At 43.7% G+C, this 144,179-nt stretch overlaps 4 protein-coding genes, 1 long non-coding RNA gene and 1 pseudogene across 9 annotated transcripts; 1 reads left to right on the plus strand and 5 right to left on the minus strand.

Moving 5' to 3' along the window:
- The first annotated feature begins 11,382 nt into the window (after nucleotides 1-11,382).
- Nucleotides 11,383-24,940, plus strand: LOC126540496 (uncharacterized). Of its 2 annotated transcripts, XM_055076444.2 has the most exons (5): nucleotides 11,383-11,473; nucleotides 15,491-15,550; nucleotides 18,127-18,139; nucleotides 19,201-19,241; nucleotides 24,644-24,940. In XM_055076444.2, the coding sequence occupies exons 2-5, from the start codon at nucleotides 15,502-15,504 to the stop codon at nucleotides 24,916-24,918; spliced, it is 378 nt and encodes a 125-aa protein (XP_054932419.2). In that variant the 5' UTR covers nucleotides 11,383-11,473; nucleotides 15,491-15,501; the 3' UTR covers nucleotides 24,919-24,940. The 2 variants fall into 2 exon arrangements, 1 of the variants encoding a protein (XP_054932419.2); XR_011892589.1 differs by lacking the exons at nucleotides 11,383-11,473; nucleotides 18,127-18,139 and having other exon boundaries at nucleotides 15,532-15,550.
- A 6,632-nt stretch (nucleotides 24,941-31,572) lies between these two features.
- LOC129387256 (uncharacterized) lies at nucleotides 31,573-44,181 on the minus strand. Its single transcript, XM_072286284.1, has 5 exons — nucleotides 44,160-44,181; nucleotides 33,218-33,286; nucleotides 33,106-33,118; nucleotides 32,948-32,973; nucleotides 31,573-32,001 (listed from the first exon to the last, which is right to left on the minus strand). The coding sequence occupies exons 2-5, from the start codon at nucleotides 33,267-33,269 to the stop codon at nucleotides 31,775-31,777; spliced, it is 318 nt and encodes a 105-aa protein (XP_072142385.1). The 5' UTR covers nucleotides 33,270-33,286; nucleotides 44,160-44,181; the 3' UTR covers nucleotides 31,573-31,774.
- Nucleotides 44,182-52,139: 7,958 nt separating this feature from the next.
- LOC129387425 (uncharacterized) lies at nucleotides 52,140-55,307 on the minus strand. 2 transcript variants are annotated; one of them, XM_055076350.2, is made up of 5 exons: nucleotides 55,251-55,307; nucleotides 54,410-54,478; nucleotides 54,300-54,312; nucleotides 54,147-54,172; nucleotides 52,140-52,570 (listed from the first exon to the last, which is right to left on the minus strand). In XM_055076350.2, the coding sequence occupies exons 2-5, from the start codon at nucleotides 54,459-54,461 to the stop codon at nucleotides 52,344-52,346; spliced, it is 318 nt and encodes a 105-aa protein (XP_054932325.1). In that variant the 5' UTR covers nucleotides 54,462-54,478; nucleotides 55,251-55,307; the 3' UTR covers nucleotides 52,140-52,343. The 2 variants fall into 2 exon arrangements, 1 of the variants encoding a protein (XP_054932325.1); XR_008614652.1 differs by lacking the exon at nucleotides 54,410-54,478 and having other exon boundaries at nucleotides 55,251-55,281.
- A 1,018-nt stretch (nucleotides 55,308-56,325) lies between these two features.
- On the minus strand, nucleotides 56,326-56,505 carry LOC126541006 (U2 spliceosomal RNA; annotated as a pseudogene).
- A 46,533-nt stretch (nucleotides 56,506-103,038) lies between these two features.
- Nucleotides 103,039-106,087, minus strand: LOC126540494 (uncharacterized). 3 transcript variants are annotated; one of them, XM_050187308.3, is made up of 5 exons: nucleotides 105,980-106,087; nucleotides 105,101-105,164; nucleotides 105,000-105,012; nucleotides 104,864-104,889; nucleotides 103,039-103,332 (listed from the first exon to the last, which is right to left on the minus strand). In XM_050187308.3, the coding sequence occupies exons 2-5, from the start codon at nucleotides 105,150-105,152 to the stop codon at nucleotides 103,094-103,096; spliced, it is 330 nt and encodes a 109-aa protein (XP_050043265.1). In that variant the 5' UTR covers nucleotides 105,153-105,164; nucleotides 105,980-106,087; the 3' UTR covers nucleotides 103,039-103,093. The 3 variants fall into 3 exon arrangements, with proteins under 3 accessions (XP_050043265.1, XP_050043266.1, XP_050043264.1); XM_050187309.3 differs by having other exon boundaries at nucleotides 103,039-103,320; nucleotides 105,101-105,167; nucleotides 105,980-106,084; XM_050187307.3 differs by having other exon boundaries at nucleotides 105,101-105,167; nucleotides 105,980-106,084.
- Nucleotides 106,088-120,764: 14,677 nt separating this feature from the next.
- On the minus strand, nucleotides 120,765-122,900 carry LOC126540902 (uncharacterized). The gene is made up of 3 exons (XR_008614511.2): nucleotides 122,888-122,900; nucleotides 122,722-122,750; nucleotides 120,765-121,109 (listed from the first exon to the last, which is right to left on the minus strand). It is a non-coding gene; the product is annotated as an uncharacterized lncRNA (long non-coding RNA).
- Between the last annotated feature and the right edge of the window lie 21,279 nt (nucleotides 122,901-144,179).

Raw genomic sequence — 144,179 nt, forward strand, 5'->3', positions numbered from 1 at the left:
TTGGGCATCACCAATCACCGAATCTCAAAGAATCCAACATGTGTGTTGGATCTGCATAATTTAAAAAAATTCTTGCGCGGCATCACTAAGCCTGGAAATTAGCCACTTTCCTAATATATTTCTTCTTATTTCTGTCTGGTTTTCATTTCAATACCGGCGTTTCTCGCGGAAATCTGGCAGTTCGACTGTGCACCTCCGATAGCGCTCCGTTCTAGCCGTGTTGAGATACCGGTGCGTTGATACGCACATCGCCTTCGATGTCTCGAAAGGCAAGCCAGTAACGTGAGGGCGGAAGCACGTCCCCTCCTATTATGTCCATTGTCTTCAATGTTAAGAGATATCTGTAAGCTTGCGCACTTCTGTGTGGAGAGGTCATTATTCTTGCAGTAGCCTCTAGCGCAATGAACGACCCACCTTCGGCTACGTTTCAGCGTATAAAGCACAATCTTTTTCTAGCTGAAGAAAGAAAGCCGAGGGCTCGATTTTTCTTAGGCATGTCATCAGAAGCCAAAAACAGAAGTTAAGGACCGCATAGGAGAAATTACACTTACTTGCAGCCTTAGAACAGGGAGATGAATATGATATATAGTTAAAGAATGAAACCGTAACTAGGCCGGCTTGAGAGGCAGCAATTGAAGTCAGAGGCAAGGCACCAAGGTAACCAGTAGGCTAGCTCTTCCGAGTTACAAAGGACCTAATAAAAGAACGACAAAGAACGAAAGTGCTCCACTTAAGAGATCACATAGAATTCGCGGAACTTCTAAAACTGATCAACAAGGACACAGTAATGGATATTCGAAATTGTAAGGTGAGAAAGACTGAGGAAGCAGTAAGATATATACGCCGCCTGAAATAGTGAGAAGGAAACTTGGCATAGTACAGACCAAGGTGTATGCACTGATGGATAAGCAGGGTAACATCATCCGCAATTTTGAAGGTTTAGTAAAAGCAGCGGAAAAATTCTATCCTGTCCTGTACAATACCCGGAGGAGTCAGGATACCTCAATTAGAAAGAGTAATGAACAGGATACAGAAACTCCTCTTATAACAGGCGCTGAGGTCAGAAGGGCTTTGCAAGACATGAAACAGGGAAGAGCGGCAGGAGAAGTCGTAATAACAGTCGATTCAATAAAAGATGGAGGAGACATAATGCTTAAAAAACTGGCGGCTCTTTATTCGAAGTGTCTATCGACTGCAAGGGCCCCAGAAAACAGGAAAAATGAAAACATTATACTAATCCACAAAAAGGGAGACAATAAAGAATTGAAAAAATAAATACCCAATAGCTTACTCCCAGTATTAAATAAGATATTTACCAAAATAATCTCCAATAGAATAAGGACAACACTGGACTTTAGTCATACAAGCGAACAGGTGGGCTTCAGGAAGGGATCCATGTCATTAATTAGGTTATCGAGAAATCCGCAAAGTATAATAAGCCCGTCTATATGACTTTTGTAGATTACGAAAAGGCATTTGATTCAGCAGAGATACCAACAGTCATAGCGGCATTATGTAATCAAGGAGTACAGATCGACAACGTAAATACCTTGGAAAATATCTACTCAAATTCTGCAGCTGCCGTAATTCTACACAAGAAAAACAGGAAGATAACTATGAAGAAAGGGATCAGACAGGGAGACATAACCTCTCCAATGCTATTCACTGCATGCTTAGAAGAAGTATTCAAGCTATTAAACTTGGAATGCTTAGGAGTAAAGATTGACGGGGAATATCTCAGCAACCGGTTTGCCGATGACATTGCTCTATTCAGCAACAATGCAGACGAGTTACAACAAATGATTGAGGATCTTGACAGAGAGAGTGTAAGAATGGGGTTGAAGATTAATATGCAGAAAACAAAGATAATGATAAATAGCTGGGCTAAGGAACAAGAGTTCAGGATCACCAGTCGGCCTCTAGAGTCTGTGAAGGAATGCGTTTACCTAGGTCAATTAATCACAGGAAACCCTGATCTTGAGAAGCAAATTCGCAGAAAAATAAAAGTGGGTTGGATTTCATATGGCAGACATTGTCAGCTCCTGACTGGAAGCTTACCATTCTCATTGAAAAGGAAGGTGCACAATCAGTGTATTCTACCAGTGCTGACATATGGTGCAGAGACTTGGAGACTGATAAAGAAGCTTGAGGACAAGGTCCGCGCAAAGAGCGATGGAACGAAGAATGTTAGGCATAACTTTAACAGACAGAAAGAGAGCGGTTTGCATCAGAGACCAAACGGGTATAGCCGATACTCTAATTGACATTACGAGGGAAAAATGAAGCTGAGCAGGTCGTGTAATGCGCAGGTGAGGTAACCGGTGGGCCAATAGGTTTGTAGAATAGGTGCCAAGAGAAGGGAAACGCAGTCGAGGACAGCATAAAACTAGATGGGGCGATGAAATTATGAAATTCGCGGGCGCTAGTTGGAATTGGTTGGCGCAGGAGATCGCAGAGATGTCCAGTGCAGGTCTACGTCCTGCAGTGCACATAAATTAGGCTGCTGCTGCTGATGATGATTATTATTAGTTCGATTAAAGAATTGATAAATATAACGAAAGTGGATGAACAGGAACTGGCTACAGGATGGGTACGAAACCACGTCTTCGCGTTACGCGTCCGTTGCTCTCACCAATTGAGCTACCGCGGCGCCGTTTTCCCATCTACTTTCTGTGGTATTTATGGTCATATACAAGAACTAAAGCTGGGAGTGTTAGGCAACGCCACACCTCATGGCCTTGGCTGTGGATGTGGAACATCCTTCTACGTCGCAGGTGTCACGTGTACGTTATCTCTTTTAGGTGAAGACAACGGGTTAATAAACTCATACAAGCTCCTTGAAGGTATGAATGCTGCCGGATTTTAGACGTCACTAGGTATTCAATGAGACGAAGGGAAATCAAAGGCCGGATGCTTATTAGTCTTATGATAAGAAGCCAACAAAGGCACCAAGGACAGCATAGGGGAAATTATATGTAATTATAAATGTATTTAAAGAAATGACAAATTGATGAAGTGGATGAAAAACAACTGGCTGGACGTGGGGCACTTCAGTCGTGGCTGTCCGAGGGCGACCACTCGGAGGCTCGCGTTCAGTGCTTGCCTGGCGAGCTTTCAAACAGCTGATTCATATTTGCCCACTTCTCGAGCTCATTCCCTCCTCGGCGACTGCACCCGCGAGCAGGGCTGAAAAACATCCTTAACCAGACAGCCATAAATTTTATCCCTGGGCATGAAATTCAATTGAATTTTGGAGTTCTACGGGCCAGAACCACGATTTGCTTAGGAAGCATGGAGAAGTTGGCGGACTCCGAATTAATCTTGCCCAGCAAGGGATCTGTAATGTACCCCCAATCCACGGGACAGGAGCGTTTATTGTGCAATTCACCCCCATCGAAATGCGGCCCGCTCGGGTAGGATTTGATTGCGCAATCTCGTGCTGAGCAGCGTATATATATATATTAGTCATAGCATAAAACAATTATGGGGTGTTACGTGCCAAAACCATTTTCTGATTATGAGGCACGCCGTCCGTAGCGGAAGACTCCGGAAATTTCCACCACCTGGGGTTCTTTACCGTGCACCTAAATCTAAGTACACGGGTGTTTCCGCATTTCGCCCCCATCAGAATGCGGCCGCCGTGACCGGGATTCGATCCCGCGACCTCGTGCTCAGCAGCCCAACACCATAGCCACTGAGCAACCACGGCGGGTAGTCATAGCATAAGAAGCCAACAAACACTGACACCAAGGACAACATAGGGGAAATTACTCGTGCTTAATAAATGAAATGAAGAAGAAATGTAGTTATCGTTTCTTCATTACATTTATTAAGCACAAGTAATTTCCCCTATGTTGTTCTTTGTGTCAGTGTTTGTTGGCTTCTTATGATATGACTAATAAAAATCGGGCCCCTTGGTTATAACCTCCTTGCTTCTGGTATATATATAAATATATATATATATAAATATATATATATATATATATATATATATATATATATAAATATATATATATATATATATATATATATATCCTGTTTAATCCTTATCTACACCTGGGTGATGATTACGACGCGTGTACACCTAGACAAATAAGTAACAGGCAAGGAATGATCCAGTGCTCACTTTAGACCTTTCTCTGCTTGTGCTTTATTTCTTCACCTGGTCTACAGGCTGAAATCATTGAAATAAAACGTCATTGAAATCAATCGCCACCAGCTCGCACAAGCTTCAACGTTCTCGTTTCAAACTTCAGGCACTATTGGAGAGCACCCGCTAAGGTTGTTCAATGGTTATTGCGTTCCGCAGGGATGATAGCTGGCCATCTTGGTACGTTTTCGGTGCAATCGCAACGCAGGAGGACCTGTGTAATGAACTTCCTCTGTAGCCCAAGGACCAACGTGGACAAAATTATTCACGACGCTTTCACCATGTTGTTTGTAGTGCACATCTTGCTTTCTAATTTTTAACGTTGTGAAGTAATAAAAGAATGTGTAAAAATATTCAGCAAAATCCATAAGCCGCGTTTACATGAATGCGACAGCAGCGTATCACATTTCCAAGCGCACCACAAGTAATAGGATGCGTCAGCGTTTACTTGTGGCGCAATAACCCTGGCGTGGTGGTGGCGACACACGGTGCCGCACATCGTAGCTAAACCAGCGCTTCGAGCGTCGCCTTCGGGATCGCCAGTTTAACGCGACAGCGTTAAGAAGCTCGTGTCGCAGAAAACTTGGTGTCGTTGGTGTCGGCGGCGTTGGCCGTGAGCGATAAATCCTGGGAGGCACTTCATAAATAAAAAAACAACTTGCAAGATGGGCTGGGTGGGAATCGAACCAGGGTCTCCGGATGGGAGACGGGGACGCTACCACTCACCCACAAGTTCGATGGTTAAAAGAGGTACAAGAGCACCTCTAGTAAATGCGGTGTTGCCTTAGAAACGTGCCGTAGAAAGTTATACTGCGGTGTATGTCGGTAATTATGAGCATGTAACTTACAGAAGTCGCCGTTACACGAGTAGCGAAGTACGTTTCTGCTACATTTCTTCTGCGCTCTGCGCACACGCAGAGCTATCTTGCGGCGAACACAGACGACCCCCTCCTCGCTATGTGCGGCGCTGCCCCGACACGTGGGGCGCCACTCGCCCGCTTCTCCCCTTCGGGCCGTGCGGGGACCGGTTCGAGGATGCCCCACTACCCTTGGGTTTATTAAGTTTTCTCGCTCTCTCTCACCTTCCAACTTCCAGCGTGCGTCACTCGAACCCTCGTGTTTGGGCGACGCGGCTCCTGTTTCCGCTCACAGCGCGTTTTCTAGGTGCAGCGCCCGATGCGGGACGCCTCTAACGTGATCGCTGCGCCTTAGCGCGTCTGGTGGGACAGCGTCCCCTGCGATGTGTGCCGAGCTGCTTCCGATGAGTCATGCGTCTGCGTGGTGCTCCCAAGCGAGATAGAGGACGATCCCATCGAGGAGTCTGCACAATGATCGCGTTGGCCTTCATGGCGCGTCGCAGCCCGGCTGTCCGTGCCGATCACGATGTATGGCTTGCGTAGATCGTTTCTCCCTCCGAGACACCGAGTTCTTTGGTTCATTCCGCTTGCTCAGACGCACGTTTCGTTGCCGCGCCGAACGCTGCATTGCGCGGCGCTCACCGCGTGATTGGTGGGTACAAAGTCCAGTGCGGGGCACCTCATAAGTGATCGCTGCGCCGTAGCACATTGTCTTACACCCTTTGGCGGGTGGACGGGAACGCTATCGCGTTCCACTCTTTAAGGCGAAGCTTAAGCGTCCTCCAATTATTCTCATCGATCTTGCTGTCCCGCAGCTCGGCGACATTAGTAGATCCGCTGTAAATTCGCTATAATTCCTAATGCGACGTGACCGCGTTGACGTGCACGCCGAAAGTCGACTGACGCGTCTCAATTCACATCTGTCTGGCGCTTTCATATGACGTGCCATATGAAGCGCTTTCGTAGCGCATTAGCCCGTTTAGCTGGATGCGATGGGCTAGAGAGCTGATGTGATGCGATGCGATGCGCCAGTTGTCGCATTCATGTAAACGTGGCTACAGACGATGATTGTCATGGTAGGCAAGTAACCAAACGCTTTCAGAAAGCTCCTATATGTATTAAAAACGATGCATCTTACGGGATATATTTGCTTGTGGCAGAACATATAGGAAGCGTATGTTGTTTCATTGTATAATTCCGTAGAGAACAGCCCTAATCCGCCCATCGGTAATTCAGCATTGGCTAAATAGATATTGGTTAATTCGATTTTTCGCCTAGTTTGAACGCATGGAAAGATCTCGGCAAGCAGCAATATATTGTTAAGATATGAAAATTCGTTAAATTTGAACGAGAATGCCTGCCCTTTTGATTATGCAACCAACACCGGTGCCTTGTCATGGACGGGGCGCTTAATAAAAGCATGAAAGCACAAGACATTCAGCCGGCAACATTATTGCGTCTCTTTTCAAATTGAAGGATGATGACTTCCGCTGAGGTATGGGCAATGTTTATATTTAGGCATTTGTCAGTGTCGATGACAGTGTTGAGGTCTGTGGGCCATGACCGACCATGATATTGTCAGCACTGTGACTGGCAGCACAGACTGCAGGGCCTAGAGTGATGCTGACAACGCTGACGACAGCTCCCTGCTAAAGCACCCGAGTGTGGGTGATATTGAGACTGGGCTTAACACTGCGAGATATTAGTTTTCAATTCAATATCGAGGAAGCCTTTAAACATTTGGCGCTCTTCGCCGCAAACTGGTTTCAAGAACAAGAAGCACATAGACATTACCGACTATTTCAACCAATGAAAAAGTTTTGAATTAGTTCATTTTATCGGCGTGTGTTATTCGATTTTCGATAATTCGACCAAATTTTGCGATCCTGCAGAAGTCGAATCCATGGAAGTCTTTGCAGATATAGCTCGACTAACATCTTCCTCTGCCGCCACTGCAGTCCTCTCCCGCAGCTACTACAAGAGAAGGCTGGCAGAAGGAGGGTGGCGGTGGCAGAAGGAGAATATCTTTCTTGGGCCGCCAACCAAAGAATCTAAGCCTACAAACGCCCGAAAGTTCACGTGTGAGAGCTCGTGCGTCTGAACAAGTTATAATAGTTGAAACTTCGCGACCAACGCCAGATCCCGGAGCACTATTATATTCGTGCTGAAACCACGATCACAGCCAATCACCAGCCAATGAGGACTACAAAGTGGGGGAAAGTGCCAAATAATGCTGTAGGCTCAGATAGCTCAAGTGCGCATTTTTATGTTCTCATTATTCCACCATTGATTCCCTTGCGCAATAGGTATCACTGTGGAGGACTTGGGCATTTTGAAACAATAGAAATGAATGGCGCCTTATCAGTGCGAGCGCAGCCAGCCTCTAATTTGGTCGGCATATCGACGCGATACCGATGCACTCCTTATGCACTCTCACGCATTGATTCATCGCTTCCCTGATAACCCTCTGCTCTATTTCGCTAACCTCCTACGGTTTCAAAAATGGACAGCAGTGTTATATGTCCAAAATTTCGTAATCTTTTGACCATTAAATGACACTTACACAAAAGGCGTCAAATTTGTCAGTACAGCAGATTTTGTTTACATATGCTCACATAAGCTGCAAATTGCTGGATGTTTCTCCCGTATCCTGAGACAGCTGCCGTTGGGAAGTTGAGAACAAATACCTCCAGCTAGAACTACAGAGGCTTGAGACAGCCAAAGACAGGGTACTACACACTGCGCAACAGATGCGGTTGTAGCTGCGTAGTGTATAAGGTCAGCTCGGCTGACTTATAATTAGTTATGCACGGTTATCTTTCATTGCGCATTAGTGGCACCTTACTTTGTAGATCAGCATGAACGACAACGCTCTCCTCGAGTACCTTTCCAAGGATTCTGGCTGGCAGGCAAGTTTGAACCTTAGCAGATTTCTCGGAAAGGGCCCTCGCGACACCCAAGGCCACACTAGCCCCGAAATAAGGGCCTCTCGGCTCGCAGAAAACTGTTTCAAGAAAGCGTATTATCTCTCTCTCTCTTTCTCTCTCCTTCAATCTCCTTTGCTTTGAGACAGCGCGTGGGACACGTCATTGTTCAAGTCAAGAAACAGCCAGTCATCGCCAACCAGCTTCGGCACCACATTGCCGTGCCGATCGTCCGCGGTCTACAAGCAGCGACAATGCATGCGAGTAGCGCTAGACTTCTAGGAGGATTGAGCGAAAAATAGATGACCAAAGGCGGAGAAATTAACGACAAATTGTTCGTTTCCCTCAACTCTTCTGGAGACACGTATAGTACTGGTCGAAGTCTCAAAATTGCCGAATATTTGTATACGGGACGCCCTTTGGATAATTTAAACTGTTTTCTAAATTTGGCTCACTTTGCTGAGTGTCATCCTGCTTAATTTTTGTCTTACATCGGGCTGATCTCTTTGTTTTTGTTAACGTGCACCCGCGTGCCTGTCAGCCTTTAGTGCTCGAGTTACGAGAACTGCGCTTATCGGCAGATACCGTAGGCGAGGGTTATGTCTTTCAGTAATTAACGATATTCATTATATGCCTGCTAAAACAGTATGGGGCTATAGATCGAAAGTATGCTAAGAATAAATGCCTAATACAGCCGGAGTTCGTTAATATCATAGCTGCGCTGCAATAAAGCGTATAGGTTGTGTACAAGCGAAATACATGGACAGTTCATGTACTACTCCAGGCGAATACGACGGAAAAACAGCGTTTTATCCTTAACAAATGCGTTACTTCTTATGGGCTTATAGCGTTATTCCTTTTGCGGGGAAGTGTTGTGATGTATTTAATTTTTTTTGTTAAGGAAAGCGGCCAATATTTTAAAGAAAGTGGACACAAACTTTTGCGAAAGAAGCAGAAACACCGTTTCTGCGTACGCCTGTCTGAGGGCATGCTCGTCTACGCTTCTAAGCAGAATCCAAGCACGATTACCTAGGATTGCTGACTCGGTGAATACGAAGGGCGAGAAGACACCGCCATGAATGTCAGACGATGCCATCTGCGCAAGCATGATTATAATCTTGCTCGTTGTGCAGATTACAATGAAACAAAAGTACTGATGCAAACTCTAATTGAACTCACTACATTTTTCTCTAGAAGGACGGTACTCCCAGAAGAGGGACGCCGCACGTGCGGGCACATTGCAACAGAAGTAGCAGCTCTCCAGGATGCCCCCTATATAAGAACGGTGCCGACTCGAGAGAGATTGCGCAGCATACAGATAAAAGCACCTATGCAGTCACAGGAGCCACGATAAGAGGAGAAGGTGATGGCAACGTGAGCAAAGGAGTGTTGGTCAGATGTTGAAAAGAACTGAATGAAACGATAACAAACAAAGTAGCAGCTGAAGTAGAAGAAACTCACAGAGCATACCCTTCCCCTTTGCTTGTGACAATACCAGAAACTTAGGAGTACGTCAAACCGTGTTAGTGAATATATTGTCCATGAAAAAGCAAAAGGAGACAATCGAGTACGCACACGTACCGGTGTATCAACTACGCAAATAATCACAATTTGTTTCACTTTGTTCCTCGAATAACCTTCACTGTTTCTACAATACTGCCCAGTCTTTTACAACGCGCAAGGTTACAAGCGGCAGCCTCAGAATGACATGTACAGAACAAATCACAAGTAACTAATTACTTGTAATCATGTACAAATTTAGGCGCTTTTTTAACGCTGATCAATTATTTTTACCCTGTAGCGCTAACTGTAATTCCGTTAAAACTTTTACAGTAACCAATTACATGTAATTAGTTCTTTTACTAATAAGAAATTGTAGCAGGTGCCACAGCTTGGAAAACTTGGATGTTACTGGAGCTGTAGTACATAGCCTGCCATTGTGTCACGCAGGAGCCTCGCGGCTGTGCATGTTCGGACAGGTGCTCAGTAGTTGTTCAGTCATTTTCAAGATATCGGGCGATGGAGTGACCAGGCGCTGCTAAGGCTTCGTACTGCTGGCTCCTTCGACACTGATGCCAGGAAATGTCCTATGGAAAATTGATGAGCTTTGCACTGGACCTACCAGCAGTGCCTCCTCCGAGCCTAAGCCACAATGAAGCGTTGAGCTTGATACAGGACCAATACGCGAGCATCTAGGCATGTAGTTACCCCAATCTTACACTGCAGCACCATCTTAGAGTGTTCAGCGTTAGCGACATTTAGTGGCGCTGCTCATCTCCTCGTAAGAAAGTAAAACTGAAAATGAACAGAAATTTTGAAAACAGATCGTTAGCAAAGATCAACATTTGAATCTCTGCAGAGGGCACGCTGAAACAGCCAGGCATGCTCATTTTGTTTACTTGTGCAATCCTAATAAAGCGTGGGAGCAAAGTAAATTAAAAGTACTCGATTGGATTTTAGAAACTGTTAACCTAATTTCGTGGGGCAGTAATAAGACGCTGAAATCAATTACATTTTCAAATAAGTGATATTTTCTAATGGGCTACTTTTTCCTATAGCCTGTACACATGCGGTTACCAGTAGCCACCGAAGTCAACTGGAACAGCGCAGCGTCCTATTTCGAGCTTGTTGCGCTCGCTTACTTGCCACTAATATGGAGCGCCTGTAGCACAATGTGGCTTGAATTCTGCTGTGGCAAGAGGTGATGCATAATAAAACACAAAAGAAAAGCATTGTTAGCTACTGTAAGTAATCATATTTATAATTTTTACTGAGTAATACATTGGGTGTTATGATAATCGGTGCGAACGTATTTCTAAAATGAAATCTTAGCCTAGAAAAAGTTACGGGGCACCCAAAAATACGAGTGGGTGACAGTGGATATAAACAACCATACGAGCCAAAAGACAATAAGGATAATCATAGCCCATGATAATGACAATGAGGACAACACTCTTGAATGGAACGATGGTTCGCAATTCGCAGTGATGGGGTAGAATACTGAATGATGGCGAAGATTTATTTTGTTCTGTCTTCCCATGGGAAGGGTTCATGGTTATGCCACCTGCAGCAGATTATGGTAAATTTCAATAAGGCTTCATTCACGCACATCGGACTACAGTACGATCCTTATCTGATTTCAACTGCTTTCTATTACCTATATCGCGGTTGATACATTGTCCCATTTCAATGCTGTTTCTTCACGGAAGCTATGTAAGCAGCTGACATATCTTTTGTTCGAGCATGACAATGGAAGAGTCTGAACCTGTCAGAACTTCTAATACTGAGGAGCGCGAATTCTCGCGCCCGTCAGCTAATGATCGTCTCCTAAATGCTCAAGGGTGATAACGAACAGATAAGCATATCTACAAAGCTACCACACCATCACTCGCACTGCCAGCTAAAGTGCTCATACGACCCACATGATATCTTTCCATTGTCTTCGATATGCAGTGGTGAGTTTTTCACGCGACATGTCCCCAATAAATTGGAGCCCCTTAAAACAGTTGCACTCAATCTGGCTCCCGGACAGCAGAGCACAGGTAAGGATGTTTTTATGCTTCAGCGCTTTCATGCATTCACTAATGAATACCACAATCCTACAATAATGTCTATTTCATGTCATATTAACACGTGTGAAGATTTTTATACCATGTTTAGTTTGAATGTCATTTGAATATTCATTGGCATTCACTGGAGTTAGGAGATTGCAACAGCCCTTGCTTCGTTTTTGTTAGCACATTTATGCAAGCGCTGTCTACGTTAGTAATTTGGTTTGAAATTGCATCAATCCTCCCTAAAAGAAAACATGTAATCTTTATTGACTCTCTACAAAAGCTGAGCTAGGCCAGAACAGGCTTCCACTCAACCAACTCTCTCCTGTTATTTCTGAAAATGAAGAGGAATGAGCATTTTCTAAATACTCATCATCATTCTAACCAATCCTTCGGCGTTCCGATGCTACCCTTTCGCTGTGGCGTAGGACCATTTTGTTTTCTTCTTTGGTAGTTTAACATGCTCGACACGAGCATACGATTACCGCTGATAAAATTTCTTGTTCTCTTTTAGCCCGCTATCCTTCGTACGTGGTCACATTTTCGCAACATTTTGAGTAACCAAACATTTTTTGCCGATATCCTTTACTGAAGTTGGGGCAAGTCTGTAATAAATAGCTTGCTTTTGTGGGTGTACAGCAAGCTAACTCCTTGTTCTTCGCCAAAAAGCCTATGTATTGAATATTACTTTTGTCACAAACATCGTCAAATGCCGGTAATGCAAGCTCCCTTACAAGCGAGTGTCTGGTGCGGCAGTAACTAAATACCACAGCGCACAAAATAGAAGGTCATGGTAACATCTCCAATTTTTACAGCAAATGCTGTCTACGGCTACGATCCCGGGATTTCTTCGTGTCGTAACGTGGAGAGAAAACTATCATCATCAATGGCTCATACCCCCCGTAAGGCAGAGGCTACAAGCAGCAAAAAAAAAGAAAAAGCGAACAGTGCATACATTTTGTGGAATCACGCGTACACCATACAGAGAAGCATACGCTTCAATGACGCACAAGCTCAAAACAAGCATACTAATCACATACTTAGTGACAAAGGGCCCCTGCGCCTACATGAAATGTACCGCGCGTACGCTTCCCGCTAAATATTACCATTGCCCAAGCTGCCGCGGCGACAGCAGCTTGACTATATAGCGTACGAATGAGGAAGTGACGTAACTACACATTCGTACGTAAAGGAAGAAACCGCCTAGCACGTGATTTCTGCTGTGACCGGGCTACAGGAAGGCCACATATAGTGAGGACTCTTGAAGAGCAGCGTACATACGAGGCTCGACAGATTTTTATTCTCTCTGGTGCTCTCTTTGAAGGTGTTGAAGTAGCGGCGAAAGCCAAGTCGCAGGCCATCAAAGCGTCTTAGGCTAATAATTAGGTAAAGCACATGCGAATGTCGCGAGGTGAATAATTGAAACATATGTCACAATGGCTAATTGTTCTATATGCCGTTACAACTTCGCTGTCCAAACACCTTCACAGCTTGGCTTCGAGATCATTTTATAACGATTGAATTAGTCCTTAGGGCAACGGAGCATACCTACAAAGAAGAACATATGCCACGAAGCTGTGGTCGTCCTTGTTTCCTCCAAGTACATAATTTCGAAGAAGGTTTTCTTACCCAGTAATGAAAGATAAACGGAAAGGTTATAGTATACATTTTATATATAAAACTGTGAAGACTCTTACTCAATATAATTGATATACCTGTGATTCGGAATTGGAGAGAAGAGGGGGGGGGGCGAGAAGAAGGACAACGGGATTCGTCCTTTTGCGGTACGATACAAAGGGAATGAATGAAAAAGACGTAAACTTATTGAGGGGTGTTAACTTCAGAATGTGGACCAATGCGCGAGCCGCTTGCTGAGCTTCACATAGTGCACGATTCTCCTGATGGCGTTGCATTGCTTATGGAGCGTACGTGAGGCCTTCACGGAAACAACTCTCTATTTTGCTGTGCTTGCGGCTCATTAAGGAATTAGAGGACTTGCAGCCAAATAGCGTTAAGGAATTTTATCGTTTAGTTTGGAAAGGGGATTTTGGAAACGTGCTAACGTAAGGACGAAATCCGAGACGTGCGTTGCGGACATACTGCAGTTTGTTGTCGTGCAAGCAAGTAGATAATACGAGCATAACAAGAGAGAATGTGAGTTATTATCTTTCACTGCTAAATTGCTAAAATCAGCACTGATGCATAGTAAGTCCCACGTCTTGGTGGCCTCGAGTTAAGACGTGCGGCCGAAAGCAGTAGGAGGCGTCTTGAATTTAGTGCGAGAAATGAAAGAAACGAGTTGTCGGCTGTGTAGGTATATTGGATAACGCTTTGAAAATCCTATGACCACATGACAGTTTTCGGGGAAATTTCCAGAAAATTAGCAAGATGGTACCAATCAAAGCTAAAGATCCAATTATAGTGCAACGGGTGTTGCCAGGACGCCTAGTGTTTGTGAAAACTTCAAATCCGAGCCCTGGTTCGTTGCATCGGGTGAAGCACTTGCCACCACCCACCGCAGTGGCCTAGCGGATATGGTGTTGCGCTGCTAAGTGCGAGGTCGCGGGTTCGAATCCTGGCTACGTTGGCCACGTTTCAATGGGCACGAATTCCAAAAATACTCGTTTACCGTGTATTGGGGGCACATTAAGGATCCCCTGATGGTCGAAATTAATCCAAGCTTCGCCAATACGCCGTGCCCCATAATGAAATTGTATTTTTGGCACGTAAAAGCCCAGAATTCAATTAATTCATGCTTTTGCTGGTCTTTTGCTTCTTCGTCTTTGTGATGCCGTGGCCATTAGGACCATATAAGATTTTCCACCACCCCAATTCAGAACGACGTACTGCGTTAAAAATGCAACGCTAGCAGAGATGCTTGCCGTGTTGGAAGTCATCTGTAGCAAAGAAAAAAAATCTGGTGATTCAAAATGCCGTACGAAGTGGATATGGAGTCACTTCACTATCGCTACGGTTCGATCCTATGATGCCAAGAAGTGTGTTTACCATAGATAAAATCAATTTGTTTAGATAACTGTCAAGAACCTTCTAACATATAACCAATGCCAATTGTTCCTTAGTGAACTTTCGTTTTCTCCTGCGCATTTGTAGACAATATTGACTAGCCTCGAAGATGCTGCAGCGAAACCATACTACTACGTTCATGAGAATTATAAGCTAGCAAAATATTTGGAACGGAAGTATCCTTTTATTCATACATCTTAAAACCGATTGTCCATGCCAAAACAAGAAAACGTAAAGCTGTGATGTCGATAATTAAACACGTAAGATAACGATTGGTCACTTAGATGCCGCTAAAGGAAAAATATTAGACAGATAGGACAAACTATTTTCGAAATAGAAGATACGTCAGGTTCACGATGAGCAGAGCCTTGCTGAGCTAAGAAATAGAGCGCAAGAATTACTAGCTACGTGTTCCCATACAAATGTTTGTTACGTCTTGAGTTTCAGAAAACGTCAACTGGGAATTATTTTCGAAATTATTGTTATGGAAAAAATAAACTGGCCTTTCCAAAAAAGCCATCGATTCAACGTGGTCATTAAAGAGAAATGTGTGAGCCAAAACGTGTTTTTGCTTTAAAGCCTTGACATTGTTCTGGTTTCAAAGCCTTGACACCGTGTGCGCTTTAATAACGAAGGAAAAAAAACGTTTTAAAATGTTCCTTCACTTTTTCCGCTGACAATCAGCGTTTGTCCTTGGATTAAATCTCTTAAATCTATTTACAATATTTCAAGCCATTCAGCTAACTCAGTTTTGCTTGTTAGTGTCCATTTAATCACGCTTCGGATGCCGCCGCAGCAGATCAACTTGTGTATGCGCCAGAGACGATGCTCACAATAAATACTTCAGAGATGAGACAAATTATGTGCGTCCGTGTTCGTTAATAAACGCCTATCGTTCATTTATTTTCTTTCATTCTCTGGTATTTCTTTCATTCTCATTGGCTGAACACCATTTAAAAATCCAAATTCTTCTTTTTTCAAAAGCGTGAAAAATGAAGATTTTCATTTTTCTAATTCTGCTTGCCGTGACTACATCTTTCGGTGAGTCGCTGGGGTTTTCTGGTTCTTATGTGAAATTCTGATCATATGCAGTGGTACTTCAAATAACGAAACCAATTCGTTGCGTGGATGTGTTTGTTTTGCTGTACGAGCGGGATCTTCCTGCAGGGCATGGCCTTTTTCTCGTGTTCCACTGGAAAGCAGTGAATTCTCTCTCAGACACGATTCAATCGAACAAATATGTATAAAAAAGGAAAAGATCACGACGTATGAAATTCACTAGGAGTAATCAGCAAGGAACGGTTATGTTATAGACGCTGAGAGAGGTTGTGGAGAATGGTTGAAGCAGACCTCTCAACGCTAAAAGTGTATCCCCACCTGGACAATTAGAAACACTTTTAGTTTTCTTTAAATCCTTCTCCATTATCTAGACGAAGCGGAAGACACTGCTTTGAAGAAACTTCTCTTGCACGTGTGATGTGCTTCTTTAACGATTCAAGGCGCAACCATTTATAAGAAGTCACTTTCAATTTCTTCACTTAACGCTTGCGCTGGCAAAATTTGGAATAGTCTTGTTATGATTCAGCGCTCCGTAAGTACAGGGCGACCAATCTGTCAGTTTTATGGAAATCTTAAAAATTGCCTATGGTAGATAGCATGATGGTTGTCGGTGAGCCAGATAATTCGAAGAGACGGATGTTACTAGCACGAGAAATGGAAACACATATTCTACTCATTAATAAAACTTTGCTAAGGAACTTCCGAATTATTTACCGCATGGAACATATCGAAATTTAAGAATTGTAGCCTGTCAGCTTGCAAGGCGTATCCACTTGAAGTGAACTTAAAAGATGACAGCAGTTTCGAGATAATATTTTCCAAATTGTGGGACAAAATACATGGGTGTTCCAGTTACTTTTGTACTTCAATGCTTGAAAGAGTGTTCTGTTAAAAATTAAGGGAAACAACACTTCCTTTTTAGGGCAAGTTTGTGGGTGCATAACTCTAAACTGGCGGCATTCTGGAAATTCAGTCCAAGTGAATAAGCCTTGCAACCTCACCGGCTACAATTCGGATATAAGAATGTGTGCCATAGTGTAAATATTTAAAAACATGATTGGTAGTATTTTGTTAATTACATTATTATGTCCTCGATTTATCGAGCAAGTAATGTTCGCTTTTCTGAATAATCTAACGCAAGGACTGCAAATATGTTATATTCTACAGGCTATTTGTAGGAATTCCATAAAACCTAAAAATGCTTCCTATGTATAGCAGAAAACCTGTGTGTGAGGTTGTGAGTCTAGTCATGATTTTAATATATTTCTGCCGCCTTAAATCTCAATAGTAATTCATTTTTCTACACCCCTTAAATTTTAGCGCTCGGAAAGTGATGGTAAAAAAACACGGAAGCACTGGAAGTGCGTCGGTTAGCCAGCGTGAAGACGCGTGTAGGTAAAAATCACGAGCAAGCCCAGTTCGTTCCATGAAACATTCACTAAGGGAGCTATTGATTCAGAAAGGCAGCACAGTATTTTATAGAAATTTTGATTTCTCAAGTGCAAGCGGGTATATAAAATTGCAATATTTGGCCATATATTGCTACTACAGCGTTCAAGTTGCACAAAATACGTTTGGACTGTATTGAGGAATTTTAGCATCACTTTTCATCTTCTTAATGTTATTATTTGACATGATAAATTAATAGGACCACATCATTTTGTTTCACTCCTGTATGAGTGGTTCGATGGAACGAGCCTTCAGCAAGCTTTCTGTGAAAAAAGAATTCTGTCCCTAAAATTTAAAGCACCTGCCAATGATAGTCTTTGCAACGTAGGGCTAGGAACAGAACGTCCGTGACTGTTTTTGTTCGTCTGGTCAGCCAGCGTCTAGAGAGCATGTCCAACTAATGCGGGTTGGTCATGCTTTCATTCGCTTCAATTACCCTTAATTACTATTGCAAAAGCTTTAACCCATTTGCATTTCACGCGTAATAAAAAAACACGCACATAATAGTTTATTAGAAAGCCTGCTGCCTCATTAGGTGCAAAAAATTTAATTGATGCACAAATAGTGGCTCCTTTTTCTAAAAAAAATTTAAAAATGTTATCGATAAACAACGCATGCAGTTCTGTTTTGTGTTCGCGCCGCCACTGGCTGCGGCTTATACACACAGAGGAACACGAAGTCTAAGCTTAAATATACTGTCCGATGAACATTGGAATTATTATTCCTGATTACATACTTTTGCAGTTAATTGAAATTCTTTGTCTTATTAACCTACGATTGCTATTTTAGCAGCTAGTTTCTCCTAAAGAGAAAGAATATTTCACAATAACGTTTTTTGTCGAGGTAAACACGATTTACTGATTTATCACGGTACGAAGTCGCGTCACGGGTTTGTTAAAAATAACAACTAGCTGGTAAACACGTAAAGCCAACTCTATTTATTGCAATAGGTATTATATAATGTTATGTGTATAATGATGGATTTACATAAAATAACAAAAATAAAGTAGTTCTATCTTGACTTTGTTGATGGGCCATGCCCAAGTACATCGGTCTCCTAAATGAGAAATTTATTTTCCTTTCCATTGCCCCTTTCCCACATTTCCCAGATGCTGCAATAATGTAAGTATGCTCTATTGCTCCTATATTTCTTTCACATCTGGATTCTGACGCGATAACGCGTGAAATCTTTTGGCTAATACAGGGATGTAGGATTACGACTTCACACTTTCCGACAGCATGATTTCACTAGTAATCGAGGACGTTGCAGTTAAATCTCATGGTTACATAAATTTATATTGTTTGGCCGAAAATATTGCTACAAAGTTGTTTTAAAATATTCACCTTTTTCAATAAAAATGCTTGTTATTTCCGTGGTAAGATATATTAAAACAATTTCAGTGCCCTTCTACTATGTGAAGAAGAGTAACCGACGAAACTGTGTATGTGGGCCCCTTAATGGCGAACTGCATTTCTGCCGCCCGTCCACCCGGCATTGCACTATCTTCGGGGCTTTTTCCTACGCGAGGACACGATAATGGGGAAAGTAGCCCTTAAAGGCTTCACTGTAAAAAAAAAAAACAAAAAATCTGGGGACACGCTTAAGCTTTGCCTTTAGGCGTAGAACGCGATAGCATTGAAGGTTTCCTGACTGCTTCTGACGCTTCCCGGCAACTGCAGATTATGCAACCGTAAACTTTATCCTTGATCGGTGGCAGCGAACGCTATGCACAAAGGCGAGCTTTCTGGTTCTTTCTTTTTCTTGGCCCCACCCCCTCCCCGGCGACGCCGCTTCCGCAGACGATAGAAACGCCGCGCAATGTTTGCTAGAAAGCGGGCGCCATGATGTGATTGGCAGAAACGCGGTGCGCTTCACGCTGTGCTTGGTAGACACGCTTCGGTCACGGTACACCCGATGAACTCCCTCTGCAACGTGACCCTTAATGTTCTCGCATTAATACAGAGCTGCCAGTAATTTCCCGCACCATGTCATTCAAAACGTTAAATTTAAGCTGCGCTTGGAGCTAACATGTCCCATATGACGTAATTCAACACACACGCTTTGCATTGAAAGATCTAGCTTTTTGATCACTTCCAAGCCCGTGATACCCATTTAGCGCTCCTTTTTTTCTCGATGAAACTTGAATGATGAGAGACTTTTAAAAGAAATCTATCTTTTCCAGTCAAAATGCAGGAGGCATTGAAGAGGAGCTCCTTAAGAAAGGTACGTCATCACTTATCTTAGGATGATTTTTAGTAATTCAAGCAAAACGTGCTTTTTAAAAATTTCATTCCTGCGGCTCACTAGTCACGAATTATACGTATAATCCGGTTTAGAAAATTGAAGAGTGAAATTAAGAAATCACGTAGAAAAGCAACTACTGCATACACCGGATTCATTCTCCAAGCAACGCTGTGAACACATTGGCATAACGTGGATTTTCGTAACTTTACTTCTGTAAACAATGACAGTCGAAGATCATTCTATGACAATGTACATACCAGAATCAAAACGTTTCTCAACGAAGAAAGTGTCCATACAGTGTCCTTTGTGTTCGTACAGAAAAGAAGCTCCCCGTACAGTAATATTCGCAATCATGTTAATCTGCACGTATTGCGTGATGGGCTCTTCTAGAGTGGAGTGACCCTAAACACGCCCTATTTGCGCCCGAGCATGCCATACTATGACGGTTACCTTCCTAAGAACGTTGCAACAGAGGCTCCTCTGCACCCTCGATTTCATGTCTCTATCCTTATACCACTTATTTCCTTACGCTAAAATCATCCCAACAACACTTCTTCCACTTGTAATCAAGTGCAGTTGAAGGTCGCGTGCTTTTTTATATAATGTCGTTCAGTGGAAATAACGGCAGGAAGAAACCATGTGGACCGAACAGACGCCCTCCAGAGACACTCTCCCCATGGTTTCTTCCTACCTTTATTTTCGTTCAGCGACATTACATGATACACGAACTGGCCCAACTGTCAACGTTCCTGCTTTTTCTTGCGTTTTTGGCATCATGAGCGACGTACTATTACCAGAAAGCTGAGGTCATGTCAAGTCAGCTGTACCTTATTCAGCTATCATCTATACCAATGCATTTCTGCCTTCAAACGTTACGCCTGTTGTTTTTTTTTTCGTTTATTGGCTCTGTGCCTGTTCCCGAGCGTCTACGCAAGGGAACAGCCTAATCCTACATGTTTGAGTTTCTAGAAGGAGACACTAATCGGATACTTTCATATTCAAGGACACTGAGAAGTTACAGGTCCTAATTAGGGAAACCTTCAATATACGCGACAACCAATTTTCATTCGTTTAGATATTTTTTCGTGCAATCAGGTACTGCGAAAATTTCCTACAGGAGTGTAATCGTTAACACCTTCCATACGCTGGATGTTAATCACAAATTCCTGTTCATTTTGTGTCGCTGTTAAGCTTACGTGAGACTCTGACTTAATATTCATCGGGCACATACTTTTACATTTTCTGGGTTAGCCTCTTCAATTCGTTGTTTGACCGTACCTCCAGAGTTGATGAATAGGACAATGCCATCTGCGAACCATAGCTTTCCTTTATATAGGATATTATGTAACGGCTTCTTTCAGGATGAAATTAATAACATCGGAAAGATTGTATCTACATTCTTGATGGCTTTCCTAACCAGTATTCTTTCGTTTCTCCTGTAACGATTCAGGTAATCTGGTAAATGTCTGCAAACGTTTTCTGAAAACTTCACCTTATGCTTCTTGTTTTGTTTCACAGCGCTATGGTGTTTATGACTGCTGGTTATTTCCTCAATGGGACTGTTTTTGATAACTTATAAATGCTAGAGTTAGCTTATATTTTGCCGACTTATCATTTACTTTACTGTTAACCTACTGCTATCTTCATGATTATTGCATGTTTCCACCATCCTTGGGTACAATTTTACCTGTGCCCATGAGAAAATACTTGATTAGATATTTTCATAATCCCTATGCTATGTTTCGCTCATGTTCTAAAGCCAAAAATCTGTTGACTACACTCTCCTGAAGCTTCACTACTATGGTATGATATGAATAGGTAATACAATGCAAAAAGAGAAAATTTGAAAGTAATCACTCTAGTAAGACGACGTTCACCCAGCACTTGACTTAAAGTACTACATCAGTTTATAAACATCCAGAACACAACTACTTATTAGAAGGCATCCCTACAGTGTTCTTATACATTGTGTGAAATCTGAAGTTTTACACACACAGCCTGAGACATTCACTAGATAATTATTAGTGGCTTCAGAAATTCATCGTGCCGATATTGATTGATTCCGAATTCCATTCCTGAAACTTTTTAAGAAAATAAAATGTTTGCTATGGCTTTGTTACGAGACCGCCTTATGTGCCAAGTCATTTGTTAGCTTGTTCAACCCCTTCTGTCCCCCCAAAAAGAAAGACAAGAGCACAGTGCTGTGGTTCCTTTCTACCCCGTCCCGTCGTCTAGCACAGGTATTGTGTGATCGTGTACCAACTAGTCCACCAGTCAATTCTTCCAGCTTGTAACCTAAGTACATTTTGCAAGTGCAGTCAAGCACGCCCAACAAGAAAATTACCAGGTTACGTTACTAAACAAGCGTTTATTTCAACTGTCAGAAATCTTAGGGGCTCAGCGATCTCAAAGTCACGTCTATTACCAGTGGTTTTAGTATACAGTCACATCTAATTCATACACGCGTTTTTAAAGCCTCAGCGTCCGCCACTTCATTATACACTGAAACGTTCGCAGGCAATATTACCAAAACAATAGTGCAAGGATAGTGCTAAACAGTGGGAAACTTATTCAGGTGCGGAAAACTTGCGAGAAACTAACTAAAAACAATAAGCTGGCACTTGCAGAGCACATATGTTTGGTTTTTTCTTCTCAATGCAAAAGCCCGAAGACGTCGCTAAATTGAGGTGATCGCAAGCGAAGATCTTATTATTCACGTTCTTTTAATTAGCGCCACGGTGTTGTCACGACGTCGCTTGGGAAAATGCGCCGTGAGCGCCATTGCCGAGTTAAATAAAACTAAGAAAAAAAATCCGCAGAGACACTAAAGACTGCTTGCGTGTAGGATGGCGAGATTATTGTAGGCCCTTTGGTGAAATGCATTCGCTTAGGTATTCACCGGGACGTCGTTGTGCCCGATGTAAATGTGCAGGCGTTCCGTTTGAGGCAGGTTGGCGGTGGTAAACTCATGGTTTGGCGTCGAGAGTTCTGCTGCTGTTGTTTCCTGTCACGTATGCGGCTCCTACCTAATATGGGGTATTGACCAGGAAATGGATTTGATGTGCGTTGCGCAAAGGTTCGATTTCGTTATTGAGCTTCAATTTCGTAATAAAGGATCGTTAGCGCGCGATAGAAGATGGTGACGACTGACGGTGACCCGCACAGCAGCGAAAGTGTTGCGTGAGCTTTTGCGTACAGGGAAGACACGAAGCCGGGTTGTATAAGACACTGAGAAATTCGATGTCCAATCTGAGAATTTCTTGGCGTCTTTTTACTGTTTGCGCTGTGGGCGATTTTTGATACCATTATTTGGCCACGCAGCCGCCGGTTTTTCGAAAAATGGGGCAAATAACGCGTACGCATTAATAAATAAAATGTACATGCGCCGGTTAGATAACCGTTGGACTATTAGGGCTACAGAATTCGTACCGACAGAAGGGAAACGCAGGTCGAGGATGGCTGAAGACTAGATAGAGCAATGAAATGAGGAAATTCGCGGGCGCTAGTTGGAATCGGTTGGCGCACTACAGGGGTAATTGGAGATTGCAGGGGGAGGCCTTCGTCCTGCAGTGGACATAAAACAGGATGATGATGATGGTGATGATGATGACGATGATCTAAGAAATAATAAAGCTTCCAAATTGTCGCTGCCGCATGAGAACTTCTGGCATAAGTGAAAATAGTAACCGCAACCATTTGCATGTTAAAGGAGCACCCCATTCTTCACTTGTAAACGCAACCGTAGTTATCGCGTATTCTTCGCTTTGTTTCTTCCTTAGGTTGAACACGTGTGTCGTTTAAAAAGTACTGACACAACAATTTCGTCTGCCGGAATAAATCGATTTTTTTGCCGTTTCAAGTAGCAACTGATACCCCATTTAGGCTAGCGTAACGTCGATTTCTCGAGAGTGTTACAAACATCGAATTACCGACCCTCATATGTGACTCGTCCAATATGCGTGATGTGCCGCTCGGCTTCGGAGGTGAAAAAGGAGGCTCTCCACGTCGCCGAGTTTTCTTCACCCCAAGCTTTCGCGGTGACAACGCTGTGTGTCGAGAGATAAAACATATTGCAAAGCTAGCCTTTGGCCGTTTGACGTGTTCAACAGTGAAGGGGTCATTCTGAAAGAACTCATTATTCTAGTATTCGACTAGGTTCATATCAAAAATTCAAACCTCGCATCACAGAAAAGCCCTGTCAAGAGACATCTTTATATTTCCTGCTCTTTTGAATGATGTTTATTTCTCTTGGAACAAGTGTCTTCTGGTTAAAAATAACTAAATTTCATTTTTCCAATCTTATATTTTTTGAACAATATTCCTCGTGTTACTATGGTCAAACCTAGAGAAATCGGTAGCGTTAAATGGGGCGCTGCAATCTTCGTCCACAATTTGTTTTTGTGTTTGTGTATGTGTTTTGGAATATTGTAGCGTTTAAAAGTGACCTTCTAGCATTATTTTGTTTATTTGACTGACTTCTCCCAGGAAACTTTTTATTACATGAACAGTAAAAACAATCTATCCCTTGTTAAATTATCATGTTTAGAAGAACGTGACCCCTCACGTTTCACAAGAAACACAGAACCCTGGACTGCGCACCATTTTAGGACTAATTACAGCTCACAAGTGAAAAAAACAACTTACCAAGGCTTTTAAATGCTTACAACAAATCTGGCATTGATATATGTGCCCTTAACCCATCAGAATTTTCTCGACTAATTCAGTGCGACTAATATTAATGTTTATATGGCCAGCTACTTCAGAAGTGCAGAATAGATGAGTTTACAGCTTCTTGTTCACATTTATATTACATATATATGTGTACATATGTTTTTTTTTCATCTGTCATATGTGAAACGTTTTGTAACTTCGTTACGCGCAACTACTCACTTTCCACTTAGCGCTTCTCATGCATTCTTGCAAAACTGTGTATTTTTGTATTGTTAAAAACACGCGGCAGCTCCGCGCTGCCCATGTCTTGTGGTCATAGGGGGCAGGGTGTTTTTTCAAGCTGCACTTGCAGCTTTTCTTCCCTGTCTCCCCCGATCTGTTGGAAATAAAGATATATTCAATTCAATTCAATTCAATTCAACCTTGAGAGTTGCCTGAAAACCCATCTTGCGCAACTGCTATGCCTTACTATTAATTTGATTGTAAGCTTAAAAAGCAAACTCAAACGCTCCATGAATAACAGGTACCTCATAAAGGAATCCCCTCTTTTTTAATTTAAAGTTAAACATTACGATTACCATAGTGTATTTGTGCACTGCCAGAGCAGAAATTTGAGGAAAGTGGCGTCAACATTAATACAGAGAAAAAACATTACCAAAGACATAACTCGAACGAAAAGAATAAGGACGAATATCGGGCACCAATTACAGATACGAAACCAGCCGTGATAGACGCAGCAGCGAAAGCCGGCGCAGCACTGGCCAAGATACTCCAGCGTGACACCTCCCTCAACGTTGCTGATGAAAAGGACAGCGTGCTGAAGGCCCTCAACGCTCTCAGCCTCGGCGCCGAACCCGAAGAAGGCACGGAAGAGTACTTCATAATGCTAATTGTGAAGGCCATCGCTATTGGATTAGGCACGGGAGCACTGTCTGCTGGAGTGAAGCATCTCGTGGAGAGAAACCAAGATAAGCAAGAGGGCTAATAAACCTACAGTGAAATTTTCAGGCTACAGTCACAGCAGGTGAATACAGAAGCCACGCCTTCTTATCTTATTTAGAAGGCACTAGGTGACTCAAATTGAACACACCTTGCTATGCTTTCCTTGGCTTCATTACCTGTTGGTTTCACATGGTTCTGGCCTTACATAAAGTACATGATTCTACAATAATACGAAGCAGACGCCAAGAACATATATTTAATGTTTGCCTTACAAAACATTCTTGAAAAAGAATTGCTATTTTTTCACGTAGTTTACGATCAAGACCACGAAGCTGAAGCAACGGCTACTAATTGTTTATTAGTCATAATTAGGTTTAAGTAGAAATATCAATTTCATCGTAAGCACATAAGATTTGAGCAAGACCTATTCCGTTAATTTCACAAGATTTCCTTCCTGTGGCCTTTTTTTTCTCACGATAGCCAGCCCATTGGACTGGCTATTGGTCTACACGGATCATAAACCATGTCCCGAACTGGTACACTGATATTGCAAATAGCGTACTCACACCTGCAACTGCGCACCTAATAGAGCTCCAGATTGTGCACAGCAAAGGATGTCATCCCGTGTACCCACTCAAGCAGAGGAACCGGAAAGCAGAGGAACCTGTAGCTGTGCTTAAGATCCAAGCGAACGTCATTCGAAGGAAACGGCACTGAAAAATTCACAAAATCGTAATTACACAGCATTTAGGCCAACAGTCCATTAAAAAATAATGAGAGTACGAAAGTGAGACGATCTTGCTACGTAGGACGTCTCCAGAATTAGGCGTGCGCAAGATCGACACCGATAGCAGTGAGACTCCAAAACCACCAGGAATGGAAGAGTAAGGGCCTTCTCTACTACACAAAAGCTGCGATAAAAACAACACAGAAACAGCGTGCCCTTCGCTCCGCATTTCTTGCAAACAATCACAAAATTTAATTTTATGAGTCTCTCTGTTTCTCTCCCTGTCTCTCTCACTCACTCACTCTCTCTCTCTCTCCACACACACACACACACACGCACGCACACACACACACACACACACACACACACACACACACACACACACACACACACACACACACACACACACACACACACACACACATATATATATATATATATATATATATATATATATATATAAATATTGCTACGTTGCCGAAGTCGCATATAACGATGTTTTGACAATATTTACAAGAGAGACAACAATAAATAAACAAGATGGCTGTCGAGACCGATTCCACCTCTGCACGTCAAATTGTGCACTTGACTGGCGCCCCTTTTCGTTAAGGCGTAATAAAACCCCAGCATAGAAAGGCACCGACTTGGCACTTACTATAACGGAGGTGAACTCGCGGCAAACTAAGGCTTCAGCCGGGACGCATGCACAACGTCCGTGGGGACACGCGAGTCCAGCGGAGCGATCTCGTAGTTGACATCGCCAAGCTGACGCAATATCGTGTAGAAGCAGACGCCGTGACATGGTTTCCATAGGAGTACGACGGATCCAGTAGGAAATCTAACGTTCCGATATCGGCTGTCCTTGCGGATCCTCTGCGCGGCCTAAGAATCAGTGAGCCAGGAGCAGGAAATCCGGTATTGCGTGCGAGCACGGGCGAAGACGTCTTGAGCGTATTCCGTAAGAGTGTTCATCGAGGAAGGAAGCAGTGTGTCGAATGGCAAAGAAGGGTGGCGGCCGAACACAAGGTAAAAGGGTGAAAAGCCAGCGGTCTCGTGGTGGAGCGAATTATACTGGGAGACCTGGTGGAACACAACGCAACTGCAATGCATAGTTAGCGTGTATCAACGCTACGCAGCGCTCATGTCACATCTTGTGACAAGGGGCACGATTCGATGCTGTTGCAGCTGCTGATCATGATGGTTTATTGGCGTACCCCTTGAAACTTGGCGGTGACAAACATTCACCTAGCTTGCTTGAGTTAATCCGTTAACGCATGCATGGTTTTCATTCTAGCATTTTTAACGCGACAGCGTCAAGGGCCCCGTGTTGCAGAAAATCCGGTGTCGGTGTCGGCCGAGTTGTCCGTGAGCTACAATTCCCGCGTAAATCTAGGTATATGCATATGTCGCGCCTTTCTGTGTGAGATGCGGGTATATGCGGGTTATAGTACGACACAATTATATCATCAAGTTGCTGATATCTTCTCTTAGATTTCTGAAAAATTTTGCCTCGGGATTTTGCTAATGTCATCTCACGATCAAATGTCGTTGAACGATATACCAACAGGGCATGTGTTCTATGTTAAGTATTTTGATACTTCATTATTAAAAGTGCGAACCAATGACAGAAACCTGAAAATTATGTAATTTTTGTGGCGCGGCTTTGCACGGCCTGCGGGATCGGCCCACGCAAGAGGCCGCGTATACACCAGAAATCTGGCCTTCGTTTACAGCGTTCGCGGCCGGCGTGTGCCGGTAAACATTACGGATACATAGCGGCACTTGCTAGGAAGCGTGAGAAGTCAGAGACCATTGAATGCTGTCGCGTTCCACACTTAATGGCGAAGTTTAAACGTCCCTCAATTTTTGTACACATTTCCTTAATGTTCGTTTCCTTCCTCAAGACAATCCATCCATTTTTTGGCCAAGTGACCATAATGGGTATGAGTCACGTACTTGATAGGAAACAACAACTAACTCGTACTGCTACATATGCAACCTCTCCATAGCGTGCGACCTGGCGTAACAATATGCATGAGCAATAAAAAAATCGCGCGTAGCATCGTGTAATTGCAGTTTGCCTTTTGGTCTCGTGTTTCTTTTTTTTTTTACTTTCAGAGTTCGGTATATTGTCATGTAGCAGTGACGGTGAAGAAGTCAGCAAAGCTGTGATTAACGAAACTAGCGTTTTATTGGGCGAACTTTTGCCCTCAAAAGCAGCCTACACTTACAGAACAACGATAGCGGCGAACACACTCGGCGATCGTCGAAAATCTGATCAGCGGGTCAAGCGCGTCAGCTTTTATACAGCAGTCATCGAATGCTCCAGAGTAATCGCTGGGACCCGCATGCCTTCCACAAGGATCTACTTTATTGGCGTCGCGCACACATGCAATCAGATTACACAAGGTTCGGTTACATACAGCGGATGAAACCATCGATAACATTCCATGAACTTGTTATACATGCAGGCGCATTCTGCGCTGTGTGATAACATGTGTTAGGTGGTGAAACATGGTCACCCAATAAAGATAAACGTGTATGTACATGTGTCGATATCAGACCTCATTCGGTGATAAAAACCTACAGTGAAACTATGCTGTGCACTTTGTGTTGCACTTGTATTGTAAATCAATCATAGTCCTTCTTGGAAGAATATGTTATGAGTACATGCCTGAATAAATGTACAGTTTGCTTTAAGATTGTGTTCGCGGATGGATTAGACATTCCCCTAAGGCATGCTTCAGTAGAAAGGAGAAAGTGATCGCAGTTTGACCCGAAAGGGAAAGCACCGATTGTGATAGCAAATCAGTGGACAACTATACGAAGTAAGAATAGTAGTTTCCGCGGTCGTATAAGCTTGTACACATAGGCATACAAACTGAATTAACAAGCACGATGTGACGCAAACAAGAAAACATGAACACATCTCACTCGATCACTGCAGAAGCGGAAACTCGCCGTCAAAATGCTGCAGGAGGAAACGCGGCAGCAGCTGCAAGCGAATTGACCTTTGTGCTGCCGCTCGCATCAACGCGAACTACGCCGCCAGTAGAGAGCGCAGCTCGGGCACCGTACCCGTCGCAGATGGCTTTCAAGATTCAGGTGCCTGGCGAGGCGCGCGCGGCCACCCAGCTCGCCCGGTGTAGAATCCCCCCCTCGCCCAGCAGCCTTGCGAGCGACGTAACGTGATGCGCTTCCTCCCTGCTTTCCTCAGCTGTGTGCGCGAGATGAAGCCGCGATCCCTCGCTCATGATCACACGCTCTCACCCGCGCACACAGCATACGGCGCGCGGCGACTATTTAGTCTGCCTTGAACTTCACACTGAACCTCACGGAGAAGCCATTGGAGAAAGGTGCCTGAAGTCTCCATATAATTGCTATCGAAATAAAACGTAAGTTTTTTTATAACTGATGTTTTATTGTCTGGACGTGTTCATTCATTTAATGCCTCCGCCTTCGTCATATAACCTGCGCCCAACATACAAAGTTTTTGTTTTTATAACTGAGTATCTTGGGCGCCGGTGATATAACGAAGCAGGCATTACACGAAGGAACAAATCAAATAACTGCGAAACCAATCTCTTAGAGACAATGAGGTGTCGCAAAGGTGCTTTCCATTGCAACCACTTCCTAGTGCACCTTACTTTGCCTGATGCACAGGAGAACAGCGTCGTGCCCGCCTAGCACAGCGCGCGCCCTTTATTAATGTCGGCGTGTTTTTTTTCTTCGTATTGCCATAAGTGAATATAGCTCGTGCATGAATACGGCTCGTCTTCCGCACAGAGAATTCCTTCCATTCCTGATAAATGAAACTGATCATTTTGGTTCTGCTGATCATACAAATGCAGCACAAGACACTTCAGCCTGCAGTCCGAAGTTCTGCCTGGAGAACTTCAGTCTGCAGTACACAGTCATCACCTTTCAGTAATAGTTTTTTAGCAAGTTAGAAAAGTCTGCACAAAATCACAAAATGTATTCGTCGGCTTTGCTCAGGTGTGTATTTGTTCTTTTGATACAGTGTTGACAGAATAATTGTGTTTTACCAGCGCGAAGATTATCCAGCGGATAAGACAGTACAAATTATGAGAAGTCATTGTGAAAGTGTTTCCACATTCCGCCCTCAAAGATGAAATTTAAAAAAATAAATCAACGTGTGCGTTACATCGACCTGAGCCAGTCCTTTATCAGTGGTCACGCTTGCTGGCACTGGGCTCCTCAACCCGCAGAGGACCATATCGCATTCAGTTCAGCACACTCGGACCTCGTTATGTGCGTGGTAAGCACCTCTGCTATCGAGAACCTTCTCTGCCTGTCTTGACATGAAAGCTACGGCTAAACTTTAACCTATGAATGGCAACATTCCTCATGCGCAGTGGACGCAGTATAATTACTTCAGGTCAAGCCCTAAACCCATATTTGTGTTTTGCTCTTCAGAGTCTTAGGAGGACGAGTGTGAATTCGTTCTTACAGGATTTTTCGTGCAAAAGAAAAAAGATCCCACAAACAGTGAGTGTCAAGTTGGCTTTTCCGCCACCAACAACGGCTGGCCGCGATAGGTACATGGCTACTGCTATACTCTGTGAAGCTAGAAGTCACAGTGTCAATCCCTGCTGCGGATGCCGTAGCAGGGACTGAAACTGCGACTTTAATGGAACAATGTAAAAATGCACATTTTCTAAGATTTATCGGCAAGCTACACAACCTCGGGGTTCAAAATAATACACAGTTCCAGGTGTCGCTCATATGCAGATTGTTGATTTTGGCACGTAAAACCCTAGAAACCATTTTTTTTTATTGAACCACCGATAAGTGGAGCAGGCTCTGTAGGGCTTCGAGATTGAAGGCCTAACAGAATGTCATGTGTGCCAGAAGGCAAAATCAGTATCAAGTGAACTGCACCGTTGGCATCATCTGCGAAGTGCCGTTTGCCTCTAGGAAGACCCACACTGAGCAAACGGGTCCTTGCCTCCTCTAACATCTCACGAAAACACCTACTTTTGCCCCCAGATACAAGGCAGCAATAATCCCCTTCACTGCTTCACCCGTGCACGCGCCTCAAACATTTGCAGTTGTAAGGAAATAGGTCGATACCGGCGAACATGGGCTGGCGTGACTGCTGATTTTGTGTGATTAACAATGGGGTGATACCTTCGCAAGCCTTCAATTTTTTGTGCTATCAAAAAATAAATCCCATCCAATGCTGCCGAGCATATTTACTGCATAGGCTTTGTTCTTTCTTAAACACCTATATTTTACCAGTGATTCGCATGCGGCACGTTCTCATTTCCTTATCCGACAGCGAGCTCAGTATACCACGCACAGGCCACAAATTAACGCTTTACAGTCTGCTTTTCTTTCTCTTCATTTCCAACACATATTCGGAAATCTTTTGGAATATAGCGCTATTCGCCTTCTTCAGGTGCATTGCTCAAGAGGCGTACGTAAGTTACACAAGAAATTGGAATGTCTGTTTTGCTAATAAAATAATTGATGTTAAACTGTTGAATATTTGTCGGGGGACATATGTTCCGATTGTAAAACTGAAGCCGAGCGGTGGTTAAATCGTGGCACTTTCGCGGTTATACTGGTGGGCTACCGCGAACTGCTTACTACGTCACATAAACATCATGAGTACCAAAGAAACGGCCGCACACACGACCACACCGAAAGGACGTACTTTCTAGTCCGTGGAATGATTATGCGTGTGATAACTAAGGCCACGACAAACACGACAAAACTCGTCTTCAGGTACACCATATGACCAGTAGCTTACGTTTTTTGTGATAGTCCTTCGCCCCGTGAAGCCGTTACACTTGATAGCTTGCCATGCAGTTACACTGTGTTGTCAGGATTGCGTTTCCTTAACGCCTCGCCGTGGGTTTGTTTGAGTCATGCACACGTTGGTCAGAGGTGGAAATGCGAAACTTTAAAACCAGTAGATCTGTGACTGATAATTGCATACACCAGTGCTCTGAAAATATTTTATTGCCAAATGATTCGGTCAAAGTGAAACCAGAACTTGTGTTTTCTTTTCTAAAATTCTAACGCCTAGTTTGATCACATGTCTCCAGGCTATAACGCAAATATACGCATGCCCACTCAACGGTGTCGCGTGACACAGCTTCACCGCTCAAGTAATTACGTTACTTCAATTAAAGCACCACAGACCCTAATGAAAGAGGTTAACCTTCTCTCCCTTTTGCATGGTGTCCGCTACTTTGTTGAGCATCTCTGCAACTTTTCTAATGTGCTCGACGGTGACATCTTGAGGCTGTGTAGCAGCATCTTCGGAGGAATAGTAGGCTGACGACGACTGTGCGGAATGTTGGAGAAACTTGCCAATCTGCTCCAGGATCCAGCCGAGTTTCCCCTTCCAGTAGGGAGCCGTTGCGTCACCTGTAATGTTGGTGACGCTTTATGTTGGGACATCGAAATTTCGTTTGGGATTTGTTTTTATGCGCAGTCACAACTAAATCGAGCGCTTAAAGATATGTACGGGAGCAGTAACATAAATATACTTATATACACTAGCTATGTTGTTTATCACTGTGTTCATTAGCGTTTAGCTAGTAATGCAGAAGTAAACGGCGATATTGTATGGTTGAAACGCATCCGTAACATTTGCCCGAAAAGGGAGATTGATTTCCAAGATAATTTATATCCTGCGACATGTAAGTGTAATCAAATATGTTGCTTTCTATTAATAGAATTCGGTTTTTATTACAATACAATATAATACAACCGGAACCTTTACACATCCGATTTCATGTGGTGTGCAGTGCAATGCACGCATTCACTAAGGGATAATATCTAGCACATGAATGATATGATAGTGGTAGTGATAGAAGATTGGGCCGCTCAACATACACATGATTCGAAGGCTTTTCTAAATCAAATCCCTTTTGCGGATGTTCGCAAATAATGCGCAAGTATGAATTGATCATCTTAAAGAAAGCGTAACTACTGGTGCAACTGCATATCAACGAGTCCACGGAAAGTTCCACAAAACATTCAGTTTGTCTGAATTATCATAATTGTCTGGAGAGAGGTCACAATATTTCATGCGACGCTTCAAATGTTGCATATTCCATATCACTAGGGCAACGCATGAGATACGAGTGTGAAAGTATCAAAAGCGAAGGTAACAGGCTAACAGTTAATAACAGCACACTAACTGACGACGTGCTTGCAGACATTAAGCGCAGCAACACACGGCTGCTCTTCACATCCCACTTAAGAATAACAGTAAAAGTAACTCAAGAATATCTAACAACGAATGCAGTGCTGGTGGCTGTATTGTTTTTATGCTGCACTATAGATATATTATTCATCATTTACTTACCATGGTCGTCTTCATTTATCGGGAGCCTGGCGTAGAAAAAGAGATTGTGTTTTATAGACACATAGCACAATATTGCGAACATCTAACACTTATCTTTGCGCACTGTTCACATCTGTAATCGTAAATATGCTTGAACAAACAACCTCTTCCACACTTACCGAGGGCTTCCATCTGAAATACAGAGAAACATTTTGAACCGTCAGCAACATACGGTCGCGCACAAGGCATAGGGATATCAGCAAGGCCATTATGCCAGACATACATACTTACATGTGGCTGTAATTGCAAGCGTAAGAACGAGAAAGCACACAACTTGCTTCATTTTTTTTATTAGAAGGTCTGCAAAAGAAAAAATTTCAAACTTCCGTCATTATAAATTGAAAGGAACTAATTTTTAAGTGAAATAATATTTCTAATAGCAATTTCTTGGGGTTGCTCTTTCAACTTTTGCTCATGAAAGCGACTTTTAAAAGCGTCGGTGTAATAAATGTAAACACATAATTAACATGCAGCCTGAAATTGTCGTGACCAGTCGAAGCAGCTGCAGAACTTAGTACTTTTTCTTTCTTTCTTTTTTTTTGCTTTCGCTTACGGTTTTTTAGCGGTGCGCCACTCCCCTTCCAATGAGCTAGCATATGTTGCATAGCTCAGTCTTAAGTTCGCTCAATGGAGATGAAAAACAATGCAACAAAAACATCAGTTCTCTCTTCTAGCCAAATGAATATTTGTTTTTGTATTTCAGAAGCTGCGCATATGAGTATTTACAGCCAATACGTTAAACAAGTCAGAAGTGAGCTCATATCTACTCAGAAGAAAAATGATTCAGTTTGTCTCGAGATTTCAGCTAGCAGGAGTTGTCTTTCTTGTTTTGTTTCATGCTTCGACAAGTGGGCAAACGCAAAAAGAATCCATGTAGGATTTCAGAACACAAAAGATGTAAATGAAACAAACAAGTCCTAAAGGGTAAAACTCATATAACGCCAGGTCATAAATAACTGCTCCAAAGAAGAATAAAATGAAAGTTTGCAGAGAGCGCGTAAATATTCAGAGAGTTAAGAATAACGCATTATCGTTACATGCAACGAGCTTTCAAAAGATAAGTGAAGAATAAAATATATTGTACCATCCTTACCTGTCGCTCACTACATGCAACCAGGACTCTGCTTGTTCTTCAGTTATGCGGAGCTTTATAGGCTTCTATACAGATATACGTTCTGCCCATTTACATCACGTCCCCTTTTGATTGCGTATACATTTACGTCAGTTGCTGATATGGGTATCGACTGGAATTTTGCGATAACATTGATATTTGCGCTGCTGTGTCATTTTTCCGTGAAAACACGCCGTGCTTTTCCAATGAAGTGTTTGAGCAAGGAGAATCAGAGGCACCTTTCCGCCTTAGCTCCCTTCTATATAGTCAATTGCATGTAAGTATCTTCAGTATTATCTAAGAAGAATATTCGTGTTGTGCCTTAATTTACGACTGCTTTTCCGACATCCTCGATTTACCCAGGAAGGATTATTATACAGTGAATGTCTGACAAAATGTGGTATATCTCTTTCGATATTACAGTTAAACATAGATATAACCAATTTCAATATAACAAAATTCTCGATATAAAGAAGGATAAACTTTTGCTAACCTCTTGTCCATACAAGGCCATGTGTTTACAACCTCAAATTTTCGGAGCGCGTTTGTATGCGATTTCAATATAATAAAATTTCGCTTGCGCCGCAACGCCGAGACAATAAGTGAAAACCTCTGCTGGCATAGGTGGTCGAATGATTGAATTACAAGCGGCAGCTTACAAACGCACCTCTCAAATCACGTGCGTTGTGACAAGAGCGAGCGCCGAAGTGAAGCTACAACGTGTTCCAAATAGAGTCCAAGTCCCATAAGATCCTATCGTGCTCCGCGCACTTTGTACTTTAGGTGAGAGTGAAAGAGTGCGAAGGTTAGACAAGAAAGACGGTGGCTTCACGAGTGCCGCCTTTACGCGCGAGAAAAGGAACAGAGTGGGAGGGGAGCGAGCTCACGGTAACGCGATAGAACGCACATGAGGGGGGGGGGGGGGGTTAATTTGGCACGCGTTGCGATTTCTGGCGCACATCTCGGCTGTTGTTGCGCATGGCTGCAAGCACGTCTCAGCGCATCAGCAGGCGCGCGCCTTTCTTGAGAGGTAATAAGCTGCCTTCTCGTGCACTTAGTATTGGAAATTGCGTAATCTCGAAGTTCAATGATCCATTGGAGCGACAGCTAGATGAAGCATTCGCTTCCCGCTACCGGCGCTTTTCACGCAGGCGTCGTCTCAGTGCACGCGACGCTATCACCCGCGGCGCCCGGCTTCGATTAATTCGTACCACCGATATGAAGATATCATGGACGTGGTATGAAACCGTATGGTTCGTCGCTGACTACCGAATTCATAAAAAATAATTATTTCTGTATTCGAATTTGTTTTTCTCGACTCCCCGATGACTCAGGAAATACTGCGTTCCTTTCCATCGAAGAAGATTGGGCCAGCGGCTGTGCTTCTTTGCATAAGAGGTCGAATTTCAGTACAAGATAATTTTGATATAACAAAGCAAATTGCGGATTTTACTTACTTCGCTATATGGAAGTGAAACTGTACAGTGATAGTGCGTAATGAATGAGCCGGTCAAGTAGAATTTTTCTCCGCAGCAGGCTAGCAACAAATTCCGTGGAACCTCCAGATTTTTATTGAATAACCTCAATTGAATACCCCCAAACAACCATGTGCACACTCTGATAGCAACCATGAGGATATCGGCATGAAAACAATCTAAAACCGATACAACAGGAGAAAACAAGAAAATCTAAATGACGTATGGAAAAGCGGTTCAGCTTTTATTCCATGCGCATCAATAGAAACGGAGCAGATCCTCCCGGCCACTGACCAATGCATTAGCAAACTGTCACTGTCATTGTTCGCGAGGCAGCTCGATTATTTGCTCATGCCATAAAGGCTGAACAGAATTTTCCACATGTCATTTAGATTTTCTTGTGTTTTCCTGTTGTTTCGGTTTTAGGTTGTTTTCATGCCGTCATTCGCATGGTTGCTATCATAGTGTGCACGTGGTTGTTTGGCAGTACAAGTATGACCGATCCCGGAAGTAAAATTTTCGTCGTTGATAGTTGGCGCTTGTCTTTGTCTTCGTTTCTTCTTGTATCCTTGTTGCTTGCGGTATACACATACCTTTCAAAAAGTGAACGCTGGCTTCGCACCATCTATTCGTGCCCGAGGATTCCTCCATGAGCCTTCGAGCAATTAACCAACAGGTCCCTTCCGTCTTCGTCGAGGGGATAGCGCCGAATCAAATTAAGCAAGTCCGATTAAACATGCCAAAAAATATCCTCACTGGAAAAGCGACAGTGGAAGCGTCTGGAAAGGCGTAGAAGAATAACAGATTTTCACAGCATGAAACAACGACCAATTGTACCAATCAAAGGCGTCTGCATAATGGGCGTCATTTACCACACTAATTTGGCCATCACGAACTTGAAGCGACGAATTCTCATCAAACAATTTTGAACATCGGATTCAGTGGCTTCTAAATGTCGGATTTCCTCATTCAGTCATCACATCGGTGCACGGCAGAAATCTTGCTGTAGAAGCTCGAACGCAGCATTTATCTCAACGTGGGTGAAGGAGATGAACAGGATTCCCGAAGAAAGGTCCATATGGTGCCTTATTTCTACAAGGTGAACCGCAACTTCAAGAACGTGGCGAACAGATGTGGGGACACCCCGAACAAACTGGTTCGCCCATGCCACTGAATCACAGAATGTACTGCGCAAGTGTGCAATATCAAGCACACAAACCACTATGTACAAAAGTGTGCCACTGCTTTGGTTTACCAGACACAGCTAAGTTTCTGAAAACCCTACGTCGGGCAGACCGGCCGTTGTGTGAACGAGCAAATGAGGAAACATGCAACACTTGAAAAAACGATATGAGTGTCCATCTCTCTGCACGTTGCAGATCGTGCTGCTGTAGGCCACGTTTTTCTGAGGGGAGAATCGTAAGTAGGAGTAGAGACAAACCCAGGCGGGAAGTGCTAGATGTATAACGCATTCATATCAGTGGTCAAGCATGCGCTAGACAAACACCCGTTTCGTTATATGACGCATAAATTAAACTGGTAGTTTCGTCACAAACAAAATAACTTGTCGCTTGCTCTTTGCCGCTCCGTGGTGTCGAGAGTGTGCGCGGTATATACATAGCAAGCTTCGTGCCTAATACACAGTTGCGAGTGTAGCGCCGTATTTGCTGCATTTCTGTTTGTCACTCAGAATCTTTGTTTCCATTTTTTCGGCACTACAATATGATGTCCACGGCACAGTTAAAAAGAGAAAGAGAAATTGAGGAAGAATGAAGAAATGAATAGAATTAAAAATGATTGCATGAATAGTACCGAGTTCGGGGCAGGGATAAAGCAAGACACGAACAGGACCCAGTCAAGGAGTCGAGAGGTGGCTTCCATAGATGATTTCAAGAAGTATCACTAAGTGGCTAATTAAGCAAACAGCGCTCCACTCCGTATACGATCACACCCGCACGGACCACTTCAGCGCTAGCAATTCTGCCAGGCAAGGAGTTGTAGAAGGTGACTGCAATGTTGTACACCGCTCAAAGGCGATACCAATTTTTGTCGATGGCTTTTAAGAACTGCTCTCCTGGTGCGAAGCTTCCTGCGTATTGAAAAACGCATGGTCGCCCATTAGCAATTGCGGGTTCGTGCTTGACCACCTAATTACACGCGTAAAACACGATGGCAGGGCTTTGCACTGGCCGCCGCTGCAATGTCGTGTTAAAGGCACAGGCATGCAGCGCAGTACTGGAGGCGGGAAGCGAATGCAAAAGGTGGGAAACGGAACAAGGAAGCGACAAGCAGGCACCCAGCTCTTCTTGCCGCGCATCCGCAAGGGACCCTTATCTAGAACCCAGAGGCTAATGTTAGACGACGTTCGCTTGCTCCGCAGAGCCCCGTGGGCGCATTGTAGACAGGGCTGCTCACCTCTGCACAACGTACAGTTACAGCATTAGTTCAAGTAGGATCAAATTGGCGACCGACAAAGATTGCAACAACTTCGTCGTCCTGCTCTTCCTTATACCCACGCGGAGGTGGCATTTATCTGCTGCCGTCCCACGCCATGACCTACGGTGGCAGAAGCATCTTCGAAGTAGCAGTATTTGAAGGACTGTGGCTGGGCTATGTGAACAATGTGCCTCGTTGCTGGCAACGACGCTGAGGGACAGGCAGGAATGATATCATTTGTGACATCAATAACTTGTCGCAGCAGGTGGTATGGACCAGCATAATGTGACCATTGCTTTTATGAAAGACCCACGTGGGGGATGGGGGAACAAAGAAGCACCTAAGCAGCCGAAGCAAAATCTGGGTCTCAACATTGCTACTCACAAAGGCGACTTTGAGTTTACTAAAACGCACAACGACGAGCGGGTGCGAGCTGTCGCGTAGATTTAGAGCGGCCGATGGCTTCGCTGGTATACCTCCATATCATAATGACAAACAAAAATTTGGATAAAGTGGCTAATAAAGTAGTAACATTTCATGAAGCAGTAATTATTCACCAAAGAACAAGTGCTCTGAGAAACTAAAGAAATGGTGCAGATGGTAAAGAACACTTCTTGAAATGCTAACGTTTACACAAAGAGGCAAATAGTGCGTCATTATCATGATCATCAGCCTGGTTACGCTGACTTCAGGGCAAAGGCCTCTCCCATACTTCTCCAACTACCCCGGTCATGTACTAATTGTGGCCATGTTGTCCCTGCAAACTTCTTAATGTCATCCGCCCACCTAACTTTCTGCCGCCCCCTGCTACGCTTCCCTTCTCTTGGAATCCAGTCCGTAACCCTTAATTACCATCGGTTATCTTCCTTCCTCATTACATGTCCTGCCCATGCCCATTTCTTTTTCTTGATTTCAACTAAGATGTCATTAACCCGCGTTTGTTCCCTCACCCAATCTGCTCTTTTCTTATCCCTTAACGTTACACCCATCATTCTTCTTTCCATAGCTCGTTGCATCTTCCACAATTTAATCAGAACCCTTTTCGTAAGCCTCCAGGTTACTGCCCCATACGTGAGTACTGGTTAGACACAGCTGTTATAGACTTTTCTATTGAGGGATAGTGGCAACCTGCTGTTCATGATTTGAGAATGCCTGCCAAACGCACCCCAGCCCGTTGTTATTATTCTGGTTATTTCAGTCCCATGATCTGGATCCGAGTTCATTACCTGCCCTAAGTAGATGTATTCCCTTGCCACTTCCAGTGCCTCGCTACCTATCGTAAACTGCTGTTCTCTTGCGAAACTGTTAAACATTACTTTAGTTTTCTGCAGATTAATTTTCAAACCCACCCTTCTGCTTTGCCTCTCCAGGTCAGTGAGCATGCATTGCAATTGGTCTCCTGAGTTTTACTAAGCAAGGCAATATCATTAGCGAATAGCTAGTTCCTAAAGCATTCTCCAGCAACGTTTATTCCCAATTCTTCCTACTCCAGGTCTCGGAATACCTCCTATAAACACGCTGTGAATAGCATTGGAGAGATCGTATCTCCCTGACTGACGCCTTTCTTTATTGCAATTTTGTTGCTTTCTTTACGGAGGACTACAGTGGCTGTGGAGTCGCTATAGATATATTTCAGTATTTTTACATATGGCTCATCTGCACCCTGATTCCGTAATGCCTCCATGACTGCTGAGGTTTAGACTTAATCCTCAGCAGTCATGGAGGCATTGCATAGGCTCAAATCGGAAGATGTTGCACCTGCAAGAGCTGAATCGCACATACGTACCAAATAAAAGAAGAGGTTTGTTAAAGCAGCAATTTTTCAATGCGCATAGGTATAGTTAAAGACATGAATATATTGGCAGGCAAAGCGATGCCTTCGTTGACTCCGTTTGAAAAAAAAAAAAACACCATTGCCATTCCATTTCGTTAAGGTGGATGACCACTGAAGTTGTGTATGTAGGCTCTATAGTGGTGAACTGTCCATTGCTGTGTGTTAAACGCCGTATGCATATAAATGGAAGGCGACACGCGACTAGTCGCTCCGCTACGATGTTTAGACTCGGAAGATGATGTGGTACCGGGGGTATACATAACGATGTATCGTTCCAGAACGCGGCAAGAAACCATTTACAAATTAATGCCGGCACTTAGAACACCACGCACCTCATCGCACTCCTAGGGCACCAACTGCTTCACCGTAGCCAAGGCGATCGTGCGGCAGTCAACGTGCCCCAGTGCAGTAATAGTTGTGAGGCAACTTGCAAACCACAAGCGGTCACACACAACACAGGCCACATAAAGCTGGTTCCACGCAAACCCCCTCTGAAACCTTGCCTTTGCTGCAGTGAAAAGTTCCAAGTTTGCGTGATCGGGCCCACATGGACGGTTCGCATATCTTTCGGCATCGCGGTCCTTGCGGGCAGCACGTTTGCGGAACCACCACCACGGCATAGCGAAAGGAAAGGAAAAGAGATAGGCAAGCGCTTGGAATGACGAAAAAGAGAAGGCGGTGCAAACGTATACAGACATGGCCGACATGGGTGAAAGTGTAGTATCTTTATTTATATTGTCACGTGGTGGTGATGTTGAAGAACACAGTAGCAATACTGTGAACGACAAAACTAAATTTTATTGGGCGAACCTGTGCCCACAAAACAGGCTACACTTATAGCACAACGATAGCGGCGAACACGGTCGGCGATCGTCGAAAATCTGATCAGCGGGTCAAGTGCGTCGGCTTTTATACAACAGTAATCGAAGGTTCCAGACTAATCGTTGGGACCCGCCTGCCTTCCACAAAGTTCTACAACATTCGAGTCACGCGATAAAATCAGATAACACAAGGTTCGGCGACAACACACAGCGGATAGAAGCATCGATAACTTTCCAGAAACTTCGGATACATGCAGACGCGTCCCGCGCTGTGCGATAACATTTGTTAGGCGGCGAAACGTGGTCGCCCGTTAAATATAAGTACACGTGTCAACATACTTAATATCTGGTACGGGTTGTTTTTGGCCTAAGATATTAAACTAATTTTGGCAAGTCGGCGGAATGCGCAAAGTCTTTTTCACCTCCACCCTAGACCGGACCGGTATGGCGCTATCATCGGGATCCGCCCACGTATCGGGAGAAATTCTCGCTCTACACCGATCACTAGAGGCATGAAATGTTTTTTCCGCAATTTATCCATATGCAGCTTGGCAGTAAAAAGTAAAATAGAAGGAATTTATGGAAGCGACTATTCCAGTTAGCCTGGCTTACGCTGTTCTATATAGGCGCACGGGTTTATTTGCGGCTCATGCCATACACGAGATAAAATAGTGAATAGACAAAATGGTCTCGACTTATGCAGCGTCAAGGCGTGCGGCCTAGCGTCGCTACCGGCGTTTGTCATGGCATAAGTACTCCGAGAACTTTGGCATATTCCAGGGTGCTATTCCCGCTTCGCAGCCGCAGTTGTCCCTCTAGCTGCGTCACGCCATGTCACCTCCGTGTATTGTCATAACTCCACGCAAGGAGCACGAACGCTACTCCAAGCCTTCTTAATGCATTCAAGGCTTCGCCTTCAGGCAAAACTGCCTTCTTTGCGCAACAGCTTCGTGAATTTTATTTGCGCCATTTGCACCGCAAGACGCTGAAATGCTGAACCACGAAATCGATTTGCTCGTGTAAATAAAATGAAGGAAGAAGAAAAATATCTGGTCTAGAAACAAACATTTTTATCTGGGAGTGGTAGCCATGAATAGGGATTCGAAGCATATTGAGGTCATCTGTAAAAAGCGCTAATTCATGAGCTCAAGAAAAGTCGAGAATAGACACTGCGACTGCTTTGCTGCATGAAGTTAGGGTGATATTCAGTGTCTACAAAACGGAATGCTGTGTCGATACGCGTGCAAATATGGACTTTATGAAGGGTGTTTCACGTAACTTGAGCCAAACTTGAAGAATATAGAAACGCTACGTAATTAGACCGCACCGAGGTAATGATGTTTGCCGTCGCTGGGAGATGCAATATTTTATTTTTGCAAGCGGCCTAATTAGATAATGACTCTTAATAAATAATGAACTTCTCTTATGGTATAGTCAGATGAAAAGTATCAATGGAAAAATCTCAAAGGAACATGAAAAACTTCCGAAACAGCTTCCAGTTTCTCAATACGTACTACATAAAAGCGGCTTTCCGAGCGTGAAAGAAGCCCGCGAGTAAATGCAAAAGTGCCGCGTGACTGGCCGCTCCATGCTTCTTTGATACTAAAGAAACACTTTTAAGTAGCACGTATTGAGCAACAGTAAGCTGTATCGGGAGTTTCTCACGTTGCTCCACAATTTTCTCATTGACACTTTTCATCTAATTATAATATTTGAGAAGTAAGTAGATGATTAGGACTAATTATATAATGAAGCCGCATTAAAAAATAACGCGGATATCTCCAAGCGACATAGGATTACCTTGGTTCGGTCCACCTATGTGGAATTTGTATATCTTTAATGTATGACAAAATTTACGTGAGACACCCTGTTAAATGTGTGCGACGCTGCGCTGGTTAACTCAGCATGACTCTTGGTAGTAAGCACGCCATGATAGAATAAATTAATTAAGAAGCAACACGCACCCCAAGGCGGTTTGACGTCTCACTGGGTTTTAATTCCGCCTTAAATATTTATGCATTCTCGCAACCCTGTTTGACTTTGCTCTAAAAGGGGCTATGCAAGTAAGAATAAGCCTAAATTTTAGGAAGCCTTTTCACGCTGGCGCAGACAGTTTTTTGCAACAAACGAACTTCTGCCTGCAGTCCACATGCATCATATTTGAGTAAAAGTTCTTGTTCAGGTAAGAAATGTCGGTGCCAGCTCGTGTCTGGCGCCAAAGTTGAACGACCTATAGCATTGGTTGGCTATCTTCAGTTGTCTATTTGTTGATTTGGTACATTGGTGACAGATTAATTGCATTTTACCAGCGCGAATATGATCCAGCGCATAAGACAACACAGGTTATTAGAAATCATTGCTAGGTGTCCCCACATTCCACCCTCAAGGTAGAAATTCAAAATTATCTATCAGTGCGTTACTTCGACATGAACCAAACCTTCATCAGTGGTCATGCTTGCTATGGCTGGGCATGTTGACCCGCAGAAGATCTTCTCACCTTCAGCTCAGCATACTCAGAGCTCGTAATGCATGTGGTAAGCACCATTGCTCTCAAGAACTTTCTCTGCCTGGCTTGACATGAAAAGATATGGCTGAACTATAACACATGCGTGGCAACATTCCTTATGCACAGGGGACCCACAATATTTAATTCAGGTGGAATCGAAAACCCTTTTTGGTGCTTTGCTCTTATGAGTTCGTCATACCCAGCAAGCACCAAATTCTGAGTTCGTTCTCCCACGATTCTTCTCACCGAAGAACAAAATCATATAGACAGGGGGTGTCAAGTTGGTTTTTCCGTCAACAGCTACGACCGGCCCCGATAGGTACATGGCTACAGCAGTAATCTATGAAGCTAGAAGCAGCAGATTCAATCCATGCTGCAGCAGCCGCATATCGATGGCGCGTAAATGCAAAAACGCTCGTTCTCTACGATTTTTGAGCACGCTACAGAAACGCAGTCGTCAAAATAATATGAAGTTCCCGTATAAAAAAAGCGAAATATGGGGTTTTACTTGCCAAAAGCTCGATCTGATGACGAGTCCCGCCGTGGTTTGGGCGTCAGGAAACTTGGGCCACCTGGGGTTCCTTAACGTGCACCTGATGCACACGGCTGTTTTCCCATTTCGCCTTCATCGAAATTGCGGCCGCTGTGGCCGGAATTCGATCCCGCGACCTCGTGCTTAGCAGCCCAACACCATAGCCACTAGGCAACCATGGCGGGTTTCCCTCATTCCGGTGTGCCTCATAATGAGATTGTGGTTTTCGCTCGTAAAACCCCATAAACTATGCTTTTATTAAACCACTGACAATTTCAGCCGACTATGTGGCGTGTAAAGATCGAAGGTCCCAAAAAGACCATCTGTGCCACGAGACAAAGACAGAACCTAGCGAAGTGCTGCGTCCGCAACATCTGCGAATTGACGTTTGCCTTTAAAAAGACCCACGTTCAGCGAACGGATCGTTGCCTCCTCTAGTGTCTCATGAAAACACCTACTTTTGTGGCCAGATAGAAGGCAGCGATACTCCTCTTCTCTGCTTCACACGTGCACGTGCCGGACACTTTTGGAGTTGTAAGGCAATAGGGCGATACCACTGCTCAAGTGCTTGCCTGATTGTGGAATGTCGTGTGATTTACAATGGGTGATACTTTCGCAAGCGTACCACAAATTGATGCGGCAATGCAAATTACTCTGCATAGGATTTGTTCTTTCTGAAACACCATTATTTTATCAGCGAATCGCGTGCGTCACGTTCTTCTTTCCTTATCCGACTGTGAACGTACAGGGTACAAATTAAACCTATACAGTCTGCTTTTCTTTTGTCCATTTCCAACGCATAATTAGAAATCTTTTTGGATATAGAGCGATCCGGCCTGTTCGGGTGTATTGTTCGAAAAGTAGTACGTAAGTTGCACAAGAAATTGCAATGTCTAGTTTGCTAATAAACGATCACTGTTAAACTGTTCCATATTTGTCGTGGGACACATGTTCCAACTGAAAAATTTTAGCCGAGCGGTGGTTTAATCGTAGGACATTCGCAGAAATACTGGAAAGCTACCCGCCACTGCTTACTACGTAACATAAACATTGTGAGTACCAAGGAAATGGCCGCACACGCGACCACAGCGAATGGACGAACTTTCTAGTCCGTGGAACAATTATGCGTGTAATAAATAAGACAGCGACTCAAACGAGAAAACCCGCCTTCAGATATAACCTATAAGCAGTTGTAAACTTCAGTAATTCGTGTTAGTCCTGCGCTCCGTCAAGCCGGAAACCATGCATCAAAACTCAAAGCTGGTCGAGTTGCTGTGGGCCTATCTTAACGAAAAAGTGCGCGAAACATACGTAGACGAGAAAAAGCGAAACGACAAGCACGGCTGCTTCTCGCAACTAACAGTGTATTTCCGAAGAAACAGAATAAGTAGAAAACTTTACTGAAAGGAGAGGGACCACTCTCTCAAGTGTGCACAAGAAAACGAAAGTAGCATATACGTGAACAAAGCAGAGCTGGCTAATCAAGAAGTGATTTGCATACCCTCCCGAAGGTATGAGACTTCCGCCTGTGACACACATATAGAGGATTGACTGATGCATCTGTCGCCCTTTAAAAACATGTAATGGGCTTCCATTATTTTTCTTGTTTTTTCTGCTCTACTCCTATACAAGATCTCAGTTTTATCGAAAATGGGTTTAAACAGTCTTAAGCGGCAGTGAACCGCCAAATGTGAACCAGTACCATTCGTTACATTCAGCGCATGTTCCTGGATCCCGATATTTAAACATCCATTTGTTTGCTCTATCTAAACCTTTCCACAAGAGCACAGTATTTCACAAACAATTTGAATCTTGCAATTCACGTACTCGTTCGTATAGTTGACAGAACTTCCTGCACGTGTGTCACTCGCCACTCCATTCCTTCTTTCGTGGACAGTTGGACAAATCTCACCAAGCATGGGACCTACACTAAAGACAACATCAACCTTAGACCATAGAGAAAGAAATTCAACAACGGTGGACACTCCCATAAGGCCCAGCGGCCAAATTCATTGTAGCACACCGATCCGATGGGATTCATCATCATCATCATCATCATCATCATCAGCCTGGTTACGCCCACTGCAGGGCAAAGGCCTCTCCCATACTTCTCCAACTGCCCCGGTCATGTACTAATTGTGGCCATATTGACCCTCCAAACTTCCTAATCTCATCTGCCCACCTAACTTTCTATCGCCCCCTGCTACGCTTCCCTTCCCTCGGAATCCAGTCCGTAACCCTTAATGACCATCGGTTATCTTCCCTCCTGATTACATGTCCTGCCCATGCCCATTTCTCTTTCTTGATTTCAACTAAGATGTCATTAACGCGCGTTTGTTCCCTCACCCAATCTGCTCTTTTCTTATCCCTTAACACCTTCTATTTTCCATTTTCTGGCGCTCGTTTTTAACGCCAGCTGGTACACGACACGACGGCTCCGCTGATCGGCACGGCATTTTTTTTTCGCTTCTACTGCTGAGCCGCGATGCCTTGGCAAGGAATCATTTTATTATTTAGTAAAAATTATTGCGGACCGTCATTACAAACCGCCATCGAATTTGTGCAACATGCAACTTCATAAGGTACACGCAAGGCGCCTTGTGAGGCGATTAAATGTTTATTTTGCGCTATATAAATTCTCGTTCCGGGCTCTTTGTGCGTTCATCCAAAGTTGTGGCACCATGTAAGCAGATGTAGTTGCCGTACGAAGCTCCACCGGAAGGCATCAGGTGAAAAAAGTAAATTACAAGCACCTATCATTTTTGTATATAGACCTTACAGGAATACTGCGTGTAGAGGCGAAAAGTGTGTAAGTGGTGAATGGGTGGCATTACAAGCAAAAGCAATACACTTTTATATGCATGGTCTAGAAAAAACCCAACTGATCCCAAACAATACCATAGACTATGAAGAAAACATCTGATTTCTAAGCACTCCCTTCCCTTCCCGGGCATTACATCCTGGGCTTTAAGAGCACAAATACTCGGGCAACTGCTAGTTTCTAAAACAACTTGGCCTCAGACAATGCAATAGTACGCCAAGTTCACAGAGGTGGCCACAACCCAGGCTCTCAGCCAGTCCATGTTAGATGCTCGCAGAATGCCTTCTACTCGAACTGAAGAAAAATACGTGAGTGCAAATCCTCTTTTCATTCGTTCCAAAGACACAATTTTAGAGTTCTCGATTGTTGTGCTCCTCGGCGTTATCTTTGGCACGTTTTGCTAGCGCAAGCAACACACTCCATTGATATCTGCCCTGTCTATCACTCTTCGCATTTTTGATAAGCGTGAGTACCGAAAGAAGTCATATGTTGCTGCGGGGTCATAAATATTGTAATAAACTTGTCCCACTAAAATTCCGTACATGCCAAACTAACTGCGTCACCAGGGCCGAGCTGCTTTTCGCTAGCTACGTCAGAGCACCAGGCGGGGCGCGCGTACCTCAGAAGTATCCAAAAAAGCAATAAAATAATTACAACAATGCTGAGGGGGGGGGGGGGGGGGCAGAGGAAACGTCACGAACTCGTCCCAGTTTCAGTACATGCGAAACTAACTGCGTCATAAGGGCGAGCTGCTTTTTGATAACTGCGTCACAACACCAGGCGCGGCGCGCGTTCCTCAAAAGTATCCCAAAATGTAACTAAATAAATCACAATAATGTTGGGACCAGGAAAAGCGTGACGAATTTTTCCCCGTGAGATGCAATACACACAAAACTGTCATCACAGTCGGGCTGCTTTTCTCTAACTGCCTCACAAATCTGGGTTCGGAGTAGAGTGCCCAAAGACAACCTAAATAAGTTACAATGATTTTGGCCCTCATAGAAAGCGAAAACATCTCCCAGTACGAGTCATTAACTCAAATTAACTGCGCCAGGACGGCCGAGCTGTTCCTCGCTAACTGCGTCCCCAGTTTCGATTGTGTGGCTTAAGCCTAATTTGACTACAATGCGTGTCAGGCTATCGAACGAAATTTCTCACTTTGTCGTAGCCCTATGGTGCAGTGGTGCCATGTCGAAATGAAGAAGGAACGCCAGAAAACGCCGGGAGCCCAAAGAACAGACACCATCCAAATAAGACGAGTCGCCAAACAGGCGAAGTTCACATGACTTTGCGCGCTTCGGTGGCGTGTATGGCGCATAACGCATGTATCTGGCGCGATTGGCGTGTCATTAGCTTGTTGCTAGGTATCTCAAGAAAAATAAGTCACGAAGTGTAAGTTCATTCATACGTATTACTTTGTACTTTTGGAGGGAAAGCATTACAAAAATAAAACGTCTGTAACTTAATTTAGCATTCTTTTTTTCCAATCCTCGCGTTGCCAGTTTTCGCGGAGTGTCCCCTCTCGTTGAATTTCTTTGTCCATGCTTATACCTTTTTGCCGCGTTTTTCCGGGATAGCGTTGAGGGCCCCGCGTCGCACAAAGTTTGGTGTCGGCGCGGCCGTCCTGCGTCCAGCCTCGTACGTCACTTCGGCAAAAAAAATATTTCGAACCACCCATACCCAGGCCCTCTATGTTGCGCAAGGAAGTTAATTAACTAAGTGAATTTCTCAACCTACAATACGCAGAGAAATTGTAGAGTATGGCTTAAACACAACTTAAGGACGTCATAGCGTCGAATTGTAATTTGACTATGCGAGAAAACATATTTCTGTTACGCGAAAACTCAAAGAAACACCTTTTCCAGTGTTTCTACCATATACACATAGACCGCCCACGACGTGCGCCACATGCGCGCGCTGGCCCGTGGCTATCTCGAAGGCCACGGAGTGGCGCGGTACGCCTGGTTCCTTGCAATACCTCCAGGTGGCACACGTCTCCGCCGCATCGCGGCTAAAGCAATATCCGGCGTTTCTACCAGAAAGCCCGCCTTCGTGCGTAGTGTTTGCGGCCAGCGCTTCCAGGTAAAGAATAAGGTTACATACGCTCTAGCTGCCGGGAAGCGTGAGAAGCAGACAGGGATCTTTGAATGCTGTCACGTTCCGCTTTTAAAGGCAAAGGTTAAGCATCCTTCATCCTTTTTTTAACCCGTGTGCTAGCTTATGCTCATAAGAAAGTGAAACTGCACTCCTTCTACTCTTAGGAACATCGTCAACTGTTGCTCTTTTCAGAATTCCTTTAACTGATTTTGCCGCCTTTTCGCAAGCTCTTGTGATAACACCAGTAGGGCCACCCTGCTTCCTTTATTCTGCATACTTGCTTCTCGAAACTATGTTGCACCCTGTGGTGGCATGATTTAAATAATTAAAAGTGTATGCAAGAAACACAAATGCCACTTTTTTCTACTTTCGAGTGAACAGAAGTAAATCTAAAAAAATGCTTCGCTGCATTAGGCGAATACTCCCAGCAAACGTGGTCTGCTGCAGAAAATACCATCTTTAAGTGCAAGAACTGTAGCTCACTTTCAACAGGCAGTTCACGCATGAAGTTGAGGCTTTCACCACATTCCCTGAACACCTTTAGCCCATCAGCGACATTTATTTGTACGTCAAAAGGTTTCACACTAACCAGAAAATCATCAACAGATCGCACAGCCTTAGCAACCAAGTCCATGATGTTCTTTTGAATTCTCCAGTCCACATAAGGCAAAAAAAGGTTGCTGAGAACAGGCGCAGCGCTAGAACCACTACAAACGCCTGAGTACTGTAAAAAGAGTGTTCCTTCCCATCTTACGTGCGTGGAATTTAAATAAAATGATAGAATTTTCATGAAATCTTCAAAGAAAGAAGACAGCTACTAATAAACAATTGCGTATCACTACTTTCTGTTATACATTGCTTGACACATTGCATCAACTTGTTGTCTGGCAGGGAGTACTACAAGTCGGATACATGGATGGTAAAACCCGTGGCATGTCGAGGATTATTCTGATTCAAAAACGAGAACAGTGCGCCAGAGTTGGGAAGAAAAAACAGGTCATCGTTTGAAACTGATTGAAAAAGACAAATTTCCCAGCTCCCTGACCTTAAGCCTGCACTTCCTCAAAGAAAATATTATGAAAATGTATTTATATGAACGTGAACTTCAAGTATGGGTTCATTATATTGAATAGAACACAGGAGAATGCTCTCCAGAACCTCAACAGCGCAGGCCACCTTGTTCGACCCTTGCCTTTGCCTTCGAATTCCCACTTATTCTTCATTATAGAGCATCGTACAATTATAACCACAAGAGGCGCCACTCAGGTTCATAATGCAGGGGAACAAGCCACCACGGAAAGAGCAATCTTTGAATTATCCACAAAGCAAAAATATACCCTTAGCAACACGGTACGTCGTGCCCTGTATAAAGGTCATTTTGTTTTCTGACGGCGAGAACACGCAAAATGGGAATCCAAGCAAGACAATGCGCTCAAGTTAACAGTGGGGTTAACAGTGGAGTTGTACAAGACAAGCTCAGCCTCGTACGGACCTTTTAGCAAACAGCCTTATCTCCATCTGAGTATTTCCGTGTCTTCTACCATTGTGGATACAAGTGGCCATGTAAGAATTGGGCTACAGCTAGTGCTCATGGCATCCTCATTCACATTATGGGACACGCCGTGGTTCCTCAGTGGCTATGGTGTTGGGCTGCTGAGCACGAGGTCGCGGGATCGAATCGCGACCCCGGCAAAACACCCGTGTGCTTAGATTTAGGTGCACGCTAAAGAACCCCAGGCGTCGAAAGGCACACTACGGTGTGCCTCATAATCAGAAAGTGATTTTGGCACGTAAAACCCCATAATTTTTTAATCCTCGTTCACTCACTGTTGATCAGAAAAACATTCCGCCGGTACCTTTCTCTAAATGATTGTCGAAGTTAACGTGATTAGCATTCAAGTAGTGTAGCGACCCATCGTATCGCCAGAGTCAGAACGTGACATGGATGAGCAGTGTACAGCATCTGGGCTTGTCTCTCGCACATTCTTCTGGACATGCTACATCGTGTGGCATCATCAGTAGCAGGTAGTAGCATCATCATGCTACTACCTTAGTAACTTGCGATTCGCTGATGATATTGCCTTGCTTAGTAACTCAGGGGACCAACTGCAATGCATGCTCACTGACCTGGAGAGGAAAAGCCGAAGGGTGGGTCTAAAAATTAATCTGCAGAAAACTAAAGTAATGTTTAACAGTCTCGGAAGGGAACAGCAGTTTACAATAGGTAGTGAGGCACTGGAAGTGGTAAGGGAATACATCTACTTAGGACAGGTAGTGACTGCGGATCCGGATCATGAGACTGAAATAATCAGAAGAATAAGAATGGGCTGGGGTGCGTTTGGCAGGCATTCTCAGATGATGAACAGCAGGTTGCCATTATCCCTCAAGAGAAAAGTTTATAACAGCTGTGTCTTACCAGTACTCACGTACGGGGCAGAAACCTGGAGGCTTACGAAAGGGTTCTACTTAAATTGAGGACAACGCAACGAGCTATGGAAAGAAGAATGATTGGTGTAACGTTAAGGGATAAGAAAAGAGCAGATTGGGTGAGGGAACAAACGCGAGGTAATGATATCTTAGTTGAAATCAAGAAAAAGAAATGGTCATGGGCTGGACACGTAATGAGGAGCGAAGATAACCGATGGTCATTAAGAGTTACGGAATGGATTCCAAGGGAAGGAAAGCGTAGCAGAGGGCGGCAGAAAGTTAGGTGGGCGGATGAGATTAAGAAGTTTGCAGGGACAACATGGCCACATTCAGTACATGACCGGGGTAGTTGGAGAAGCATGGGAGAGGCCTTTGCCCTGCAGTGGGCATAACCACGCTCATGATGATGATGATGACATCATGTGGTCTCTCGCGCGCAGCCACCAATTTCATTTGTGGCGCCTGTCGCATTATGCCGATTACGCAGAGTAATAGATTTGGTTTGCTGCTGATGGAGTTCAACATCATTGGCCTCTCTTACGAAACGCGATAAAGACATGGTCCCCTTGCATGCTGGACCTAATCAGATAAGCGATCAGTGTATCGTTTCGCTGACAGCTCCCAAATTCATTCTCGCTTCGTTAAAACCCCCATACCTACTTTGTATAATCGCTTATACCTGTAATGGATCCTGTCGCAAATACTGCTTTCTTGCTTTTTTTCCTGCTAATTTTCTAAACAGCTCGTGCATATTCCTACTGTTGACAGGCAAGTGTTTTCATTTGCTCTGAAAACCAGCGTTTTTCGAAAGTGCACATTACCTACGGGTTTAGATAGCTGAATTCTACTGGGATGTGCTGTGTTGTGCTGTATGGTGCAGCAGGCACATGACTCACCATTTTTTCTATATTTGTTCCGGAGTATATTGGTCCTTAAGCAACCAGCTGGGGCCTCAAATAGCAAGGCAGTGCGTTTTATGTTAGGAATAGATTTTAATACGACGGCGTTAAGGGCGCCATGTCGTAGAAAATCCAGCGTTGGCGTCCTGCGTCCAATGTCGAACATCTTGTGAGCAAAAAATTATTGCACAGCATTGTTCTTAAAATATTTTATTGCCAAATGGTTCGGTCAAAGCGAAACCAGAGCTTGTGTTTTATTTTCTAAAACTCTAACGCCTAGTTTGCTTACGTGTGTCCAGGCTATAACGCTCAGACAGGCAGTTCTCACCCATTTGTGTCACGTGACACAGCTTCACGGCTCAAGTAATTGCATTAGTTCAATTAAAGCACGACAGCCGCTAATGAAAGAGGTTAACCTTCTCTCCCTTTTCGATGGTGTCCGCTACCTTGTTGAGCCTTTTTGTTACTTTTCCAATTTGCTCGACGGTGGCATCTTCCGACTGGGTAGCAGCATCTTCTGCGGTATATAAGGCTGGCGACGACTCTGAGGACTGTCGGAGAAACTTGCCAATCTGCTCCAGGATCCAGCCGAGCTTGCCCTTCCAGTACGGAGCCGTTGCGTCACCTGCAACGTTGGTGACGCTTTATGTTAATACACTGAAATGTCGTTTCGATGCTATCATTTCATGGGCAGTCACAAGGAAATCGCCTAAAAATATAAAGCTTGACGATTTATTTACCAGCAGTAACGTAAATATATTTATATGCACTCGTTGTGTTTTTACGAATGTGTTCATTAGCTTTTACACAGTAAGGCGGAAATAACGCTGATTTTCTATGGTTGAAGCGCATCCTTAACATATAATGGTCTATGTGCCTAGATTATTAGTCGCTAATAAATTCATTTTATTCCATTTTTGCATTGCGCAGTGCTGATGTTATATAATCATCATATTCCTATTGAATTGCTGTAATATTCGTACTTTCATGTGTATATCCATGAAAAAGTTATTCTTGCTCATTTATCTGTAATCTTCAACTGCCAGACGGTTGATGAATTAGTTCTAATATGTTGATTTGTATTTTCCCGCTGTTCTTACCGTCGTCGGTAATCGCATATTTTACATTTTTGTACATGTAATAAAAGGAGATCCCCCTGACAGTTGGTACCTTGATATCTCCTTCTGTGTTACATTTTCTTTGTAATTGTAATTGATTCTTAAGGACGACGGGCTTGTGCGACCATCTGTGAGTATTAATGCAATTTCTGTAAGACCACACCTGTCAGCGAACTTCTTTCCTTCCCTCCTCTCTCTCCCTGTTATTTTTCCCCTTTTCCCATTCCCCCGGTTGGGGGTAGCTAACCGGACGTTATTCTGGTTAACCTCCCTGCCTTCTACTTATCTCTTCCACTCCTCCTTGTAATTGTAATAATGTTCAATAATAATAAACTTATTGATTGGCTGAAAAAAACCGAAAAGAGACGCTGATTATCTAGATAATATATACCCTGATACGTTTCAGTTTATTAACATACTTGGTTTGCTGTTATTAGAATGCTGTTCTTTATTACTATGCACGCCATCTGAACGTTTACTAATCCGATTTCATACGGTGCGCAGGGGTTTGCACGCATCCACCAAATGATAATATTTATCATATAACTGATATTACTGCGAAGTGATAAATGTGTTGGCCGCTCAACATACACATGATTCAAAGGCTTTACTAAATCAAATGCCATTTGCGGATGTACACACATAACGCGCAAGTTACGTATAAATTGATCACCTTAAAGAAAGCATAACTACTGGTGCAACTGCATATCAACGAGTCCGTGGATAAATTTCCATAAAACATTCAGTTTGTCTGAATTATCGTAATAGTCTGGAGAGAGGTCCCAACCTTTCACGCCACGCTTCAAATGTTGTACATACCATATCACTAGGGCAACGAATCAGATACGAGTGTGAAAGTGTCAAAAGCTAAGGTAACAGGATAACAGATACTAACGGCACACTGACTGTCGACGTGCTTGCAGGCATCTAGCACAGCAACCAGCGGCTGCTCTTCACACACCACTTATCAAAACAGTAAATATAATTCAAGAATTTGTAATTACGAATGCAGTGCCGGTCCCTTTATTATTTTTCTGCTGCAGTGCAGATATATTGCGGTACCATATATCAGGCATTACTTACCATGGTCGTCTTCATTTATGGGGATCCTGGCGTAGAAAAAAAGAGCGTGTTGGACACATAGCACAATAGTCCGAACATCTAACACTTATCTTCGCGCATTGTTCACGCTTGTAATCGAAATATGCTTAAACAAACAACGTCGTCAACACTTACCGAGGGCTTCCATCTGAAATACAGAGGAACATTTCGAACCGTCAACAAAATGCAGTCGCCCCAAAGGTAGATGAATATCAGCAAAGCCGTTATAGTATATACATACTTACACGTGGCTGTAACAGCAAGCATAAGAACCAGAAGGCACACAGCTTTCTTCATTTTTTTTATTTCAAGAGCTCTAAAAGAATAATTTGAAGTTTCGATCATTACAAATTGAAAGGGACTAATTTTTTATGCTAGGTATTATTACTAGTAGCTCATCCTTGCGTTAATGTTTCCACTTTTACTCATGAGAGTCATCTTTAAAGGTGTCTGTATTTGAAAAGCAAATACATAATGACATATATCACCTGAAATGGTCGTTACCATTCGAAGCAGCTGCAGAACTTAGGCCGTTTTATTGCTGTCATTGATGGTTTTTAGCATGTCGACACTCCTCTTTTAATTAGCTAGCATATGTCCAATAGCTTAGCCTTCGCTTCGCTCAAGGGAGATGGAATGCTATCTAACAAAACCATCCGTTCTCTCTTCTAAACCAAATGAATATTTCTTTTTGTAATTCAGAAACTGCACTTATTAGAATTTAAAGGCAATAGGCTAAAGAAGTCAGAAATGAGCTCATATCCGTTCTGAAGAAAACTGACGCAGTGTGTCTCGAGATTTCAGTTAGCAGGAGTTATCTTTCTTGTTTTGTTTTCTGCTTCGACAAGTGAGGTAACGCGAAAAGAATTGATGCAGGATATCAAAACAGAAAATGTGTAAAGGAAACAATGAAGTCGTAAACGTTGAAACACATGTAACGCCAAGTAATAAATAATTGCTCAATATAGTAATGAAAGGAAACTTCCATAGACAAAGTAAATGTTCAGACAGTTCAAATAAATGCGTTATTGCAACATGCATCCTGATATGAAGAGTGAAGCGTAAAATCTATTGTGCCAACCTTACCTGTCGCTCACTCGATCCAACCAGGGTTCCGCTCTTTCTGGAGTTGGGCCCAGCTTTATATACTTCTACGCAAATATACATTGTGCCCTCTCATATCAAGACACTCTTTTGTCATTGCGTATATCTTTACATCAGGTACTGATATGGGTATCGACGGGCATTTGGTGATAACATTGACACTTCACCTTGGTGTAACAATTTTTTATGAAAACAGGCAGTGCTTTTGCAATAAACTGAGCACGGAGAATCGAGGCACCTTTCCGCCTTCGTTCCCCCTATACAGTCGAGTGGATGTACGTAGCTTCAACAATGTCCTAGAAAAAGTCTAGCGTTGTGCTTTACGATTGTTTTTTCCAACATTATTGCATTACGAAAGAACGCTGACACAATAACGAATGTCTAACAAAATGAGTTTTCTCTCTTTCGATAATACTATGATAGAGCGTATTGATAGAGCCTCTCAAGGAGAAGTATTTTATGCAGATATAAAGTGTGTTGCTAGTCCAGATACTTTTATTCTTCCTTTATTTTATTGACACGTGCGAATCTATTTCATGGTTCAGCATTTCAGCTTACAGAGGCACTGATGGTGCCAATAAAATTCACGAAGCAATTGCATGAAAAAGGTAGTTTTGCCTGAAGGCGAAACATTGAATGCCATAACAAGACTTAGAGTAGCGTTCGTGCTCCTTGCGTGGAGTTATGACAATACACGGAGGTGACATGACGTGAGGCAGTTAGAGGGACAACTGCGGCTGCGAAGCGGGAATAGCACCCTGGAATATGCCAAAGTTCTCGGAGTACTTATGCCATGACAAACGCCGGCAGTGACGCTAGAGGCCTCACGTCTTGACGCTGCATAAGAGGAGACTTTATCTATTCTCCATTTTATCTCGTGTATGGCATGACCTGCAAATAAACCCGTACGCATATACAGAACTCCGTAACCCAGGCTAACTGGAATAGTCGCTTGCATAAATTCCTGCTAGTTAACTTACTGCGAAGCTGTATATGGATAAGTTGTGGAAAAAAATTGCATGCCTCTAGTGATCCGTGTAGATTGAGAATTTCTCCTTATACGTGGGCGGATACCGAAGATAGTACCATACCGGGCCGACCCATGGTGGAGGTGAAGAAGACTTTAAGCATTCCGCCGACGTGCCAAAATAAGTTTAATATCTTAGGCCAAAAAAACCCGTATCAGATATTAAGCTGCTAAATAAAGATACTACTCTTTGACCCACGTCGGTCATGTCTACGTTTGCACCGCCCTCTCTTTGTCGTCATTCCAAGCGCTTGTCTATCTGTTTTCCTTTGCTTCCTCTTTCCCGTAGTGACAGTTCCGCAAACGCGCTGGCCGCAATGACCGTGGCATGGAGAGCAATGCGAACCGTTCATGCGTCAAACTTGGAACGTTTTACCAGAGCAACGGCCAGGTTTCAGAAGGAGTTCGTGGGGAACCAATTTTGTGTGGCCTCTGTTGTGTGTGGCCGCTTGTGGTTGTGATTCGCCTCAAAAGCATTACTGCACTGCGGGACGTCGACCGCCGCACGATTGGCATAATTACGGTGAAGCAGTGTATGCCGTCAGAGAGCGGCGAGGTGTGTGTGTGTTCTACGTGTCGGGATTCTTTTGTAAATGGCGTCGTGTCGCGTTTCGCAAAAATACATGGTTGTGTGTATACCCACGGTACCACATCATCTTTCGAGGCTCAATATCGTGGCGGAGCGGCGAGTGGCGTCTCGCCCTCCATTTATGTGCATACGGTGTTGGGCGCACAGCAATGGACTGTTCACCATTATGGGGCCCACATACACAACTTAACTGGTCATCCACATTCACCAAGTGGAATGGCAATGATTTTTTTTTCCAAGCAGAGTGAACGAATGGAACGCTGTGCTGGAGGGGCCAACATATTCATGTCCGATACTATACCGATGTACAGTGAAAAATTTTTCCTTAAAGAAACCTGTTAATTTATTTGGTGTGTATCTGTGATTCATTTCTTGCACGTGCAACGTTCTTCCGAATGCAGCCTATGTATCCAGTATTCGTCCCCTTATGTAAAAGTTAGCTTCTTCAGAAGTGTTCTTTACTAACTGCAATGTATATTAGGTTTTTAGTATCGGTATATATTAGTGAAATATTACTATTTTATTAGCCACATTATATAAATTTTTGCTTGTCATTATCATATGCTAATATGCCAGCGAAGCCATCGCCCGCACTCAAACCACGCGGCAGCAAGCCCGCGCTCGTCCATGTCTATTTAAGATAACTCAAAGACGCCTTTGTGATTGGCGATATGGAGACCCACAATTTGCTTCGGATGCTTTGGTGATTCTTTGTTCACCCAACCACCACGTGGGGCTTTCCTAAAAGCAATTGTCACATTAAGCCGATGGATACCACGTGTTGCAATACGTTACTAATGTCACAAATGAGATCGTTCCTACCGGTCTCTCAGCATCGTCGTCAGCAACAAGTTGCATGCTTCACGTAGCCCTACCACACTCCTTCAAATACCGCTACGTAGATGATGCTTCTACCCTCGTAATTCGTGATGTGGGATGGCCTCATATAAACGCTGCCTCCTCGTAGCTGCAATGAAGAGCAGGACGAAGTTGTCCCAATCTCTGTCGATCACCAATTTTATCCTACTTGAACGTATGCCTTGTTCTCGCTTTGCTCATCATGTTGAATTTTCTTCTCCCACCTTCCCCTGTTCTCTCTTGAACGAATGCTGTAATTACACATGGTACAGAGGTGAGCAGCCTTCTCTAGAACGCACCTGCGGGGCTCTACGGAGCAAGCGAGCGTTGTCTGACGTTAGCCTTTAAGTCCGAGATAAGTGTCCACTGCGCATGCTCAGTAAAAAGTGCCGTGTGGAAGCTCATCGCTTCTTTCTTCCATTTCCCGCCTTTTGCATTTGCTTCCAGCCGCCAGGACTGTGCTGCATGCCTATGTGACTATAATATAACATTCCCTTGGAGGCCAGTGTAGCGCCGTCCCATCGTGAATAATGCTTCTAATGAGGCGGCCAGGCAAAAAGCCGTGAGTGATAACCATTGAGCTCGCGTTTTTATATATGCAGCAAGCTCAATGGGAGAGCTGTTGTTGCAAGCCATCGACACAGATTGGTATGGCCTTCGGGCTGCGTACAACATTTTCGTCGTGTTCTACGACTCCTTGCCTGGCAGAATTGCTAGCGTTGAAGTGGCCCGTCGGGGCCCGATCGCATACAATGCGGTTCGCTGTTTGATCACTTAGTGATACTTCTAGTACTTCTAGTACTTACTGATACTTCCATAACTGATTCTTCTAGTACTTCTAGAAATTAGTGATACTTAGTGATACTTCTAGTTCCCGACTCCTTAACTGTGTCATGTTCCTGTCTTGATTTACCCTGTCCCTAACTCGGTATTTTGAAGAGCAATCATTTTTATGTTTCAATTAATGTTTCTCGTTCTTCCTTAATTTCTCTTTTTCTTTTTAGCTGTTCCGTGGATGATATGATATTGTAGCGCAGAAAAAAACGGAAACAGAAAGGTTCTCAGTGACAAACAGAAGTGCAAGAAAGATGGCGCTACACTCACAGCTATTTATTAGGCATGAAGCTTGCTACATATATAGCGCGCGCACCTTCGACACTAGCGGGTGACAAAGAGCAAGCAACAAGCCATTTTGTATGCGACAGAAATACCGATTTCATTTATGCGTCATGTAAGGAAACAGGTGTTTGGCTAACGCCAGCTTGACGACTAACGCGAATGTGATATACATCCAGCACTTCCCTCCCGCGTCTTTCTCTACTCCTACTTAGAAGTCTCAGCTTAGAAAGACGAGGCCAACCGCCGCAGGATCTGCAATGTGCTGAGAGATGGGCAATCATATCCTTTTTTTTAAAGTGTTTGCGTGTTTCCTCATTCGGTCGTTCACACAATGGCCGGTCTGCCCGAAGTATACGTTTCCACAACTTTGCGGTGTCTGGTAAACCGAAGCAGTGGCACACTTTTGCACGTAGCGTTCTTGTGTGATTGACTTTACGCACTTGCGTACTACCGTCTGTGATTCGGTGGAACAGGCGAGACAGTTTGTTGGGGGTGGAAAACACGACTGGAACCTCATACCTGTTCGGCACGTTCTTTAAGTTGCGGTTCACCTTGTAGAAACAGGGTACCTCATTGGCCTCCCTCACCTACCTTGAAGTTATTGCCCTGTTTGAGCTTCTGCAGCAACATTTCTGCCACCTAGGTGATGACCGAACGAGGAAATCCAGGATTTACAAGCCACTGGACCTGGTGTTCAAAACTGTGTTGCCAACTCCTTCGGTCGCAGCTTTGATGACAATTGGCCGCTTACTGTTCGTGATGGCCAAATCGATGTCGCAAATGACGCCCATTATGCAGACGCCTTTGATTGGTACAATCAGTCGTACTTCCGTGCTGCCAAAATCTGTTATTTTTCTACGCTTTTCCGTGTGCTTCAACGTGTCGCTTCCCCAGTGAGGATATTTTTTCGCGCATTTAATTGGACTTCCTTAATTTTATTCGACGCAACGCCCTGGACGAAGGCTGAGGGGGCGAGCTGGTTAAGTGCTCGAAGGCTCACGGAGGAGTCTTCGGGCACGGATAGAGGGGTGTGCTGCCAGCGTTCACTTTTTGTCTTGATAGTTAATGTCCTCGCTGGTGAAGGCGCCTTCATGATCCTTCTTTTGGCTTTCCTACTCACCACAGTCTGAAAGCTGTCATCTGACGAATCCCCACTTGTGGCCGAGTATAATTAGGTGTCCTCGCTCTTGCTGGACAATGTCCCTCGTTATCTCCACGAGCACGCCACAATTTATCTGTCTGGGCTGCGCCGAAGAAGGCACAGCGCTCATAACGACAAGGCAGCTAGCATCACTGATGACTTCACTGGTGCCGCACCACGTGCGTTGCCTCACTAGACGCTTGCCATAGCAGGCCTCTTGCTTGGCGGGCCTGGTGAACGCTCCGATTTTGTCGATGAAGCGAAGAGTGTCTCCGGAAAACGCGGAATATTTGATGAAGATGCAAGAGCACGGGATAAACCTTTACTCCAAACATGCACTTCGTTGTTTTCTCTCGGACGCAAAAGATGGAAGAAAAAAAACCAGCATATTTACAAATATTACAAGTACAATTGAGCCTATTCAGTTAATATCTGCATGAAAGTGGCTTTCAGAGCCTGAAAGAAGCCCGCAAATACGCGCAGAAGTGCTGCGTGACTCGCCACTCGAGGACCTTTGCTTGTATCGCGGGCTTCTTTGACGCTCGGTAGAACACTTTTACCTAGCACATATTGAGCAACAGCAAGGTGTATCGGGGGATTCTCACGTTGCTTTACAATGTTCTCATTGACACTTTTCATCTGATTCCAATATTGGAGAAGTTAATTAAATCAGGAAGACTCATTATGTAAGTAGGCCAATGCAAATGATAATACGAATATCTCCTAGCGACGGCAAACACATTACCTTTGTTCGGTCCAGCTACATGGCATTCTCATATCTTTAACATTTTGCTCAACTTACGTGAAACCCCCCGTATATATTTTGCGCAACGCCGGTGCTGTTCATTCAGCATGGGTTTGAGTAGTCAACATGGCAGTAAAGAATAAATTAATAGCAGAAGCAAAACGCATCAGGAAGCGCTTTCGTGCTGCATGGGGATTTCAATCGACCATAAAGATTACGAAAATCTTACAACCCTGTTTGACAGTGTCCTGAAAGACCTTATGGAAGCAAAGAGAAACTTGAATTGCAGGAACTCCTTTGACATTAGCGTTGACATTTATGCAAGAGTAACGAACTTCTACCTGCAGTTAACTGTCTTCACCCTTGAATAAACGTTCTTGCGCAGGTAAGACGTGTCATAGTAAGACAAGTAAGTCGCGCCTTGTGCCAAATTCAAGCGATCTATAGTATCGGTCGGCCTTGCTCGGGTGTTTATCTGTTTTTTTTTTTGGTACATGAGTTACAGATTATTTATATTTTACCAGCGCGAAGACGATCAAGAGCATAAAAGAGCACAAGTTATCAGAAATAATTGATAAAGTCTTTCCATATTCCGCCGGAAACGATGAACTTCAAAAAGATCTACAAGTGCGGTATTTCGACGTGAACCAAACCTTCATCACTGTTCAAACTTGCTGGCACGGGGCACCTCAACCAGCGCAAGACCATATCGCCTTCAGCTCAGCATATTCAGAGCTCGTAATGCGTGTGGTAAGCACAACTGCTGTTGAGAAACTTCTCTGCCGACATGAAAAGATATGTCTAAGCTTTAACGTATGAATGGCAATATTCCCCATGCGCAGGTGGCACAAAATGTTTAATTCAGGTCGAGTCGAAAACCCTTGTTGGTGCTTTGCTCTTAGGAGTTCGCAATACCGAGCAAGCACCGAAAAGTGAATTCGTTCTTGCACGATTTTTTCCGCACATGAAAGATTTACACAGACAATGGGTGTCAGGTTGGTTTTTTCGTCACCAACAACGACCGGCCGCGATAGGTACATGGCTACAGCAGTAATCTATGAAGCTAGAAGTAGCAGATTCAATCCCTGCTGTGGCAGCCAGATATTGATGGCGGGTGAATGCAAAAACTCTCGTTCTCTAATATTTACGAGCACGCTACAAAACCGCGGTCGTCAAAATAATACGTAGTTTCCCAATAAAAAAAGCTAATTATGGGGTTTTATGTGCCATAACCATGATCTAATAAATGTCACGCCGTAGTGGGGGACTCCAGAAATTCGGACCACGTAGGGTTCTTTAACGTGCACCTAAATCTAAGTAAACGGGTGCTTTCGGATTTCGCCCCTATCTGAATGTGGCCGCTATACCCTGGATTCGACCGCGCGACCTTTTGCTTAGCAGCCAAACACCATGGCCACTAAACCACCACGGCGGGTATTCTCGATTACGATGTGCCTCATGATAAGATCCGGTATTCACACGCAAGACACCGTAAACTACGCTTTTATTAAACTACCGACAAGTTCAGCAGACTGTGCGGCTTGCAGAGATTGAAGGCCCAAAAAAAGACCATCTGTACCGCAAGGCGAACAAAGCATCCAGCGAAGTGCACTTTCGGCGTCAGCTGTGAAGTGCTGTGAGCCTCTAGGAAGGCCCACGTTGAGCAAACTTGCCGTTGCCTCCTCTAGCGTGTCATGAAAACGCCTACTTTTGCCCCCAGATACAAGGCAGCAGTACTCCCCTTCACTGCTTTACAGGAGCACGTGCCTCACACATTTACAGTTGTAAGGCGACAGGGCGATACCACTGGGGATGTGCTCACCTGACTGCTGATATTGTGTGATAAACAGTGGGGTGATACTTGAGCAAGCCTTCCATTTTTTGCGCTATCTAAAAATAAATCATACCAATTGATGCTTCAGTACAATATACTCTACATAGGCTTTGTTCTTTCTGAAACACCATTATTTCGTCAGTGAATAGCATGCGTCACGTTGTCCCTTCCTTATCCGACAGCGAGCTCAATCTACTACATACAGGGTACGAATTAGCGCTGTGCGGTCTGCTATTTTTTCTTTTCATTTCCAACAGATATTTACAAATCTCTTGGAATATATGGCTATCCGGCTTGATCAGGATTATTGGCCGAAGAGGCATACGTAAGTTTCACAAGAAAATGCAATGCCCATTTTGCTAACAAAAAAATATTGAAGCCGAGCGGTGGTTAAATTGTATCGCTTCCGCAAGAATACTGGTGGCCTATCGCACACTGCTTACTACATGGCATGAGCATTATATAAGTACCAAGGAAACGTGCCTACGCGATAGTGTGTAATAACTACACTCTAAGAAAAAACGGAGTAAAAAGTGAGTCACGGCAACTTGACTCTCTTTTTTCTTCCGAAGACCCACTTTTGCGCGAGTAGAGTCAGAAAACAAGAGTCAACATTTGCGATGGGTCGTTTGACTCTCAATAGCACGCGAAGAGTCGTCGTGGAAGATCGCGATTCCTCTGATATTCGAGATGAGTCTGGCGAGAGAAAGATTTTAATGCAGGAGAAGAAATACCAGATAACCTCTTCTGATTTAGGCTATCCCTCGGGTTCCTGTCCTGGTTGTAATGCGGTGTATCATTCTTTCATCCTTGTCATGTTCTGCAATTACTTCGAACTCTATATATTGATTTTGCTTCACCATGCTTGTTGATACCTCACACGCTTAAGCTATAGCTGGTTTCCTATGCTAAAGAAGACCTGGATTTGTCACACTGGATTCTGACCATAAGTAAATCTAAAAAAAAAGTATTGGCTACTAAAGAGAGCACAGCAACGAGATAATAAGTTCAGTAGGCGCACTCAACAGTGTCGATTGTAAATGTAATTCCGCGGCTTAAAATTAAATTTTGAAGATTTAAGTTCCAAAATCAAGGTCTTGTTATGAGGTGCACGGTAGTGGAAAGCTGCAGATTTATTTTCAGCAGCTCGGGTTATTTAATGTGTACGGAATGCACGGTATACGCGCGTTTTCGCATTCTGACCCCGTTGGAATGCGACTGCCGCGGTTGTGACTGGACCCGTCACCTCGAGCTCAGTAGCGCAACACCAAAGCCACTGGGCTACCGCAGTGCGTTGCGTTCCACGACCAGAAACAAGTATTAGCGTACGCAACACTGCTTTGGAAGCCCCTAGAAATATAAAAACAAAAATATAGCAGTTTCACCCCAATGCTGCATGAACCACTGCACGAACTAAGGTTCGTAGTTGCATCGGCTGAATAAACTGTAGTAAACATTCGCTTACTCCTTAAATTAGCAAGCACTGGGTCACAAGCGCACGTGCAAACATCAACAGATCTCACTCAGTGACCGCGAGCACTCGCTGTCACAGCGTTGGCGTGATGAAGGGCGCGAACAGAGTGGACCGAACGCTTCTGCTGCATCTTCCTTCAATGCGTCTCCGAAAAATTGGGCTACCTGAGCACCCCCCCCCCCCCCCCCCCCCAGCTTTGCATCCATCGGAAATTATCTCCAAAACAGCGAGGGTGGCGCAAGACCGGGCTAGAGCAACGGCTAGAGGAGGAGAAGCGCGCTAAGCTAGCGCCTCCCTCTCCCGGCTTGCGCGCGTTTTATCACGTGACTTCCTATAGATACTTGACTTGGGTGCCCATCCAGCCCGGCTCAGCCTCGAACACTTCCTTTAACGCGCACAGCCAACGGCGCGGGATAGGATCTTATCGCACTTGACTTTATACGTAAGCTCACGGTAACACCGACAGATATATTTCGACGGTTGTGTCCATATAACTGCTATCGCAAAATTCGCAATAAACAGGAAATTTTACTAAGGACCAACAACGCTGCTTCTCCACGTCGTGATACAGCGGTGAACAATTCTGGAAAATGTGTTGCTAAATCTCCGCCAAAAGACTGCGCTCGCATTTGGTGACAGCGGAACGCAGTCGCAAGAAATTGTGAAGGAAATACCGGAGTTCTGGCAGCTTCAGGTGCACTAGATTATTCAGTAACGTCGGCGGCTTTGTAGTTCTACCTTACATCAGAGCACACTGCACTCGACAGAGATCAAGGGCAGCCGCACCGTTATAGCTAAGCAAACTAAGCACAATTATGCGGCGTCTTCCCACTTCGAGCATGGTCCGAGATCCCAACGATAGATATTTTAAACGTAACCACACTCGGACGAGCAAATTTTGCTTCTGCGAGGTGAACGTAGCGGGTATTTCAAGACACGTGTTAATTCATGGCTGTTTCATTCGTCAACATTACTTACGTGACGTAATATTATCAGTGAGCAAAACAGTTTTTATTTCAACACTGAAATTAGCGCAACTGTTTTGCTCAGTTGTGCGCATACAAACAATCCAAAGCCGAAGCCGTCAATAGCATGACGCCATTTTGCAGTTGCGTTGCATCTCGCGCGAGTACGTTGTTGTCGAGTGGTGGTTCTTTATTCTATGGAGTGGTTCTCAAGGGCAAGTTACGGTGGGCAAGTTACGGTGGCAAGTTACGGTGGGAACTTCTGTCCGTGCTGTGCGCCTGCGACGAGGAGGACCGCCGCCAGCAGTGGCGTGTCGCCGATTTCGGCTTTGCCGACATCGAGCGAGTGCAGCTCGCCGGACCGTCACAAGCGCCGGAAGTGTTGCGTTTTGCACTGCGTTTTCCTTGTGATATGGGAGATCGCAACGCAGAGACGACCAGATGCATACGAAAGACTTCCAGCGGAGAGTGACCTGTGCCATATTTCTCTTAACCTCTCAGCTAAGCATATCAGCTTTTGTTCCGAGTTTACAAACGGCGCGTACTCGGCCCTTCCGGTACGGCTGCATTTGGGTCACGTTTCTCTTGGCAGTTCGCAGACGTTTCATAGGCATGCGTGCGCGTATGTATGCGATAATACTACTGGCAGACGGAAGCCTCAGGAGAGCATCTGAAATTATTGCAAAGCTGTACTGCCATAGATAAACACCGTTCTTAACGACTCCAATGGCGAGTGGCCTGTCGCATCGAAAAATCAGTAGAATACCAAGTACTGCCTAACGTGAAGTGTAGATACAATACCAGCACCAGTGTGACTTTCGCTGGTGAAGACAGGTTGTCGAAAAAACAGCTTGTGTATTCTTAGATTTACTAGGGCTTTAGGTATATTACCGCGAATAACAAAAACGCTACAACGCTGTACGGCAGTGTCAGGCGATGTGGCAGCACAAATATTTTCGTAGCGGTAAGGCGGCTGCATGCAATAGCGAACAGACACAACGCTTTAAAAGCGCTGAAACAGAACAAATTTAATGTGCATTTGGCTGCAAGTCCGAAACACATTAGCTCACAATATAAGCCGATGTATAATGTTATTTTTTATGTAATCTTTATTTTCACGGCTGTAAATATTTAAAAGCATGAATTTGCTGCAACCTTTATATAGTAAATCCTACTAGGCTTACAAAACCTGGCTGTGTTATATGGAGAATTTGTGGTATTTCTACTGGAATTTCTATATTGAGTCTGGTGTTTTATGAAAAAAGGGTCTTTTTATTTGTAGTCTTACGTTAGTGCAGATATTTGGCAAGCAGAAATGAGTTGATTGCAAAGTTGTACCTCCCGGTGAGCTGCATGTGAACCCAAGTTTATCCTCTCTTGGCTATTGTAATGTGCATATAACAATTTTAAGTATATACAGCTGTAGTTGGCTTAGTCGCTGTAGCGTATTTTGTAAAAGTAGAAGGCTATGATTATTTTACTTTTTCATGCAGAAATACCTTTTTTTCCTGTACCAAGAAACGCTCACAGCATTGAATGAAATGAAGTGTGGTGTATTTTTCTACTAATTTAATAGAGGAAATTTCGTCTGCGGTGTATCAGAGATTAGTTTACTTTCTTTTACTAAACAATGCGTCATCTCCTCTGCTACTGCTGTTGTTCTGTGTATTTTTCTAATTTTAAATTTACTTTATTTTATGTATTCAAGAAATGGCAACATCCAGAAGAAGACGCCATCTTATTCAGCATGTTATGGGTGAGACAGATCGTAGCAGGCACTTTCGCAAATCTCATTACAATATGATGCTATTTGTTGTAATTTTTGTGTCCACTTTCCTGGCCTTTATTTATTTCAGCATTATTGTGCAAAGGGTAATACTTTTACACCGAAATAGAGTAATTGTCCAATGGAGAGACATGCATGGAGGAGACGACACACCATAAGCCTCCTTTGTCCGTATTTCTATGTTGCGCAGTTACTCGGTCATTATCTACCAACAAGCCCAAGTTCTTCCTCAGCTACATTTAATAATTCTCCGTTATTACAATTTCATTGATACAACATTGAAAGCATAGAGGTACACAGGAAGACAGAGACTTGAAATGATGATGAGCCGTAGAACAAGGAGTATCGCTGGAGCCAATGTTTAGACAAAGAGAATGAGGTAAGCTTTCTTGTCAAACCATTGTCTCCAGTAAAATTTCTTGTTCTATTACTATTTACGATTAAGAGACAGCATTATTGCTCTTGCTGAAGTATTATGCATTATGGAATAAAAATTAGAAGGGTTAAATGTCAGGAATGGGAAATTTCTTGTGTATTCTAATGCTACAGCGAAAGCCAGAAAAACAAGATGTAGAGAACCACATTGTTATTGGTCACTACCCAGTTTGGCCAGCTTCATTCAGAGCTCGCGCTTTGTTGCATTAACGACCACTGGAATTCATTATTTGAATTGCTTCGCGATTTACTTATCTTTAGAGATATGGAACTTGTTTTAATGCAGCTTAACATAGTGCGTGCAAAAAATATACAATGGCATTTTAAGAGGCTTGCGGTTGACTAGCAGATCACTTGATGGTATGAGCTCAGGTTTCAACTGAGCTTCCATGCACAAGTCGGATGCACATTCTTCTTTTTTTATCGCTTGGATTTTCATATACATAAGTACCATTTCTTCTTTGTCGACGTTCTAGTTGTGGTATAGGACCTAACTGTTTACATTTATTTGTATTGGTATCCATGTTACACAGACAATTGAATTTTTCTTGTAAATTGTGACATGGTAGGACTAAGAGCATTTGTGCAAATTTGCTGCAGGTACACTCTGGTGGCTCTCGCCCCTGCATCCTGCCACCACCGTGTCCTGACTACGTCCACTAGGGAGTTGGCAGCCTTCGTGATGATGCCAAGCAGGCTGGAAGCCGACAGAAAGATTAAGGTAAATTCATGTAATTAGGTGCCAACTTTTTGAGTGAAGTGGCTTGTAGCCACTCAGCAATGAAATAATTAACTTCAAAGCAGTTTAGACTCCCTGCAATCGGTGCAGGAATGCTCAAGTCCATGCATTTTGCCTTTGCTGCCAAGAGGCTATGTGGATTAGACGAAACGCGATGCATATTTTGAAACTAGTAGGAGACCACTTGTACAATTTTTTTCTTGCTTAACACTAAACTGCTTTGATAAAGCTTTAGCAATTTAAAAACAATACAGTGTACTCTCATACATGGTATTGGGCATAAATTTACTTGGACTGCCTCAATAGTAAGTATGCCGATAAACTTACACCAAAACTGACTTTTTTTCTAGTTCATCCTCATTTCTGTGCACTGCTGCTTAATTTAACTTACTGAAACCAGTTTTTGCATGCAGCACAAGTCCTAAATATGTAAATTACATAAATTTGCAGCTTTTGCTGTAAGCCAGTTCTATGAAAATAAAGTTAATAGGCCATTTTGTCCATTTTTATTGACCCATAATAAACTGAGCAGTGGCTAATAAGCAGTTCAATTTTTGGTGCAAGGCTCCCTTTATTGTCCTAAAAAATTTGGCCCCCTTAATGAAAGAACCAATTTTTTGGCTATGCCTTTTATGATGCATAGTTTGGTGCGTTACACAACATCTCACTTAGTGCTTGCGCCAGTAAAAAGAAACTTTTAAAGTTAAGTATTTCTTGAAATAAACATTTGTCCTCTATTGAAAGGCCTCCAGCTTTTCAAAATGATTTCAAGTGGTCGTGTGCCAGGTCGGGACAGCTCGCATGGAATAACCTACTTACACAAATAAGGAGGCCCATACCCGCCGTGGTTGCTCAGTGGCTATGGTGTTGGGCTGCTGAGCACGAGGTCGCGGGATGGAACCCCGGCCACGGCGGCCGCATTTCGATGGGGCGAAATGCGAGAACACCTGTGTACTTAGATTTAGATGCGCATTAAAGAACCCCAGGTAATCGAACTTTCCGGAGTCCTCCACTACGGCGTGCCTCATAATCAGAAAGTGGCTTTGGCACGTAAAACCCCATAATTTAATCTTTTTTAAGGAGGGCCAAGTACACTTGGCTTTATGTTAAGATACTATTATTGATCTACAAGAGGCAAAATGAAACATTCCATCCTATAAGCAGCTCTTCACATTTATTTACACTTTTGCACATTTGTATACTTCGAGTCTGGTGACTTGTGTCTGTTTTCATTATCTGCCATGTGCCGATGGTAAACTTCAGGTTTGCCGTATGGTAAAGAATATTTTGGTGCTTATTGATATGTATCTGTGTTTTTCAGGTTGCCTCGAAATTTTACCCAAGCCGTGGCACACACTCGGGCCAAGCTTCTTGCAAACGACGTATAACCAGGCTCAACGCATGAGTGTCGAGTGAGTCCGGAGATCCAGGCAACCTGCTGTGCAACCATCGTGCAGCCTTATGTGACCCCTCTACATGTTCCACCTATTTCACAGCTGTACCTCAGCTACCACCTATACAAACAGAATCACCAGCTGTGGTCACTCATCGAACCATGGATGAATGTTGGGGTGGAGTGATTTGAAGAGACATTGCATTTGTCTCTTCAACATCTTGGCAAATACTTGTATTATAGTTCATGTGTCTTTAGTACATAGTTTTTAATGGTTCCTTTCTATTAGAATTCTCACCATCGATTCCTGCTATTATAATGTATGTCCATCTTTATGCCTAGTTTTTCGTAGTTCTTTTGTACTTGTGTATGTAATTGATAGGTTCATAATTCTTGTTATACAGAAGGCTAAAAGGCAAACTTATGGCACTTTTTTCTTCATTTCGATAATCTACAGCACTGCAAAGCGTTCAAGAAATGTAACCTAACGTGGGCTCTAGTGCAGGAAAAATTTAAGAGCAATATAGGGTACTTATTTCAAACACCCATTATTTTTGGAAAAGTCAAGAATATAGGATCACAAAAAAGAAAATATTAAACTAGAGAAACATGACTTCCCCTCATAAGTCTTATAATAATGTGACTTCCTTTCACTGCAAAGATACCAGTTATACTCGCATACAAAGTTTGAGACACAAAAGCTATGATGCCCTCGGCATTTCTCAGTGCCTATTTGCCACACTGACGAATGTCAAAGGCATCGTAGGTTTCATGCACGCATTGGTTGTGTTACAGTTTTGAGTATTGCATTTCTCAAACACAAAGGTTTACAGCAGTTCTTTAAATAGCAAATGCTTTTTCTAATTTATTAGTGCAAGAGTAACAGTACAGATCATGTAAAAATTATTTCACAGAATATGTATCCATGGATGAACACTTCTGATGACATAGCAGTGACGTGGTCATGGGATGAATGTCTTTATTTCAGATTTACATATTGGCTTCCAGGTCTGGGTTAGTCTCCGACACTGAGTAGTCAAGGTCAGAGCCCATTTACTAGAGAAAGTGAATTAAACTAGGAATCATAAACATCAAAAGACCTTGTTTAGGACACTAATGTGGCAATCAGCAAGGTTCTTTGGGCATTCATTTCCAAATTTGTGAGGATATATTTTATGACTGGTTTCATTATTGTGAGAATAAATATTTGTTTATTGTCACACTAAAGTTGACTGCCCCCATTTGTATACAACCCCTTCAATGGCTAAAAATTCAGAGTGTTAGTAATAGGCTGTTTTTGGTTTTGCGCGCTCAATGTTAAGGGATACAAATGGTGACACATAAAAGAATGCAAAAATGACTAAGGAATGCAAGCAGGGCGTGGGGATTTTTAGGCAGATGCGTGCGTGTGCTATTTATAAAGCTCCCCATGGTATGCCTGAAGGCATTTTCTAACATTTTGGTAGAATACACTGACACCCACTTATTAAGGGGAAATACTCCTCGAAACAACGTTTTTATATATTAGTACTAGAGATTTGAATATACTGTCATTCATAAAGTGTTTTATTAGATTTGAATTGTCATCGATTTTTGTGTAGCTGCTGTTTTTTAGTTAGTCCTACACAGTGGCAAAATATTGTTGTGGGCACTTTCTCGTGTATAAAATTTTCAGAAATAGCTTCATGCTGTATCTTATTTAGCTAGATGTATACTGCAAAGTGGTGATACCTATCCAAACGGCTTGTACAATTACTGGAACTATGCAAAAAATATTAGGCCACTTTAAATAATCTTACAGATTGCAATTTCAATTAGATATCAGCATTCTGCATATCTTGAAGAGTATGTATGCCAAATTTCTTCAGTATAGGACAATTATAAGTGCATAAGGTTATTCTCATTCTATTGTGAGAAAAAGTTTTTGAAGTATATTCAATAATTTTTTTTTTCACAATAGCATGAGAAGTATGCAAGATTAGTAGGCAGGCCTGTCTGCTGCCTACTAATCTTGCATACTTCTAGTAACATTACGTGCTGTTTGAATAGATATCGGCACTTTGCAGTCTACAAAGAGCTGAGTTAGCTGCAGCACACTGCTTTTTGTGAAAATTTAGTACACTAGAAAGTGCCCGCATATATCACTATGTATTTTGCCGTTGTGTAGGACATAACTCAAGTGGCAGCCAAACAAATACTAATAGAATATATGAAATCTGCATAAAGAACTCTACAATTGGCTCTCTTTTCAAACCTCTAGTACAAATAATAAAATTGTTTTGAGTAATATTCAATGAGCAAAACATACCCCTTGCCATAGTGACCTACAACATAGCGATGCAAATTGAAAGCAAGTCCTCTTGTCGAAGCGACTCTGGGCAGTCTTCCCAAGGGCTTCTGTTAAACACTGAAATTTCCTGCATTTGCCAGAAGTGCAATACTAAAACGTTTGTGAATGTGCAATTGGTATTGGCACACCAACAGAAAAAAAGAACAGTTCTGTGAAATGTAGAATCGACTATAACTTTGTTCGACATTTACATTTTGACTTCATATCTTTGGTTTGTGTTTTGTACATAGTGTTTCAGCAGTGACTGCCGCTAAAAATTGAACGTAATGCCTCATGACAAGGCGACAACTTTCGCTAACAGAAATTTATTGCAGTGGCAGGCATTATGATTACAGTACTCAATAACGTCTAGTTTGTAATAAGTCGGACTAGCACCAGTTCTGAGATACACAACCCAAAAAGACATGATCAAATAGGTTTATCTTCCACACAGAATTGTCCCACAAGGCTTACAAAATGTTTTGTGGCAAAGTAATATCTGCAACAGCAAAGCATGTTCCACCAAGTATGGTGATAAATATTTCAGAGCTATCAGTCTGAGGACTCCTACAAACAAACAATACCTTCAGTACTGACTAGCCTCAATAATGGGATGTCAGCCATTTTGCTGAAACAATAAAGCTTCAATTATTGTGATCTTGTTTAAGAAGAAATTTGCAATTATAATGCACTTCTAGTCTCTGTCACTTTTGTAAATATTTTCCAATTATTTTTTCAGACTACAATTTTTGGTAATAGAGGTATTCGTTGCAGAAAGAGCTAGTACATGGCATTTAATAATAAAGGTAGTGGTCATTGTAGACTTTCTGTCTTCAGCATTTGTTCTGTTGAACAGCTGTTTCTTGAAATCTGGAAGGATGTACCCGCCTCCTTATGTTAGCAAGAAACAGGGAAATCTGTCAGTATGTTTTGTTTAAAATACAGCTGATCAACCCGATAGTTAGGCTGCTTGCTAATTATACATTATAACGATAATAGTGCAGGACTATAAAAACAGAGTGATGCTGACTCACAGCTATGCCCAGCTACATCCACGCAGCTGTGCCATACAATGTGCATGTGTTCAGAAGAGCCAAATTCCCCAGAGAGAAAGCAACAGTAACTCATTGTTTGTCATCTTGTACAAGCAGATTATGCGCTAGGTGTAATTTATGCTCAGTAAATACATAAATCAGTCATGTCAGGTGTCTTACTTTAGGTTGCAAGTTCGAAGTTACTGTAATCTTGCTTGTTTTTATTTTGTTTCCTTTGTGAGCATGAGTGACTTGGTCGCCTTCGCACATATTCTCAAAAATGTTTCATCACTGAGAAACACGAAATTTAATTTACATATAAAATTCCCAGTTACTAATTTGGTAGGCTTCGAGCTTAATTCTCCTATCTTTTATATGTTTATCTACCAAGTAGTCTTATCGTTCATTGAAACATATCCACGCAATGCAGAGTGGGCACCCAAATTATAAATATCTGTTCTTGCTTTCTACCCTGCTCTGGTGTTTTCGTAACCTAGCATTGGTGCAATGGGGCCTGTCTGCACCTGCAGAAAAGTAGTAAAGTGGCTAAAGTTAAAGGTCTAGAACATAATTAAGATACAAAGCAAAAATATAAGTTCGCAATTGTCCCCCATACCCAGAGTTTTGCTTAGGATTAAAAAAAATTTACATCCTGCTGTGATGTGAGAGTTGCTTTGGGCACCAAGGGGACTACGTAGTACCTGTGCTAGTGTACACAACAAAGCAAAAAATAATCATTCCAGATTGGAGCGGCAGTGGAAAGTTAAGCGCAGATGTTTTATTTCACGCACCATTAATGTGGCTTATCATCTGCTTCTGTTGTATGGGAACGCATGCATTGGGAAGACAATCCTTTCCACCATGGTTACCTTAGCGGGACACCAGAGAAAGGTAGAAACCGAGAACAGGTATTCACACTTGGTTGCCCACAGTGTATTATCTGGATGTGTTTCACTGTACAAAAGACTACTGTGGTAGATAATCATAATGACAAAGACAAAAGAATTAAAAGAGGTATGTGTCAGTCATCCATCCGTGACCTCCAGTGTTTATAGAAACACTTTCTGTATATGGGCCAAGCTGGGCCAAGCCGTAGGGAGGCGTTACGTAACTCAGTCATGCTTGCTAAGTTAAAGATTGGAATAAGGAAAATCACAAGAACATTGTATGAGTGATCCGTAAATGTGGCAATTAATGTAACTTATTCATGTATGGGCTGAGGATAGATTACAGCCAGTGCATAATGTGCTCTTACAGGATGACTTGTGATGAGTAAAAGAAGCGTTCCTCACATCTTCCTCTTTGTTTCTTTTGGATCTTTGTGCACTATGTGTATTGTTACAGCTGCGTGCATGCAGCTGGGTATAGTTTGTTTTTGTGTTCTGCTTCCTCCCTTGTCCTCATCATTCATGCGCTATCTTTGCCGTAACAAAATACAGCTACCTGTGCTACTTATTTTGTCAATGTGCTTGCATTATGGAAAGTTTTGTATTAGCGGTTATTTCTACCTCTGAAATTGTCTTTGTCAACTAATATACTTAGTCTTGCAAAAGTATGTTTCTCAACATAAATAAATGATCACTATAAGTGTTGCTGTATTTATTTTTGTAATTTTCTCAGTTATGAGGTTTTTATACACTTGCATGTTGTATGACAGAATAAAATTAATGCACAACGTTTTAATGTGGTGTTTTTCAGATCAATTTTCATCTCAAGCTAACATGCACAAATTGTGTGGGGAAAAGTGCCAACAAGAGTACCATAAGGTAAGACAGCTGCTTTTACTGTTAGATTGGATTATCAATTGCCAACCAGTTGTTTTCAGCAAGCATAGTATAATGCATAGATAATGTAATCTAAGTTGGAATATTGTTTTTATTGCACTTCATTATATGGGTCTCCTTGGTACATAAGTGCAGCCTTTCTTATTTGTAATGTGTAGCATACTTATTTAGAATGTTAAGTCAAAAGGTAAGTCTTTTAGAACAGGGAAATAGGTTGAACTTATACATCTTTTGACATATTATAAGAGACTTGTGCGGTGGTGAATTAAACTTCTACATGAGTTACATAATATTTTGGGGTCTCATTATGGTTCTGAGTGGCATTGCAGTGTCATGCATATGCAGCTGCAGGCTACATATTGGATGTTTATTTAAGAGTGTTTTCCTTGGTTGGCTATTGATTCCAGTTTAATAGTAATGAGAACTGCCTTGCTTTCATAGTGATTCTGTGCTGACTGATACATTTGAATTTTCCAGAAGACAATAACAAAGATTGGTGAAATATTAACTTTTTCTTGCTAACCTGCCATGTGCTTTTTGGCAAGTTTACTGTGGTTTCTTTGTTATCCTATGTTGTCTTTTCAGAGTAGTCTTCTTGAGAACTAGCCGTAGTCATGTGTACTTACAGCAAGAGTTGTTGACACATTTTGAAAAGCGGTTTGACACTGCCATCCAAGAGTGAAACGACTTACATTGATTAGTTACTTCACTTTATTTGGAAGAGACCGGCACCACGCACTAAGGGTAACTTGACACACACTGCTGGAGTGATCCGACTCATCTAGAATAGTTACCTGAATCCTTCTTGCAGTTTTCATGTGACACTTTATCTTGTGTCGTCTGACTCATCTAGAATTGTTAACGGACTCCCTCATCACTAGTCTTGTAACCCTTTTGAAAGGATATAGGCCACTACTACACAGAATATGCCTGACTATTTTGTGTGGAGTCACGTAAACACCTTGTACTGAGCGCAGATAGTCTCGGGACTCTTTGCCAAAAGAGAGTTCGGATGTCTCCCACAAAGCGTGTCGTATACGTGAGGAGTCCAGACTCTTCGAAAAGAGTAAGAGATACTCTTTTTTTTTTCTTAGTGTGTAAGGCAGCGGCCCAAACGAGAAAACCGAGCCTTCAGGCGCATCCTATGAGCAGTAACTTCGGTTTTTGTGTTAGTCATGGGCTTCGTCAAGCCGTCACCTATACCGTTGATAGCTTGCCATGCAGTTTCGCTGTGTTGTCAGGATTGCGTTTCCTTAACGCACCACCGTGCGTTTGTTTTAGCCACGCACATGTAGGTCAGAGGCGGAAATGCGAAACCTTATAAGCAATAGATCTGTGACTGATAATTGCATACACCAGTGGTCCCAAAATATTTTATTGCGAAATGGTTCGGTCAAACTGAAACCAGAGCTTATATTTTGTTTTCTAAAATTTTAACGCCTAGTTTGATGACATGGCTCCAGGCTATAACGCAAATATACGCATGTCCACTCAGCAGTGTAGCGTGACACAGCTTCACCGCTCAAGTAATTACGTTACTTCAAATAAAGCACTACAGACTCTAATGAAAGAGGTTAACCTTCTCTCCCTTTTGGATGGTGTCTGCTACCTTGTTGAGCATCTCTGCAACTTTTCTAAGGTGCTCAACGGTGACATCTTGAGGCTGGGTAGCAGCATCTTCGGCGGAATAGTAGGCTGACGACGACTGTGCGGTCTGTTGGAGGAACTTGCCAATCTGCTCCAGAATCCAGCCGAGTTTCGCCTTCCAATACGGAACCGTTGCGTCATCTGCAATGTTGGTGATGCTTTATGTTGGAACACTGAGATGTCGTTTCGAATTTATATTTTCATGAATTATGACAAGGAAATCGCCAAAAATTCAAAGCTTAATGATTGGTATATCTTCAGTACTGTAAATATACTGATATGCACAAGCTATATTGTTTAGGACTGTGTTCATTCGCTATTACCTACTAACGCAGAAATAAACCGTGATTTTATAAGGTTGAAGCGCGTCCTTAACGCATAACCAAAAGGAGACGTTAATTATAAGGTAATTTATACCCTGCTTCGTTTCAGTTTTGTGAAATATTTTGCTTACTATTTATAGAATTTCCTTTTTAATACAATTTATGCCATCTAAACCTTTAGTAATCCGATTTCATGAGATGTGCAGTAGATTTTGCGCATCCGCTGAATAGATCACATGAGTGATAATGTTGCAATGTGATAAATGTTTGGGTCTCTCAACATTTACATGATTCGGAAGCTTTACTAACTCAGCACCTTTTCTTCATGTATAGAAATAACGCACAAGTTGGCTATCAACTGATCACTGTAGAAATTATAACCATGAGTGCAACTACATATCAGTGACTTTATGGAACTTTCCATAAAACTTTCAATTTCTCCCAATCGTCATAATAGTCATGAGAGAGGCTGCAACGGTTCACGCGAGGCTTCAAATTTTGAATACACTATATCAGTAGCGCAACGCATCAGATACGAGTATAACAGCATCAGCAGTGAAGGTAACACGACAATAGTTGCTAACAGTGCGCTGACTGCTGACGGACATTGAACCATCAAGCTCAGTGGCAGGTGGCCCCGCTTCACATCCTACTTAATAACTAGAGTAGAAATAATTGAAGAATATCTAATGATGAATGCAGTGCCGGGGATCTTTTTTTTGCTGCAATCTAGATATATTATATTTCTGGCATTTACTTACCATGGTCGTCATCATTTATCGGGATCCTGGCGTAGAAAAAGAGAGTGTGATCAATGGACACATATTACAATAGTGCGAATATCTAACACTTATAATTTTGCAGTGGTCGCGCCTATCATCGTGAATATGCTTAAACAAACAACGTCGTCAACACTTACCGAGGGCTTCCATCTGAAATAGAGAGGAACATTTTGAGCCGTCAGCAACATGCAGTCACACCAAAGGTAGATGAATATCAGCAAAGCCGTTATACTATATACATACTTACATGTGGCTGTAATTGCAAGCACAAAAACCAGAAGGCACACAGCGTGCTTCATGTTTTTTAGTAAAAGGTCTGTAAAAGAAATATTTCAGGTTTCCGCCAATAAAAATGGAAAGGGACTTATTAGGAAAGGAGTTAGGTATTGTTACTAGTAGCGCATGGTTACGATGATGTTCGATCTTACGATGATGAGCGATCTTTAAAGGTGTCTGTATTTGAATAGTACGTACCTAATTATATATAAAGACCGAAATCGTTGTTACATTTGAAGCAGCTGCAAAACATCGGCCGTTTCTTTCTTTCTTTTTCTTTTGCTGTCCCGGACGGTTCTTTAGCGGTTCGAGACTCCAATTTTAATCAGCTAGCGCATATGTCGCCTAACTTAGCCTTCGCTTTGCTCAAGCGACATTAAAAAACAATGCAACAAAAACATCACTTCTCTCTTTTAGACCAAATGAATATGTGTTTTCTTTTTATTCAGAAAATGCACGTATTAGAATTTAAAGCCAATATGCTAAAGAAGACAGAAATGAGCTCGTATCTAGCCGAAGAAAACTGACTCAGTGTGTCTCGAGATTGCAGCTAGCAGCAGTTATCTTTCATTTTTTTTTTCAGCTCCTACCAGAGGGAGAGCGTGAAAAGAAAGCACGTAGAATATAAAACACAATATATGTAAACGAAATATTCATGTCCTAAAAGTTAAAACGATATAACGCCAAGAAATAAACAATTGCTCAGAATTAGAATGAAAGGAAACTTCCAAGAAGCAATTAAGTGTTCAGACATTTTCAATAAATGCATTATTGCCACATGCATCCGACTATGAAGGCAAGAGTAGAGAATAAAATAAATTGTGCCAACTTTACCTGTCGCTCACAAGACGCAACCAGGGTTCCACTCTTTCTTGAGATAGACCCAGCTTTATATCTTTCCGTAGACAGATACAGTGTGCCCTCCTATATCACTCCACGTTTTGTCATCGCGTATGCCGTTACATCAGGTGCTGATACGGTTATCGACGGGTATCTTGTGATAACATTGACAATTTACTTTGTTGTAACATTTTTTCTGTGAACACAAGCTGTTCTTTTGCGATAAAGTGTTTGAGCAAGGAGAATTGCAGGCCCCTTTTCACCTTCGATCCCTCCTACATGGTCGTTAGGATGTACGTCCTTTCAATTATATCTAAGCAACATAATTGCCTCTTCCTTTACGATTGCTTTTTCTTGCGACATTTCCAATTACGAAAGAATGATTACACTGCAATGAATGCCTGACAAAACGTGTTCTCTCTCTCTTTCGATAATACAATGATAGAGCGTAAAGAATTAGCCGCTCAAGTAGCAGTTTGGTCACCAGCAGCCTATAGCAACGAAATGCATGGAACCTACACATATTAATTGAATAATCTCAAGTGTACTTGTCCCGAAGTGTTGAGCGGCTTAGGACGACCGACAATGATAAGACAAAAGCTTTAGCGTCCGAATGAGCTCACGGTGAATAATAAAGGTTTACTGGGTGCTTCTCTCATGGCACTTCCGAACACACCGCTGGAGTATTGCAAAACAATTCACGTGCGGAGCCCCTGCTGACGCAGGTCATACAGCCAAAAGTGAACGGTGAATTCCATATATACGTACTGAGCCGTATTTGTTGAGTTTCCAGTTTTAATACTCGTCCGAAGGTGTTTCATTCATATGCGCAATCATTAACTACTCCTTGAGGATGCACATTACTACAGAAGGCTGTTGCAATTCAAGGAGACCAGTTTCACCTCAAGAGAAGTTTTGTCAAGCAAAGTTCAATGGAAAGATTCTACGATAAAGGAACTTGTAAAAAAGTCGCCAAAATGTATGAGACCAGGAATCTTGAGAATGTACATTTTCTTAAGGGAATAGAGCAGAAAATAGAGCAATGTGTTCAGGATATAAGAATAATATTCGGACTTCATTGGCGAATTCCCGGGTTCCCTTATCTTAAACTCGAACTCCCTCAATAAAAAAATTATGAAAATATATTTCAGTGAGCGTGACCTTCAAATATAGGTTGAATATGTAGACCAGCTCACAGGAGAAGGCTCTCCAGGACCTCAACAGCGCCGGCCAGCTTGTTTGACTTTGCCTTTGTCTTCGAATTCCCGCTTATTCTTCATTACAGAACATCGTCAAATATAACCAGTAGAGGTGGCACTCAGGTTCATAATCTAGGGTGAACAAACCACTACAGAAGAAGAAATATTATTTGAACTTTCCATAAAGCGAAAACCTAACTCTTGCAACAGGGCGCGTCGAGCTCTGTAAAGGCGATTGGGCTCCAGCTACAGCCCATGGCATCCTCGTTCGCTCACTGTTGATCTTAAAAAAATTCCAGCGGAACCTTTCTCTAAATCCTCATCCTCTATGACCCACACATTTTGGAAGTCACAGAAACTTGGTTGACGCAAGAGATAGATGACTCCGAAATAATTCACCGATCCCACAAAATTATAAAATAATTAGACGTGACCGCAGTTAGTGAGGAGCCCCCCCGTTGCCTTGATCGCAAAAAGGGAAATAAGTTGTGTCCAGTTGTGTGAAATTATGTGAAGGTAAATATCGCGATTTTTCTATTTTAGTTGGTGTCGCGTACAGGCCTCCCAAAAGCGCAGTGTCATTCGTGGAATCTCTTGCCGTCCAGCTAGATCGCATGCTTCGACCTAATCATAAATTTTTGACGGCCGGTGACTTCAATCTACCTAACGTTGATTGCGAACAGCTATCAATCATTGGCTCTCACGATGCTGACAGTGTACACGTGCTTCTTGATTCTACGTTCTTTCATGATCTTAAACAGGTTGTAATATATCCCACACGTGTCACAGACCTGACCCAATCAATTCTTGATCTTGTTTATAGCTGACCTCAAGCTTGTACATGTATACTTTTAAATGCGAAAATGCGTCTAAGTTACACCCGTCACGCAGTCCTTTCTATATTTTTCATCGGCTGATGACAAATCCGTCTGGGATTACTTACACCTTTCCCTTGATGAATTTAAACGCGATGACGACGTCACGCTTCTCTGGGATAAGTTTAAGTCTGTTGTTAAGTATTGTATTGATAAATTCGTACCAATGCGTAGAAAGAAAACTAAACGTCATAATCCATGGATCACTCGGGAAATCGTTCATTTCAAAGGTAGAATAAAGCGCCAGCGCAAGTATAAATTAGCTCCGAATACCGAAGTCCGCTTTTTAAGGGATGATTTACTCATCATACTGCGTAACGCTCGTGATAAATTTCATAATCAAACTATGATTACATTCTTAAAAAAGTCCCTAGAAAAATTTTGGCGTTTCTTGTCCGACTCTAATTGAAGTGTTCAGCAGCTAAGAATAAACAACAGCTTAAATTCTAATCCTAATGATATCGTCAATTAATTAAATGACACATTTTATAAAGCATATACTGAACCTTAAGTTCTCAGCACCCATGATAATTCATATACACCATCTGCATCTCAATCAATTCCCGACGTTTCAATTAGTCACGAAGGAACTCTTTCTATGCTGCTTGATAACTGGCGCAAAAATATCGCCTGGAGCCGACGGTTTGCCTAACAACTTTCTTCTACGCTTTCCGAACTATTCTGAATTCCTATACATTATTTTTAATGCATCCCTTAAACGGAGCTGAGTACCAAAAGTCTGGCTCACGGCCAAGGTAATGCCAGTGCTTAAATCGGGTGATAAACTTATTCCTAACAATTACAGACCTATTTCTCTCATAAGCACATGTAAGCTTTTGGAGCATATTATCGCTAATCACTTATCTAACCACTCGGAAGCCAGGAATTCTTTTTGTTGATTCCCAGCATGGCTTTCGTAGGAAGTTTGCAACCTTAGCTCAAGTGTTGTATATTGTACAAGCATTTGCCAGTGACATAGGTGATTGCCTTCAGATTGACGTAATATTTGTAGACAAATGGCATCCTGAGGTGCACTCTTCCAAATGCAAAAACTGTGAAGGCATAGTGACCCTAAATCACATAAAATGGGCTTGCCCAGCGCTAAACGGTCTACATGGGAGCAAATAGCCATAGGAATCCTCCTTCAGTAGCCAGGAAGAACAAGGCCAAAAACAAGTCATCGTTCAAGCCCAGGCCGGCTCCGGAAAGCCAACTAATTCCGCCCGACGTCTAGAGGGGAGGTAGACGGTGAAAGCGGGAACTGCGTCTCACCCCGACCACCGATACACTCTGACGGGTACAAATAAAGTGCTTTCTCTCTCTCTCTCTCTACACTTGTCAAATGAAGTTGACCGTGTGCCACATGCAAAATTAATTCAAATTCTTAAGTCACTCGGACTACCAGAAAATATAGTGCATTGGATTCAAGCTTATTTAGAGAGAGTTTGTGGAAATCGATGGTGTGAAATCTAATAGCCTGCTTGTCTTATCCGGTGTACCATAGGGATCATTTTTGGGACCCCTGCTGTTTCTTATCGATGTAAATGATATTGCTAAAAATTTTGCTCCTAATGTAAAGGTGAAATTGTTTGCTGATGATTGCGTTACTCATTCTGCTGTCAGGAGTTCTTCATGCCAGGATACACTTGACAGTAGACATTGTAAACTCGTGGACTAGTGCGACGACAGAGGAATACAAATAAGCTTTTCCAAAACAGTATCAATCACAATAACATTGAAACGAAAACTACTGTATACTTACCATATTGGCAATCAGAACCTTAAATCTTTCACCTCTGTGAAATACTTTGGTATAACAATTAACTGCAACCTCAAATGGGACACCCATATTAATAAGGTATGCAAAAAGCCGTGAAAAAACTGCTTTCTACGTAGAAAGCCAGAGAAGGCACCTTCATCTGTCAAGCTTCGAGCTTATCTCTCCCTCATACGCCCATTCCTAGAGGATGCTTCAATAGTGTGGGACACGTTCAGTAATAAGGAAATTGATCAACTTGAACGAATTCCGCGCGTGGCTACATGGTTTATTTGCCCCGATTACAAAACATCTTCATCAGTTTCTGACATGTTAGGCCAACTTGGACTGGATTCACATTCGCTCCACGTGCGCCGTAATATCGCCAGACTGAATTTTTTTTGCTCGTTGTTTCATAACCAAATAGGTTCAGCAAATGTCACCTATACTACTCATGCTGCACACAGGTGGTCACGTATTTTTCATTCTAATGTAGTCCAGTCATACTTTACGCGCACTAAAATCTTTCAGAAATCATTTTTTTCCACTTTCGTGCGAGTGTGGTCACGAGTGTTGTTACGAGTGTTGTGCACATCTTATGTTTCGTTTGTAAAACTGTTGAAAAGCATCTTTTGTAAACCCTCTCCTGCTTGGGTAGCATTGCTGCCTTCAGTATTGTGTAAATTATTAGACAGCTTTAAAATAGCGTTTGTCTCCTTACGTCCGCTAAACGTAAGCACATTTGCGGGACGTTACGGTGCGCGTCCTTTGAAGTCCTTTAACATACCGTACGGAAACGCGAACATAAAGATGACGTTATAAAACAGGACGCCGTCTCGTGCCTCGTAGCAAACGTATCCAAGCCAAGACGATCCATTAGCAACCATGCTGCTGTTGCTATGTGTACGCATCTCGCTAGGCCTACGGGCGGCAGAATGGCCGAATGATATCAGAATTATATCCGGTTCAACTGCGGAGAAAATAAATAGCGGTACAAACCGGTTCAATTCATTTGTATGAGCAAAGGATATATAAAGGGAAACAGCATAAATCTATCTTGTTCAAAAACTTGACGCAGCGTTAAGCTGCACTCAAAAAATTACGACTGTTGTTTGTTCTTCGGGCCGCACGTAGGAAATACTTATGTAGACCCAACATCAATGCAGGAATCTATGTCAATAAAGCCTTATTGAGGGTGCAAGAGAGAGAGCGTACTTTATTTAAAAGCGCTAGCAGTTTGACCTGAAAGGCGAATCTTCCATTGCAATAACAATTTAGTAGACAGCTATACGAACTAAACATTGTAGTTGTATCGACCGTAAAAAGTTGTAAACATTCGCTTTAACAAAATTACCCAGCACTGTGTAACGCGCGCTCAGGGAAACATGAGCACATCACACTCCATGACCACGGGCGCTCGCTGTCAAAACTCTGGCGTAATAAAACACGACAGCTGAAGCGAGCGAAGTGACCTTTGTGCTGCCTATCACTTCAACGGAAATTGAGCGTCAACAATACAGCGCACATGAAAGTATGAGCTGTCGAAGCCCCAAGACTCCATGCCCATCGCAAATCGCTCTCAATTAGGGCCCCCGTGGCTGCGCCAGGCGCAGAATAGAACCCCTCACCTCCATCGTCATGGTGCCTTGCGCGCGGCTGAAGGCGGCGCGCTTCCTTTCCGTTTTCTTCAATTGTGCGCGAGAGATTGAGCTATTACCGTAGGCTCACCATCACACGCTTTCACTCGCACATACCGCGTACAACACGCGACGACGATGTTAATGGATTTGGACTTTATACGGAACATCACGGCGACGATGACGACGACAATGACGGCAGGAATACGCTTGGAATGCTCACATAATTGCTATCGCAATAAAATGCAGATAGTCTTCAAGCGTGCTGCTCTGTCCAGGGAGACTGCTCTGCTCACAAAAATAGGGGACTGAGGATCAATTATGAGGAAAGGCAGTGCGATGCAATTAAATACACATACGAAGGGCCCATGCCCAGCATTGAACCTAGGCCTGTGTTAAATAAATTAATTAGGAGAGATTTCACCGTTTGTTTCGTATTTCGTATATACGTCTGGTTGATGGCCCAGTAACACTTTTTTAAGTGAACATCATTTTGTTAATTGGCGCTAACGAAGAGATCAACACTAGCCGTTTATAGTCATACTAAGGACAGGCAACAAGTATACGTGGTCCGTTGCGTCAGGTGCATTGCACACGTCCCAGTCTGGCGAGTCCGCGCGTCAGATGCGATGCAAATATTGCCGCTTTACGCAACACTTATTATCCTCTTGACTCCATAAGCTAAAAACGGCGCTACTACTCTTATTATTACGTGAAGGCGGTGTGTACTTACATATGATGTAGGATATGTCACCCAGGAGAGCCGCAAATACATGGGTGAAAAGCTGCCACAAAGGTAGCCAAACTAAACTGTGGGCGATTATTTCAGTTTCTTTTGGTTTCCGTCTGGAGTGAAAAATATCCTAATGTGTCGGCTCGGTAGATGTGTGGGCAAAAATAACGGTTTTTCTGGCTTTACCTTTACGGTTCAGCTCCCATCCAATGCACTGCACAAATTTCCTCTAGTAATCAGCATTCAAACGGTTCAAAGCATTAGTCCGAACAAACTTTACAGTAATTGCAGCGAGTGTATACTTTTATATTATATGGGAACATGACATTTGTTTTTGTGTTCGCAGGTTTCATAACGGTAATTGTAATTCGGCCTAATGTTCTGCTTTTTCTATAAAGAAGGTTGAATATTTATCAGTCTTCCTATTTGCAGATGTTTCTAGCAGAAAGCACAAAAGATCGTGTTGGAGGCATGCTGGTAACTGTCCAATTGACTGCTCCTATTGTCGTCCTGATTGTAATAGGAAGAAATATAAAGGACATCTAGCGAAGGTACAGTAACGAAAGTATAAAAGCAGGTAAAAATTATGAAGACACAGAATATCTACTATGTTTGCGGGAAAGACATTGAATGAAGTAGCACTAAGTTAAACCTTGCCAAATCATCCACCGGCCACCTAATTTGTTCTTTCTGAAGCTAACGAAAGAAATGATAACACTTCTCGGCGACCTCCACCCTATATTGTCCCCATCGTTGCAACGATCACGAGGACTCTAGAGTAAATATTGGTACTCAAGATAAATTGTCTTATCACAGCGGAAGCAACACTATACATCATTGCGTGCGTCGCCGCTATCAGAGTATTTCATTTCTTTTCATATAACATTGTAACGGAACAGCTACCGCATACATGTGCTCGTAGTTCTCGCTACTTTATGGCCAATGAGAGAGGACATATAGGCTCCTTCGCACGCTTCATTGCCACGCAATAAAATATAATTTTCTGAATAATTGCTGTTTACTAAGGGTTCCTCATCTTGTCGAAGAAGCCCTATTTATCGGGGTGATGACGTTCTCCTAAATCGCCTCCTTTCCGTATACATTCAAGCCTTTATGAAGTACCAGAATACGGCAGACTTGAGTGGCAGTAGCAACGGTGGTAGCAACATCTTGTGACTCTTTGTCTAAATACAACGCGCCAGACCAGTTTGTGTGTTACATGCGCATTTCCGTATAACAAAAATAATAAAAAGGCTGCATGTACCATTTATGAGGTTGCCGACAATTTACAATATCACCTATATCTTATATGATTAGACACTATAATATTTACAGGTAAATTTCTCTTTCTCTCGGGGACTGCATTTCATCCGCTAGCAGCTTAAGGTTGTCACTAGGCACAAGACGCGCCTGCATGAGTGTAACTTACTCAAGTCTTATAGGTAGTTCTATCCGTTGTTTGTTGTCACTGAACCTTGTGTAATCTGTCTGTATGTGCGACTGGAATTGTGTAATGTTTTCTGGAAGTCACTGCCCCCCCCCCCCCCCTCAGCGATTGCACTGGAACTGCTAGAACCTTCGACGAGTCATATAAAAGACCGAAGGGGTTGACGTGCAGATCACATTTGAACGATCGCCGACTATGCTCTCCGCTACCGTCGTGCTTGACAGTCAGTGTTTCTGCGGGCACAGGTTCACCAAATAAAAGGCCAGTTTCGTGATTCACTGTTTTGGTAAGTGTTCTTACCCTTACTACAAGGTGTGATCTGATGAAGCTACTTTGCGCTCATGTACTAAAAGCCTCCTGAAAGCCGTTATAGAATTGTGAAGACAACACCAACGCAGCCAAGAACCAATGAGCTAGCCGCAGCCTGCAAGGCCTGCTACCGGAGTACGGACTTCTTCTATATTTGCTTCTTTTTTTTATACATTCAGGGCTGACAGGGCACTACAGAAGGGAGTGGTAACAATAAACAAAAAAACATAACGCAAATATTAGGTGACATATTCAAGCGCCCTTTTAAAGTCACTGAGATCTGTAACAGATACAATGGAGGTGGGCAAGTGGTTCCAATCAGCACATGTTTGAGGAACACTATTTTCATTGTCTTCCATAGAAGACCATAGAAATCACGGCCGAGACAACAACTATACTGGCAGCACAGGCCTACCCCATCGTTGTATACCAGCTCAGGGAGTCACCGATCTTCCGCTGATCGTCATTCGAAGACCCGGACAGCTCGATGAAAACGTACGAAAGGGTCGCTACAGTCGACAACTGAAACTACGACGACAAGTTGTACTAAGTATGCTTTTTTTTGAAGGACACCGCTCAAACGTGGTCTGAGAATCTAGAGTCAGCACTGACGGCAGGGGACCTACTTCCGCAGCACCTTCTCGCATACCTTCGCGAGCGTTGTGCTAAAGGAAAGGGTCGAACCTCTGAGTGCAAGTACACAACGACAGCCTGAGCCTGAGCCTGAGTGCAAGTACCCAACGACAACATCGCGATTTAAACGTAGGAGATGACTGGCCTGTTCAGACACTCGCACTCCGACATGTCAGAAGTGAGAAAAGTTGTCTTCTTGATGCCAGGTGTGAAGCAAAAGCACTTCACCAGATTGAAACCCAGCCCGCCCAAGACCATTGCTGAAATTTTTTCGGTGGCCACAACCATTGAGAAGACGCTCCAAATAAGGACAAGGCAATATTACCTACGAATACTGACCGCACACTACACCACTATTCAAGTAGTTGGCACCCACCACCTGCGCAAGAACACCAGGTGGCTCAATCGCTGACATCATCAAATAAATTCAGCGACCAGTCTGAGTTCATTAGGTACAGCTGGAATCGTCGTTTCGCCGGCCAGAAGCTATGACCTACGCTACCGTCACCCGCCGCCAGCACTCCCGTCCCCTATCACGGCTTTCACAGAAAGAGAAATCTATGGCGCGCTCCGACCACCGCTCGCTCTGTTATTATTTATTGCGGAGAAGCAGGCCACATTCATCACCGATGCCCTTATCGAGAGATGGGACTGCGAGGCTTCGCTTTCAACTCGCCACGCACAGCAAGGTGAATGGCCTGGTGATATCGCCGACTACCTAGCTGTAACGCAGTAGAGACTCCACGACCTTCCTGTTCGCCATCACCAGGACGCTACGCGTCACCGCACTGCCGACCATACACTGGCCCACACCGGGGTTGGTCCATAAGCCCATATCAAGAAAAATAAGATCAGCGACCGATAAAGGTGTGGTTGCTGTTCGTCGAAATGCCGAAGATCATCCGTCGCATATGACGACGACGCTTGAGCATCCTTATCGACGAATAACAACGACACGCCGCCATCGTGAACAAGTCCTGAAGCCAAGACTACGCCGCCTACACAAGACATTAGAACGACACGTAACGATGGGACAATGCGACGCTGCCGAGATCTGAAACCACGACATGACCGTAACGCAAGGCGTAGGAGCACTGACCTCAACGTGCTTCTAGACGGCCACGCAGTCAGCGCTTTACTGGACACAGCAGCCAACTACTCCGTCATGAGTGCGCCCTTCACCGCCAAGCTAAAGACAGTAAACCCTAGATAGGAAGGCCCCCAAATCTAGAGAGCTCATAACGTCGACAGGAATCTGCGCGGCAAGGGTAAAGAGCGCAACCAGATTAACCCTGCGATGTTTGTTACCTTGCCACAATGCTCATGGGACGTAATCGTGGGCATCGATTTGCGGTGCCTACGCGGTGCAGTGATCGACTTAAAATACAAGTCCATAACACTGTCTACGCATAAAGCGTTACCGCCTAATAGGAGTCTCAGTTGCCGTGTCTTGAACGTGAAAACAGATCAAGTCACTGTTCCACCTTGCACCAGCATGATGATTTACGTCGGAACAGAACACATGGGAGACATAAAAGGCAACGCTGAGCGTGACTAACAGCTGCTCGGCTGTAAATTCGTCGCCGCAAGGGGAAACATGCAATTGCGCTGTCGATAAGCACAAGCGATGGCGACAAACTTCAGTCATGGATTTTAAATACCTCAACAAGGATACGAAGATTGCCCGCATGCAAGAAGTGATACGTTCATCCTCTCGGAATCCGCCGAACCAACAACGATGGTCCATGTTTCTGAATTAGCCTATAATATTCAGCCCAGTCTTCCAGGGTATACAGTAGCACAGCTCAAAATCTGCTGCAGCAATACAATGACTGCTTCTCGTCGTCATCGAGGATTCGACAAACACCATGTGGTAAGCATCGCATAATACCCGGAGAATGCGCTCGAACATTCTGCCACAGCCCTTAGCTAGGTTCGACGCCAGAAGGTGCCGCTATAAGACTAGTCCACGACATGTCATGCGACGTTACCATCCCGCTATATAAAAGCCCTTGGGCGTCTCCTGTTTTCTCGGTGAAGAAAAAGGATTGAACTCTAAGTTTCTGCGTCGATTACCGTCGCCTGGGTAAAAGCGCGAAGGACGTGTAGCCCCTCCCACGAATAAACGACGCTTTGGACCAGCTCTGCAACTAAAATTATTTTTTCGTCAATGGAGCTCAAGACGGGCTACTGGCGAATTGAAGTCGACGAAAGGGATACATAGACGATCGTCTTTATTGCGCCAACGGCCTTTGTGAATTCGCGGTCATGTTATTTGGCCATTTCTCGGCACGTGCAACCTTGCAGCGTATAGTGGACACGGTATTGACTTGCTCTAAATGACAGACCTGTTTAGTCTAACTTGACGTTCACCTTAAACAACATGCGACAGTAATAGGGGTCATGAAGACGTCTTGGCTGACCCTGAAGCCGCCGAAATGCCGCTTCGCTTACGAAGAACTTCTGTTCCTGGGCCACGTCATCAGCACGTCAGGAGTCATTCTTGCTCTGCAGAAAGCAGCTGCCATCGTAAACTTTCCGCAACCCTTCGACAAGAAGTCATTACTCGGATTTCTTGTTCTGTGCGCCTGCTGTAGCCGCTTTGTCAATAGTTTCATTCGCATCACCGCACTTGTGACTCTTCTCACAAAATCGGATGTCTAATTTAAGTGGACAACATCGCAAGTCGAGTCACTTGATCAAATAAAGCGGTGACTCTCGTCACCACGAGTTTGACCAAGACGCCGAGTTGTCACGATTTAAAGACGAAGTGAAACACGAGCGCTAGGCAAACTGGTCAACTTCCTCTCCCTTTTCTACCATATCTGCAACTTTGTTGAGAAGCTGTGCAACCGTCCTGATGGGATCGTTTGTGGAGTCTTGAGGTAAATCGGCAGTCTCCTCTGCAGCAAATAAAGCCGGTGACCCCTCAGCTAGAGTTTTGGTGTCACTTGCCCATCATGTGTAGAAGCCAGCAAACTGTGTCGTGACGTCATCTGCGTAGTTTTGAATCGCCGGTAGCGTAAGTTCTCTGAGAGCTCAAGAAACGTGGACTGCAATAACGAGACACAATCAACAGTACGTTATTACCAACAATTTTTGGAGTATTTTATGAAGTTGTATGTTTTGCCATAAATGTAAAGGAACTTTTCTCGACAATGCTTGACCTAAATCTATAAATTCCTTGAAGAACAGGCCGCGTCAGATACTATCCGATAGTTAGTAGCTGCCTGTCACAAATGTTCTCCTCGATATTAGCAACCAGTTTCAGTAATGGCACATGTAACGTTTGCTACGCAGATAAAAAAACTCGACAGCGACATTGCAACATTGTAAGTTCATCATCCTAACACCATCAAATAACGGTACTTAGATGCCATGCTTGCCGGAAACATCCTGCTTCAAGTAACCGCTTTGCACGTAAAGGATGAAATGATGAAGTTGAACAGAGCATCACACAGTATAGTGACCGGGATGCTTCGTGACAGGTCTCCCAGGACGACCTTATCTGTACACATATAGCCATTGTTTTGTTAGCGCACGTTTTAGGGGCAACCACGTCAGTATCTTTGTTGATAAACACACCTATAAGCATACTTATGCTTACCGTACGCTTTAGGCAGACCACGAGGTAACTGTCAACCATTAGTCAAATATAATGAAAGAATGTGCAGTTTTTCTAAACATCACGCTAAAACCGTCAGGACACCGTGTAATGTAAACAACTAAGACAAAAGCGGAATTTGTGAAATATTGCTATTTTAGGAAGCACTGAACCTTAGCAAGCACTCGAGCCTGAATTTTCGAAGGCAGCAATTACATAACTCGCAAAAATTAAATATTGGCTGGTAAAATTCCTATCTGCTGGCTTTACTACTATTTTGCGAATATCTTCTACGTTTTTCCCCTAAGGGTGCATCCAAAACGTGAGAGACAGCCCTGTGATACATTTCAAAACTGGTCCGAGCTCGTAGAACCATGGGTATGGTTGAATAGGATAGTTTGGATAGGATTGGATAGGATAGAGGTTGGTTGGATAAGCATTTTGTTATTATTCATTTCTGATTAAACTGCTATTCAAAAATTACATACTTCGTGGTGCTTTATTCCGCAGGAAGCACTGATTAAGAAATTAGTGCATAATTGGCACAGCATATTACAACGTAAACCTTCTTTACTCGCCAACAAAACTGCTCTTTTTAATAGCGAACTACAAGGAAAGAATCCGCTGAACGTCAGACAGAAGTGCCATTTCGCTTTGTTGTTTATTTATTGAATAATCCAGTGCTTGAGAGAATATAAATGCCGTAATCAGCATAACTATAGCTTGCCATCACACCACTAAATCCCGCGTAAGAAAGTAAGTTTCAGATAAAGACATGTAGAATACGTTAGTACAGCCCAGTTATTTTATACACTGTACCCGCCTAATACCAGAATTATTATTTATTTCACTTACCCTCGCCTACTTCATCTTCCTCGTACCTGAAACGAAAAAAAAATACGCCAAAGTGGCAGGCATTCGTGTCATTCAATAGGCAACAAATAGTACACTGAGTAAGCATACAGTAAGCAACTTCGCCCATCACTAAAATGTAATCTTCGTAAGTACTCATGCGGGGCTGCGTGAGTACTTTCAATATCTTAGCAAGGTGCCAGACACTTTGCAAAACACAGGAAAAAATAGAGCAACATTTCTTCACAGGAAGCCGTCCTCACGAGAATAACCACTAGAAAATATACTGGGAACTTCATTCTTGTTTCAGGTTTGTCTGAAAAAAAAAGAAATAATGGCTGATTATTCCTTTTGAAGAAGCTAAGTGCCGTTAGAAGTTGTGCGCTAATATAGCTTGGCTTAGGTAAAGGTGGTAAGTATTTTATTCACTGACCATACTATAACGTGGCGGTGGAAATTAAGTAAATTGCTTCGAACAAGCGCCTCATATGTGCATGAACTCCAGGTAAAATAGTATGCACGCTAGGTTGGCACATGATTCACAATTTTTCAGTCGTTTCAAGGCAGTGTTTCCAGGCTACTACGGTCAAGCAAGCTTAATAGAATTTTTCAAGTCGAATACATTCTTCTAAATTCCCACTTTCACCTGACTCAAAGCGACGCAGACATTTGGGGTGACTTCTAACTATGTAGTTTAGACAAATAGGCTACTGCAGAAAGTACAAACTATTGCGGGTTATTCTGATCATCTAGTTTTTATGTTTCATTTCATTGATCCAGATAGGTCCTATGTCAATAAGGAAATAAAGATTTCTGAATCGAGAAGTGCCAATCAGAATTCACTTTAGAAAAAGCAGTAATAACATGTTAGTATGTGCTCGCAAGGACTATAACTTCAGTGCCTTCAAGATAATTTAGTTTCCCTCAAGCTGGCGCCCATTCCTGTCATTGTGTCAGCCTTTAGGGAAATGCCAGATCTTTTGATAGGCTTATTGAAACCTCAACTGCTAAACAAATCTACTGCTAAACGAAGCCTGAAACGAAAAAAATACGCCAAAGTGGCAGGCATTCGTGTCATTCAGTAGGCAACAAATACTACACTGAGTAAGCATACATACCATACAGTGGAAGCGGTTAGAACTTTTTGACTTTCTTCCCGCACCGCGAAAGTTGGCGGATACAAGAGAAGAAACATTATCTGTGACAACAGAAATTCACAAAAACCTATTTGGACCCTGTGACACAGTTAGCGGTATAAGTGTTGTATATGTTTGCTTACCTTCATTTTCTGTCAAATGAGCTCATGTGATGTGCCCCACACCCACGACCTATGCAGCAAGCTTCATTTTACTCATATGATTGTATTGGGGCAAGGAAAAGAGCTGATTGCCCCGTTATCTGCGTGACAAAAAAATTCCCTTGAAGCTTCACGCCCGCGTTGTGAGCAACACGCCTGTTACGGCAGCTTTTCTTCCTATGTACCCAAGTCACTTGCTGAAGACCATGCACGCAATTTGGACAATTGTTACCGCTTCTAGACGACCCAATATACACTCCAGAAGTGTTACGGTCGCACCCAGTTATCTCTGCGTTAGGCTCGTAGATTACATTAAACAGGGCAATTGAAAACATGCAACATTTGTTTTACCTGCGGACATAACATATTCGAAAACTGCCAAATAAGCGCTTGCGAAAGCACAACGATTACCGAAATACTCTTTAGGAGCAATAGTTCGAACGTGCTGATTTGAGCTCTCAGAGCGATCTTGAATAGGAGGCTTTTTTGGTGCATACTTCAATTGATGCAAAGCGCGAAGGCCGCAGGCTCTATTGCATGGAAATTCAAGGGCTGTGTCACGGCCAAACTTGGAATTGACAGCCGTTAAAGCTGCAGGGGTCGTCGAAAGTCACTCTCACATCCCCTTCCGTAAACATTTATGCTTCTTTGGCAGGTTGCATCATCAGCGCGTTGAGTTTTATAGAACATATACAACTACAGCGGCGTGCATTCATCATGATTAGAAACAAAGAACTGGCCACACCGATAAATCCTACGCGAGAATTTATTTCGTGATTCCGCAAAAGAAACATAAGCTCAAAATTCCATGCTCAATACACCCGATACTTCGCGGGGAGTAAGACTGTTGTTTCCATCAAGTAATTTGATTTACTGGGATATTTTAAATATACTTTCACGTTTACTGCAGAACAATTATGACTAAATAATTCGCAAACTGGTTGCTGAAGCGCAGTTCAAGTTAACGATAGCGATTCTATGGTGGTGTCCGCAGTGAGATATTGACATTGAGGGACAACTTTGTTCTCAGGCGCATGCAAGTCGGCATAACAACTTTTAACAGCCAATACGAAATACAAGATATGAATGAAAAGAAAAAGGAGGCAATGTATGCACTAAATCTTGGCCTAAATAATTCGTGAGACTTTGGTTCGGACAGAAGATAAAAAATGAACTCTAGGGAAGTCATTGCACATATTTTGGTTTTGTGAAATAATTCTGAGACTTAACTTTGTGTCAATCCCATTTTTTATGCAAGTTAAGCTGTTTGTTATATGACGCTGCTTAATCTCAAACGCCTTTATAACGAAATGCTTGTGATTTCCAAGATATTTCTTAATACAAATGACTTCGCCGTAAGTATCGCGCAAGGCACAGCCACAATAGAGAAGGCGAAGCACGTTAAACAACAGAAAACCACTATTTAACACGAATTTAAAGCGAAACATTCTAAAATAGGTAGCTCTTCCTTGTTGCATACTTTAACTCATGCAAACCATGACTGCCGGAAACTTTATTGCATACAAATTCCGGGGCCGCACCACGGCCATACCTTATATCGACGGCAGGTAAAGCAGCAGTTCATCGAAAGTCGCTCTTACATCTCTTGCCATTAAAATTCCTGGCTCATTTGCAGGCTGTTTATCACTGTTATCTGTCATGACATTCGGGCAGTTTCCGCCCTACATGTCTTTCAAGACGTGAGCGGTCATCAGCAAGGCATACATCACGTTCTCATCAACTGCGACGTACTTTTCAGCCATAGCATCCGAGGCTGTGTTCCAAGAAACAGTTGAAGGTGCCTCAGCATAGTGGTGACAATTCTACGTATACCATGCACTAAAACGCAACAGTTTGACTACCGGGGACGCTTAAATATCTTCGTTAAATATGGTAGTCCGTTGTACTGGTCTCCGATATAGCAGCGTTTACAAAACATATGGAAGGTAGGAATTTCGCTGTGACGTTAATAGCCCTTCCTTATGCGAGCATTTTGTTGTAAGGACGTATGACTGAGCTCACCGAAACAGTGCGTTCCCTGCTCTTTATGATATGACAATGCCACTTTATGCCACTTTATGACAGTGCGCACTTTTATGACATGAAGATGCAAGGAAAAACCAGGGACACTGTTTTGTAGCACCTGCAAGCTTGGCGCAGTCATGAAATAGACATGGATGATTCTGAGTCTGAAGTGAAAAAGAACTTGTTTTTTCTTTATGCAAGGTGTTTATACACAACCAAGTTGAAAGAGGGAAGTAGAAGGGGAAATATGTAAGACATAAGCTTGGCTGATCCGCATTTTAGACCTCGTAACATTGTACACTGGACTTACATCATAGACATAATTGTACGTCAGTTAAATGAAAAGTTTCTCAGTTGACCAGCTGCCCGCAGTGTCTAACTGATACAACTGTTAGCGGATCTTCTTTAAATTTTATTCGAGTAATATCATCTGAGTTCATGTTGTGTGATTGCCAATGTTTTACATTATGGACCTCTCAGAATTTAAAAAAAGATAGTTTTAGCTTTGCCCTAATCCTCTTATTTTTTTTCTTGAATGGTCCTCTGAATTGTGTTATAATTATTAGTTTATTATCGGCGTATAACCCAAATATTTTAACGCAGAACAATACGGACGACTAAATGCAAAACCGATTTGCATTTTGCCATGGGTCTTATTCTCCGCTGAACATGCAAGTTTTACTTAATATGAACTAGGCCATACAGATATCTTCACGTGTATTTTACCTTTTTTTTTGTTCTTTAGTACATAACAGATGAAATAGCGGCTCGTATTGTCGCATATTAACCAAGGTTCGTTCTACGCGTGCTGTTCTGTTTGAACGCATATTCCGATCGGACAACATGGGGATATTGTGCTTGGTGTTATTGTTGCTTGGGTTCTTATAATATGAATAAAGAAATGGGGCCCCTCGCTTAACTCCCTTCCTTCTCGTTTATCACTTAATGAGGTTCTCGAATGGGGAAAAGTTGATGCCTTCAGGTAGCGTATGCGGGTTTTAATCCACCAGTTGCCTTCACCCCAAAAAATCATGTGCTCGTGAAACCTGTGCCAAAAAGTGTGTTCAACATCCAACGCCAAGATTTGTGAGCGGCGGCGCTGGCTAACACTCCCAGGATCAGTTCTAGTAGCAAAACATACTTCCTTTGAATGCTGGTTAGATAGTTGCGTGCAATATTCTGCAATCAGCCGGTTGAGGAAAGAAATTCTTTTCCTCAGCCTTCGGCTGTGTCTTTGTTCTTTCCATCTCCTGGTGAGCTGTTGTTTGGCTTCCAGCATGTGAGCAATTCGGCTGTCCATGCTTTGAACGGGGAGATCTGTCTCTGTTTCCTTCGTAGCCACCCTAATGGCGGCCTTTAGTTGCGACGTCCATTATTGCATTGATTCTTTGCCTGTTCGGCGTTCGTGTCATAACACGCGGAACTTGTCCCAATCGACGTACGTCATTTTTCTGGGTTCTCTGGATGGGGTGCCAATCGTTGTCTCAACGATGTGATGATCGCTGCCCAGATCCTCGAATAGGTTGTTCCACTGATAGTTTGGAACGTTGCGGATGAAATTGATATCCGGCGTTGTGCGGCGGTTGACCGAGCTACCCGTTCTTGTAGGGTATGCGGCGTTCGTGATGAGCGTTAGGTCAAGTTCATTGAAGCCGTTCAGTTGTCGCTATGCATAACTTAACAGATTCACGTACTGCTTTCTCCAAACCTCTGCAATGCATGCAAACAGCTTTCTTGCGAAGTTTCATTGTTGCCTTAAAAATTTGCAAACTTCTGCAGCGTTTTTTTTTTTCTATTTGCATAATTTACTAGGACACAGACATCAGTGTGTGTCGTACTGTACGAAAACGTGTTGAATTGGTTTTGCTCCAGCTGCAGATTTCATAGTACCGGTATTTACTGTACCAGTCCAAAATTTTTCTAATATTTATAGTGTGCAGGTCAGATGATGCCATACATATATGAATATATTGAAAAAAAAAAAGACCGTACTATTTCGGAAATTCTAAAGTGGTTTTTCCTACAATAAACATTTTCTGTATGGGCTTTCAACAACCTTCGGGACTCTAGTCAAATTTTGTAATCTAAATTCAATTCTTTAATTAAATTCATTGAGCCCCCTCTGGACGTTCGTATTCCAATTACAATATTTTCAACCTTGGAGGGCATGCCGGAAAGTGTGCACGTAATCCCTACAGAAAGGCAGTAGGCTGTGCCACTATTGTTATCAGGTACAATATCACCGTCATTTTCGTTAATACTCGGCGTCTCTTGTAGCCAGATCCCCTTGTTCATTATGGCACGCCAGTGCTAGCTAAGAGGCATGTCAGTGAGTCGGACTTATCTTCCTTACTCCCAGTAATATGCGCTTTCTTTTTTCTAAGAGCAAACACATCTTTAGCTAATTCAGATTATTTAGCGGTCTACACTCCAAAAAGTTTGCACTCCTTGTCGTCTATCTTGCCCGTAAAGAATATGCGTCATCTGTCTTGCTTTCGTTTTCTTTGTTGGAAATATTCAGCTTGCTACTTTCTTTCCAAAATGCTACGTCACTGATAAAGTGCATGCCGTTGATGACCTGCCAGTACCTTCGAGGGTGTGCAGCAGGCACGTACGCAGGATTTTTTTTTTCGGGCGGGGGGGGGGGGGGGCCCAACCCAAGGTAACTTTTCTATGCAAATGAAGAAGGGTTATCTTTACTAGTACAAATTACAATAACGCCCACCATTCGCCATAAAAACGCGTAAACCCACAAAAGAACGGAAATAGGGTGAATTTTACACGTACGCCTGTGCGATTCACCTCTCCTTTATTTGACAAACAAAGAACCATGTTAAATGGACTCACGCAGGAAGGAAGCACCAAGAACAAATAACGAAGCAAAAGTAAAATAAGAATTACGTTAGTAAAACAGAACTGAAAAGGCAGCACTTGGCAACAAAGGCAAACGGACGGCGCGGAGTTAGGTTGCTCCGCCAGCCAATCACAGAAGCCAACAAAATCGTCGTCATGCGGTCTTTTCAAAACGGTTTCGCACTTGATACCTCCGGAGCGTCTGCTGCTCGTAAAGAGTCTTTTCATCGGCAGAAGCAATGAGGTGTGCAACAGACATGGACAAAATGTATGGAGTCTTCAAAAGTCTCCCCTGCCGTTCATTTCACTGCTGCGCCCGTTTTACTCACGAAACTTCACTGCCAACTGAAGTGAAACTTCACAACAAGTAGTTGTAGCGAAGCAAGCATGTTATTTCAGTTCAATAAAGAATTAGAAATTCGCCATGCCACTGTAATAGGCGAGGGAAAAGGTATAAAATTACGCGCTAATAATTTTATTTTTATAGTTGCCGCCATATTTGGGTAACAGAAAAAGTTTCAAGTACGAATTATATGCAGCCTCGCGGAGGAACAGTGGCTGGTGGTTATGATGGTGTGGGCGGGGCTTCATTGCAAACTTCAGTTGTATGCGACTATATTAGCGCTTTTTGAATTAGCTCTGGAAGAATTATACAGAAATATACATTTCCGGAACACTCACAGTTGTTTTGGATCCCTCGTTTACTGCTCTAACAAGTGCCACAACAAACTCGTATTGTTATTTGGGAAGTTACGTAACGATGCGTGGCCGCCAGTCGCGTACAACCGCGTAGAGCGCAGGAAGCTGCGATTCTAGACGTAATGCGCCCACCGCGAAATGTTAGAAAAACACCTACATAAGCACAGCAGAGAAGTGGCTACGTTGGGCGGCTCTAATGATAACTGTAGAAGCGTCATTCAGAAAACACGCAATTGTGCTCCATTTCCGGAGGCGTTTTCTCTGTTTCCTTTTTAAATAAACAGGTGTTGATCTATAAATATGTTCATAAACAATGGCTAAATTTGTTATTTTCGCTTTTCCTGCCTGTTTGGCTGTTGCCTCGGCCCTCTCCCTTAGTAGATCGCTTAATTTCTCAGCTCCTTGAGACTCTTGTTTTCATTTTCCAATTGTACAGCACGAAAAGTGCTGTACAATTAGGGAAACACCAGATGAATTAACGGGCGACAGCCATATTGCCTATGAGTTCAGGCACGTACCCAAGGAGGGGCCCGAGGGGGGCCCGCCCCCCCCCCCCCCCCCCAGAGATTAAGACGCATACCCCCCCCCCCTCTCCGCCCACGCCACCACTTCTCACACACATTCCTAAAGCGCCGCCAAATCAATGTTGAGACTTGACAGCTATTCGGTGGTCAACATGTTGTTGCCTTTTTCAGTGCTTTTGGATGGCGGTAGTTATCGGCGTCTCCTGGAATGTGAAGGCCAGTTTCCTCATCAATTGGGTGCCCGCGCGATTAACTCGAGATGCACTCAGTTGTCACCATCTATTCAACGGTCACGCGCTTCGTTGTTGCTTCGTTAGTTCAACCTTCTTCGTCTAGACTGATCCGGGGACCGGGAAAGGGATTCAGTTCGTGGTCAGCTGGTCTGTATGAGCGTGGAACGAGTTGCGGCCAGAGAAAATGCCAATTGCGTTTAACTTTTCTTTTTGTTTCATTATTTGCTCGAGTAACGGCTCGCCGCGATGCTGACAGATCCTCGGAACCATACACCCGTGATATGGGTTAGATAAGGTGGAAAATAAAATAATGCGAGACAGCATCCATCATCAAACCATGCAATAACCCTTAAACTCATTATGAGTTTAATCGAAGAATATACTTTTACATTATGCGAACAAAATTGGGCCAACAAGTGTGACGAAATGGAGGGGAGCATGAACCTCTCCAAGACGTGGAACATCCTCCGGCACTTGTTGGACCCCGCAAGCTCGAAAACTCAATCCGGTATAAGATTGGTAAAAACTAGGCACGCGTTCGTAGGGAACGATGATTATTTCATGAAGAAATTAATTGAGACGTTCGTGGGGGAACCATCGCGAACTCCACTGCCCGACTATGGTGGAGCGCCTAACGAGGCGTTGGACGCCCCCATCACAGAAGCGGAAGTGCGAGCAGAGATTGTAAGACTCAGAACGAAGTCGGCTCCGGGCCCTGACGGGGTAACGAACAAAATGGTGAGGAACTTAGACGACGATTCCATTAGTTATCTAACGAAGTAAATGCAGGAATGTTGGGAAAAAGGCGAGCTCCCACAACAGTGGAAGACGGCAAGCATTATTTTATTACCAAAACCGGGGAAGCCTCCGCAATTGAAAACTTACGGCCAATTTACTTAACTTCATGCGTGGGGAAATTGATGGAGCACGTCGTCCAGACCAAACTGATGGGCTTTATGGAGCAGGGCGATCTGTGGCCACATGATATGGTCGGGTTCCGACCTCACTTGTGTACGCAGGACGTCATGCTCCAAATCAAACATGATGTAATAGACTCAAGGTCTAAAGATGCAAAAGAAATTCTGGGACTGGACCTCACGAAGGCTTTTCACAACGTAAAGCATGAGGCGGTCCTGGAAGGGCTGAACAAGATTAATGTAGGTACCAGGACATATCGATACATCAGGGTCTTCCTGACGGGAAGAACTGCTTGCATGAGGTTCCAAACGCTGGAATCCCCCACAATTGAGCTAGGGAGTAAGGGTACGCCCCAAGGATCAGTGCTGTCTCCCCTACTCTTCAACGTGGCTATGAGAGAACTCCCCGAGCAGTTGGCAAAGCTCGAGGGATTAAAATTTAGCATATATGCGGATGATATCACCCTCTGGGTCAACCGGGGAAGTGATTCAGCCGTCGAAAGCCTGCTCCAGGCCGCCACCGACATCATAGTCGATTACGCGGCCGAGAGAGGCCTACCATGCTCGCCGCAGAAATCAGAATTGTTTATATACAATCCGAAACACTTAAGGTGCAAGGCACCGTAGGAGATCATAATTAAAGTGGCGGGTAAAGAGGTACCAATAGTCGAACAAATTAGAATCTTGGGCCTGATTCTCCAGTCACACGGCCACAATGGCGAGACCGTCAAGAGGCTGCAGAATCACGCAATACAGACCCTGAGCCTAATTAGGCGGGTGGTCAGCAAAGGCCGAGGGCTAAAGGAGAAAAATTTAATTAAACTAATACAGGCGTACATATTCAGCCGGGTGAGCTATGCAACGCCATATCTCGATTTGAAAGTGGTGGAAAGAGAAAAGATTGATTCTCTAATGAGAAAATGCGTAAAACGAGCGCTGGGACTGCCCATGTGTACATCAAGAGAGAGACTGATGGCTCTAGGAGTGAACAACACATGGGCAGAACTGGCGGAAGCGGTGCGAGCCTCTCAAATTGAGAGACTTAGCACCACGAGGACAGGAAGAACCATATTGGCCAAAGTTGGAATAAATCCGGAGAGAGGCCCCACCCAAAAGGTGGAAGTAGATAGGGAAGTTAGCAAAAAATTTATTTTTCCCCCCCCATTTTCCAAAAAACATGCACCTGGGACATAGCAAAGGCAGGAGGCATAAACGAGCCGAAGCATTAAAAATTAGATTCGGTAATATCTCGGAACATGAGGTGGCCTATGTAGACGCGGCGGGAGGTAGCGGCAGTTTTACGGTGGCAACGGCCGTCAGCGGCCAGGGTACTCCCGTGACCGCCATCACTCTGCGCGGGCGCAACATCTAAGTTGCCGAGGAAATTGCGATCGCATTAGCTTGCGCTGGAACGGACGCGAAATTTGTGATCAGTGACAGCAAAACTGCCATACAAAATTTTAGCAAGGGAAGGATCTCGCCCTTAGCGGCCAGAATCCTAGGCCAGAGAAAGCTAGATAGAAAAATCCAAATAATTTGGACTCCGGCGCACGAAGCCGTCCCCGGCAACGAGGCGGCCCTCGAGCTGGCTCGAGATCTCTACCGCCGAGCTGCTACGGGGCCCCTCGATGACCGAGGGAGCGGGGAGCGTATGCTAAAATATGGGGAGATCACGCAGCATTATAGATTGGCTCGTAGACTGGTATCCCCGCCAGACCCAAAACTAAACAACAGACAAGCAGTCGCGTGGAGACGACTACAAACTTATACATATCCGCACCCGGTTATGTCGAACCACATGTTCCCCGAGGCCAGGAGCGATAAATGTAATCTCTGTGGGGCGAGAGGGACCCTCGACCACATAATATGGGAATGTCTGTACTCTCCCTGGGGAACGCACAAAATAGGTAGTAGAGACACCTGGGAGACCCTGCTGCGCAGCTCGGACTCTGAGTCCCAGCTCCAGCTCGTCCAACTGGCTGAAGAGGCTGCTGGGACCCAAGACCTCCCAGCCTGCATCTGAGGCGGCGGCACTCGGCCCCTGACCTGCGTGTCGGGGGGTGGGTAGATCGCCTTTTCCGTCTGACATTAAAGGTTATTCTACCTATCTATCAGCAGTTCGTATGCCGCGAAATAAAGCCCTTCGCTCTAGAACCATCTTCCAAACAGCTATTAAACGACAACTTTTTGAAATATTACTGAACCTATATTCAAGTGATACGCGATTATGATAAATGGACAAAGAACTGTATCAGCACTTGAGGCACGATTTACATAGCTACCGATAAGCAAGTCACCTGGAGTGCAGTGTTTATTGCGCATGCAATAGTGACATCTGATGTGAATGCTATCTGATCATCAGATGACTTAGCTCAAGGGAAGAAGTTACACATTAGATTCACCGTGATTATGGCTAAATGAACGCAAGTGAGAATGTCTGATGTCTCAGAGGCTGCTATAGAAATCACCAATGTGTGAAAAAACGAAGAAAGAGGTTAACTGGAAAATGAAAGCTTGAAGTGAGGAGCCGTGACCGAGCAAGCAATGTCGCTGCAAGAAACGTTTCAACAGAAGCCCGTGTATTCGTCAGGCTGTGAGACAGAATAGTTCCCTTATAAAAATGTTCAGTTCGGCGACATTTCTTGCTCGACAATAGCTAGTAATATGTACCATACCAGAGTCATACGGACACTTAAAACCTCAGTCGAACCCGATCGGTGTCGAATGTGCCTCGTCTGACTTTGGCATTGCTAATGATTCGGTCATGAAGGGCTCTCTACTTTGAATTGCTTTACATAAAGTAAAGCTAAGGTGAAATGCTGTTGAGGTACCACGGTGGGTAAATACTTACCGATGCTCATAGTTCTGTCATTGACAAAAGAATGTCAGCTGCCGACTGAGTCTCCTCAAATGCCCATTGTGCATTTTTGTTTAGATGCGTTTATTAACAAATCGTCCGCGAGAATCTTTAACGGCGCTCATGAGTTTCTTAATATGTTCACGCTGGCTTCAATGATCTCTATTGATATATAGTGCTATTGAAGAAAGAAATACAAAGAAAGCAGATCATTCATTTATTTTCCCGCTTTAAAGACAAATTGAAACAGGGGCCCTAGTCGAAGAGGTAGACTTTCTCTCCTTTTTCCACCGCATCCGCAACCTTGTTAAGAAGCTGTGCAACCCTTCTCATGTGCTCGATCGTTGGGTCTTGAGGGAAATCGGCAGTGCCTTCTGCAGAATAGAGAGCCGGTGAGGCCTCGGCTGACTGTTGTAGCCACTTTCCCAGCTGCTCTAGAATCCAGCCGACAGGCTTCTTCCAGTACGGTGTCGTTGCGTCATCTGTGAAGTCGTCTATGAGATATGAGAGGGCCTTGGAAGGCTCGCACACATAACATAAATTTTGCCTCACCAGTACATATAGCTGTCCGGGAGTTCAAGAAATGTGCTCCGTAGTAATTACAAGCAAAAATATGGAACTTGTCAGGAATTTTTGTAGTGTTGAATAAAGTTGCATATTCCACCGCAAATGGAAACGTCATATGTTTATTGCTGCGTTCCGCCCTCTAAATAAGGACTCGTGTCACCTACTATCCAAAAACTACTAACGGTTTCTCACAAAGTTTACTAAGGCCTCTCTAAACGGATTTAGTAATATTGAACGTAGCAGGATTTACCACCCAGATAAAACATAAACGAAAACGGCAGTGCCATGTGGGTTACTCAGTAGTTAACACTAGAAAATAAAGATACTTAAACGTCATCCTTGCCGTAACGATTATGCGCTTTGCGCACGCAAAAAAAACATTTTTTACAGGTGAGCGCCTGTGTATATAGATGATTATATAGAGCAATTAGCATAAACCTGTACCATTTTACAGTCTGTACACAATTTCCCAAAAGACGCCAGACAAACTGCTAATTCAACTTAATGAATGAAATAGCGCTTCATGTCAAGCTCAATCTAAAACCGTGAATACAAAGCATAACGTAAGCCATCCTGTGGCTATGCATTCTGCATTGTGCGGCTGAACATGAGGTGGCGGCTTCAAACCGTGCAGCGCTCAATGCGGCTGAGATGCAAAAATGTTTGTAGGATTGATTAAGGTGCCCGTTAAGGAAGCCCATGTGTTCCAAATTATTTCGAGTCCCCGACTACGGATTACATTCTCATAATCATGTCGTTATTTTTGCAGTAAAACACAAGAATTCATATCGTTCTGAGGTTAGCTTCGTAATGTCAGCACATTACAAGTCACTATTTGTAAAGGAATCACTTGCTTAGTTTGAACTTTTTATTGCCTTAGTCAACTTCTAAGGTGTTATTGGTTACGATATATCCTATCTTTGCTCGTTAGCAGCTTTTTGCTCATATTATCGTCAAGTAACAGTGCAGCAAACATCAGAGATAGCCCTAGCATGGTGTTCCAAGATGGTCGAAGCTTGTAACGCCCTGTGTATTAGTGCATAAGAATTATTTATATTGCATTATTGCGTTTACCAACAAATTGGACCTAGAAAATTTTGACACTACATAGTGGTGGTATCCACTGCAACCAATAATTCATAGATTTATGTTTGATAGGCAAAGTAAAATGCAACGTAATCCTTGTTTATTCACCAGCAAAAGTGTCTATGGTAACAGCAAAATAACAGCACACTTTTCAGGGATATTGCACGATTTTCCTTTGTGTTTCTTTATTGAGTATCATATTGCTCAGGGAATATGAAGGCTTTAATCATTCTGGCTACAGATTGTCATGAAACCGCGAAATTTGTAATAATACATAAGTTTTGCGCGTGTTTTCCAGAACGTTTTAGTAAAGCCTATTTATTTCATAGATTGTAACCATTTGAAGTAAAAAGTAGTATTTATTTTGCTTACCTTCGTCCACTTCATCTCTCTCGTACCTGAATCACAAAATTATGCCAGATTGGCAGAAGTTCGTCGTGCAATACGCAACAAGTGTACCGATGAGAAAATGAATTCAATAATAAAAATTAATTTTGTCTCTACTCACCCGGGGCTTCCATCTGAAAGACATAAGATAGTTAATATCTTAGCGAAATCTCGTACACTTTGGAAACAAAAAGTTGAGGAAATACAGAAACATTTACTTACATGTACTCGTCACGGCGAGAATCACTACTAGAAACGTCACTGCTAACTTCATTCTCGTTTCTGGCTACTGTGAAAAACAAATATGTATTAAAGACCGATAATTCCGTAGGTACCAATCAATGCATTATTAGGCAAAACTTGTTTCATTCGATGTTTTGCGTTAATAGAGTTTTGCTTAGGCAAATGGAATAAGCTCGAAAATAGATGAATAGCACCGAGTAATTGCCTCACAGATGCGTTAGCTTCACCTACAGTAATTCGCTCCTCCCAGTATTTACTCTAAGTTCCTCAGTCTCTTCCGGTTGATTATTTCCAGGCTACTTTGGTTATTGATCTCAAATAGGCTCCTCGCACTTCCAGCCTTACGCTGACTCAACGTCACGTGAATTCTTAGGGCTAATTTTACCTGTAGCTTCTTTTCAGACTTACTTTTGCAGAAAATTCAACCAAGACGTCATGGGCAACCATACACACTGAATGCTATGCGTTATCTTAAAGTGAGCCCTATGTCACAATGTATTCCATGAAATAAATGCACTATGGGCGTTTACTTTGAAAATACCCGTAAGAGCCTACAATTTCAATCAGTGTATCACTTCGTAGACTTCATTTTAGAAATGGCGTCTCTGAAAAACACGCAGAACAAATGACACGATTACACCCTCTCATTAACCTTGCCAACATTCATTTTCCTTCTTGATTTCGCTTATTCCTGGCATTTAACATCGCTACATTTTAATGCTTGCTATTTTGATTGACTTCATGAGACTTCGACTAAATAATTGAAATAGCTTTCTGAATTGAAATAAGAGCTTTTTGAAGCACCGCCAAGGTTATAGTAGCAGGGAGTGCTATTGAATACATTAGAAGAAACATTACCTATGGGACTCGAGAATCACCTGAAGCTGCACCGGACTCTGTGACAACGGGAGCTTCAGGTGCACTTTATATGTCCGCTGAACTTCGGTCCGTGTCACGTCTCTTCATGTCGTCTCACACACTTACGGCATAGGCAGTAAGTTTCACTGCTCAGATATTAATTCTTGGAAAGAAGTGAAGCAGCCGATTGCTCCCTTATCTACACAAAGATTTTCCCTTGAAACTGTGAGCAGGTGTTAGGAGAAAAATCCTTTCTACGTCAGCTTTCATTCCTATCTACCGATACCAGCTTCTGAAGCCCTCACCTTGCACGTGCATTGGGACTATTTGTTTCTCTACACGGCGCAAACCAAACTGCAAAGAACTGTGGTCTCGCCCAGTTTTATTAGTTATGTTCATGTAGTACATATAACATTCCAATCGTAAATGTGTTATCACATTTATTAATTCACTTGCGCAATATTACAGGCAATAAAATTTTAATACGTGCTTGTGGCTGCATGGTATTAACCAAAATATATTACGAAGGTTTAGCATGAACGTGCAGAGGCGAGCACTCAGAGCGTTCTTGAATAGCGACATCATAGCCTAAATGTGGAGTTTAAAGTAAGTACCAAAATACGAGCATAGACTTGTATTAGCACAGACTCGCGTGATCGGGAAGAATATTTTTATGGAAGTTAAAACCAGTTAATCATAACCCGAACTACGAATTAATTTGGGTAGCTGGGCTTTAATTATTGTATGGTTACGTTTACGACATAACAACTATCAATAGATTTCATTCACGATCAAGTTGCTGAAGTGCAGCTACAAGAACAGCAATCCAAAGGTAGCGTGTGTGGCGAGCGGTGGACTTGATCTACGTTGAACGAGAGCTTTGATCTACGTTGAACGCATGCAGGTTGGCTAATAAAAAATTTATACTATCAAAACAAAACGCGATATTCCAATCAAAAGAAAGAGGCAGCAGTTTGTGGACTAAATGTCGGCTCATTTGTTCAGCGGACTTTTCTTTCTTGCAGAAAAAATAAATTATATTCAGCCAGTTCACAGTACCCACTCTTATACTTCGTGAAACAGCCTTCAGACTTGGCAATATATGTGTACTTATTTGTGGGCGTACTTAATTTGCTTATATGCAATTTTGTCCCTGTGCAAAACTTCCCAATTCCTGTGGTGCGTTCATTTTAAAAAGTGTAGAATGCAGCAGCAATTTTATTTCAGTGTTTATTGATACCCCATACATAAGATCAATTTTAGGAGGTTTCCTTTCATATTTGTAACCAACAATACGAACAGATAAGTAGGAGTTAAACTGTACAGCAAATTGATCTATCTGCATATTTCGACTTAGAGGTGTTTATTGTAAACTTGCTCATTTTTGTAAATTTGCAGTTTACAGAACTAGGCAAGCGGTAGTTTTCTGAAAATATTCGAAGGCACATAGCCAACTTTATTACAAAGGTTTTAACCTCCATTTCCCTCAATTACACTTTATTTTATAGAAGTTTTCACTGAACCTAAGGCGCTGCGTAGAGTTATCAAATCTAAATTGAATTCTTGAACACGAATGTTTGAATGTATACTCTGAAGGTATGGTTCGCGAACTGGGGTGCATGTGCTACGCAATGGGCACGTACGCATCGCACGGAAATAGAACACTGTGTCGCTTTCATCGTAAGCTTCGCTAGATCATTCTCGTTTCCCTTAGCCTTACCATACCCGGTGGCACGTTACTAAGACCAGCCCCTCAACTTTTCCCCTATTAAAATTATTCTTTCATTTTAGGTAAAACAGTCCCTTATTTTGTATAGGAGCATGGCTGCCTGATTGGGCATAATATGCGCCGGTACTACCAGCTTATTGTGTAACATCCGCCACATTATTACATTGACTATCACTGGACAAGTGGATGATTAAGCGGAACGTGAATATATGTGTTGCCTCTGAAACTTCGAAACCCTTTAGCTTGCTGATTCCATTCAATTATTTATTTATTTTGTGTAGTTTTGCTCAGAACTTCAATGCTCGATTCTCGAAGCCTCTTTTTTCATAGGCCAATACTTAAATGAAGGGCTCCTTAGAATTAGAATGTGACTTCAAGGCAGTCGATTTGTGAAAGTTTGAGATTAAAATTGGGGGGGGGGGAGGAGAAAGTAAAATAAAGAACTGATATTTACACCATCACGCCTGGCCATGAGGGTCATTTCATTGCGAATACGCCTCAAGTGCGAAAAAAAAAATACTCCGTAGTACTGAGATGCTTTTGTCTTCCGAGTGCTACTTCCAAAGTCGAAGCTCTTGGCTATGCACGATGTCTCTGAGTGTCTCAAGAAGCATTCCGGGAGAGTTTCTTCCACCAAACACTCGACAACTGCAGCAATGTCACGAAATCCAGAAGTAGATGTCAATGTTTTCCTTCGCGACCTTTTGTCTGCAGCTATGAGCTCCTGGAAACGATGGAACCGAAACGGAACAAGAAATGTTCGCGCGCAGCTTCTAAACAAAGCTTACTGGAAAACGCAAGGACAGTATAGGGGCCTCCTATTTTAGGTGCAGGTGAAAATTCATGGAGAATCGTTAGACTGCATGGTCAGTCTGACGACAAGTTCTTCAAATTTACGCAAGCTTTTTAATCATGAGCATTAGTGATGGCCAACAGATTGAACAAGTTGTTAATTTCCTTTATGTGACACAATTTCAATAAAGTATATAGCTGCTCTGTGAATTCCTTTCGCCACATTGTGTTTTTGCCTAACAAACTGCAGCCTGCCGCACCCAGAGTAATCGGCTAACGATTGCTCGAGTTGCATAAGTTTTCCTTTGACACACCTCTCGCCTTAGGCCGCATTGCTATTTCCACAGGGAACAGTCAGTAGGAAAACGACCGTCAGTTGGCAAGATACACAGCTGTTCTTACAGTTACCTCCACACCCTACTTGGCTCATGGCACTCGTACCTCGTTTTTCAGGGTAACAACAGCGAAGAACTGGAAGCTGTGTTTGCGCCGTCCGTCCTTTTTATGACTACAACGTCGTGTCATTGTCGTCATCGTGAGGCAAGTTCCTCATTCATGGCAACCCTCTTATAACCTGTTGAACCAAAATAAAATTTCTCAAGGATTGTTTGGTTGAGAGCCAGGTACCTTAACTACTGTCGATCGAAAAGTCTACAAATGAGCACATTTTTTGATGTTTTGTGTGCCCCCTATATGCCCAGACGGGCGCAGTTTGTGCACGGGTTTCGTAGGCGGCACCAGGCAATAGCAGTGTTGACAAAGACGACGGGGAACGCATCGCAACGAGCACTGTCCAAGCTCGTGGCTCGCAGTGAATGATTTCGAAATCAGGTGAAACTTTTAAGCCGGGGGGCATTTTTTTTTCTAAAACTCACTCAAGCTGCTGAAACTTTCAAAGCGAATGGCTTTTTTCGTATCATCATACCAGTATTTTTTTGTTCAGCTAAACATTTTCGTCGGGCGACCCCAACGTCACTGCACTTAACACAACGTCTCGTGTACCGTTCTCGAAGGACTTGCGCTTCATGGAGTGTCGCGGAGCGCTAGCTTACAGCAGGTGAGAATGACTGAAAGTGGCGCTTCACGTACGCGCCCGACATTCGAAAGCACTACTTTGGTATTTTATATGCGAGGGCTCGATTGAGGTCTAATGGTCATAGCACTGGGCTGCTGTAAGCAGGACAAAGGTTCGATCACACCATCATTGAGGCAGCAATATAGGCAAACTTGACCCACTAGAGGTATTCAACAGAAAAATTGATGGGCGTATCCAGTATGCGGGCGCGTCAGTGTCCCTCAAATTGAAACTTTAAACATAGAAGGTTTAGAAAAGTATCTTTGATAAACATGATACCTTTCTGGAAGCGGTAGGCTATTCGCTTCCATTGGCAATCCTCTTTGGTGGTTTGTGCGCGCAATTTTTAGTGCAATGCATATTTTGCTTGCGCCATAGGTTCTCTTGTTTAAGCGAAGGCCCATAAGAAACAGCACTGAAACTTTGCGCGCTAAGAGCAGCGCTGTAACGAGGAGCTCAGCGTGCTGACTAAATTCTTGCAGGCGAGCCGACCGCCCCAGGCCTCAGTGGATCGGTTGCTTTAGCTTAGTGCTTCTGAGCACAAGGTTGTGGGTTAGCTTCGACGCGACAGAGGCTTACATTTTGTTGGATGAAATTGCTAGGACGCTCACGTCACCACAATTAGGTGAACGTCAAAGAACCCAAATTGATCAAAATCGATACGCAGTCTCCTACTACGCCGCCCCTTATAGCCGACTGTGAAGCTTACGGATTGGAACCCTCATTTTTTGTTCATAAGATATGCCGGTGCTGACCTGTCTCAGCACCCGCATGAAATACCATCAAAGCGCATGCATTGCTATGCCAGGCTGGACTCATACGGCCTAAAGAAGGCGTCGATAGCGGTACGTACCTTTGATAATTCAAGTTGCGCATATCGCCGCAGCACGTCGCCATCATTACCAACTGCGACAGCATTTTCTAGACGGAAACTCAAGCAACTGCAGGGCTTCAGGGCCTCCGCTTTCTCAGTATGTGCCAGCGCAAAGATCAAATTTTTTTTCAACCTTGTTTTTCGCGCAGGGGCCGGCGCGCTTTGTGCGTCTTTATTCAACATTACCACTCACCTGCCACCAATATGTCTGCGCTATTTGACTGCGTCAGCCTGTAAGCTTGGTCGCTGTACTTCTCGTGAGCCTCGTCGGAGCAGGCTTTCTAGAAAGCTCATCGTAAGCCTGATTAAGCATGATGTGATTCTTCCGACTCAAATGTTTTGAGCAAATTCAACAGATGGTTTGCTTAAGTGTCCCTCGGTTTATACATATAGACAACATGGGTCTCAGCGCTAGTTTAATGTTGCACAATCGTATGCTTTTAGCAGTTCTATTGGATATATATATATATATATATATATATATATATTGAATGAGAAGAAAGGGAACCTGGTGGCCCGATTTTTATTAATCATATCAGAAGCCATCAAACAAAGACACTAAGGAAAACATAGGGGAAATGACTAGTACGTTCTACTTGAATTAAAGAAAATTATAAATGAACGAAAATGAAAGTGGATGAAAAAACAACTGGCCGCAGGTTGGACACCACCCCACGTCTTCGCATAACGCGTGCGATGCTCTGACGCTTGAGCTACCGCAGTACCGTTTTCCCATTCGCGTCATGGGGTATTTATGTTTTAGTACTTGAACTAACCTGGGAGCACGGTGGAAGAAGGGAGGTGATCCGACGGCGCCGCGATGCGCGGCCACCTAGTGTGACCCACTTTAGACCCCCAGAATAGGTGCTGCCCCTTGCACCAACCGCGTGCGTAACTTTTTGGCTCACTTTGCTGGCGCTTCCACGGGAGCGGTCGGCAGAGGCGCTTTATTTCGATGCATATGTGCCGTTCACATGCTTAAAACAACTCTGTTTGTTTGGAGGAACACTCCTTTATATTTCTGCCGACATTCTGAGCTTTAGTTCGACTCGAGACCGCATGAGGGATTTATTAATTGAGAGCTCTAGCAGCTGTCATATTGCGCGTATGGCTGCATTAGACTCTAATTTTTATATTTACGACAAACACAACCGCTATAATTGCGCACTTTTTAAATGTTCCAAAGTGAGCTCCGCGTAACATGCATTCAGAGGAGTGCTAGAGCACTAGATAAGCCTCCACAGGTGTCAATGGGTACAAATCATGCGTTGCTCATTCTGCAAAATGTCACGGCACACTTTGAGGGGTGCTAAAATTGATTTCTGAATTGTTTTAGGAGTGCAACAGCCAAAGAAAACTGCATTCACTTTGCTTACTTGTATTGTAAGAGAAGTAATGCAGCATTTTAATTAAGCAGGTCGTTTATCTCGTTAAAGGCAACAGGTAGTTATAAATTTGAATGGCTAAAACAAAGAATACAACACAGATAAGTTAGAAGCAACACAGAAACACAACCAGCAGAGCATGTCCTTGTTCCCTTCAGCAGCCGCACACGGTTACAAGCACGTTGCAAGCTTGCGCCGTATCGATGGTAACTACTATACCGCCGTCGGTTGCTCAGCAGATGTTTGGTTTCGCGTTGCCGTGCTCCACTGGATATATGAAGCCGCGTAGAAGTCGCGGAAGATGTGCCTTCATTTGGGCATTCCACAGCCGAATGTTTGCACCGAGAGCTCTCACATTTGGCCCCTCAGCTGGTAGAACAGCGCGTGTAGCTCACACACGCCTCGCGAGCTTTCTCAAGTTGCGCAACTTGCTGCTTTCAGACCTTCTTTGTTTGCTGAACTGTCAGATCATAATCAGAACAAAGTAATCTAAAAGACGCGCTGCAATATCTACTGTGCGCTCAGTACATGGAAATTCAATGCGATGCTTATCAGGCATTTCATCAATAGTGAGGTTGTAAGCATCAGATTTCCAGGATGTTTCCGGAAAACTACTTCTGCTCTTTCCAGCTTTCGAAATATGTGAGCAGCCGTGTGCTGAAGCCAGACTCGTGCCTTGAGGTTTACAAGAGCAGCCTGCGGTCGTTGATACGAGCAGCCTCCGATCGCGCGTTGTCGGCTCGAGCAGACGACCCGTGTCTATCTTGTCGAAAATGACGGTATATTTATAGTAAGCGGCTTGAAACGTTCCACCTGCTCAGAGTTAGGCGTCTGAATAACGAAAAAGAGCATGTCGTTAGGTATGGGTGTTTCAATGCCGACTGAGGTCGTTATTTATCCACGCTTGCGATAGCAGTATTGGTGGAGAGCAAGGCCCCCTGAACGTGCGCTGCCCCTAGCGGTGGCGCTGAATCCGATCACACGAAGTGGCCGCTCCCTCGCCCCAGCGCGGGAAACCTCATTTCTTCCACCATGCCTGGGAGTTTCAGCCAGCGCCACCGCTCACAAACCTTGGCGGCGGATGTGGAACATCCTTTCTGCTGCAGGCGTAACGAGTAAGTGATCTATTTGGGTGACGGCAAGTGGTCAACAAACCAACGCATGCGACTTGAATGCATCACTGTTTCCGGATTCGAGACCCTCCTTATGTAGTGAAGGAGAAGAAAGCGAACGAAGGGGCCCGATTTTTTATTAATCATAAGATGCCGACAAAGAAAGACACTAGTAATAAAGAATTGTTACATACAGTATCGTATAAATATTTGGGTGTTCACCTAACCGAAAACCTCTCCTGGACAGACCATATTGCAGCCGTTTGCGCAAAAGCTTGAAGGACACTAGGTTACCTACGTCGTAATCTGGGTAATTCACCTTCCAACATCCGCAAATTGGCCTATCAGACATTTGTTCGTCCACAGCTCGAGTATGCATCATCCATTTGGTCCCCACATCCTACATACTTAATCGAGATGCTTGAATCAGTCCAGAACCGAGCTGCCCGTTTCATTTCACGTAATTATAGCCATCACTCCAGCGTAACGCAAATGAAACTCGATCATTCCATACAGCCTTTAGTTCTTCGCCGTAATATCGCTCTGTTATCCTTGTTTCACAAATATGTTTATAATGCCACACAATCTACACTACATATCCAGACCGCCTCGAACACGTCTCGTCGATTAAATAACCACTTAAGTTTTACGCGCATGTACGGTACGACACATGCTTTTAACTTTTCCGCACTCCCTACGGCCATTCGCTTGTGGAACAATCTGCCTGAGCACATTGCTTCTGAGTCAGATCAAGAAAAATTTCGTCATCTCCTACACGAGCATTTTTCATAATAGCACTTACAAATCACTTTATCTTTTTTCGTACACTTTGCAATCTGCTTCGAACATCCTGTGATATTCTTTTTTTATGCATTGCTATCTCGTTCTTGTGAATTGCTATTTTATGCTGCGTCGTGTGTTCACTTGTATGCCTTGTATATATTATTGCTTTTTTGCGTCCTTTTCCCTGAATATCACTTCAAGAATTGTACTCCCTGATATGTTCATCTTTTGTGTATTTTACTTTCTAGTATTAATGCCTTACGTTACGTTTTACTCATGTTATTTCCTTAAGTGTACCTTTGTGGCCTTTCATTACTTCAGTTGTTCCTGTTTCATGTTTTAATCTTGGTAGTGTTGTTGATGAGGCCTGTATTGAGGTATATCTTTTGTGTACCACTTTAGAAGGCTGCTTACTCTGTACCCCCCTTACACAATGCCCCCATGGGGCCTGTAAGGTATTTTAAATAAATAAATAAATAAATACCACGCGGTAAATTACTTGCACTTACTAATCGAATTTAAGAAAATAATAAATTGGTCGAAATCAAAATGGATGAAAGAACGAATGGCCGCAACTGGGATACGAAACCATGTCTTCGCATTACGCGTGCGATGTTCTTACCAATTGAGCCACGGCGACGGCTAGCAAGCGGTCGATGAACTTGGGTATTTGTGTTCACTGGATCTATCCCTGGGAGTGTTGACCAGCGACCTTCAGAACCAAGGTGGCTGGCTGTGGAACATCGTTTTTTGCCCGATGGCTTCACGTAGCGGGTGAACTTCGGGGAGCCGTGAGGTGGCTAATAAACCCTCGATGCTCTAGCATTTCTGTGGCGTCATTGAGTGTTGGCTTTATATTGTAACAATTAAATTAAACTGAACCCCTCGGTTCCCCTTCCTCTCTTGTTCATTCATAGCGAAGGTCTCGAATCTGGCACCTTTTATGACATTAATTAGCATACGAGGGTTTATTAGCCGCATGCTTGCTCTTTTAAGTTCACGTGCTCTGTGACACCACCATGCAACAACAAAAACAAGAATGTTCCACATCCACCCACATTGACTCTGCGTGGCGCTAAATGGCATTCCCAGGGCTAGATACAATAAACGTAAATAACCATGTTAGTGGACGGATCCATAGCCATCGCCTTAGCACAATTGGTAATTCAACGCACGCGTCATGCCGAGTTTGTGGGTTCGCTTCCGACCGGCTTTTCGTGCACTTTCATCTCCGTTTTCTTTATTATTCCCTACGTTTCAATTTAAACCACAGCTAATTTCTCCTATACTTCCCTTGGCTGCATTGACTTTGGCTTTATATAATTAAATATATATGCACTCATACCAGAACAAGCCAAAACCATAGACACCATACAGGAAATTACGCTTAATTCCTCATTGAAAACAGAAATGATAAACAAATAGATTTCAAAGTGGATGAAAACATTAATTTTCGTCTATTTCTCACTTATTTATTTCAATTAATATCTAACAGGAATATTCCCTGTGCTGTACTTGGTGTCGCTGTTTCTTCACTTATGATATGAGTAATAAAAATCGGGCCCTTCGGTTTCCTTTCTTCTCGTTTACTACATACCGAGGGTCTCGAATCCGGTAACATTGATACCTTTATGAATAATGTGTGGGTTTATGGAACAGTTGCCTTCATCCAAATAGGGCATGTACTCGTTACGCCTGCGGCAGGAAGGATGTTCCACATCCACCACCGAGGGTTTGGAGTAGTGGCGCTGGCCAGCACGCCCAGGGTGAGTCCTGGTAGATAAGACATACGTAAAATACCCCAGAAAGTCGATGGCAACACGGCGCTGCGGTAAATTAATAGGTAAAAGCATCGCACGCGTATTGCGAAAGCGTGTGTTCGTATCTGACCAGAGGCCAATATATTTTTTTCACAGCGAAACTGTATATGCTAGCCAATTCGTCGATCCGTTCGTCGCCTGTATATAAGCTGAAAACTCCTCCTGTAAGCTTCTGCGAGAACAAAAAAAGAAGAGAAAAAGCTGTTTCACATGGCGCGATTGGGCCGGAAAAAGTCGTTCTGCCGCGCACGTCGCAGACCGATTTTCGCTGACAGCTTTCACAAGGCTGTTTCACATGGCACGATTTTAGGCTGTTTCACATGGCGCGATTTTCAGTCAGCGACAGAGCGAATTCCATCGCTCAGCGACCGCCGCGACATCGTGGGCTCTCCGCGACTGGATTCCAGCAAGTTGGTCGCGCCGTCACCGAATCGCTGCGAATGGTGGGATGTGGGAGGGGCAACGTGTGACGTCAAAATAGGATCTGTCAATATAGGCGCTTTCCTGTTTTACCGCGCGTTGGTAGTTCTGGGGAGGAATGTCGCGCGCCAGTTTTAGTTATGCTTTAATAGACCGTACCCACCAGCGCCTGCGGCTTAGGAGCTTCATAAACATTTCTTTTTCTTCCGCTTACACAATTTGTTTAAAAGGAGAAGCTGCACGCTAGAGGTCGGGAGACGGACGCTGCTTCAACGTAAGGCATGTACCCACTTGATCGCCACCATCGTCAACCTCTTCATCGCTGCAAATTGTGCCAGCTGCTTATCCATGCACACTGAATAGTAGCGTGTTCTTCTGCAAAAACAAATACTCATCTAGGAAAAAAAGTTGTGACTTCCATAGTAACAACGAAACTAGAGTGTACTAAATGGAACCACCCCACCGACGCCGCACCAGCCGCACGCTCATACTTGCGGTGCTGTGCAGCGCCTCACTCGCCGCATCTGCAAGCTGTCGTAAAGTCGCAACGCTCCTAAACGTTAAAAAATGCTGTACTTATTCTATTATCAAACAACAATATGAAAATTCGAATATTTGACTAGTTCCCATGTTGTTTTTATTTCATGATGCAGGCGTGGATACTTCGTGAGCAGGGGGGCAACCTTGCGCATCGCGGCGACGGTAATCGCGTTGCCACAAACGCATGTTAAAGCTGTCAGCGAAAATAGCTCTGCGACGTGCGCGGCAGAACGACTTTTTTTCGCCCCAATCGCGCCATGTGAATCAGCCTATAAAGAGAAGCGCGCGATTGGGTGCTCCAGTGGTGACATTGATGCTCTCCGTTGCATTCGAGTGCGCGCCCAGCGGTTTCTCTACGGCTCTGAAATGGGTAGGCCACGCGTCATACGTACTCCTGAGGAGCAGAAACGCCGCTAGCAGAACTGGGAACGAGCTCGCCTACGCCGTGCTTCTGCTGAAACCCGGGCACGTGAACAGGCGCGTGCAGTCGAGCGCAAGCAGCAACTGCGTACCGAGCATCCGGCAGCCTACCAAGCCGTCGTTAAATGAACCGTCCACATTAACCCAGTGATAAACACCAGCGCCGCAGGCTTAAGCTGGTTAACCATCTGCGCGGAGTGCTTGGGCAGTAATTTTTTTATCCTCCCTCATTTTCATTTATTTATCATTTCGTTATTGCAATAAGGAGCTGCGATTTCCGCCTACGTTGTTCATGGGGTCAATATTTGCTGGTACATACCGTTCTTTTTGTTTCGTTCATATATGTTATATTTATTTATTTAATAATTATTCCCCATATCGTCATAGATTATACCTGGGTGGGAGCATCAAATGCACGTTGGTTTCAAAGAGCAATGCATGAGTAACTTTGTACATTGCTATTTTAATACATTACAGAAATGGTTCTGATGACAGCATCTACTTAGAACAAAAATGAAACAATACATTTGTAACTAAGACATAGGCAAGATACTCAGCTGATTAATTGTTTCTGCGATGACGTTGAAGCTAATTGTGAACCAAGCAATTCGTTCTCAATCACAAAAATATTTTTTTTATTGATGATTCGTTATGTACAGTTGGTTTCGATGAGTTCGAGTATTTAATTGCTAGAGGGAAAATTAGGATTTGACACAATTAGAATTGACAGAGTATTCGCCGACACTCTTATGCAATACTCTTTCAATACTAATTGTTCCAAAAACATTTTTCCCTCTAGCAATTAAACAATGAAGCTCATTTAAACCAAGTGTATATAAGGAATCATCAATAAAAGAATTTATTCGCATGATTGAGAACGGGTTGCCTGCTTCACAAGTAACCTCAACGTCACCGTAGAAACATTTAACCAACTGAGTGTCTTGCCTATGTCTTCGTTACGAATGGATCTTTATTCTTTGTGCTCTAAGCACATGGTGGAACCAAAACCATTTTTCTAATGCATTCATAGCAAATAGCAATGTATATTGTTATGCTTGTATAACTCTGTGAAACAAACTCGCATTTCATGCGCATATATATATATATATATATATATATATATATATATATATATATATATATATACATATATATGAAATGATAATAAAATGATGACGATATGATTATATGTTTTCATGAATACGAAAAAAATGGCCGGAGAAAATGGCTGTCAATCGTTCTAAAGAACAGCCAATACATGCATAACCATATGGCATTGCAAGTACATCATATCAAGATACAACGCAATGATACGCACAAAAAATGGAGTTCGAAAGGCAATTATCAGCTGACAGTAGAAAACATTACTAACTGCTGCAATGTTACCAAGCAAAAACAAGGACATAAAAATAATTGACCACCCTTCCACTACTGTGAAGTGGGGTGCATCCGAAGCTCGGGATCCGCGGCTCTTCGTTGTCGTAATGCCTCAGCTACGCGCTCTCTCACGGTGAGGTCGGCACGTCGGTGACGAGCCCTTTGTCTAGCGAGTTCCCACTAACTTTCATGAAACGCCGCTTGTTCTTCGGCGGAACGCACGAAGCGCGGCCCTCTCCCGCTGCCGTTCCTTCAACGCAGCCTGTTCTTCGGCAGAACAAAGCTCACGCGGCCGTCCCATCTGACTGCCGCGCCTGAATTGGCGAGAAACGGCGGACGCGAGGAGAGCGAACACATGATCACACCCTTTCCCTCGTCCGGAGGGAGGGAATGCCTGTGAGTGGCTCGCGCCTTGCGGTGCGTCTATTTACTTCTTCATGCATACAAACAACGCTTTAAAATGCGCGTGTGATGAACCGACAGAAGCTGAATTGATTGTCGTGGTCGTCTCGCCACTCGGAGGTCGGTGGTTCGAATCCACTGCCCGACAAGCAATTTTATTTTCGCACGGATAGAGCTTCTCCGTACGGCAACACCAACACCCACGCTGACACGAGGGACGCAATACACGTTTCTGTTGTAAAAAAAAAAGATAGTGACGTGCTTGTAAGACGAAGGAACACGAAGGATGTGACGGGCTATGAAGACAGCAAACTCAATTTTCTTAATCTTTCATTCATACGAGATGCAACCATACCAAACTTATACATAAGGAAAGATTCATGGGCTTCTCTACCATAATATGGACGAAATCCAGATTTCAGCAACGCGACTTTCAGCTGATCAAATGAATGGTCAGGGAGGTGCACCTGTTTCGATATGGACAGGTTGGGCAACGTGTCAGTGGGGGATTTATGAGTGTTAAAATGCAATCTAAAAGGACACTTTGCTGCCCAACGTGCTGTTTTTACTTTGTTTTCCATAGTGCTGTTTTTAGCACAACATACATTCAAGCATATATATCGCCTTTTCAATGTCGCAGTCAAAATCACCTTTGATATTTAAATGGAACTTTCAAGCCTTATTAGTCACCTCCTATGTACACATGCAGATGTAGGGAGACAATTTCAATCACGGTTTTCGGCAGGAATTGCTTCCGATGGCGTCAGAACAGGCAGTCTTAGGTGATGATATTCCTCGCTTTGCGATGTGCTACTTTAGGCGGTTCAGCGAAGATGTTTTTGCGGCGTTCACTTTGCATTAGGATCCTTTCGTGCTGTTTTAGTACATCCGAAACACGCGGAACTGGCACAGGATAGGTTAGGACGAGATTGGTCTGGAGGGAGGGAGTCGGTTTTTTCGCAGCGGCCTGAAGCGTCCTATGGTCATGCATTTGTGCTCGTTTTATTGCGTGGCTAATTAGTTGTGGTGGATAATTTTGTTTGACTAAAGCTTTTTTTTTAACGTTCGGCAATCTTTTTGAAACTCGGACTGTGAAGAACAGATTCTATAAGGATTGCTAGTTTTGTAATGGTTAACGTGGCTTATATCAAAGTGCAAATAGTGATATCGGTCTGACGGCTTCTTGCATAGGACACTAGATTAGTTTATCACTTTGCACTGAAATGCTGACATCAAGGAAGTTAATAGTATGTGAAGAATACGTGTGAAAACTGATATGGACGGATGGTTATATATATATATATATATATATATATATATATATATATATATATATATATGCACTACACTACTTCGTAACAAAGTCATACGTTCACAACTAAGCACAGGCACTCCTTCCTGCCAGCAAACGTTCCGAAGTTGTTGATTTAAGTGTAACTTACTTCGCCTGCATCTTTTAGGCATAACAGACTTTTTATCCTGACATGGATAAGGAAAATGTAGCGGAGGAGAGGTGAGACATGCGGCAGGATTGTGTTTCTTGTCCGTTGATTTGGTCATCCACACAAAGAAAAGTGCCGGTCACATTAAAAATATCAAGTTTCCAGACCGATTCAACTTGCTCTGTCAGTCATGCGTGGGTGCATAAATGTGCATGTGCGCCACACGGTACCTAAAACCGTAAAGCATAATTACGCCAATTTTTCCATAGTGCGAGTTCTGGCAGTTCGGGTATAGAAACGTGTGTTAACTAGCTATTTTATAACAACATTATTTCTCGAATATTCCGTAGCCCTAATTTTTCTTAGAATTTTTGGCATATCTTCTAAATGTTATGTGCCTAGCTGGCCTTGTCTTTCCTCTTTCAGCTCATTTGGTGATGTTGTATGCTCGCTTAATTAGACTGCCTCCAATTTGATGTAACAGACAGACGGTCTCGATTCCAAGCGGAATCGGTGGCCCCATTGAAGGAGCAAGAGAAGCTCTTCAAGTGATAGCATTTTAAAGAGTTGGCGATTAGGTATGGCACGTAACCAGAATGAGTTATACGGAAACGTTTCTGGGAGCCTAATTTTATTGTTGAGCATCTTGAAAGAGAAGGCACGTCAGGCACGTCACAAGGCGAAGTAACCGGCTTCGTTATCGAAATTTTTACGAAAGTTTTTACTTACAATTGAGACAAAAACATCTTTTTAACTAACGAACAAGGCGTATGTATATATTTAGTTTTCGGCGTTCTGACTCTGCACCACGTTTCCATGGGGTGCAGGAGTGTCTTCACGATCCGTAAGGTTGTCTTCGGCAGAGTACATATGCATCGGATGCTTGACCTGCAACCACTTGCCGATCTGCTCAAAAAGCCAACCCAGGGGTTCCCTCCAGTAGGAATCCACTTCATCGTCTGCAGGTGCAATCAAAAACGCAAGATTTGCGAGGCGGCTCTGTGTTTGAAGGTTTAATCGATAAATATTTCCGTAAGAGTTTAGCGAAATAGCTATTTACTTATTGCAACATGGCGGCAGAGCATGGGCGTCTACTGGACAAGCGGCATCGTCCCAGAAGAAATCAATTTTAGCGCACCCCAGTTTAGGCGCAACAACATCATCACCATAGTCATCATTCTCATGATCATCATCTGCATAACCAGTTTATTTTATGTGCGCTGCAGGACGAAGGCCGTCCAGGCCATCTGCAATTATATGTGGCTTGTACCAGCTACAAACGTTTAACAGCTGCGATTTTTCTAATTTCATCGAATCACCTGGTTCTCTGTCATCCACGAGTACAGTTCCTTTCTTCTAGGATACCATTCCTAACCTCCACTAGACGACGGGTTATTCACCCTACGCAATGCACCGCCTGCTCAGCTCAAATTTTTACCTTAATGTCAGCTAAATATAGGCTACTCCTAGTTGATATCTAATCATCAGCGATGTATTCCTGTATGTTAGAGTTACGCGTGTCATTTCTCGTTCCATCATTCGGTGCACGGTCGTGAACTACTAGTAAAGCTTTTTCAATATCTTTCCCACATCCGAGTGCTGCTACAACGCTGCGATTATTATTTTTAATTGCAAGGATAGCAATAACCTGCCGGTCATTACTTGGTAGTGACTACCGTATGCGCTCCATCCCATTTATGTCCTCCTGAAAATTTCCTTCTCATCCGCAGGTCCCTGTAACTAATTCACTAAGTTGAATGCACTCTTGCACAGATTTTAGAGGCTGACTGCCAATGAATTCTTTATCTGTTGTTAGTCTGTTGATTGTTGCTTTTTTCCTGCACATTAATCTTCAAGCGTACTCTTACATTTTGTTGGCTAAGGTGCTCAACCATGTTGTTTGAACTCCTCACCAAATTTGAGGAACAGCAGAATGAGGTATGCAAACTGCAGGTTACAGTGATATTCCCAGTTGACCTACACACCCGACTCGCCGTGGTCGCTTAGTGGCTTTGGTGTTGGGTTTCTAAATCAAATCCTCGCCATGGCGGCCGCATTTTTATGGGGGCGAATTGATAAATATGTCCATGCATTGTGTGCAGATTATAGAACTCCAAGTGTTCCAAATTATTCCGGTATTGCGGAGTCCTTTGCTACGGAGTGAGTCATAATGAGATAGTGGTATCGGCACGTGACATCCCAGAAATTGATTTCTTTTATTATTTACACCTAAACCTTTCTGTTCTAGCGGATTGAATGCTTTTAGTAATTCAGAAAACAGCATTGGAGAGTTAGTGTCCTTTCTTAACCCCTTTCTTTCTCAATGATTGCCACTTTTTCAATGCGTGAGGCGTCAACACTAGCCAAGCGCTAGAAGCTGTCCACAGGATTTTGTAACTACGATTGTTGTATAAGAATGTATTGAAACACTTTGTGGGCTACTAACTGTAATATGTGACCTACTTTTCACTATAGCATGCGCAATGAGAAGCTGTACCTTACTTTCGAACGTGTGGGCTTCACAAGTATACCTGGTGCCATCACTATATTTTTCGGTTGAAAAATACTTACCGTTCCCGTTTTCATTTTTGGCTTGCTGACTGAAAAGAGAAAGAAGACAGTGTGAACAAAATACGGACAAGTCGGTGCTCCGTAGGTTAACATGCCGCTGCACAACTTGCTTCCGAGGAAAGCTTCCGAGCAACCGCACTATGACATTCTTCGGGCGACTACTTACTCGAGCTTCCCACCTGAAACACAGACGGCAGTTAATGTAATTACGAGACTCAATGTTCCAGTTGAGATTCTCCTTCGTTGCCTACTTACTTGCAATCGTCCATGAGAGTAGAACTGCCAGAAGGCACAAAAACAACTTCATTTTACTGGTTGTCCCTGAAAAACAAGGATAAAGCCCAAATGGAATAAGAACACTGACGGTGGCTATAATGTGCAGAATGAGCCGAATACTTCATAGGTGCACTAAAAAAGACGACATGTTCGTCGTGGGGCATTTGCTATACGGTTGGATGCCACGCATTGAATCTGGTAGCTTTGCTGGGCTGTCGAAAAACCACGTATACATAGGACACGTAGAGAAATAAACTGAAGTTTCACTTTTTGGTAACATGCACGCCGGCGTCATCAAAAGTGACTTTTCCTTTGCACTATAAGTTTTAAACCTCCCCCCCTCCCCCGCATTGTTCTTCTTTTGCACAATAGAGGATAAAGCGCAAGACAACGTTATCATTTCCCACACGCTGATCAGCTGCTTTCTGAAATGGTATAAAACATTGTTTATCAAGGAAGCTTTCTGGGATTATGAACATTTTAGCCGTCGCTACGATGAGGTACGAGAACACTCAAATATTACCCACGGGAATTTTAGTATATTTCCAACGGCCTAATGTTGCACAGACAGTTGGAAATCAAGGTAGCGTTTCTTTTATGCCGGCGTGCCATGCCTAAGAGTGCTACGCGATAACTAGAAGAATGAAATATCATGTCGCCGTTTATGGGAGCTGTCAATTTCGCGCCTTCGTTATTCCCGCAGTTTTTACTGTGTAGATCCCTGCCGTTTCGTTGAGCTTGCCATGTCGCCATCAGCATCGCTGTCATGAAGCCGCCATTGGTGTAAATCAGGTGTTGGCACGTAAACAATTGTTTCAGAAAAGCACAGTAAAATGTACCTCAAGCAACACTTACCTTGTAAACATGGCAAAAAAGGAGAAGTGTGTTATTCCTGACCGCTTTGCCTGAACCGGTGCTTCATTTGGCAAAGCCGTCAACTCATCCATTATGTGCGGCAGACTAGCATTATGTTTCAATTGAATTATCCTGTGGTATCCATACAACGGGGGTTGTTATAATTAATATTATTATTACTGTGAATAACATATTATTAGTATTATTATCAGCCTATTATCAATTCAGCAAGCAATTATTTATAAAGTGGCATACGGTCGAGGATCCAGATGTCAAAAACTGCAACGGGACTCTAGGTTAAAAAAAGATGTATAAAACGTGGGTTCAACGCAGCAAAATGAAAAAAGTTCAATGTAAAAAAAGATAAACGCGCAAAATGAAACACATTGGTAAGTGACAACCAGCGAACAAATACATGCAGAGTGACCATTTTTATGCTTTATGGCATATCTAAAGATCACCTGTGGCAGATAGCATCATTTTTTTCCCTGAGCTAGTTATTGGAAGAGGCTGATTTTACTAGCACGAGAAAACGAAACAATACACGACAAGGATTTCCATCGACATCACATTCACGTATAAAACTAATTACCAAAATATACCAATTACCTTCTCAAATATTCAATAGCGCACAAATACGAATTTACGAAATGCAGCCGGTATCCACTTAGCAGGCGTATCCACTTAAAATGAATTTGCAGAATAACGTCAGTTTGGAGATATGTGCCAAGAAAGCCTTCGTAATAATGTGTTGTTGCTCCACTTACTTCTTTAACAAAGAGCTCTTTTATGCACTGAAACATAAATGTAACTGGAAAGCCCATGTATTTCGTCCCAAACTGTTGGAAATAATATCTAAAACTGGTGTCATCCTGGATATTCAGTTCAAGAGGACACGTCTTGCAAGCTCAACGGCTACAATTTGTGAATTGCAATACGTGCCGTAAATTATTTTAAAATAAGTTAATTAGTGACTTCTTCGTGAGTAATTTAATAAGTGTTTTGATTTCTCGTCCTAGGAATGTCCGCCTCTTCCAGATCAAGGACGAGAATTGCGCTATCTAGCTTCCACAGGTGATTTTTTTTAAATCCCCGTATGTGATCACCCCGTATATCAAAAAGCACAAATATACAGCAGTATACATATGGGGAATGAAAACATTCCCACTAACTAAAACATCTCAATTCATGTTTGAATGTAATCAAACATAATGATTGTTTGGTGAATGTGGTAGGTTATCAGGCTGTACAGCAACACAGATATATTTAGTTTCCTTATCACTAAAGACGATATTCGCGTTTCCCCAAATGGTAGAACATTGCGCTCAACTAAGTAGAAAGAAACGTCTGCAAAAGTGTACATTTATAAGAAAAGAGTGTAAAGTACTTTGCATCCCATTACTAATGAGATAGCATCGTAGGTGAACTTCAACAACTTTGGACGCATCGCTTTCCTGCGATGAAACACATAAGGCCATGCCGCAGGCAGTGCAGCCTCACGCAGCGCCTCAAAGCGCCAGCTGTCATGGGTGAAGAATGCAAGAGATGGGCAGGTGACGCACGTGCTAGATGTATTAAAGTGGGGCTCAGGGGTGAGAGAAGCGTGCGTCCGTTGCTACTCTAATGTTTGGAGAGTCAGGTTGCTGTTTTCGAAGACAGAGGTTCGATCGCATCATCGGTGACGCATTTCTTCATAGCATTACAGGCAGATATAGCCACTTCGGAGACATCCAATAGAAAAATGGTAGTGTGTTATGTTTCCGCGACCACGTCAACGTGTGCACGAACTCACGAGATTCTAAACGATCCCACGTGTCGGAACGACGAGCAAAACGAGAACATGGTAAAAGCAGGCACCAACATTTCGACAAGCCAACTTGTCGAAACGTTGGCGCCCGCTTTTACCTTGTTCTCGTTTTGGTCATCGTCTTGACTTTCCATCTCCCGCCTTCCCCGTGTTTTCTCAGGTATAGGAACGTCACTTTTGTAAATGATAATGTGCAAGCTAGCCCCAGATGCATTCGCGCGAGGCTGTCGAGACGTCACGATAATCCCATTGTAGCTATGCTAACGCATACTCTGAGAACTGGCGATGATAAGTTCTGGCCTGTTTTTAAAGCAAAGTTTCCTGGCCGAGTGCGAAGTGTTTTTCGTACGTATATGGACCTCTAACGCCGAACACGTTTAAGGGGATATTGGCGCTATCTAGCAATGGTGCAGTGAAAAAGTAGGGGACCATTTCAAGCATAGAGATTCAATACCACAATTACTGGAGAAAACTGTGGCGCTATTGTTTACGAGAACTGCACATAGAATGGCTCGGCCAGCGTGGGTATATATTTGCGTAACTATTGTCCTGTTGGCTTCAGAGGACCTTGGGACTTTGCAGATCGCCAGTAGAGCGTTATGAATAATTAATAAATACTGATAAAACATTTGAGGACGCTTAAGTTTCGCCTTCAAGAGTGGAACGCGATAACGTTATCGCATCCCGTTCGCACCGCCCATTCATTCGCTCGGCATGCTCTTGAGTCACACAAAGGCATAGTTTGCATATACAACACTTATAAGTCCACAGCACAACTTTTTTCTAATTATTTGTTCCAGGGGCACCATGCAGACGCATGACTCCTCGCCAGCAGCACGGCACACATGGCAGGGGACGCTTTCCCATCAGACACCCTACTGCGCAGCGATCACAGTCAGAGGCGTCCCGCATCGGACGCTGCACCTAGGAATTGCGCTGTGAGCGGAAAAAGGAGCCGCGTCGCCTAAACCAAAGCCACCTAGAAAAAAAAGGAAGGCCTCCGCACGCCGGTGTGACGTCACGCTAGTCGGATGAGCCGGACAGTCGACGCCGTCGGCGTCTCCGCGCCTAGGTTCGTTGCGCTTGCAGGGTGTCTCTTTGCGCGTCGCGGATACTATGGCATGGGAAAATTAGTGCTGTCCTTAAAGTGCCAGCACCTTATCAATGCCTATGCTTCGGTTCGAAAGCAAGACATGTATAGCTGACGCAAGAAATAAGGGGGAGCCGTTGGTTCACCGCAGTCAACACCACCATAGAAAGCAGCATTCTTTCATACCTTCCTTAGATTACTTGATTGGCAACATTTTTTTTTTTTTGCGTGTATCGCAACACGACCTGCCTTATTGTGCTTGTGATGTTTGGTCGGGACTAAGACAAGCAAACTGCATGCAGCTTAGTCACTTTAACCTTAGACGGAAAGAAAGAAAGAGGAAAACTGCATATTGAAGACACAGAATATACTTTATTCACAAATGATAAGAACTGCATTCAGAAACAAACATGTTATATCTTCCATATACAATTATCATTCTCACTCTTGCATTGCGTAAAACAGTCCTCGCTGGACACACGAATATCGAGGTTCATTTTATTGTTAAAATTTTATTATTATAGGGTCAAGCACAACTAATTCTCAAATAGAATAAGCTTCCGTCTTTGTTGTACCATTTCTTGTGGTTATATTATTTCCACCCGCCTTGTTTGCAGGCCTTATTGGTCTTCATAAAATACTGAGATAATGGTGAAAAGTAAGTAAAAACGAGAGGCCTACTCTCAGTCCGAAAGGAAAACATGCAATTAATGGATTGCGGTAGCATGGAGAGTTCGAATGATAAACAGGTAGCACAATGCGCTCAAATAACATTTCAATTGGCCATAATGCAGGGTTTAAATTTTGATAATGTAGGCAAATAAGTCCTAGCTACGCCACAGGTTTCTTTTTACAAGGGTTCTGTCAACACAAACATACGTAGATGTTCAACAAAACAGAGCTTCATGAATAAAAAATAAATAATGAGAAACATCTCAGGCCTTCAAGGTCTGCAATTTTTGGTCGTTCTTGGCGTTGCGTAATTTGTCGTTTTCTGTGCGGCACAAGTTGTTCAGCAGTGTATTCGCTGCAGCACTTACAACATGCCCCAATACCTCCTGTGCAGGATGACCGAAATCACACACATCGACATCCTCAAAGTCATGAAGGGTAGCGAACACAAGGCCGACAAGAGTATCTTTCTGCTTAGGAAGGCTGAAAAATCGTACGGCATATTCTGGTGTCCTGAGCTTCTCCAATATAATTTCAGTAAAGAGTACAGCATTAACTACAACTGCTCGTGGAAACTTCAGGCCACCCCTTGTCATCTTCGTGATTAATGCATTCTCAGGGTCATCTAGATCGACGTCTTGCATCACAAGGCTTTCACTGCAAGATGCGCATGTCAGCTTTTTTAGAGCTGCATGGGCACAATAGCCGGCAACATAGGTTAGTGCCGGTAGCCTTGACGTTTTTTTCTCAATGTCGAAGTCGGTCACAGTGACTTGAAACTGGCCGTTTCCTGAATCTACACTTGTCTCCAACGTGTTCGCGCTCGGTGGTAGTAGAATGTCCAAATCTGGCAGGTCCAGAACCTTCTGCAAACGCAATTTGTTTTCAGATTCATATATCTGCCTTATAGACACGTGGTAATTGGCACCAGACAATTGCCGGTACTTTCCAAAGCGATCCTCTAAGCTATCAGTTTGAAATTTGCGCAAAAGAACATACTCGAAATGAAGCTCTTTGAGACAGTATATGGCAAGTTCGTGCAAGGCATGGGTAGTGTGGCTGAAAGCTATGTGCGTTTCACGTGTCAAGCGGCCATTGTCATGTTCGAGGCTTCTCCAGTGATCAAGCCATTGAACTATTCTCTCTAAGAATTCTAGTTGAGGACATGACGATGAAACTATTGGACCTTGCAATTGATCTCGCAACCGCTGTCCTTTTCTTGGCGTCTTGACGTTAACAATGTTCCACCAAGTCAAAATGGTGTCGACATATTGAGAGGTTTCCTTTGCATGCTGGAACGTTGCAACACTGAGAGCAGCAACAGTAGATGAGGTAAAAATCTTTAAGGCCAGTTTAACGTTCTGCCGTTCCATGTTTGAGGGGTTCAGTGCCTTCAAAGTGAGCGTTGGTGCTAGCTTCAAGCGCTCATGCTTTTCAGCTTCGTGCAGCTGGCATAATACCTTGAAAGATGCTGTAAGTATCTTTGGTTCAGCCTCATCACTCTTCGGTTCAGGAAAGCACATGCATTTGCCAATGTTTCTTTGATTCAGACAGTTATTTCTTATACACTTTAGTATGTGAACTGGGTCCACCACAAATAACAGGGGTCGTGATGGGTCAGCAGGATGCTGGTAAACAATGCTGACACTTGCCGGCTTAGCGAAGTAGGACATGGCTTTTCTGTTTATGCTGTTATTGTCCGAGATCACTGCGATTATTCTAAAACCAGATGCCTCTAGATCAAGAACAATCTTCCGAAGGAAGTCGTTCAGCGCCTTAGCATCGATTTGTGCCACAGGAAGGATGTGTACAACATCCTTGTTTGAAGAAAGCAGGCTCTGTATCATAAATACGTGGGCAGTTCTTGCTGCAGTGGATGAATTTACCGCAGCACCAGTAACCAACCCAGCCTTGTAATCAAAAAATGATTGAAGGTGAATCTCATCAATCATTAATGTTGCAGTCTTTTCATGTTCCTTATATGTGCTTACAATACGCTTTGCATAAGAAAGAAAGCTACATTCTTGCTGCTCCGGAGAAGCGGGGCAGTGCCGTACATAGCGAGGAGGGGGTATTCTATGTTTGCCGCGAGATGGCTCTGCGTGTTCGCCAAGCGCAGAAGAACTGTAGCAGAAACGTACTTCGCTACTCGCTTAACTGCGACTTCTCTAATTTACATGCTCATCTCCAAACTCGCTCAACTCAGGGCGTACATCGTACATGCTCGTCAACATGCTCAACTCCAAATCCACGCTTCAACACACATATAGACAAAAGACTCACGATCAAATCACACCAAGGATGTTTCAGTGTACGTAGATATCAACTGGTGTTGAGTCTGCCTGTCTTTTTTTGTTTTGGTCCTTTGTGCTTGGGCACTACTGATATGTTATACCATTAACCGAAACCACAAATGGGATCGCTAACAGTGAACATATCACTATATAGCAGCATATTTCCTAGCCTTGTTGATTTAATATATTTAGATTATAGAAGGCCTCTACCGAAACAATGTTTTTTGGGTACATCATCGTAGGATTAAAGCAAAAATCAGAGCGTCTTAGCTTATCTAACTACCAACTCGAAAAAAATATTCATCTAGCACCAACATCTTACTATTTCCTCTTGAGCAAAACAATAACCAATAATTTCAATGTAAATTTTGTGGTTCAAACAACTTCGAACAACTTGTGCTTCCAGAAATGTAATAATTATGATTGATTTACCTGAAGCTAGAATCCGTTGATATGAAAGAAGTCTGCTTTTCCTGCTGGGTTTGGGCGAGCTGGAATTCGTTGATCTGACAAAGTCGGCTTTGCCTACAGGGTATGGGGCTATAAATTTCCTTCTTTTGGCGTCAGAAGCTATATCTACTCTGGGCGGCACGGTCGCCTTCCTGTTCAAGGTGACAAGTTTCCGGTTGCGCAAATGGACTGCATAGTCGAGAAGGGGCGTCATGTGTTGTGTTATCTAAAGATGTCAGTTTTCCCATAGCATTTTGAGGTTGATGTCACATGGTAGGTGCCCTCCAGCGTATTTAGTGTCCCTGAAGATTGGCAAATGCCACGCTAGCTTTTCTAAGGAACAAGGTATGACGCCTTACTCCTAGATACGTTAAAAAAGAATGCAACGGCATCCCGTCGTCAGCGCCACCTTATGACTCCCGATTATCGAGAAGCAGGCGAAGTTTCTCCTGAACGATTAAAAGTTTTTTTTTTTCAACATCGCAGCTTCACTGCCATGCATTTGGCGAGACGCTGACTGCACTCGGTTGCAAAAGTTTTGGGGAGGAATGGCTGCGTTGTGACACTGAAGTCGAAGGGTGGGGCTGAGATCCGTTTCTCTGAGTCGATGTAAAGTGTTCGAGCGAGCTAGAATCGGATAGTAAAGTAACATGTAAGTTGTACCTTGAGTTGTGACGAAGTCGCCGTAGGAAACGTTGTTTTCTTCAACATTTATTTTAGCGTGTGGCACGAACAGACGAACACGTAAATCAACATTTCAAACATATATATGCATGCCCAGGGCTTCTTGGGAAAATGCACGAGGTAGAAGTCGAAGGGAATGCACCCAGCAGGTGCACCGATACGCAGACAATGGCTCTTCAGTCAGGCTGTTATCACGCGGTGTGCCGTGTGACCACTTATGGAGATAAAGAAACAGGCGAACCTGCCGTGCATTGTAATAAAAGCACAATCAGTGACGTGTTATAAGTGTTGTCGCCATAGTGCGCAACAGCGGGTTCAGAAAGGCAGAAAGACGATTCCAACACCTTTAATTACTGCCGCTGAATAGGCCACGCAGTTACAGCATCTGTAAGATAATTATGGGATTCTCCTGATTGCAATAGTCGCCAGATATGTGTGCGCTATTACAATTAAAAATACACCGCAAGAAAGCATGAAAAGATGAAAAAAATTTACGAGTAGAACGCGTGTACCAATAATCTTTACCTCATGCGTACATAAGCCACGTCTTTCTATGCCTTCTACGCCAGGGCAGTACGACGAACATTGCATAATTTTTCTGATTATCATCATTAACTTTCTCTTCAGTTTTTTCTCTCTTGCGAAACGGGTGAATTAAGATAGGCGGTAATAAAACGACTAGAATTGGTTAAAAGAAATAATACTTCAACCTGACCAATAAAAATGTTAGGAGGCAAAGCAACTTGTATCTTCTAGTTTTGTGTTTGTTGATCCTCAACATTAACTATACAACGATGCAGACTTAAATCCATTAAGGAGGAGCATCTGTGAATATGCTAAGGAAGTCTTTATTTTTCTAGTAAACGGACAAACTACACCGCGATAAAGTCTATTTAACGAAAAGAATATTTCCTGGAAGCTTTTTTTACCAATTGGTGGCAGCACAGCCAGATCACTGGAAGCCCGCTTCAGGCCACGCCACCTATGTCTTCATTTCGAACTTGTACCGACAGTTCTTCTTATAAGTGCACCTTAGGTCTCTATTGCATTTGCTTTATGGTACTTGTGGAATACGCCTGTAGCCAGCGATCTTGCATTGGTCTGTCTCCTTTGACCTTGCTTGGAAAAGAAAGCTGTTCGCGTGCCAAGCTCCTTCTTTGTCGTCCCCTATTAGGGCTCAAATCCAGCAAATGATCCTGGCTGCCTGTCATTCAGCGTTGGCGGTCAATCTTTAGACAGGATATCCGTAGCGAATGTCAAAGCACCACAAGAAAGAAATTCTAGTGTATGGTCTGTAGGCAACACACAATGACAGGTTAAGAGGGTTCGGTCGTTCAAACTTGGCGCACGTGGGTTTGAGTTTAGCCTTGGGGAAAGGTGCCGCGATTGTTGCGGTCGCACATTTGACGCAGTAAATATGTAATCAATGTGAAAGTTCATCACCGCTAGAAAAGAGAACACACTGGCATGGTGATATTGTTCTTTCTTTTTTGGACTAATTTCCCTTGCATCTTGGAAAACCATTCAGTGTGCACATCGTGGCAGGTCACGTCTAGTCCTGCTATATATAGCAGACAATTTCAAGCAGCTCTCTCTGCAGACATTGCGAATACAACAGCATAACTGTTTTAAGATTCTGAACGCCAATTACGTGTTGATAGAATCCTTAGTACAAGCATTTACGAAATGGGTGGCCTATCATTTCATGACACAGCAGTGGGTGACACGCACTGTTCACAGCCTTGGAGCTGACTAAATCGCGAAATGACCTGTAAGCGTCCTCGAGGAGCCGTGAAATTCATTCATAATAGCAGTCAGCGGCACGTTCAGTTATAGCTAACGCAGCACAAATACAGTGGGCATGCAGGTATGCTTCGCAATTGAGAAATTTAATAGAAGCAATGCAGGCAACTCGTCAATAGAAATTTGCTGCACATGCGGGCACCGAACACGGCCTAACTCCTCCCCCTTCCCTTCTCCCCTACACCCCAACGTCTCCCGCTCCGTCATTGGAATACAAAGTCATTAAATTTCCACTCACGTTAGCACGACGTTTGTCTCTTAACTTCGAACTGTGCTCTCGTATGTTTCATAAGTCCTAGAATCTCCGTTGATGTCCAATACGAAAATATATTAACCACGATACAACAACATACGATCTAATGTAGGCTTTTTACGTTAGCAGCATATGAAGCAAGTTTGTTAAAGGAACTTATGTAATGTCTTACAGAGAGGGAATATCGTAGGTAAGGGGTACCGTTGACCACAAGCAAAACAATATCAGAAAAGTAAGAGCTTTAAGGTTGAGTGCGGCAAGCACGTCTCAAAAATTCGCAGACGATGTTTTTAGGAAGATTACATAAACTCCGCTTTCAGGAAATTCGTTGGGAATTGCGTATTTATATGCAGCTTTTATCGTTTAAATCTCTTACCGTTTACAGATACGTACGAACAGAGAGTTTATACAGATTTTTTTTTAATTATAACGTTTGATTAACGCTAGAGCACGGCCATCATCAATATTATGGCTTCGCTAAGCGCTTTATCATGCCGTTAGGCTTCGCATGTAGCGACCAGTAGGTGTAGCATAAGTAATTATACTAATATCAATCACATTTTAAAGTCGAAATGGCCTTTTGGCACAGCCAACTAGAAAACATTGCTAATAACACTCGTATGGAAGCGTGATTCATGTCGATGAAATTGGAAGAAGTTACATTAAAAATTAAATTATGGTGTTTTAAGCGCCAAAGCAACTTTCTGATTTTGAGGCACGGCGTAGTGGAGGACTCCGGAAATTTTGACCACCTGAGGTTTTTTAACGTGCACCTAAATCTCAGTACACGGGTGTTTTCGGATTTCGCCCCCATCGAAATGCGGCCGCCGTGGCTGGGATGCGATCCCGCGACCTCGTACTCAGCAGCCGAACACCATAGCCACTGAGGAAAAGTTACATAGCACACAGGGATGCGTATAAGCCGCAACAACAATTAAAGCCTAACGCTCAACGGTTGAAGAAATGGAATCGGACAATGATTTCACACTTGCCGTGGGTCGCCGTTTGAAGAGAAAACTCAGGAGGACATCAACAGACAGTGAATCGTTGCCCAGGCAGGACAGTGGTAAGCAATCATTCACTGTTGCTTACGTCCCTACCACAGCTACCGACGATCTGAATACTTTGAACAGGCAAAGTTTAACGGAGTATTTTGAGCGAATTGCGCCCGGCCAAGTCAGCGAGATCAGAATTAACGCACGGAGGAACATCCTTTCGGTGGACGTGAACAACAAGTCAATTCTGGATACGCTAAAGGCTGCCACACTACTAGGAAACATCCCAGTGCGCTCCTTCTTTGCGTATGGAAAAGGCACCTCGACTGGCGTTATCTCTGATGTGGACAAAGACATCGCAGACACTGACCTCCAGAAGCTTTTGAATTCCACCGCACCAATAGTGCAGATTCACCGCTTCGGTCAATCCCGGTGTATTAAAATAGTCTTTGACTCTGAAACATTACCTGACTACGTAAAAGTAGGATACGTAAGACACCGTGTGCGCCCTTACGTGCCAAAACTGGTGCAGTGTCGGAAGTGTTTCAAAATAGAACACGTAAGCGCAGCTTGCAAGGGCGGCGTAACATGCCAACGGTGTGGAGGGGCCCATCAAAATGATAGCTGCGATGCTACTGCCCTAAAATGTCCCAATTGCGCCGGTCCACATGAAGCGACATCAAAAGACTGCCAGAAAATCAAGGACGAAATGTCAGTGCTTCGAAAGATGGTGCGGGACAACTCCACTCACAGACAGGCTGCTACATCGATACGCCGCCGCAGACGTCGATCGCGACACAGACGACAGCAAGACAAGAGTACTTCCCGTACAGATGGACCATCGGCCGCATGGCAAACTCCTCGCTTGCCAAGTTTGCTTCTGCGATTAAGACGCGGGCCTGACGTACCTTCTTCGGCAGCAGCACGTGGAACACATGCGCTGCATAAAACGACGCCTCCGCCGACCGACTCTGACATTGACTGGCCGTCGCTCCCACCCAAACAAACAGGCTTAAACGCGTCGGGTGATGTGTCTGCAAAGGTGGTTGAGAATAATAAGACAGAAAATGAAAATGTACGAAGTATGCTGAAACACCTGATAACTACGATGCGCTCGCTTCTCTGCGGACTACAGACGCCGGTTGCTAAGACCGCGCTACATGTCCTAGATGCGCTACATGTTCTCGCGGCTCTACAATAAGGCATCATGGCGCTATCTTTTGAAAACCAATTACGAAGATCTGCAATAATGCAGTGGAATGCCAGAGGCCTACGAGGCCGCCACGCATACTTTCAGCAATGGATGTTCAAATACCAGTTTCCCGTGGCTGTAATATGTGAACCAAACATGACGTCTTCACTACGTGTATCTGGATATGTGCCACTGTGGTCAAAGAATGATCACAATTCAAGCAAAGTGCTCACTTTTGTTCGTCGGAATTTAACGTGCCTTCGTAAAGACATTCCTGCACACGCTTCCAACGAGTACGTTTGCATAACGCTGAAGTACAAGCGGCGCACACTCTCAGTAATTGGCGGGTATATACCCCCAACATCGAGCATAGACTGTTCATATTTGCTGTCCATACTGAAAGCTTGTCCGGGTCCCCACATAGTCATCGGTGACTTTAATGCCCACCATCCCATGTGGGGCTCTGCTTCGACGAACGCCCGCGGTAGAGACTTGGCTGACTTCATGCTTAGTCAAGGCTTGATGGTGATCAATGATGGCTCGCCAACATACCTTCGAGGCTCTTACTACAGCAGTTGTGTTGATATTGCGTTTGTTTCAAAAAGCCTGCTGTCTGCTACACGATGGTGTACTGATCTCGACACCCATGGAAGTGACCATCTACCAACATATGTTCAGTTGAAATGGTTACGTCCCCCAGCTCCTCACACTGTGCGTTCTATCGATTGGCCAACATTTCGAGAATCTGTGACCAATGCATGTCAAGCCATCCAAGCACCATCCAATATTGAAGATGTCATCGCGGCAACTTTACGTGACACGACAAAACACCTCAGCGCACCCTCACCGAGATCTTCTATTGATGACCAGTACGAGCGACTTCGCGCGATACGGCGTCGAGCGGAACGGAAATACAGAAGGACCAAATCACCATTAGACGTCACTGCATCACACCGGGCTCAGCGGCATGTCCTGCGCCACCTTGACAAGCTTGACAAACAACGCTGGAGATCATTCTGCGGCTCTCTGGATCCGAGAAAACCTCTCTCTAGAATTTGGAAAATTGTACGAAGCCTTCGCTCGCCTCCACAACAGCTTCACCCGTTCAGCGCTGTGGCCATACGGCAACGCCGACGTGAAGTTGAGGTCGCCGATGACTTCTGCAAATTACTCGTGAGCTCCTCGAACGATATACCAACCCATTCACGACTGACTTTCCCGTCATCTAGTGATCACCGTCTGGACGCACCTTTTACTATGCACGAGCTCGACGCTGCAATATCTTCTTCCCGCCGGTCAACTTGTCCAGGACCAGACGGAATTACATACTCCGCGATCTGTCATCTTGGAGTAGAAGCTCGAGAAATTCTCCTGTTGCTCTACAACTCTACGTGGGACACAGCAACTGTGCCTAATCACTGAAAGTGCAGTCGTCTTGTGGCTTTACTAAAACCTGGGAAATGCCCACATGATCTCTCACATTATCGGCCAATAGCCTTGGCAAGCTGTGTCGGTAAAGTGATGGAGCGGATGGTACTGAGCAGACTGGAATGGCTACTCGAGAAAAGTGGTGGACTTCCCGATTTCATCAATGGATTCAGAAGAGGCCGATCATTAATTGACGGTGTGATCGACCTAGTATCTTCTGTTCAACAGGAAAAGAGACGCCGTCGTCTGGTATGCGCAATATTTCTGAACATCAAAAGTGCCTTCGACAACGTCTTCCACCATTCGATTCTTCAGGCGCTTGAGGATATTGGTGTTGGTGGCCGGATGTATGCATGGCTGCAGAGTTACCTCAGTGGCCGCACCATTTTCATGTCCACTTCGGATGGCGAGACTGATAGACATGACGTTCGCAGGGGTGTTCCGCAGGGTGGTGTCCTTAGCCCAATATTTTTCAATATCATACTGGTGGGCGTTGCAGACGAGCTACCTGAAACAGCGCGTATCAGTACGTACGCGGATGATATCTGTATTTGGTCATCTGGGGTCACACGTCCACAAGTGCGTGCAAGGCTCCAACGTGCGGCTACCATAACGGCGAAGTACTTGCGCCGTAGAGGCCTGCAACTCTCAGCAACTAAGTGTGCAGTCATGGCATTCACGCGCAAATCAATGTCACATTATCCAATCGTCGACGGAACAGCGCTCCCTTTAGTCACCCACCAGAGATATCTTGGCGTGATAATAGACCGCAGCCTTTCTTGGACCAAACACGTTACTGCGCTTAGGGCTAAACTGACCAACTTCATACACGTTCTTCATGTAATATCAGGACTGAGATGGGGCCCTTCTGAGCGAAGTTTGCTCCAAGTGTACCAGGCACTTTTTGTGGGCTACATACGCTACAGCATGCCTGTGTTATCTAACATGGGGTCATCTTGTATACGCACGCTGGAGAGCCTTCAGGCACAAGCACTACGAATATGTCTTGGCTTGCCACGCTGCACGTCAACTAAGGGCACAATAGCGGAAGCACGGGCTTGTCCTATCGACATATACAGGTCGTGTGAACCTGTGCGAACCTATCTTCGCCTGCTAACCAGACACTCACACCATCCACTGTCAACACTTCCAAGCACCAACCTTGACTGTGCTTTTTCTAAAGCTATTGCATGTCACGCAAGCATTGTACCTGCAAGATTCCAGGCCACCGACATCCCCGTGACACCTCCATGGAAATTGCCAAGACCACTAGTGAGGCTTCAGATACCCGGAATTCGGAAGAAATCTCACGTTTCCTCCATTGGCTTGAAGCAGCTCACCCTGTCCCATATATTTACATCATATAGTGGGACTGTACAAGTATATACCGATGGTTCGGTCACGCCATCTGCCACAACGGCCACATTTGTCATCCCACAACTTGGAATTACTCAACGATTTCGATTAGACCACAAATCGACATCTACGGCTGCAGAACTTGCGGGAATACGAGAGGCTGTCCGTTTTATGAGAACGCAGACACCCCATAAATGGACGATATTGTGCGATGCCAAATCAGCGCTACAGGCGCTAAAATACTTTTTAAAGAAAGGACCATACTATCTGCTCGTGCTGGAAATCGTCGAACTTTATCACAGTGCCGAGTTAAGTGGCCACGTGATCACCTTTCAATGGATGCCTAGCCATTGTGGTGTCTTTGGTAATGAACTCGCTGACAGTGAGGCAAGATCGGCCTCCTCTTCCTCTAATGAAGTACGGATTGCCTACTCGCGACCTGACACCAACTCCATGATCAAGGCACTCATGCAGGACCTTACAAAGGCTTATAGAGCCCACTCTGATAATATTCACAGACGTCTACATACGATTGACCCGGACGGTAAATTCTGTTTGCCCCCGAAGCTTACACGGAGCAAAACATCATTGCTACACAGGATTCGGCTCGGCATTGCTTTCACCCGTTGCTACGCACGCCTCATCGGCCAATCGAACAACCCTGATTGTGTACACTGCCAGATGCCCGAAACACTGCAACACGTACTGTGCGACTGCCCAGCATATATGCTGGAGCGAAGGAAATTAGACAGTTTCCTAGCCAGCGTTGGCAGACAACTACTGTCAGAGGAAGCTATCCTCGGCCCATGGCCTGACACTGCAATTTCAGTGCGTGCAACAAAAGTTTTGTTGAAGTTCCTGCAGGACACCAAGCTCGACGAGCGGCTCTAGCGAGGCAACTGTCTCATGTACATAAGCACTCACCACTTCTCTTATCATCATCATCCATCCCAATACTTTCACTCCCCTTCCCTCTTCCTCAGTGCAGAGTAGCAGACTAGAGCGCACTAGCTCAGGTCGACCTCTCTGTCTTTCCTATCAATAAATTCTATTCTCTGAAAGCCTAACGCACAGAATTTAAAAGCAGATAGTCACAGAGAGATTATAAAGTTAAAAATGATCACTTATACAATATGGCGGAACTGATTCAAAACCATAATAGACGCCAAATCACACGATTAACACAACATCGGTGCCACCACCTAGGTGACCACGCATGTCTAATTAAAGTTCAGGTATCTAGAAAGGTAAGCTACCACATCGCACTTGGTTATGGGTGGCACCAGCGTAGACGAAGAATACTACATTGGGCGTTTTTCCTTCGTTTTTTTCTACATTGTTCAGATTTTTGATCAAAAGAGGCCGTGGCAAAATACGCTGTATTTACTTAAACTATCAAATATTATTTTGAGTGTTTGTGTAAATAAATCGCCGGTGATAAGAAGTTCACGTGAGAGAGATTTTCTGCGTTTAAGACGCGATGAGTCTTTTTGAAGATCCCGGTTGCGCATTGTGCCCCCCCGAGGCCTAAAGTCATTTAACCGAAGCCACGAGCACAGCAATATCGTGCCAGCTGCAGAATTTGGGCGAAATAAATTTTTTCCTGGAAATATGGCAGTGCTGACATGGGACAAGTGGCGACTCTGAATCGCGTAAAAATATGTGGCGTTGTCGTTGCAATGTCATTGTTGGCAGTGAGACCGTCTATGCATTTGACGATGTTTTACGCCAACGAACCCATTCCTTGCGCATTCGTCATTGTAGGTGTGTGCCATTTTTTATGCTTACCGTCGTTTTCACGGCACCCTCATTCTTGCCGTCGGAGTTGCTTTCACCAGCAGCACGACGAAGAATTTCCGGCTAACACATTGCCATCTTGTCATGAACTACTTATGTGCGGTCAAAACAATGTTCTCCTCGTTAGCTATAGTATTGCTTTTCTCGTCTCTGAAATACTTGCATGTGCGCCAATGTTTAGAGCGTCTGTGTGGAATGCAGAACCGCGAACAAATGAGGTGCAGTTGCTGCAGGAAGTCTTCGTTGAACACTTGCATTTGCTTGCCTGACTCTTGATTGCGTGCGTTTCAAGTTGTCTACATTTCTTATATTCCTTTGCATTGGTCATGACACGTCTTTAAGCTCGGTCCGCCACTGGGGGTGTCTTGCTCAAATCGCATCTAACGAAATCATGTTGTGGTGTTACTGCCTATATGTTTACCGGCATGCTACCCGCGTGGCTCAAATTGGTATCCATCCTTTTAGGGAAAAATAATTATTCCTCAGTCATGTATGTGTAGCATGCACAGATGGCGCCCTTGTTGCGCCCCTACTGGACAAGATCGGAGCCAAAGTTACCCTCTGGCTCCGCGTTCAGTTAGGCACAGCTCGACAGTGCATACGTCGACCCATGTAGGAGTTGTCACGCTTCCGAGAGCTCTGTCAGCAATTGTAGGTAACAATCCACCAGACTCAAACCTGTGCTGACCTGGCGTTACAAGGCTTACAAGTGCGCAGCTCCTTGAAGAGATTTGATGGTTGCTTGATTATTTCGCCCCTGCGTTCGGCTCGTAGGGTCTACAACGAGAACGAAGAGACTGCGGCTGCAACATGGAGCAATATCCAAAGCATTTGACCAAGACGGAACGTGTCCGATTTTCTAGGGAGTGCAAGCGCATAAGATTTATGGGCAAGCTCAGGAGCACCAGCTACCTACTAGTGCGGCATGCTACGAACAGGTATACGAATAGAGAGCGAGCGCGATTGAAATATTGGACTGCAAGAACTTCACTAGCTCTCACATACCTTTAATAATGCCTGAATAAATGTAACTTGTGTGTTTCATTGAGTCATTTCTCAACCCGAGAATGATATACCCTCTGCAGCACGCATAATACTTTTCACGTACCCCACTTCGGTTGCATCACTGATACAGCCTGCGTGATAATTTTTTCAAAAAAGGCTTATGCGTTGAAACGCGAAAAAGAAAGGCTATCGTGCCCGCTCCCAAGTGCACATTTCTGAAGTGAGATGAGTTCGCCGTGCATAGCTCGCGGTTGTGAAAAAATATATGTCTGTTTTTTGCGTAAATTGAAATGGAAGCTCAATGTGAGGAGGCGGCCCGGCGTTGACAAAATAAGTTCAATGACGACAACTATGGTTATAAACTTAATGGAATGGGCAGACGCGCAAATCAAACCAACTTTCGAGCACTTCTCATGGCGGAGTAAAGTATGCGCAACAGGTTTGGCAACGTTTAAGAAACAGCAATATCTCTACTAAGGTCAATGACATCTGACACGTGAAATCATAATGAAGCGTCACGACGATGGCATGACCGCAACGAAATGACGACAACGGAATGCCGGCGCAATAACGGTGACGCTGGAATGACAATGACGGTATGACGATGAAGGGATAATAACAATCTTGTGACAATGTTCGAATGACAACGACGGTGCGACAACGACGGTGGGATGACATCAGGATGAGTATGCTGAAATGATGAAGATAGAGCGACGGCGTGACGAGAACGGCATAAGGACAACACGATGAGGGCGCTGTAATGAATACGATAGAATGACGACGAAACGAGATGACGACAATGAAATGCCGACGCAATAACGGCGACGCTGGAATGACAATGACGCTATGACGATGAAGGGATAATAACAATCTTGTGACACTGTTCGAATGACAACGACGGTGCGACAACAACGGTGCGACAACGACCGTGGGATGACATCAGGATGAGTATGCTGAAATGATGAAGATAGAGCGACAACGTGACGAGAACGGCATAAGGACAACACGATGAGGGCGCTGTAATGAATACGATAGAATGACGACGAAACGAGATGACGACAATGAAATGCCGACGCAATAACGGCGAAGCTGGAATGACAATGACGGTATGATGGTGAAGGGATAATAACAATCTTCTGACAATGTTCGAATGACAATGACGGTGCGACAACGACGGTGGGATGACATCAAGATGAGTATGCTGAAATGATGAAGATAGAGCGACGGCGTGACGAGAACGGCATAAGGACAACACGATGAGGATGCTGTAATGAATACGATAGAATGACGACGATGGATTGACCGCGATGGTGTGACGACAGAGAAATGACAAAGGAATGATGATGGGGAATGAGAACGAGGCTATGACGACGATGGCATGAGGACAATATAACGATGCTGCTGGAATGACAACAACGGCATAACGACTACGCTGTGGCAATACCATAAAGAGGTCAATGATATGACGTTCGTATGACGATGAAGGTGTGGCGTGATGAGTCGATGGAGGGACCACGACGGCATCGCAACGACATTCTGACCCTGATCGTATGAACACGACGCGCCGACGGCGATGTCACGACGTCCTCATGATGATGGTGGAATGTCTACGACGGGGTGATGATAGCGTGATGTCGGCGGTGAGATGACTACGACATGACAACGAAGAGATGATCACGATGTTGGACCGCGAAAAAATGAGGACGGCATGAAATGATCACACTGAATCTTGACCCGCATGGATGGTACGCAATATAGGTAATAGTGGACTATGCATACGGAAGTATGAGACGTACTCGCAAGTGGCTAGTTCGACACCACTGGCGAACGCGTAGTCGATGACACCACCGCACCGCGCAGTGGGCACTGGGTTCGTAGTGTTTAGGGTGGCGCCCAAACCTTCCTTCGTTTAATGGTCTAATAAGTAGTTGGCTCGGTTGAACCTTTACCGCTTCGTCGGAAAAAGCCCTGGTGGGCTTAATTACGTCACCTGTGGGCGCAGTGAACGCCAAAGGACAAGGGAACTTTCCCGTGACGAAGTGAGTAGGCCACGGATTTAAGACACTGACCAGTGTGGCGACGATGATATGGCCACCATTCTATGAAGGCGCAGGAATAACGACGACCCTGTGACAAGAATGGCATGACAAAAACATGATGTCGGTGTCGTATTGATCCCGCTGGCATGACGACACTGGCATTACGAGAGTGGTATTACAACGATGGCGGGTCGACAATAGCGTGGCCACAGAGAGACGATGACAATGTGTTGACGACAGAGCAATACCTACGACAAAACGACAACGATCGAACGACGACGACGATATGACGGCGGCCCTTTTGTTGACGTGGCGACGTCGGCAATAGCATGACGACGATGTAATGATAACGACGGTATGACGATGACGACTCGAACGGCGGGCTGACAACTATATGGTAACGTAGAGACAGCAGCAGAGTAAGAACGGCGGCAAGGGGGCGGCATGAATACGAAAAGAAATCGCTATGTCATGGCGGCGATGAAATGACCACGACGAAATGGTGTTGAGAGCGTGACAACGATGCCATATTGACACGTGTACTTAGCTTTATCGGGCGACCACGTTTCGCCGCTTAACAACTGTAATCGCACAGCGACGGACGCGCCTGCATGTATCCGACGTTTCTGGAAAGTTATCGATGCTTCTACCCGGCTGTCTGTTGTCGCCGAACCTTCTGTTATCTGATTTCATCGCGTAACGCGAATGGTGTAGAACTTCGTGGAAGGCACGCGGGTCCAAACGATTAGTCTGGAACATTCGACGACTGCTCTATAAAAGCCGACGCGCTTGACCCGCTGATCAGATTTTCGACGATCACCGACTGTGTTCGCCGCTTTCGTTGTGCTATAAGTGTAGCCTGTTTTGTGGGCACAGGTTCGCCCAATAAAATCTAGTTTTGCCTTTCACCGTATTGCCACGGTGTTCTTAACGTCACCACCACGTGACATCTGGTGGAGGTGCTAGTGGGTTCATGTACCGAACGCCCCCGCAAAGCCGCGATCCAAGCCCGAAGCCCAAGGACAAAACCAACATCGCCCAAGACCAGCGTGCTAGCCACAGACTTCAAGGACTGCCCCCAGAGCACTGACTTCTACCTGAGTCGACAAAGAAGATCGTGGTCAAAACAACCCCAATGGCTGCCCCAGCGTCCCCCGTTATCCTACAACAACCTCGGGACCCACCAACCTTCCATGGAGCAGCGACTGAAGACCCGGAATCATGGCTGGAGACCTACGAACGCATCGCGACGTTCAACAACTGGGATTCCGACGACAAGCTGCGGCATGTCTACTTCGCCTTAGAAGACGCCGCCAGAACTTGGTTTGAGAACAGGGAATCGACTTTGACAACGTGGGACCTGTTCCGTAGCGGCTTCCTGCGCACCTTTACAGGCGTCGTGCGCAAGGAAAGGGCTGAAGCTATGCTGGACGCCCGAGTGCAGCTACCAAACGAGAACGTT

The sequence above is a fragment of the Dermacentor andersoni genome, chromosome 2 (genome assembly GCF_023375885.2).
Source record: "Dermacentor andersoni chromosome 2, qqDerAnde1_hic_scaffold, whole genome shotgun sequence".
Lineage (NCBI taxonomy): Eukaryota > Metazoa > Arthropoda > Arachnida > Ixodida > Ixodidae > Dermacentor > Dermacentor andersoni.

Bases quoted from the DNA above. Each gene is read 5' to 3' on its own strand.
- LOC126540496 (XM_055076444.2), top strand. From the start codon at position 15,502: ATGAAGATTTTCATTTTTCTAATTCTGCTTGCCGTGACTACATCTTTC. The intron at 19,242-24,643 runs GTACGTCATCAC...CACCAATTACAG, and splicing joins AGAGGAGCTCCTTAAGAAAG to ATACGAAACCAGCCGTGATA.
- LOC129387256 (XM_072286284.1), bottom strand. From the start codon at position 33,269: ATGAAGCAAGTTGTGTGCTTTCTCGTTCTTACGCTTGCAATTACAGCC. The intron at 32,002-32,947 runs GTAAGTAAATGA...CCAACATTACAG, and splicing joins GATAAATGAAGACGACCATG to GTGACGCAACGGCTCCCTAC.
- LOC129387425 (XM_055076350.2), bottom strand. From the start codon at position 54,461: ATGAAGAAAGCTGTGTGCCTTCTGGTTCTTATGCTTGCTGTTACAGCC. The intron at 52,571-54,146 runs GTAAGTAATGCC...CCAACGTTGCAG, and splicing joins CATAAATGAAGACGACCATG to GTGACGCAACGGCTCCGTAC.
- LOC126540494 (XM_050187308.3), bottom strand. From the start codon at position 105,152: ATGAAGTTAGCAGTGACGTTTCTAGTAGTGATTCTCGCCGTGACGAGT. The intron at 103,333-104,863 runs GTAAGCAAAATA...CATATCTCATAG, and splicing joins GAGAGATGAAGTGGACGAAG to ACGACTTCACAGATGACGCA.